Below are 144,179 nucleotides of genomic sequence, written 5' to 3' on the forward strand. Positions count from 1 at the left end.
TATTTGTATTTCAAATATCCCATAATAGACTCCTTCAGGTAATTTTTTGGTGATTAATTAATTCCAGTCCCTTGCTTATTTACTTTACTAGCTGTGTGTTATCTGCAAATCTCTTAACCTTCCTACATTTATTTCCTTGGTTATATAACAGAGATACTAATATATGACCTGATTACCTTAGAGGGCTTAGAGGATCACAATTGAGAAACTGAGCCCAGAGTACTTAAGCAATTTGCCCATAGCTGCAAACAAATTATTTGAAGAATTAGAATTCAGATCAGAATTCAGTGCTCTGTCTAGAGAAAGAGAAAATGGGGTGACTAAATGGAAAAATCAGGTAATGTCATTGTTATTTTTTCCTCTCTATGCTATACTCTCTATACTATACTATACATTTAGCAATACATTCACCTATGAGTTCAGGAGTCAAACTCCAATGTCCGCTGCTAAATTGTCCTATTGGAATTCTCAATTTTTTTAAACTGAGTTTTACCTTCAGTAAATTACTCTGCATAGCATCCTCACTGGGCCCTAGGCTCTCCCTTCTCAAGAAGCTGCTTGAAATTCAACTGTATTAAAAGGGGAACTTTTTTTCTCCCTACTTACCTGAGACAGCTGGTTTTGGGTAGTCCTGTTGCTTTTTTTGTTATGGGAAAGGGAATTCCTTTTGCTGAGAGGTGCTGCTCTCATTGACCTCTGTTTATTAGATAACTTTGGTATTCATCTCTGGATTTATTTGTTGTTCTTTGTGCTTTTGAAAAATAAAACTTTAATAGGTCTGGCAAGATGAGTTTCTGCTTCATCTTTCCTTACTCTCCACATTGGTATTGCTTTGAAATGAAAAGCTGAACACTTGTCTAATTTTATTATGCTTTTGAGAAAGCCAGAATTGTGATAAATTAGGAGAGTGACAATTTGTTCATGGAATCACTGTTGGCTATGGATAGGAAGTAAATCTTCTAGTCTCATAGATGAGGAAAAGAGAGAGTGTTCCCCATGTGAAGCAATTATTTCTTGGGTATCTTTTATTCCCTACATAGTCAATGGAAGGCTCATAAATTCACTTGGACAATCCCAATTTTGTAATCTCAAAAACACTTGCTATTGGTGATTTTAAAGACAGAGGGACTCTTCCAAGTGCTTCAAGGAAGATAAAGTTATCCAGACTGTCAGTTTTTTCCAATAGAAATGCTTCTGTTTATTTAAATGACTTCAAAGACTGGAAAGATGAGAGATTAAAACTTTTAAAGATTTGAATTGTAAACTTTATTAATAGAGAGGGCTAGCTCCCTGTGAGGGATGGAGAGGATATGGGTGGGTTTGAATCAAGGTCTCTCTGAGGTGGCCATCTTTCTATGTATAATGGCACATTGACTTTCAGAGACCTTCATGTGCAACAAATGTATTCATGATTTAGATATATGCAATAATAATAATAAGTACAAATCTCAAAAATCATATAACATTTTATATTTTTCTGAGGTATTTTAAGAAAATTTGATTTCATTGTGATTTCATTGGTATTCTCTTTATCAATGTAGATCAGTTGTCTAGGAGACTGAAAAAGTAAATGATGTACTCATTATGGGTCCAAGAGGTAGAATGTGAACCCTAGTCTTTCTGAATCTATGATCTACCTTCCATTCACTCTGCAGGGATCTTCAAACTTTTAAAATAGGGGGCCAGTTCACTGTCCCTCAGACTGTTGGAGGGCCGGACTATAGTAAAAACAAAACCTTTGTTTTGTGAGCCTTTAAATAAAGAAACTTCATAGCCCTGGGTGAGGGGGATAAACATCTTCAGCTGCCTCATCTGGCCCATGGGCCGCAGTTTGAGGACCCCTGCTATGGCTCAAATAAGTACTAAGAACAGAGAATGTTGAGATTTCTTTTAGAGCTAAATCTTTGATGCTGAGATTATCACTGTTGATTCATAGGGAACTTAACAGTCACTAAAACTCTCAATCTTTCTTCCCTTCCTATCCAATAAACTACTCTCTCACCAGACCAAACCTGCCTAATACTTGTGAAAATAATTTTTTGGTACCCAAATGTAAGACTTAATTTCTCTGTAGTGCATCTTGTTGAAGCTGACTCTACAATTTAGTCTGTCCAAGAGCATTTTTGGATCCTGGCTCCATCTTCCACTAAAAGTTACCTAGCTCTTCCTACTTAGCTATCTGATAATTAGATAAGTATGCTATCTATGTTAAATAGAATGGGCTCAGGTAAAGATCTTTGGTCCATTTCAGTGGACATCTTCTAAACTGACATAAAACTATCAAAGACTAACTCTTGGTATTCATTCAACCAGTTCTGAAGCCATCTAAGTGGAATAAAGGTGGTACAGTGGGCACAATGACAGGTATTGAGGCAGGAAGACCCAAGTTCAAATCTTACCTCACATACTTATTAGCAGTATAATGCTGATTAAGTAATTTAGTCTTTATTTGTCTCAGTTTTCTCCTGGGTAAAATGGGAAGAATAAGAGCTCCTGCCTCTCATAGTTGTTGTGATAATCAATTGAGATAATAATTGTAGAGCATTTATCACAGTGCCTGACACACAATTTACTGTTGTCTGTCCTTCCTTCTCCAAGAGGATTACGGCTTCAGGAAGGTGATGTCATGATATGCAAGTGAATTAGATTTAAGGAAGAGAGGGCTGTGCAAAGTCATCAGCCCTTACTCTTTCCTCCTGAACTACTTTTTCCTTCTGGCGGCAAAGAATTGAAAACTGAATGAATGCCCATCAGTTGGGGTATGACTGAACAAGTTGTGGTATATAAATGTAATGGAATACTATTATTCCATAAAAAAAATTATGAGCAGGCTGATTTCAGGAGGAGGAGGGGAGAGAAGGAAGAGGAGGAGAAAAGAGGAGTGGTAGGAAAAGGAGGAAGAGGGAAGGAGAAGGGGAGGAGAGGGAGGAGGATGAAGGAGAAAGAGGAGGATGGGGAGGGGAGAAGGAAAAGGAGAAGGAGAAGGGAAGAAGGAAGAGAAAAGAAGGAGAAGGAGAAGGAGATGATAATGATGTTGATTATTATCATCATCTTATTATTACGTTCTAAGTGTGCATTTTGAGAGGATCAAATGAGAAAATGATTATAAAGCACTTAGCACAATGCCCGATACATTATAAGCATTATATAAATGTTAGCTGTTATTATTATTATTATCATTAGCTCACATCTCTTTTCTTAATGAAAAGAATGAGAAACATTTTTCAATGCTTTGATCAAATCTGGGTAGGCTATTTATAGTGCATCTCCCCAATCTAACACTCTGTGTAACCTTGCCTAAAAAGGAGATGAGATTCTTCTTGATTAAGAAATTTTGGCTCTTTCTGATGATCACTTCTTCCTTTTCTATGTGTTTACTAATCATCCTTTTGATAATTCAGCAAGTATTTATGGACAAAGCATTTTGCTAGGCTCCTGGACTATCAAGAAATAAATTAAGCATTTTACTCGGGTAAGTGAAGTTTAGTTTACCCAAATCTTTTGTCCTGTGGTCCAGTGATAAATTACCACAGAATAAAATGCAATGTATATGTGTAAGGAAAAAGGCAATGTGATGTTAAGACCTGGAATAAGTCAGATGAACAGTGGTCACAACCTTAGTGTTTCAGACAATTGTCCATTGCCAGTTGCAAAACAATTGGAGATATGCTTTAGTAGAGGGAATTTTTTCATTTGGAGTTCCTTATACTAGGAATTTCATTTGACTGTGAACTCCTCCAAAAACAGGGACTGTTTTTTGTCTTTCTTTGTATCCTCAGTGCTGAGCCCAATGTTTAGCCTATTGTTGTTGTTCAGTCACTTCAGTCATGTTCGACTCTTTGTCATCCCATTTGGGATTTTTCTTAACAAAAATACTGGCGTGGTTTGTCATTTCCTTCTCCAGCTCACTTTACAGAAGAGGAAACTAGAGCAAATAGGTTTAGATGACATACCCAAGATCACACAGCTAGTATCTAAAATTGGACATGAACTCATGAAGATGAGTTTTCCTGATTTTAAGTTCAGTGCTCTAACTACTGTACTATTTAGCTGTCTAATTAGCAAATAATAGGTACTTTAAAATGTTTGATAAAAAAAAATCATAAAAAAGGGGAAAGGACCCACATGTGCAAAAATGTTTGTGGCAGTCCTTTTTGCAGTGGCAAGGAACTGGAAACTGAGTGGATGCCCATTAGTTGGAGAATGGCCGAATAAGTTACAATATATGAATATTATGGAATATTATTGTTCTATAACAAATAAGCTGCAGGATTTTTTTCAGAAAGGCCTGGAGAGAATTACATGAAATGATGCTAAGTAAGGTAAGTAGAACCAGGAGATCACTGTACATGGCAACAAGATTATACAATGATCAACTGTGATGGATGAGGCTCTTTTCAGCTGTGAAGTGATTCAGGCCAGTTTCAATAGTCTTGTGATGAAGAAAACCAGAGGAAGGACCATGGGGACTGAATATGGATGACAACATAGCATTTTCATGATTTTTGTTGTTTGCTTGCTTTTTTTTCTTTGTCTTTTTTTTTGGGGGGGGAGTGATCTGATTTTTCTTGTGCAGCTTGATGAATATAGAAATATATATATATAGAAGAATCACACATGTTTAATATATATTGGATTACTTGCTGTCTAGGGAAGGGAATGTGAAGAAGAGAAGGATAAAAATTTGGAACACAAGGTTTTACAAGGGTGAATATTGAAAACTATCTTTGCCTATATTTTGAAAATAAAAAAGCTCTTTTTCTAAATGAAAAAAAGTAATTTATCCAGCTAAAAAATATCAAATTAAAAAATTTGATGATTTGATATGACTATACTAGTGGAATCACAGTCTAGATTCACCCTCCCCAAAATCACCTACATTAAAAATAAAGCAAAAAACAAAAACAACCCTCCTCCAATTCCTTTCCTTAATGATTACATTCTCAGTGTTAAATGAATTGAAGAGCTTTAGATAAGAGAAAGCACAATACCTATTTTTAAGTATTTGAAATACTGTCCTGAGGAAGGATGGGCTGTATTATTCTTGGGCTTAGAGGGAAGAAGCAGAAGTAACAGGTAAAAGATTCAGAGAAGTAGATTTTGGTTTGGATGAATTTCCAAACGCCTATAGTTGTCCCAAAGTAAAATGGATGATCTTTGTAAGTAAGAGCTTAATGAACATTTGTTGAGACTGTTGTTGAAGGAATTTCTGTTTGGATATCAGCTGGATTGAGGTTCCTTTCAATTCTGAAATACAGCTATCCCTTCCACATTTCAGGGCTTAGAAATCAGTGCTTCCAAGATTTGGAAAATCTGATTAAAATATTTTGGCTTTCCCTTACTACTAAAAAAGTCCATTTCTTCAAAATCTGGGTTAAGTATTTGGTCATAGGTTCTGTGTAATCTGTTGGCCTTCACCTGTCATCTGTAGCTTCCATAAAACTTCCCCTCAAATTCCCATTTAATTTCTTATGCTAACCCATGATATATTGAAGCCTTTGGTGGGAAAAGTTGCAGTGTGGAAAGGGTAATTGCATTACAATAATTCCATTTTGAGAGTTGTAGTTATCAGAAATGACTTATCTTCCTAGAAAGTCACTTGAGTAGAACTATCAGAGGGTACCCTTAAGTGATCAGTTGCTAGAAGTCTCTTCTTCAAATGGGATGGCATGGGAGTAGACATCTTCCAAGTAGAGAAATCCATCCATTCCTTAATTTGCTCCTTCTGTTATAAAATCCCTGCAAAACAAACTGTAAAAATCTATTGTCAATTTCTCAATCCTAAAGCCTGACATTTCTCACATGCATGTCCTTTAAAAACATGAGAAGAAGTGGCACTGGATCATAGATCCTTGATCAGAGCTGGAAGGCACCTAAGAATTCATCTAGTCTTAAAACCTCTCATTTTAAAAATAAAGAAATGGGCCCAGGGAAATTAAGGCACCAATTCCTAATAATATGGCTTGATTAGAACTTCTCATTCTAATGCTACAAATTCAGGTCTCTTCCCACTGCACCATATTGTATGAAATGTGGTGTTTTAAAACAGTTTAATTAAGAGTCACAATGCAGTTGCATTTATTATTCCTAGGCTTACTAATTAACAAAGAAAAGGGTGGACAACAGGTCCTGTTATTCAGCAACAAAGGAGGTGATAAAGATAATTCTCCCTCTCCCTTGGAATAGAAATTCAACCTAGTGAAGAAAATGAAGAACTACGGAGAAAAACAAAAACCAGCTATTGAATTTCTCATTCATTTCTTTTCAGATTAACCCTTTTAAGACCATAGAAATCCCAAGAAGGCTCTTCAGAATCAGAGCCACATAGACATAGATTTGAAAAAAAAATGTAATAATAGAATTGCAGATAAGGGTTTTTTTGCCAGCTGGCAGTGGCTGGTGTTTCCATGGTGACAGCAAACCCAACTCAGATTCCCCTGCACACCAGCCCTCTGCTCTCCTTTTGTTCTGAAGAACAACCATTAAGTAGCAATATTAATAAGGCAGAGACATTATCATGAGCTCAAGCATGATGTAGAGGACCCTGAAATGATTAATGGGGACTCACCCCTGCTATACAGTCTTAACTTTGGTCCATAATCAGAGAGTAGCTCAGGGAGGTCAAGAAGTGTTTGTGCTTTTGGCCAAGAAGAGTGAGAGTGTTTTGTCCTCTACATTTGAATTCCTTTCCTTGATCCCACTTAACCCTTCAGAAGAAAGACAAATTTTAAAGAGGACAAGTAGAGGTCATGGGATTTCTCACCAGGCTATTTCCAGTGACCTTGGGCACGCTTAAATTGTCTCCAGGACAAGCCTGGGCTTTAGCTAATTTGCTCTAATTGAGAATACTGTATGTGTTAATTTTGCAAGACCTCCACCAAAGAACTCTGCTCATTAGTTCTCATTTTCCTCTTCCCTCCAGACTCAGACCCCCTTCTGAGAACAAAGGGATCAAGAAACCTACCTCTAAGAAACCATTAGGAATTTATACAGGACAATGAAATGGAGTGCTAATGAGACACTGGGACACTGCAAAGCCTGCAATTACTGTGCTTTGGGAAGGCTGGAGCTTCAAAGCTTAGGGGAGCTTCAGAAGCATTTGGGGTGGTACCCCCCTTGGCTGGCATTAAAACAAAGATCCCCTGAGGCCGAGATGTAGGAACTGGCTGTTGGAATTATCTGGTAATAGTGATATATACAAAATTTCCTCCAGTCCCATTCTGGGACATCTGCCCTGCTCCTTCTCTCCACCTTTCTTTCTAGGAGTGCCCATTATGGTCATTTTCAATAGACTTGCCTGTGGAAAGACAAAGACCAGTAGAAACAGAAGAGTTCATGACCCACATAATTATTTGCTTTAGTTGTCCCCCATTCTCATCACCACTAGACTCTCAAGGGATAGTTAATCCAAGAGAGCATTATAGTCTAATAAACATAAAAGTCACTGGAAGCCTTAGCAAACCGTAGAGAATCAAACCATCTGGTATGGGGGCTTAAATTTTAAACCTTTTTCCTCTTCCCTCCTTTCTCTGTATAACATCTCCTCAAAAGATATGTCCCAAAGAAGATAGCAGGTTTTAGCTATGCCTATGCCTATGACCAAATGTAGTTTTCTTTCTTCCAAAAATAAAGCAGATTTAAATTAGAGCATCATTTTCAGAAAATAGGATCAGTGATATTTAGGTAGATCTTAAAGTACATCAGAAGTCTTACTAAGGTACCATGTTTGATCATGTGACTTTCAGAAGTCTGGAAAAATTCATACAAGGAAAAATGCCTGATGACTTCTGTTACAGTTTCATGTATTCTGATGAACCAGGGAACTGTCTGGTGGAATGAGTGGTGGAAACAAATCTTTCACTTCATAATAAAAAGGATAGTAAAAATTGCTTACCAAATAACATAAAGCATAAACATTAAAAACATGGTGACAGTATCTCTTTATCTACCCCAAATGATCTGAACTAGAATTTCCCTTCTACCTAAAAATGGAACATAGTATGCAAATGACATTCTATGTTCTCAAGGCAGAGTTATGTTTCTAGGATGAATTATGGATGAGGGAACAAAGGAAAAAAATGCTTAAATCCCAAATTACTCCTCTGCTCCCCTTCCCTTCTTTCTCCCACAACTGAATAGGACAAAGGACAAAAAGAACTTCTAGATTGAAATTGTCATTTCCCAGGATACCATCTTGATCCTCACAGTAGGGATGCTCAGGGATTGGAAATCAGTGTAAGCTTCTAAACCAAATATTTGTAGAACTTCTATTTCCAGATACATTTCACATCATCTCCCTTCATGTACTCTGCTTTCCAAACAATTTGAGCTACTGGCTGTTCTCTGAACTCAATGTTCCATTTCACCTTTGTACTTTTGCAGTAATCATTTCCCATACATGAAACATACTCTCTCCTTATCTTTATATTTAAGACTTTTTACTTTTTCCAGGGCAACTAGATGGCTCAGTGGATTAACTGCTAAGCCTGGTATCAGGAAGACCTGAATTCAAATATGGATTCAATAGTTGTGTGACTCTGGGCAAATCACTTAATCCTGCTTGCCTCAGTTTCTTTACCTGTAAAATAATATGGAAAAGGAAATGGCAAACTACGACAGTATCTTTGCCAAGAAAACCAATGGATAGCCGTGGTATGCAATGGTCCATGGAATCATGAAAAGTTGGACACAACTATACAACTGAACAACAACAACAATCTTTCTCCAGAACTCAGTTCTGTTCCCAATATCTCCTCAAAGAAATCTTTCTTGATGTCTCCATTTGCAAGTATTCTTCTTTTCCTGAAATTTTTCCAAACCCCTTTTGTTTGAATTCTCCCTTGTCCTCCTTTATGCTCATCTTTGCATTTATTTACACATGCTATATCTCGATAGAATGTAAGTTCCTTGTGATCAAATTCTGTTTCATTTTTTCTTTGTATTTGTAGCATCTACTAGGGTGCATTACATGCAGAAAAATAATAATACAAATAAAAGTAATAAAGTAAAGCTCAATGTTTGTTGAATTAAACTGAATGTGGAAGCCTTGTGCTAAATTGTATAGGTTATATAAAATAGAAATAATAGTTCATCTGCCCTCAAGGAGGTTGTAATCTACCAGTGAAGAGAAACATAAAAATAATTATAATAGCTAGTAGGATATGGTAAATGACCTAAGTCAAGAACAGACAACATCTAGTAGAGCTTAAAAAATGGAAGAATATGTGACCATATGATTTGAAACTTATCAATACCAACATAGCTGTCAAAGGCTAGACCTTCTCTATACATGAATTGTATTATTTTTCAGCCACACTAAAATGCATTTCTTTCATATTTTTGACTTTCATAAGAGCTAAATTTACGGCTACTTAAATATTTGGTTTCCAATCTTAACCCTGGCTAGGGATTTCTGCAAAGCATTTAAGTTCCGTAAATCATACTTATCTTGCCAATATTGATTGAGGGGAAGGTCCTGAGGATATAAAACCACAATATTTTAATGATGTTATTTTTTGTGTATTTGTTTCATTACCCATTAATTTATTGTTTCCTGCTCAACTGGAAACACTTTTTTTGAATTACGTTAGAGTGATCAAGGAAAAAAGAAGCCAATGTATTGGTCATATTTAAAAGTAAATTTCTCATTTGACTCTCCTACCAGTTACTTCATTTCTGCCAAGAAGTTGTCATCAGTTCTTTGAGATCATGAATGATAACTGCATTGATCAGAGTTTTGTTACCTTTCAAAATTATTTTCCTTTAAATTATTATGGTCATTGTTTATTCTGGTTCCATTCATTTCACATTGCATCAAATCATTCAAATCTCTCCAGAAACTTGGAAATCATTCCTTTCATCATTTCTTAGGATGAACTGTATTGCACTATATTAACAAGCATACTTTATTCAGATATTCCCACATGATAAGCACCCATTTTGTTTCTCATTTTTGCTACCAAGAAAGTGTGGCTATTTATATTATGTATATGTGGGTCCTTTCCCTCTGAATTCGACTTTTGGTGGGGTATATACCTGGTATTGCTATTTCTGGGTCAAAGGATAAGCAAAGTTTATTTCTTTTTGGAGACAATGATTTGGCCAATTTTGGAGCAATTTTTTTATTCTTACATATTTATGTTACACATCTTGAATCTTAGACCTTTATCAGATCCATTGATTACAAAAACTTTCTCAGTTTACTGTTTCCACCAACTTCTTCCTTAGAGGAACTCTTAATATTCTTTTGTGAAACCACTATAGACCAACATACTTGGGTGCTAATCAACACATTAATAGCATTTTCATCAGGGCTATACCAGTTGGCTAATTTTCAGGCAGCTGTCGAGCTGACTTAACTCAGAAATTTCCCTAGCCTTCATTATCGGTTGGATTAATGGAAAGAAAGGTCTTTTGACATTTGTTTTGGCATTTGTCAGCTTGTAATTAATTATCTTTAAGGTTGCAGTTGGCAGTGCTGAAAAAGGGAGAGGCAGAGGTGGCAAGCTTTATTCTGTATTCCTGGTATAGTGGCAAAGATTTTCTGTTTTCCTCGAATTGTTTTAGAATATACCTCCAATTACCCATAATTATCCTTTGTTATTGTAGAAGGTTGTTTCTTACTTATCCTATTTTTTTCAGTATATTGTATTTCCTTCTTTGAGGTTTGATTTTACCATTACTGAGTACTTTTCTAGTGTTGGTCTAGAACACATCATTCCAAATAGTTATATTTACTTCTAAGGTAAGCAATTTGTTTCATTCAGTGCCTTTCCAAATAAAGACATATTTTGGCTGCTATGCCTACTCCAACTCCTGTTTTTGCTCATGTTTGAATGACTTCGTTGAATTTGTTGAAGATTTAACTGCAATTTCCCCTTCCTCTCCTTGTCTCTTTCATTTGTTTTGGCACCTTTACCCCAAAATATTTTTCTTCCCAATAAAAAGTGTATTCCTCTCATCCCAAAGACAGAAAACTTTAATTAAATTATTGTTGGCTTTTGATGAACTATTACTTCTTTCCTTAAAAGGGGCATTTGTTCCTGCAGATTACCTAAGAGTGTGCTGGGTTATTGATGGTGTAGACTTAAAAAGTGATAGAGAAAATATTAATAGTCCATGTTAAACTTAAAAGTATGTCATGCCTACATTTTTTTTCTCCTTGAAAAGCTGATTGTTAAACATTTACTAGCACATTACTAATACCATTATAAATTGCTAGAACTGAAAAAGACTCTGGAGATTATCCAGTACATTCCCCTTGTCTTATAAATAAGGAAATAAAAATGTATAAAGGCAAAATAACTTAAAGTCAAGTGAGTAACCTAACATTAAATCAGTATTTAGTAAAAGAATTAGCAGGAGTTTGAAGTCTTCCTGGATTAATTTATTCTCCTTAATTGTGGAATTGGTACGGCTGTCTTTGTATGTACTTGGTAGTTAGCTATCTTGCTAAGTCTACAATATCTTAGTGTGTTCATTATCCTTGCATGGAAGTCCTAATAGTATTACAATGTATGAACTAGGATTATAGTGACATCTCAGAGTTTATAAATTTAAAGCTCTTATCTCTTAATTTTGTGATGATAGGCTGAATCAAGCTAACCATTCATCTCAGTTAAATTCAGCAAGTATTTATTGAGGAATTTTTGTGCCTAGTACTGTGCTAGGGTCTCTCAGGAAGTTAAAAAATTATAAGCCAACAGGATATTAATAGCTTTTTTAAGTCAGTAAAAACTTATAGACAAGTAGAAGTCAAAATGTCTGAGTTCAAGACTACTAACAGTGTTTGGGAGGTTTACTTTCTTTATATAATTCTTTTTAAAAAATAATTTTAAAATGTTATATAGACTATATTCTCTTCTTTCCCAAATTTTATACGTGGTACAAATACTTGGGAGTCTTTCAAGACTCTAAGAGAAATGAGGGTTAAAAATAAGAAAGAATCTATTGACATCCTGTTAATAGTAATTGAATAATATAATGTGGGGTTTAGACTGGATGATGATTTAACTCTGATTCTATTTAACTCTGAAATCGATGATCTTATATGATGTTGACTGAGAGCTCCGCATTACTCAAATGATTTGATTCAATAAACAGTCATGATGTATTTTCTAGGTTCAAAAACTCATGAGAAGGTCCCACCAAAAAAAGTCTATTTTGGTGTCTCATAATAATAGGGAGCTGGTCCTGGTTTCTCAAAGGCCCCAGAATACAACTCTCATATATCTTACTATGCTCAAATATAAGCTTGGTGACACTGAGTGTCCAGTCTTGGTGACATTATATCCTTGGTTGCTGAGGATGTATGAAGAGACTCATTACCAGTAAGTGACTTCCTTTTCCCTTCTTTGTGGCAAAAGTCAGGAGAGAAAAGAGAGAATGTTGAAAAAATGGAGAGATGGAGGGATAGGGAACAAGATAGGGAAAAGGAGGAGAATAAAAAGGAAAGAGAGGAAAAGAAATGAGAATTAGGGACTGGGAAAAGAAACAGGAGGAAAAGGTAAGGTAAGGAAGAAGGAAGGAAGGAAGGAAGAGAGGGAAGGAAGAAGGGAGGCAGGGAGGGAGAAAGGAAGGGAGGCAGGGAAGGAGGGAGGAAAGGAGGAAGGAAAAGAGGAGAAAGGGAGTTATGGCTGAGAGGTATGCAGAGAAAAGTTCAGAAAGTAATTTTCCACTCTAGTCTTAAACAAACATCCCTGTACTCAGTAGGAATCTACATCAACTGTTGATTTAGGGTATTTATATTTAAATACAATAACAAGTTCTGTACATTAATCATCAATCTGCCTGTGCCCTTAGCATAGCTATAATAGGATCAACTACAAATCTGTTTCCTATACAACTACATTTTGAAAGAGTATTTCTATTATATAAAATATTTATTAACTTTTAAACAGAAAATATAAAGTTTCTAAACATTTTAATGTTGTTTTATCATATATGAATGCCTGGGTGGTTTCTTTCATATAAACCTGGGGAAAGAATAATTTATTTGTTTATAAGTGGGGAGGCAAATGGCAAGTGAACTATAAACAGCATGGTTCCTGTTTGCTACTAGCATTAGAGAAACCTTCCCAAATCATGAAGTCAGCAAAAATTTAATGCAATAATTACTGCAGAACTTTCATCTGTCTCAGGAACACTTTTAGTAATAACTAATATGCTTATTATGTGCCAGGCACTGTGCTAAACACTTCCATTCTTATCTTATTTGATCCTAACAACAACCCTTGAAAGTAAGTGCTATTATCCCCCCCCCCCTTTTACAGATGAAGAAACTGAGACATGACATTTCCTGACTCCAGAATCAGCTCTCTATGCACTATGGCACCATCTAGCTGTTCTATATATAATAGGATATATCATGTATATATTATATATGCATGTATAATGTAATAATAACTATGTATATAATATACAGGCATGTTATAATATAGTGATAACTATGTATAATAGCTCGTGTTCATAATATGGTTCACAATGCTAAGCATGCATCTCATTTAAGCATCATATTTTTGAGGCAGCTTCTCAAGTATTATGGGAAACCAAGAGAAGTTGAATGACTTACTTATCACAAAACCAATTAAGCATCAGAGGCAAGATTCAAACCTAATCCTATCCTCCTGAAGTTTATCAGATACACATTCTGCTATTCCACATAGCTTCATTTGCTTCTGGTCATTCCTATTTCCTTCTATTCTCAATTGCCCCATCAGCTCCAAGGAACAGAAGGATCCAATTATTTTTTTTTAATTTTATTTTATTTAATAATAACTTTGTATTGACAGAATCCATGCCAGGGTAATTTTTTACAACATTATCCCTTGCACTCGCTTATGTTTCGTTTTTTCCCCTCCCTCCCTTCACTCCCCCCCCCAAGATGGCAAGCAGTCCTATATATGTTAAATATGTTGCAGTATATCCTAGATATAATACATATTTGCAGAACCAAACAGTTCTCCTGTTGCACAGGGAGAATTGGATTCAGAAGGTAAAAATAACTCGGGAAGAAAATCAAAAATGCAAATAGTTCACATTCGTTTCCCAGTGTTCCTTCTTTGGGTGCAGCTGTTTCTGTCCATCATTTATCCATTGAAACTCAGTTCTCTTTGTCATAGAAATCCAAGAAGGATCCAATTATTAAAAAAAAAAGTATTCATCTTTCCCATAAGAGTCCCACAAAACCAGAGTTCTCTGATAACCTGGCAAAATGAGACTAGACTGGAGAAACAGAGAATATTCCATTTCTTTACCTTATTAAGTGTTCATCAGGTTTCTTTCTTATCAAACCTTGATTTCTTAAGCTCTGGCTATACAAGCTCCTATTTCTTTAAAGGAACCCAACTCCTTGGATAGCTATTTCTTTTGTATTACATGTGCATTTCAAATTAAATGAATCTATTCTGAAAGTAAAGTTTTCTTTTTCTCTTCTTTGCCCCATTTTCTTGTTCATTTGGGGATAATACTGTTCCAGTTCACCTCATTACCATATAAACTATGCATCTGCAGCTTATAGGCCAGGATACCTAGGCTCAAATTACTCTGTCAGAAAAGAAGCTCACCCAGCTCCTTATAGCTACTGATAATTTAATGCCTTCACCATTTCTGTCTTATTAGCCTTGCTCCTTAACTTTCTGCAGTTTCATCTGCCATGATTTATTCAATATCAGAGTATTGTGGTGCATAAGAAAAAAGGCTTCTTTTTTGTTAGTGCTGATTTTATAAAACAAACTTCAAAGGAATAGAAGCAAAAGATGACAATTCAAAGAAACAAACCTTAAGAGAATAGTTCTTAAAGTGTTTATTACTAAAGTAGAGAACAATGAAACAAAGTACATCTGCATAAAACCTGAAAGGTGTGGTACTTATAGTTGTATGTAGAAATATGGTATTGAACAATTTGTAATGCTGTGAAATTATATATACATATATAGACTGTTTCTTTGGAAAATTAATTCTTCTGGTTATATATGTACACACTGAGAACATGTAGTACAAATACAATCTATGTTTCTTTGGAAAATTTGGTTTTCTGTATAAATACATGTATATACATATAACACATATATAACATGTACACACATATCAGGGTGTGACCAACCCCTAGTGCAGTTTTAAGATTTAATGATTTTAGAAGTATAAATGTTCTAAACTTTAAAAAATTGAATGTTTGTTTAAAAATATTGTTGTTCCTTATTAAAAAGTCAACTAATTGATAAAGGACCCCATTGCAAAATAGGTCAAGAAAGACCAAAGTATGTATGGGAAAAGTGGAGATAAAGTCAAAATATTCAAAATCTTCACAGAGACACACAAAAAGTGGGAGTCCAATAAAGTAGTCTAATAATAAGTCTCATACATATTAAATTGTCAAGAAATACACAAATACTAAAATAAATAGTGGCAGAGTCCATATCCTTGAGTGGCTACTGCTTAATCTGTGCCCCAGGCTTTGGGGAGCTAGTGACTCAGACAGAACTTCAGGGGTCTTTAGGCCACAGACCATGGAAAAAGGGAATAGAGGTGGAGAGAAAAGTTGGGGAAAGGTGAGATGATGTAGTCCAAAAATCCTTTGCCTACAGTTATTATTCCCTCAGAAGATAATAATGTGGCACTTCACCTTCACAAAGACCTGGATTTTGCTGGTAGAAGTAGGTATCCCAAAAGTTGAAGTGTCTGAGTTGTAAAATGAAACTATTTTCTATGTTATCTCACTGGTTTTCTCTGAAGAAATCTTATAGAAACAAACTTAAAATTCTAGTTATTCTTAAAATTTTCCCTTAATGAATCAATTGAGTGGGAACAAATTTACATTTTGGAAATTCATGTTATAGCAGAATTATCTATCTGTGTATCTATCTCTCTATGTACATGTATGAACATATGTATGTATATGTATATATGTATACATTGTATAAGAGTGCATATGTGAGGCAGTTAGTAGTGTAGTAGATGTGGGGTCAGGAAAACAGTAGTTCAAATTTGGCCTCAAACACTTAACTAAAAGTATGACCCTGGTTGAATTATTTAACCTTTGTTTACCTATTTTCCTCACCTGTAAAGTGGGGATAATAATACTTTCCAGGATTGTTGTGTGGCCTGAATGAAATAATACAGAATTATTATTTCTGTATTATATTTCTATACAGAGTATAGAATATAAAGAGACAATGTGGAATAGTAGATGAACAGCTGGCAGTATTGTAAGGATGCCAGGGACTCAAATACTTCTGCCACATACATTGGCAACATAACCAGAGGCAAGCCCCACAATCTTCCCATGCTTTCTTTAAGGCTTCTCTTTAAGACTACAAACTGCAATTCAAGTGCTATTCTATATGGGTAGAGGGAGTTTCCTCATTGGGAGTTTCCTAAACTTTTGAAATCATGAGTCTGATCCCTTTCCCATTCATATATATGTATGTGTGTAGGTATATATATATGTTGTATGCATGCATGTATGTATATAGATGTTTAGATATACATTATGTGTTTAAAATAAAACATAAATAAAACACAATAAATAAAGTGTAATAATAAATAAATAAATATAAGTATAAACAATACATTCCATAGTAGAGAAGAAAGACTTGGAGTTAGGAGATGAGTGTTCAAAAATTGATTTTACCATTTCTTAGCCATGTAAATTTGAGCAAGCAACTTTCCCTGGATACTGTACTCAACAGTTCCTCCTTGGTGGATATGTCTCTTATTGCTACTAACTTCCAAACTGTCATACAAAGTATCTCTTCAAGGAAGTTATGTTTCTTTATATATGATGGAATTAGTCCTGTTGATCTCCTATCTTCACCTTTCTTAGCATCCATCTGTCTCATTTGCACTTCCCATGGAGTCTTGCTTTCCAGGGGATTGTCCTGCCTTTTCTTTGTTTACCTTTCTAGCACCCCAATCCCTGGGCTGACTTACAACTAAGGCTTCTTAAACGTTGTCCTCTTGTGATCCTTTTTTGCTCTAGACATTTTTACAAGAGTCTAGGGATACAGGTACAGAAAATAGGTATGCGAATCAAACATTTTCTGATAACAAATCATCATTTCACGACCCTCACATTGAGTTACAAGAGCCCATAGGGATTCATGAACCACCGTTTAAGAAGTTGGGAGTTATACTTATTTCTTCAGGTTGCTGCTTCTCAAAAGATTTCCAAAAAAGGAGGGATAGAAGTTATGATTCCAAGTAGCTTTTCCCAACCTATGACTCAAAAGGAGAGGGGCAGCCCTGCCCCATCAGCTAAGATTTATGCTCTTACTATAGCCATCAAGAGAAGAATGGGAAATATTGGTCTGGTTTAACATTAGGAAAAATTCAGGTTTTAGAAAAGGGTGACAGGAGATACATGCAAGGTTCACTGAAAATAGATGGAATTCATATCCTGAGATTTAAAAGCAGCCTTATATTCACTTTTGAAAGGAAAAATCTTTTTTGTAACTCTGCCAGAAAGAAAATTCATTGTTTTGACTTAACAGAACACTCCATTAATTCTGTAGCGAAGAAAGGGAGTTGGAATTTTGCATTTATCTGTGGATGTCTCAACTATTTATGCATAACAATGACATTTTTTCAGTGTTAGCAATATATTGTGTTTTTGTGATAGCTTTGTGAAGGAAAAGCCAATACTTTTGAAGGAGTCCAAAAACACCTGGCTATTAAGATTTAATTAATGGTATTCATAAAGAGAAAGAAAAAGCTTAAAACTGTTTTTCTCTTTCTTCTGCTTTTGATTGTTCCAGGATTTTCTTTTAGAGTATTCAAAGCATTGAACAGTGAAATCAGTTTCCATGTTAAGGTATTTGGTTTCGGTGATGCTGTTTTATCAAAAAGGTAACAGATGGTAAATTCATGAGACAACTATTGGATAATTTTGTGTCTGTAATTCTTAAAGATTCACACTTTAAATCCAAATTCCTAGAAATGATTGTAAATTAAATACATTACGAGATATGTGCAAATTTATTCAATAAAACACAAATGTAGGTTGACAAGAACCAATCCCCAAACCTTAATTTTACTTGAGAAAAACACTGCTTTCTTAGTGAAAGCAAGGCAGTTATAGAATGGGAATACAAGTAAAAAGCTCCTTTAATTAAATATGCCAGCATCTCAAGAGAGATAATACCTTTGTCTAGAGAGCTCACTTAGTTTAAATAAGAAATAATTTATCTATTTATCTGTTATTAAATCTTTTGAAATACTATCCTTTAAAGCAGGCCTTCTTAAACTTTTTCTATCTAGGATTCTTTTTTTATCAGAGAAATTTTTATACAACCCCAAATAAATAGGTGTATAAAATAGGTATAACCAATCAAACCTTTACTGATAATAAACTATAAAGAAATTTATTTTAAAATAATTCTTTAATATAGAATTTTGCTATTTATTAAAGATGAAAGCAAATTTGCATGCTAATGAGATGGAGGTGGTTATTTATTTTTACATAAAGAATTAAATCCTGGTGGAATAGTTGATACCTTTTACTGTTGCTGAATGTTTTGCTATCCCCACGTTCACTTATATGACTCCATGTGGAGCTGCAACCCACAGTTTGCTGGTAGTAACTAACTATGTGACCCTGGGCAAGTTACTGAACCCTGTTTGCCTCAGTTTCCTTATCTATAAAATCAGCTTTAGAAGGAAATGACAAACAACTCTAGTATCTTTGGCAAGAAAACCTCAAATGCGATCATGAAGAGTTGGACATGACTAAAGTGATTGAACAATAATGAGATAGATATTAAAGAATAGCTTTTAAGATAAATTAGGAAATAAATTTGGGAGTTTGAAATCATAATGCAAGGAAAATTTTTGATAATAACTACAATTTTGCAGTACTGAAATGTTTAAAAAATTCTTTTCCCTGTCACCATGAGCTAGGTAGGTATAAATATAATTATGCCCATTTTATACTTGAAGAAAAGAGGTTCACAGAGGGAATATAATAGGTCTAATATCTAATGTCAAAGTCAGTATTTCAGCCTAGGTTTCTAGACAAGGTTTCACATTGTCTTTGTTGAGACTAATTGATGGAGGAGCTAAAACTAGGGAGGAATGACTGGGCTTTTCTCTAAGGTATAAAATTTTGGTGTGGGAAATTTAAAAGAACTGATAGCATCTATACTTTCTTAAGGAAGAAGTTTTTGTGTATTTGAATGGGTAAAGAGCTATTATACTGAGGATGGTGGGGATTCTACTAGATGGTCAGAATTTCAAATGGAAACTTGGCTATCTTTCCCAGAGAGAAAGGAGAGGGAGAGAGCAGAGGGAGAAGTTGGTGGGATTCAGTTCAGGCTGTAGGTAGAAAGAGAAACCCATATTTGTTCTGGCAGGTGGTCCCTCTCAATGACCAAAGTGTTGACCTTTCAGGGCTGTATTTTGAAAGTACATACTGTTCTAGGGATAAGGGCCAACTAGGGATTAATAGACTGTGATGTGGCCAAATGGCCTCTCCCCCATGACCAGAGAGGAGTTGCCTTTGATTACCATTTCACTGGGAATGAGGTGCACCTCCAGCAGGATAAGACTCAAGGACTGAGATATACCCTCAGCCTCTGGTTAGCACATAATTTTTTTATTGAACTTTTTTATTTTTAAAACATATGCATGGATAATTTTTCAACGTTGACCCTTGCAAAACCTTGTATTCCAAATTTTCCCCTCCTTCCCATCCTATCCCCTAGATGGCAAGTATATGTTAAATATGTTAAAATATGTGCATACATATTTATATAATTAAATTCCCTGAAGAAGAATCAGATCAAAAAGGAAAAAATGAGAAAGAAAACAAAATGCAAGCCAACAATAACAAAAAGGATGAAAATGCTAATGGGAAACTTAATCAGTTCCCAAAGTCCTCTATCTGAATGTAGATGGCTCTCTTCATCCTAAGATCATTGGAACTGGCCTCAATTATCTCATTGTTGGAAACAGTCACGTCCATCAGAATTGATGTATAATCCTGTTGTTGCCATATATAATGATCTCCTGGTTCTGCTCATTTCATTTAATATCAGTTCATGTAAGTCTCTTCAGGCCTCTCTAAAATCATCCTGCTGATTGTTTCTTATAGAACAATAATATTCCATGACATTCATATACCATAAATTATTCAGTCATTCTCCAACTTATGGGTAGCCAGTTTCCAGATTCTTGTCACTACAAAAAGGAGTGCCCCAAATATTTTTGCACAGGTAGATCCCTTTCCCTAGCACATAATTATTAAGAATAATTAGTTAAAATCAAATGTCCTGCTTCTTTGAGCAGACTAAGGAGTACAATAGGAGCATCTGAGAAGCAGCCATGGAATGACCAAAGATCTATGTCTCTCTCTTCCCCCATGGAGTACTGTGTTCTCCCTAACAACTTAGAGTACCTTTTGTGTTGCTTACAGTGAACAGTTTTAAGTATTTTTCTTGAGTTCAAAAAATCTCAATCATTGCTCTAGTTAATGTGGAATAGTTATTCTGGGCCATGGAAGAGATAAGATAAGTTAGGAACAAGAAATAAACCTGTGATTTAATTGTTATAGGGATTTTCAGGTAAGGGAATTCTCTATCTACAGAGATCCACATCAACATCCACACAACCAGGGTTGTGTGATGAAGAATTGCTAGAGGGATTGAGAGATTGCTCAGGATCAAACAGATAGTGTCTATAAGAGGTAAGATTTGAATGAAGGACTTTTGAGCTTCAAGACCAGTTTTGTATCTACTTTACCAAGGGTGTCAAATATCTGGCCTGCAATGTATCCAGAACTGGATTAAAATATAATTGGGAAGTATTTAACAAAACGAACAAAAATGCAATTGAACATAAATAATATTAATATGTGGTTTTCTAAGTCAGTATTCCAGGAGCAGGGATCCTTCAATGATGTCACTGCACCACACCATTTTGACTTGTGATGAAGAAACAGACTAGAAATACTGAATGAATGTTGAGTGTTTATATTATACATTATAATTATCACATAGTGTTATCTCATGTATAATTATATTGCATATCATATATATAACATTTTATATGTGTGTATATATGCATATGTACATATATACATACACACACACACACACATATATATATACACATACATTTTAAATTATCCTTTCTGGACTTTATTATTCCCTGCCTCCATCTAAAGTGGCTCTCACCATTCCTTTTTCCTTATTTTCCCAGAAAAGGTATCATAGCTTTAAAACAATGTGAGAGAGCCCTTCTATTCTAAGATGAAATAATTAGTAAATAAGAAGACAGAATGTCTTCTAGCCATAATGTAGTTAGAGAGTCTGAGACAGGGAAGTCTGAATTCAAGTTCTACCTTTGACACACATGTAGATGTATAGCCAAGGGCAGATCACAATTTTCAATAAATCAGGCAGCTCTTGAAGATTATAAACTGCAGAAAATAATTTATGTGATTTACTGGGGGGAGTTCTCATATCAACTAAGCCTAGGTCTAGAAATGGAAAGACATTCTCCAAGATTTCAAGTAATCAATAAGTCAACAATTTTAATAGTATCTGTGGGGAAAAAAAGACAATTGCTTAAGTAGTTGGAACATTCTAAACTAGAAATCAATATTACAAGGGGTTATCATCCAATTTTCTTTAGCAACTACTAATCATGAATGTGCTAGAACTAGTTCAAACTAGCTCTCAAGACCTGAATGTTAAATTTTCAGTATGGACATTTACATCCCCCAAATCAGAAAACTAGAGCTTATTTGTTATTTTGTTTATTGTTTAGGCTTAGAAAGTGATGGAGAAAATGCAGATTAAATTTAAAAGTGCATCATTTGGTTGTTAAACATTTACCAAGATATATTTAGAAGAATTGCACATGTTTAACTTATATTGGATTGCTTGCTATCTGGGGGGGGGGCAGCAAAAGAACAAATTGGAATACAAGATTTTGCAAAGGTGAATGTTGAAAATTATCTTTGCATTTATTTGGAAAAATCAAAAGCTATTAAAAAACGTTTAGTAGTAGTCCCTGTACTGCTAACTTACAATGAGATTGCCTATTGTTTTTCCAATATTTCTCCCCTATGAGTTCTCTTACTTGTCATCACAATATCTAAAAATCACAATTGATAAGAGTAGATGATATCCTAGTTTTAGAAATTTTTTTTTTTAAGCAAGGCAGAATTTAAGTGATTTGACTAGTGCAACATAGTTGTTTTAGGTTATAATCCTGCCATAGTTTTCTGCTTCTAGTTCTTAGATTGTGAGAGATTTAAGACTGAGAAGAAAGAAACAGAGGTAGTTTAGCATCTGAATCTCAAATGTCATTCTCTTCATAATTGTACATGGATTTATTAGCATTTTCAGCAAAATAGTTAATACATTTTTATTAAATTTTTTCTTGATATTTTTTGTTTTCTTATCTCCTTCAATTTCTAATATGCACTTCCTCTTTCCTCACCCAGAGGGCCATCTCTTATCACAAAAAAAATTTAAAAAGACAAAACAAAAAAATGCAATTTAGCAAAACTATCCAATATATAAATCAAATCCCAATGATATATTAATTTTCCAATCCCATGGCCCCAATTTTATGAAAGAATGGAGGAAGATAAATGCATTCTTATATTTTCAAGAAAAGTTTGGTATTTTAACAAACATTTAAAAATTGAAATAAGTTTTTATTTATATATTTTGTTTTTAAAATCGCTTGTATTTATCAAAGTGTGCCTTTCTTCCCTCCAAGATACACATTCCTTATGATAAAGAATAAAAAAAGAAAAAATGTAAACAAAACTAATTGACATTAACAAATACATTAACAAGATTATTCTAGAGTTGATATGAGGGATAGATTGGAAGAAGGAAAACTAGCCAAGACAATTATCAAGAAAAAACTGAATCAGAACATGCTCTGAACCACCTGAGCAAGATGGTTATATTTGCCTCACCTCAGGTGCGTTCATTCAAATTTTATTAAAAAATCAATTGCCTCTGAGGTATTGATTTAAATTTCTTCCAAAGATGAATTCAGAAACTGAAAGGGAGTGCCAGGCAGGAATGTGGGTAAAGAAACAAAGGAACTGATACATTTTTCAACACATTCTTTTTTTACTAAAGGTAGTGGATGGACTGAAACTCCACCATGAAGAAATCATGTTGGCTATTTGGACATTTGATCTGCACCCACATCATATTCCCTTATCTTCTAAGTTGTTCTTTTCTTCTGCATCCAGGATAGTAATACTGTGGGAAGAAAAAGACTGGGCAAAGTGGTGATCTTGGCACACCAGGATTAGTTGACTGCCTGTTGCATATCTCTGAACCTGCTGTGAGGGGGAGAATTTTCTTATGACAGGTAGGACATCTCCCTCCCTTAAACATCCCATCTAACTTTTTTGCTCAGTAAGAGAGAATGAAACGAAATCTTGCAAGATTAACCTCTTCCACTGCCCTCAAGATCCAGACTTCCTTATTGTCACGAAGACAATTGGGATGATCAGAGTTTACAGGTGGAACTGGACTTGATGATCACAATATGGACACTGGCAAGAACCGATGTCATTGAAATTGGACTGTCAGGCTTCCAAGAGGGTGACTAGAATGGCTGTGGTTGTGATTATTATGGCAGCTGCTAGTAGCGCTCTGGTTTGATAGTCCATGGTGAACCAAAATGTCAATACAGCTAGGGAGGTAAGCCAGATCCTGATGACTGCAGCATGAGGAGAGAAGACCATAACTTCTAGATAGGAAGCAATTGAAAATTCCCTCATTGATCAAAGAAAGGAAGACTGTCTTCTCCTTTCACTGTATGCCTGTTTTCCCTTGATCTAAAGCTAGAATCATGAACCTATACTTTTTCCTGTCATTCATTTTCCATATAGTTTTAGGAATTCTTCTGATCTCCTCTAAAGTCTGAGGAGTAAGAGTGGAACAGGCAGAAGGGATGTTATTTAAAGAGAGGAGGATTGGGAGATGATTAGAGTTAGATGCTCCATATAGGAATATTTGATCTTTCATTTTCATTGTGTTCAATGTGGTTGAAAGATGGAATGGTATAGTGGATAGTGAGCTAGGTTCAAGATCAGAAGCACTCGGATTTGGGGACTTAAATCCCCAAATCTTTTTTTGGCTAGGCAATTGGGTTAAATGACTTGTCCAGGTCACAAAACCAGTAAATGTTAAATGTCTGAGACTGAATTTGAACTCAGATGCACTCCAGGCTGGTGCTCTATTCATTGCACCATTTAGCTGCTCCTTCAAGTCCCCTTTTTTGACATATTTTGGATATATGGCTTGTTTATCCTCTAAAACTATAAATTGTAGAGAAAGTATTTTATTGTTTTAGAAGAGAAAATCAGAGAATATCTTCACTTGGGGAATCTCCTTTGCTAGCAAAATCACATATATAGGTCTTCTATCAGTTTGATTAGAGTATTGTCATACATTATGGTGTGATAGAAAAAGTATTAGCTCTGTGTCCAAAAGACTTGAGTTCAAATTCTACTTTTGACATTAGTTAGGTGACCATGAGTTAGCTATATAAACCCTCTAGGTCTGAATTTCATCACTTGTACAATGAACAAATTGAATTTATTAACCTCTGAGGTCCCTTTCAGTTCTCAATCCAGGATTCTATATTGAATAACAAAGCTTTATGGATATGGGGGAGGAGAGAACATTGGAATTATGATATGGAAAAGGAAGGCTACAGGATAGGATCTTTAGAGTTGCTTAAGATCATAGTTTTTAGTTTTCAATAGTTTCATTAATATTTCATTTTATCATAAAGATAACATTCAGGATTTCAGAAAGTGCTAAGTGAAGTGAGTGGAACCAAGACAACATTGTAAACAGCAACTGCAAGATTATGTGATGATTAGCTCTGATGGACATGGTTTTATTCAATAGTGAGGTGATTCAGGCCTTTTCCAATATATTTGTGATGGAGAGAGCCATCTGCATCCAGAAAAAGGACTATGGGGACTGAATGTGGATCGCAACATAGTATTTTCACCTTTTTTGTTGTCATTTGCTTGCTTTTTTTTCCCATTTTTTCCTTTTTGTTCTTATTTTTCTTGTGCAGCATGATAAATGTAGAGATATGCATAGAAGAATAGCACATGTTTAACTTATAGTGGATCACTTGCTTTCCGGGGATGAAGTAATGGGAAAGGAGGGAGAAAAATTTGGAATGTAAAGTTTTGCAAGGGTGAATGTTGAAAACTATCTTTGCATGTATTTTGAAAATAAAAAGCTATCATTAAAATATTTTTATTTTTCAAATATATTTTATCTTTTAAAAATATTTTTAAAATGTCTTTTAAAAAGATAACATTCAGTCACTAAAGTGATTTTCCTAAAGAAATCTTTAGGTCTGATCATGTCACCTTCCATACTCAGTAATCTCCAGTGACTACCTATTGCCTCTAGGGTCAACTACAAAATGCTCTCTTGACTATTTAAAATCCTTTATGATGCAGCTCCTTCCTACCTTCCTAGTCTTTTTACACCTGGCATGAATTCTTTGATATGATGACACTGGCCTCCTGGTTGTTCCATGAACAAGATAATCCATCTCTCAGCTCAGAGCATTTTCTCTGGCTGACCTCTATGCCAGGAACACTCTCCTGCCTCTTCTCCTCTACTGACCTCCCTTGCTTTTTTTTTTTCAGCTCTAATTAAAATCTCTCATTCTACAAGAATCCGTCCCTAACTCTTCTTAATTCTAGTTCTTTCCTTCTGTTAATTATTTCCTCCTATTCTGCATATGGCTTGTGTATATATATATATATATATATATATATATATATATATATATATATATATATATATATATATATATGTTTGCATGTAATCTTTTCCCCATGGAGCAGCTAGGTGGCACAGTGGATAGAGGGCCAGGTCTAGAGTCAGGAAGGCTTATTTTCCTGAGTTCACATCTGGCTTCAGATACTTATTAGCTGTGTGACTCTAGGCAAGTCACTTACCTCTTTCTGCCTCAGTTCCTCATATATAAAATGATTTGGAGAAGGAAGTGGCAAACCACTCCAATTAAATTTGCTCAAAAAAAAAAAACCCTCTAATGAGCTCACAAAGTGTCAAACATAACTAAAATGAGAGAAAAACAAGTTTCCCTCATTAGATCATAAGCTCCTTGAGGGCAAGGTCTGCCTTTAACTCCTTTTTATTTCAGTGCCTGGTGCATAATAGGTGCTTAAAATGTTTATTGATTATTTATTGATCAATAATTGTGGACCTAGTGAATTTCTTGAGTTAATTCATTGGTTGGTTGAAGTAGTCTAGTAGCTTGTAGGCAGATCACCCTCTGGTGGTCTGAAAGGACATTGCAACCTTTTGAAAGGCAATTTCATTGAAGTGCCAGAGGTGATCTGAGGTGACTCCTGGTTTGGTGGCTCAAGGAGAAGGGCACCGGTTGTCAACTCATATTGAACTCCCTGTGTTGATAATACAATGACAAGAACTGTCGTCCTGTAGGTTTAAGGAAAATAGCACATGAGCCCATTTCAACTGCTTACACGGACGGATGTCAACTGCAGTAAAACAAGCCTCAAAGAATTCACTAACAGTGGAATTTAATAAACATAGGGATAGTCTATGGAGAATCATGGAATCTCCTTTTCTTCTAGATGGGGATTGATCTATGATTTCATGAGTATAGGAAATCCTTAATGAGGAAATCTCCCCTCTTAATAAAGTTTGATGCCTTTTCTGCAATTTATGGATGACCGTGGCAGTATGTATCTAAGACAGGATTCTAAGTCTTCCTAGTTTTGAGGCAAGCTCTGTATTCACCATGCTACTGTACTACTCTTTGCTTTGAGATCCTTAAAAATGAAGCATTTTCATCAGGGATGGTACAGTTTGTGGTTCCACGTTAGAGCAGGATGAATGGAGAAAATGATCTCTTAAGATTTTATGATCAGAACATTGCCAAATATATCCCTGGCTTGCCTTGACCTAAGTCTTCCTGTGGCAAAGAACTCCAGCACAAGATGGGCACCAGCTATCTCCACAAGCAAATATAAAAGAGGCGACTTCTGGCTCAGACTGCATGTTAGTATCCCCAGCCTTTCTGGCCTGAAGTCTCTCAGTCCTGAGTTAGGTACTGCTCATATTGACTATCATGTTTGCTAAGCTTCATGAACTCCCCTTGTTCATTGAGTACAAAATCCACAATTTGAATATTAGATTAAAATAAACAAAAAAGGTGACCAGTTGTTTCTGGGTTCAGCCCTTCTCTCCTTTGGAAAAGAAATGCCCCTGAGCCAAGACAACTGTTGATTTCTTTGACCAACTCCCAGTTTCTGATCTGAATTCTGATCTTTTCTCAGACACACATTAGCTGTATTCAGGTCCATCCTCAGACACACTTAAAAAAGTACCCAATCTCTCAGCCTTAGTTTTCTTATCTGTAAAATGAAATGATTGGCCTTCAATATATCTCTATCTCTATGGTCTTACTATCTATAGCCATATCTCTATATTTATGATCCTACCAATCAATTAATAACTATTTATTACTGATAGCATCACAGTGCTAGGTGTTGAGGAAAAAACCCATTATTATATATTTATAAATATATTATATAAAATGTATTATAAAAATAACTATATAGTATATATTTGTAATTATTAATTTCATATTTATGCTATAGATTTTTATGTGTATTTATCTCTTCCATTAGAATAGAGATTCTTGTTTCTTGGCAGGGTTTTTCAGGGAGCGTCATTTGGAGATTGAGAAGCCACGAGTTGGAGTTGAGCTAGAGGCAGAAGCTGGAAGAGCTAAAAGACAAGCTGCAAGAGCTCTTGGAACCAAGGAGGGAGAGAGGCCTCTAAGAAAGCTAACTGGGCCCAAGGAAAGAGACAAGACTTGGAAGGAGAAAATAAATGTTTGGATTTTAACAGCTGGCTGCATTTGAAGTGATTATTACTCTGAACTGGAAACTAAGGCTGCCTCCAGAAAAACCTCCCCAAGAAATCTGCTCCCACAGAGAACCATCATATATTTTAGAAAAGAAGAAGACCACCACATTTTGGTGCCCAAACAGGAACTGACAGGACCCTGATCTCAGATCCTGATTTCAGTGGAAAAGCCTCTGATCCTGTTCCACTGGAAAAGTCTTCTCAACCTTCAGAAATTAGGGTGAGTACAAAAAAAAATTTGTTAAAAGAGTTAAGGTAGAATTTAGCTTATTATATATTTATTACAAGTTAATAATTACAAATATGTTTAAATTAGTTAGATATAAGGTAATTTGGGAAGAAAGGTACTAACAGTGGATGGAAGGGAATCAGGACTTTATAGATGGTGCTTGAGCTACATATTAAAGGAAGGGACTCTGTGGCATGGAAATTAGGAAGGAGTAAGTGTATTTCAGGCATGAGAATTAGCCAATGCAAGGCATGCAAACTAGAGATGGAAAGTCATATATGAAGAATAGAGAGAAGACCAGTTTGGCTGGGTAACAGTGTCGAGGAGAAGAAATAATGTGCAATGATGCTCAAAAGCTATGTTGGAGTTGAGTTGGGTATGGATTTAAAAGTTAAACAGTGGGAATCAGTCTTCATGTAAATCATGAAATTTTGAACTTTGAATTAGTTCTGTTATCTTGTGACTGATGAGTGAGTTCATTTTAAATGTCCATTTAGCTTTTTCTCTTGCTCAAAAGGAAATAAGACTTCCCAGAAGGCAACATATTTTCTTTGCAGGGTCTGGACTCATTTCCAGGATTAGTTTGTAAACTTGCAAGTGGCTCACCTTTTCAAATACTTGCTATGGATGACTAGCCATCAATATGATATTTTTGTGTTTTTTGCACACCAAAATTTCTTAATAGAATTCTGTATCTCTTAAAAAATATTTTTATTCTGAACTTAAGGAATAAAACAAACACTTGCAAACCATAGTAGAATAGAAAAAAAGATGATCATACATGAAACTATAATCTATTTTGTACAACTTGCTTTTGAAGATATATCTGTACAATGAACTCAAGGATCATCCTGTCACTAATTTCTAACAGAACTATTCTGATAGGAGTAAAATGGGAACTTCCAGCATTATCTATTCTTCATTATCTTTTTTGGGAACATCAATCATGAAAATAGATTTTTAAATTGTTAAAATGATAGCTGAGGTCAGCGTTTTTGTTTTGGTAAAGAGATGCATTGATTGTGTGTCTATAGTCATTCTAACTACATCAGGCTTATAAAACAGTACCTTGAAGCCTAAACATATATTTCACTTTGAAGTGGGAATTATAATGAATTATCTCTTAAGACTTGATGGCTACCACATTATTTAGAATCCATACCAAAGGAATTTTGAAGGCTTAATCCTACCAAATAAATACATGGTATATTTTCTATTACTGGGGAATGTTTTTAGTATTTGTATATGTAGTTTAAATTTAGGATCCATACAAGAGTCGATATGTGGTTTCCAAGAGTCAATATGTGGTTTCCAATTATAATTTCAAATATAACATGTATAATCCATATACATGTGTCCAGAGAAATGTGAATTTTCTTTCAGCTGGATCTAAGAAATATAAATGTATTTTCATATAGCACATATATTTTTGTTGTTGAAATTATTTTTTACATATTTTTATCACTGACACTTGTAGAGGGCTGAAACTCCAAAATGGTATGCTTGAATCAGACAATCAGCACTGAAGGCTAATTACCTATTCAATGTGACACAATGACTCTATTGGCAATTATTTGGATAAATGGTTCTTCTCACTGTTGATGCTTGCTGAATGTTTGGTGTTAAGATAATCAGAGGCAAGGATTGGAGGATGGAGGGAGAGAGGCCAGAGTGACTTGGCAGGAGGATGAGGAGGATAGAGGCTGAAGATTCTGGACTCTAGAATCCAGGAGAGATCTTCAGCTTGCCTTGTGGCAGCTTGCCCACCTCCTTCACTTCTCCTCCTAAAGACCAAGGACTTTAATTCATCCTGAAGCCCTCCAGGGAGCTAGCCCATCTTTACAGAAACTGATCAAGTTATCTTGGAGTTTACTAGCTAGATTTATTTCTTAAAGACTATACCTTAAACCTAAATCATTCTTACACTCATTGAATGTCCCAGGCCAAGTCAAGTCCCTGATTGAGAGTGAATGTAAATACAAATTGTTTCTGTTTTGGCAAGAAACCCAAAGTCTTCCCTTCCTAGATTGATTTTTCTGACTAGAGAAAAGGGGCCATTCTCTGCCTCAATTCTTACCTAGGCTTAATTACTGAATAACACACACACACACACACACACACACACACACACACACACACACATATATATATATATATATATATATATATGTGTGTGTGTGTGTATATATATATATATATATATATATACATTTTGTATGTGAATATAGGCACATTCCTCATATATATAGTACTTTGAGATTTGCAAAATGCTTTACAAATATCTCATTTGATCATCACAAAACCCCTGAAGGGTAGGGTGCTATTATTATTCCCATTTTACAGCTGAAGAAATTGAGAAAGTTAGTCTAACTGACTTGTCTAGGATCATTCAGCTAGTAAGTGCCTCCTCACTACAGGTCCAATAATCTATTTGCTATACTATCTAGCTGCCTAAAACAGGTAGATACTTGAGTTATCAAAGTTTATATCTACATACCATATGAAACATCATAGTTTTCTAGTATTGATTGGGAAGATTTAGAAGCAAACCTTTTGTGTACTCAGACATTTGTGTCTAAAAAATTTCACACCCTTCAATTATTTAATTATCTGGTTCAATTGATTAAAATCCTGATTCTTTAGTTTTCCTTTTCCTGCAGCTTCCCCAACTCATTCTGTATATCTGCAAAATGTTAGCAAGTCAACCAACATATTTGACCATTCTTGGAACTCAAAACATGCTTAATACATTTCACTAATTAATATTAAATCTTAGGATTGCTCAGATGTATTAGAAGTATGATTTTAAGTAACAGAGATTTTTACCAATTCATCCAATTTCAGGGCTCATTGAATAATATGCAAATAATAAGGATATTAACTTATACAAAGAATACAAATTTATTCCAAAAACCCCCACCATGTGTATATATGCTTCAGTACCCATTGGGTTCCTGTCTTGATCTATACCAGGGAAATGAAAGCTGCACTCCTATAAAGGCAGTTTTATCCAATGAGATCCTAGATCCAAGTTGGTTTGAAGATCTTAGTGGTGGTGCTATTTTATATTAAGAGGAGCTAGATGATCATTCTAGGAAAGCAACCCAATTCACCATTGAATAAACCAGTCATGTGTAGGTAAGATGAGGCTACTCATAAGATTTATAGAATTTATTGAATTCCTTGGAAGTTAAGGATTACACTCACGAATCAATAACTCTAACTGTCTCTATTTACATGTGACCTCCTCTGAATGGAGAGGTCTTGATCTGACCAGGATGTATCATTAAGTAATTTGAGGAAAAGCATATGTACTTTTCATTTGTGAACTACATAAACTGTAGATTGAGTTCAAAATCTGGTGTAATAATAAAGTCATATGTATTTTTCAGAACTTTTTACTTGTGTTGAGACCTTAAAAGATATAGATATGTGATATCCACATTATCTCAAGTAGTCTCAACAAGTCTCACTCCACTTAACACAACTGATATTTTCTGATTAATTCTTTGTCCAGATTCAAAGGCGATCTACTGGTAGGTTCTGGAATTAACTCAAAATTTACTTAAAGTACAAAATCTCTTTCTTATGAATTAACTCAAGTCCTCATCTCAGTATATCTAAAACTGTAGAAATCTCTTCTTTCATAAGTCATATTTCTTATCTTTGTCTCAAACTACAAATTTATATGTCAAACAAAAATCATGGTTATTGACTATGAAATTAATTAACTGGGCCATTTAAAAAACATGTAGACATTTAAAATTTCAGTCAGCTAACTGCGAAAAGAGAAAGAAGTCTCTGATTAGAATTCCTCTTATGGCTAATTACCAACCATACAGTTCTTTTCTGGTTACCTTGTCTTTCCTCAGAATGACAGTTACAGTTTTTCTTTCTCTAAATGACTAATCTTCCTCAAAATGTCAGTAAACTGCTCATTTCTCCTGAAGATTTTTTCTCCTCTTTAGAAAAGTCTTCCAAGTTCTCTGTGATCCTTTAAAAAGAGTTCCTAACTTGTGGTCTCCAGAACCCCACTCAACAGACCTATGAATAGTCAAGGGGTCTATGGATTTACAGGAAAGTTCCTTTTAGTAGATTATAACTGAAATTTATTATTTCTTTCAGCGACCTAAAACATTGTTCTGAGGAAGGATCCATAGACTTCCAACTGCCAAACAAGAACTGCCAAAGAGGTCTATGCTGCAAAAAAGAACCACAACTTTAAAAGATATAATATCAGTATCAAAGCTCTGTGATCCTCCTTCCTCTTCCTCCTTTTCCCCCTCTCCTTCCAATTTCAAACAATTTGTTACTAAATAGTCTAAGGCTAAATAAACACAGTTATTGCTTAAGGAATCTGTTGTTCTGGACTATGCCACTAGTTCTTTTTCACAGATTCTTTCAAATAGAGGCAGACAGATAGAGATAAAGACAGACAGGGATAGTTAGGTAGCAAGATAGACAGAGACAGACAGACAGACAGATAGATAGATAGATGACTTGAGGGACTATAGACAGATAGATGGATAGATAGACAGATATACAGACAAGTGGATAGATACTTGGGTGGGTTTTTGAACAGGTAGTTGGATAAATAGACAGATGGATAGATAGATGGATAAATAGCCAGGTAGATTGATAGATCGGTGAATAGAAAGAAATAAAGAGGTGGATAGATAGATTCATTGACAGACAGGTGGGTAGATAGACAGAGAGACAGCTGGAAATATAGTTGGGGGATAGAAAGCTGAATAAACAGGTGAATAGACAGAGAGATAGACAGAGATAGCTAGATGGGTAGATAGATGGATGAACTGAAAGACAGGTGGCTATACAGACAGACACAGATAGATAGATGGTTATATAGATGAATAAATGGATGGATGGATGGACAGGTGGATAGATAGATTGATGGACAGGTGGATAGACAGATAGATGGATAGACAGATGCATAGATAGATAGCTAGGTAACTAGGTAGCTAATGGATAGATGAATAAATAAACAGGTGAATATGTAAACAGATAGATAAATGAATTGATAGGTGGCTAGACAGACAGACTCAGGTAGATGATTAGGTAGGTGAATAAGTGTATAGATGGATGGATAGAAGAACATGTGGATAGATAGATAAATAGATCAATGGATTGATACACTGTTGGATAGATAGATAGACAGACAAACAACTACATAAATAGAGACAGGTGGATAGATAAGTAGATGGACAGCTAAGTAGATAAATAGATGGATAGATGGAGAAGCAGGTGGATAGATAGGTAGATGTATAGAAAGATAGATAAGACAACATTTTTAAACACTTGCTTTGTGCCAAGCACTGTGCCAATCCCTGAGGAAACAACTGCAAATAATGAAGCCAGCCTCTGCCCCAATGAACTTATATCCCTATTAGAAAAGATCACACGTAAAGCGGGCAATGAGAAAGGAGAATCCTGATTCTAGACCATGGAGAGGAGTTTGAAAGAAGTTACAGGGTCTGCAAGATGAGGTGAAAAGTTCAGCCAGCAGAGCTGGCAGAGTCAGGGAAGGAGTCCAAATTTCAGGGCAAATCTTTGTCCTGAGGGCCTGCTCTTGGTAATGTGGAGTATGTAGGGGCTTTTGAAAATGTTTCCAAGGAAACCAATACTTGAAATATTCTTTTATTCAAATATATTAAGTACCCAATGCTAATGATTGCCCAGGGCTCTTATTTGAAGTCAGGAGCTGTTGGAGGAAAGTAGTTGTCTAAAATACCCCCTCAAAGCCAGAGAGATTTTTTCATGCTTCCCCTTGCTAAGAGCTAGCAGTTCAGGCAGCCAAGAGAACCTGGGGTTGTTTGTTTGTGTGTGTGGGAAGGTGAAGGATAGAAAGGAATAACTGTTATATAGGATTTCACTAATTGCATTTTCTATCTGACTTTTGATGTCTTATTAAATAAATTGCATCTCCTGTTTCTTGTTTCTTGTTTGGATTTGTACTTTCATTAGTTGAGGGAGAACACATTTTCCACTGATGCAATAGCTTGATACTTTAGAGTATTAGAGTATGTTCTTTGGTACGGAGAGTTCAAATTACATGCTTATGGTCATTCACTTAGTGTGTAACTGAGGGAGGATTTGAATCTGTCTTCCTGCTATCAAGACCAGCCCTCTATTTATGAAACTATCCAGCTTCCCAACATTCTGAAGAGAGTCATTCTGAGAAGAAAATGTTACTAATAATAATGTCATTATTATCATAAAATAATACTGTTTAGTATTTATTAGGGATCTCCAAAGAGGTAGGCATGGGCTTAAAAATGGCCAAGGCCTATCAAGACTCAGATCAAACCCCACCTTCTCTCTCTCTCTCTTCTCTCTCTCTCTCTCTCTCTCTCTCTCTCTCTCTCTCTCTCTCTCTTTCAAACCCCACCATCTGCAGAAGGCTTTTCCTGAGTGCCCAGTAATTAGTGCTTATCCCTTTCAGATTTATTTCCATCTATTCTGGGCAATTTAGAAAATAAATGTAAATCTAAATGTAGTGAGAAAAAACAATGAAAACTGAAAAAAGTCATATGGTATTTCCGGTTCTGATCTATGTCTCATACATTCCTATGTAGCCTTTCAGAAATGAACTGGCTCTACTCTATTTTTTTATGTAATTGAACTCCTAGAAGATCTTTACCACAATACCTAAATGATCCTCCTTTAGGAATTTATTACATCTCAGTCAAAACTGGCCATTCTTGACCTTCACCAGTAATGCAGATGTTCCTACTTAATGTGAACTTGGGTCCTGGCCCCTTGCCATTTAAGCCTTGTCTCACTTCCTTCTCCTCCAAGTGTAGTGGGTCCATACGTGATCACATGCCTATAGTTATGATCTAGTCAGATTTTTTTTTGTCTGGTTGTCCCATATGGAATACTGGGCTCCATCTCCTGTTAAAGGCACATTGCCATCCCAGTCACGGGGCAGGTTCCCGCAGGCAAGTCAAAATGTCTGTTCTATTTATAGAACACAAACCAACCACAGCTGGCCAACTGGGAAAGCAGATGTGAAGCTGGAAGGGTTTCCCAAGAAGACTTCCAGGATGGTTTTTGGAGCAGGACTTACAGAATAGAACGTGTGCCTTGATATCTTGCTCTCCCAAAGCAGGTTTGACAAACACAATAAAACACTCCCATACACAGTACTTAAGGTGGTTATATTTTATTGGTGGTTATATTTAGGAGGCTTTGGTTGTAGATGAGGAAATGAGCATTTTTTAAAAAAAGGAAATTTGAAGAAAAATGACTCAGTGGCATGCTACCCTAAAAAAAAAAAAAAAAAAAAACACTGAATGGATAACTTTAGAACACAGTAGAACAGCATGTAAGCAATTTGTCTAACTTTTAACCTAAATCACCCTGGCCTGGACAGATTAGGCAAGTACTTTTGTCTTCTGAGATCAAGTGAACTGTGCAAATTGGAATCAAGGTCAACCTAATTTAGCCAATTCAATAAATCTAAAATGAATAAAACTGGACCCAAGTGTTGGTGTTGCACCAAATCCCTTACTCAATCAAATTTGGTATGTACTTGTGTTTTAATCTTACAGGAGAAAATTCCTTAAAATGTATGGTGCTCTTATAATTCAATTACCTTGTTTTATAAGTAATATAGACTACAATCCTCATCTTTGTTAGGCATTTACACTGGGTTATCACTTCCCAGTTAACATCTAGAGGCTTTGTTCAGTTTCAGTTCAGTTTCAGAGTTTGTATTTTATTCTAGAGAAAAGTAGGAATCCACTTTAGTTTCTGAGCTGTGTAGGTTCCATGGCCATATCTGTGCTTTCAGAATATCCATTTAGCACATGGGTGGAGGGTATGTTGGAGGGAAGAAAAAGAGAAGAGATCTAGAGGCAAAGGAACCAATTAAATGAATTACAATAGTCTCAGGAGAGAAGGGGTAAGCATCAGAATTTGGGTGGAGGTTGCATGAAAGAATAAAGATGATATAATCACCAAGAGAAAGAGCATAAAAAGAAAAGAGAAGAAAGATGAGGGAGACCTTTAGTATACACATACACACACACACACACAGAGACACACACACACACACACACACAGAGGCTGGGAAGGAGGGCAGGAGATAGAGAAGATGAGTAGATGATGAAAGGCCCCATACATACCAAAATTAGCTATTGATATAGCAAAGAACCAGCGAGAAAACTGTTGCCTAATGATTGGGGCATGACTGAACAAATTGTGGTGAATTAACGAAATATTATTGTGTCATAGGAAATGATATGTATAAAGAATTTGGAAAAACATTTGTATGAAATGGTGCAGATCAAAGAAAACAGAACCAAAAGAAAAAGATACACAATGACTTCAATAAAATAAATGAAAACAACGTAAAACAGCAGCTATATCTGGATTAATTGCTATTAATTAGACATTGTATATAGTACAAATCTTTCCTCTCTGCAGAAAAGTACTTTTGGTACAGAATGTTACTTGATGTGTCAAATGTGGTTGTGGTTTTGCTTGGTTGTTTTTGTTTCAGGAAGGTTAAATGGGGAGAGGTGGGAGGTATTTCAGGAAATAACTGTAATGTAAAAAAATCTACTAAAAAACCCAAAGAAGATATTGATAAAAAAAAAAAAACAAACAAACAACCCTGCTTCTTTTCAAACCCACACTAACGACCTAGTTTATTTTATGAACTTCCATTGATGTTATGTTCTTTGATAACTAGTAACAAAACGCCAAGTAGGCCAACTTTATAGAAGCTCATGCAACTAAGAAATCATTACTAAAAAAGTATGTAGATTTGGGGGAGGGGGAAGAAAGATGGCGAATGAACAAGTAAAAGCCATCTTTGTGTCAGGCTAATAGGGCAAATCAAATGTCTAAACAGACAAGCTTCTTTGGTCTAATTCCTGGAAACCTGGTTCCTTTTAGAAGGAAGTTGTAATTGATCACCATACCCTATTATCTGTCTGGACAATGGGTTCTATGTTTAGTTTGTCAAATACAAATAAAAACAATAGACCAAAAATTCCATTTACTAAATTCTTACTGTGGGCAAAGCACTATGTTAAATGTTTCAAGAGAGATTTGAAGATTAGATAAAACAAGATCCCTTTCCTCAAGAAGCTTACAATCTTGTAGGGAAATAAGACACAAACAACAGATAGTTATACTTAGGATAATATGACATGATAAAGGGAATGAATGTTACAAAAAATCTGATATAAGGTCTTAGAGAGAAGTCTAATTAATAATGTGGGATTGGGTTGATTAAGGAAGCCTTCAAAGAGGAGGTGACATTGATTTGAGCTTCTCTGATGTCTCATCCTTACAGGAATTTTGGATATTTAGTCTTACCTAGTCTTTTAGATATAAAGGCTCTCTTAGAGCCTTGTTGCCATTGTTAGCATCTTTGTCCATTTGCCATATCTTTGGTAGAATGGCTTTCGATTATTCTCATTTCTTCTAAGTAGTCATCTACTCATAGGATGGCAGCTCAGGAAGCAAGGAAGAAGACAATTAAGCATGGGGAAAAAACAAAGCCCAGGGAAGAATGGAATGGAACATTTGAGTTGGCAGAATAAATGACATGGTTGCAAAAAAATTCCATAGCAGATAGGAGAATTCACTAATCCAAATGATAGGAGGTATGGGAGTAGAAGTAAAGTCCTACTTAGTTTTCATTGATTGGTCAATTAAAGGTGTGAGGGGAAACAGAGAAGGAGAATTAATGAGTGAACTCAGAATTAGATGTAAATTGGTGGCACTAATCCAACATGGAGTGTAATGGGACACTATATAGATGAAAATCTTAACTGAGGAATAAATGTATATAGTGTGAGGCACAGAACTGTTATAAGGAATGAAGTAAGGAATCTTTGTAGGAATGTTCTACCATGAAGATGGGGCAATGGCAGCTTTTTCATAAAATCCATAGTCAACTGTTAACCATGGTCAATGATGTGTTGATAAAAGTTGGAAAAGCCTGGGGGTTTATCCCATGAGGTGTGTTTCTACGATCCAGAACTCTCAGGGACAAATATAATGGTATACTGGTGATGGGATCACTGGAATGATGTGTGGAATAACTTGAAAATCCTTGAGTTTAAATATCCCTACTCTGACACCCATTGTGACAAAGCTTCAGCTCTGCTCCAGTAGGTATCTCTGAGGAGAGACTACTGTATATCATGCATAGGAGATAAAACAGCCTATTGGAAACCATTCCCTATTCATTTAGATTGGGGAAATAGAATTCCTTCTGCTTGCATAGTAGATACATGAGACTGGAACTAATAAATTAGAGGCAATATGAACTCATAAAGAGTTAATTGAACCAAGACTCAGGAGACACCTGGGTTCAGTCCTAACTTTGACATCAATTATGATCATAGGCAAGTTAACTTTAATTTTCTGAGTCCAAGTTTTCTTATCTACAAAATAGAAATAATATTATTTGCAATAGTTGCTGAGGATCAAATGAGATAAACTATATTTAGTACTCAACAAACTAAAAGTACTATATAAATACCGTTATTATTTTGTGGCTCCATGTGTATTTTACCCCCTGGTAATCTGTTAAAAATCACTAGGAAGTTCAGTTTCCCCTTCTTAGACTGGCATTTCTTTTTAGCTATGCCAACAGATGGCTTCAGCACTGGAAAACAATCTCAAGGGGATATGCTAGTTAAGGTCTTCAAATGGCATTGAGATACACCACTAACTCTCAATCTGGAAGATCAGAAAAAATGGGTTCATTAGCTACTACAAAATAGTGTGGGCATTATATCACCTGATATATCAAATAGAGTTGGTATTTGGTATTCAATTTGTTCCTGAAATGCCATTTTCCATGTGTCCTCTATCAGAGACCCAAATATGTAGGTTCAGAATGGGGGCACTTTGAAGGACCTGCATTCAAAGGAAGGGATTGTACCCCATGATCTCTGAAATGATTTCCAGCTGTCCGTCTCTAATCTTATAGTGGATATGAACAATCCAGACATGGGGTACAAAATGCGGCTGAGAAAGGAGCATTAATTTTAAAGTTAGAGAACCTGGAGTCGTGTTCCATATTAGAAACTGAATCCTTGGATGTTATTGGGCAATCTCTTTAATATCCCATGAACCTCTGTTTCCTTATTTCTAAGATGGAGTTGGACAAGATGTTTTCTAAATTTACTTCCAGCTCAAGATCCATGATCACCTCCCCATGATGATTTTGAGAATCAATAATCATAAGAGAATCTTCATTTCTTGATTGTTTTCTTCGTAAATAAAACAAGTTTAAAAAGTAGAAAGATAGATAAATCCTTTATCGACAGATTTTTCCAGAATGAGTCCTTCCCAAGTCCAGTTTATGAGAATGGAGGTAATCAAACTAATTTATGCAATTACACAATCTGTTTAGAAGTAAGATTTCTTACTACAGGATACTGAATAAGGTTCAGAATTGATAATGCTGAAATAAAAGTGTGATGTCTGGCTTTGGAGAGGATGTCTGGCTTTGGAGAGGATCCTTTATGACAGAGCAGGATATGGTCATAATTCCCCAACCTTACTTCTGCATCCAAGTGCCTGGGATTTTGATGGTAATATTCAGAGCAGAATAGGATTGTTATTCTTCTTGATTTTTACTTCTAATTGATTCTTTGTGACCCTATTTGGAGTTTTCTTGGCAAAGATACTGGAATGATTTCCCATTTTCTTGTTCAGCTCATTTTACAAATGAGGAAACTGAGGCAAATATAATTAAGTGACTGGTTCAGGATCACACAGATGGTAAGTTTCTGAAACAAGATTTAAATTCAGTAAGATGAGTTTTTTAATTCCAGGACCAGCATTTGTTCTACTACACCATTTAGCTGCTCTTGGCTCCCAAAAAACATTCAGGCAATACCATGACAATATGAAAGATCAGGTTATTTTCAGGATGAGATATGTGCCATATTCCCATTATGATTATGTTTACTGGGCCACTGAACTCAACCATGTTTCTGCTATCCTTAAACTCACCTGCTTGACAGAAAAGCACCTTCTCTCACTGGTCAGCTTCAAACCCCCCAAATTTGACAACACTTTCCAAGGCTTAGACTCACAGCACTAAGTCTCTTGGAAGTATCCCCTTAGAGACAATGAATGAATAAATTTAAAAGCATGCTAAGCCATAGGGATAAAAAACAAGCAAATAAGTCAATATTGGAGTTTATAATATATATTGGAGAACTAGAGATGAAAATCTGGTGGGAAGATAGATGAATATGAGCATTGTGGCATGTTTTGGGGATGGCTGCCCTTCGTGGGGAAGGACCAAACAGGGCTCAGAACCACAAAAGTGGAGCCTGAGTTTGTAGCTAAAATAACAGTCTACATGGATCTCTAGATTAGTGGAAGGGGATGATTCTAACAAGGCATTTTCATCATGGAAATCTTAGATTTTTTTGGTTATTAAATTCTCAAGCTCTTAGTGAGACTCTGGGATGAGTGTAATCCTTATAGTTCACAGTGTAAACATGTACATTTGGCAGTTCACTAGATCTGTCTGAGATATTCCTCTGTTCTGGATGCCTGAGCTCTTCTGCATCAAGTGTTGAATCAGGGATCAGATAATAATGAAACTGGAGTTTATTCAGTCATAATTTCAAACAACCAAGTAGCAAATATTTAAAATGCTTACAATGTGCCAGATATCATTTGAGTTCAGTGTATTATTTAATCTTGTACTATATAAATACTTTAGCTATATAATAAGAAAAAGGCTCACTGGAAAAGATGCAGGTGCTGGGAAATATTCAAGGCAAAAGGAGAAGGATACAGCAGAGGATGAGCTGGATGGAAGTGTCATGGAAGCAAATAACATGAGCTTGAAAAGACTTTGGGAAGTTATGGAGGATAGAAGACTTGATATATTATGGTCTATGGGATCTTAAAGAGTCAGACATGACTAACAATAACAATATAAAGTAGTCCAGCAGCATCAGCTTGATCTTGGATTAGAAGGTGGCAAGCAATGGTAATGTTTATCATCCTATTTTCTCCACTACAAAATACAGAATGGGAGTCTGAGCCTGGAGAGTGAGGGAAAAACCCAACTCATGTTTTCCCCATTCACAGAAAGAACTGGAGCTTCAGATTTATTTGAGCAACTTTTCTAAAGGTCAGAGGCTTTAATCACGACATCTTAAGACATCAACAGCAATAGAGTCTTATTATATCATAGAATTAGAAACAGAATCACAGAATTTGAGTTGAAAGAGAATCCAGCAGCTAATTCAAATTGTACATGGAAGCAATCTCAACCATATGTCAGACAAATCATGAAACTTTTACTTGAAAATGGGTAAGGAGGGGATACTCATCAGTTCTTGAGGCGGCACATTGCACTCTGAGATACCTCTAGTAGTTGGAATATTTTTCCCAACAAATTTACTTCTTCACAATATTCATTCATTATTCTTGGATATGCTCTCTTGATCCAAACAGAGCAAACATAACTCCCTATGACAATTCTACAAATACCTGAAGAAAGTTATCATAAACCACTGGGTCTTGTCTTCTCCAGCTTAAATAATTCCAATTCTTTTAACCAATTTTCATGACATAGATTAAAAGACATTTCACCATTCTCTTTGTTCTCCTCTGTACACTCTCTGTAGATGACAAATGTCTTTAACGTATGACACTCAATGAACAAAATACATTTAGTTTCTTTCCCTTCCCTTTGTCCCACTGAACAAAACAAAGAAATAAATCAAAGTTCTCATAATAAATGTGCATAGTAAGACATAAGAAACTGCCACACTGCCCTTCTCCAAAAATGTATGTTGCATTTTGCATTTTGATTCCCTAAGCTTCCTGCATGGAGGTGGGTAATATGTTTTTGTCATCATTTCCTACAATTATGATTTGTCATTGTGAGAGAGTATAAGTATTCCAAAGTTGTTTATCTTTACAATGTCATTATCATGTAAACTAATTGTTCTTCTGATTCTTCTCATTTCACTTGTGTGTATATCTTCCCAGTTTTCTCTAACACTATTCATTTAGACATTTCTAATAGTGTTATAATATTCTGTTACATTTATAAATCATAATTTGTTCAGCCAATTCTCAATAGATGGGGATCTTAATTTCCATTTTTTCTATTATAAAATGGACTAATTTAAATTTTTTTACAAATGGAACTTATTGTCTTTCTTTGATTTCTTTGTGGGTTTAGGTCTAGTACTAATATTATTGAGTCAATAACAAAGTTTGATTCAAAAAGTCTTAATAGCTTCACTATGATAATGCATGGCAACATCAACTAATCAATCAACAATTAAGCACATGCTATGTTGGAGATACTGCCTAGGCTCTGGGGATACAACTATAAAGAATGAAATAATTTCTATTCACAAGAAGCTTGGCATAGGCAACAAATACAAAGACACACATGGAATAAGTATAAAAGCAATAAATACAAATAGATATAAAGTAGTTAAATACAAGGTAATTTGGGAGAGAGGGCTTCTGCTAACAGATCATCTGGGCTTGCTTTTGAAGACTTCCAGTGATAAGGAAATTATCTGTTTTATGAAGTAGACAGTATATGAACAGAAAAAGAGACAAGTTGCTTATGGAGTAAGTATGTGATAACAAGTGGTGAGCCTTGAAGTTGCTACTAAGATAAAAAGAGGGAGCCCACTCTAGCATGTTGAAAGAGTTGTCTTTCGACAGGTCCAAGAACTGTGCAAGATGAGATGCATACTAAGGTCCTCACATCAATGAAACATAGATCTATTTGTCCATATTTATTATTAAAACTGGTTATTGTTGTTTAAATTTTAACTTTTCCATACTTTTAGTAAACTTTATAATATTACTGTAATGATGGTTCCGGTGCTGGTAATACATGCAAAACACCTTATAGATCTTAAAACTCCCCCCAAATTTGTGATCTCATTGTGTGTGTTCCCTGTAATAATGTAAATTGCAACCTATTCATGACCATCCATCCTACAAGACCCTTATCTATATTCTTCTATCCTACATCTACAGATATATATGGGGTTAACCCATTTGCTAGAGATCTTTGCTTTTTTGTGTCTGGTTTTCCATGGATCAATGATGATAGATTGTTAGCATTAAAAGAGAGCTACTGGCAATTTCCTGAAAATGATCCAACCTACCTTCTCCTTTTCTTCATCTTTGGGCTCAACTCATTGTTTATTTGGCCCATATGCCCCAAAGTCAAATGGATGGACAAGCTCTATAAATTGTCTCTCCAAATCCTTGTTATAATCTGGGCAACTGACATTCTTTTCCACTTGCCATCCTGAAAGCATATTATAATTGTCAGTTTATTATTGTTATTCAACCCTTTCTCATCTTTATTGATGGAGTTTAGATAAATCATCCATGCATAAGGCACTATTCTAATATTATTTTTTTATGTATAATGTTCTGTAGGAGTCATCTTTAGTTGTTTTGATGGATGTCTTGCCACTGGACTCAGATGACCCTGGAGGAGAGAGTGAGGGTAAGGATTTTGCACAGCTCCACCTCATTTAAATCAATGTTCTTCTAAGTCGAGACACTGATGACATTGGTCCCCTTTGAAAATAAAGGACAAACAACAACAATGTTCTGTAGGCAATTACACAGATGAAATAACTGCTTTTTTGTATTTGAATAAAAGCATCCTTTTGTATTCTTTAAAGTGAGATCTTCTTTTCTAGGCTCAGTGAAAAGCATATTCCACACAACTCAAGCAGCAGATAGGACAACAGAGATAATAAGTATGTTATCCCATTTATTATTTATTATTACATCCTTAGTTAATACTATTTCTACTACCAAGATAGTTAATGACACAGCTGAAAGAGCACTGAACCTGAAGTCAGGAAGACTTGAATTCAAATCCTTACTATCTTGTGATCTTGGGCAAGTCACATAAACTCCATCTGCCTCAGTTTTCTTTATCTATAAAATGGGAATTGGTTGGTTGTCCTTTGTTCTTGAAGAGGACTAAAATGACACTATTTTGGGGTCAAATGGCGGTAATAATAACATGTATTTCCATGGATTTTCATGAGGATGAAATGAGATCACACTTGTAATGTATTTTTTATAAAATTAAAAGCATATAAATACTAACTCTATTATGTTATTACTATTACTCCTCTAAGATTCTGGGTCAGCTAGGTGGTGCAGTGAAGAGAATGCCAAGTCTGAAGTCAGGAAAATTCATTTTCCTGAGTTCAAATCTGACCTCTGACATTCATTACTTGTGTGACTTTGGCCAAGTCACTTAACCCTATTTACCTCAATTTTTAATACTATAGCTACTTATTTGGAAAGCAACTCTTTCATTTAAAAAAAAAGGAAATTTCTAAGAAAAAAATTCCAAAAAATATGTGTTTTGTCTAAGTTAAGGCAAATCCTCCAATGACTTAAAAGAGCCAGATCTAATGAAGCTAAATAGCATTGGTTTGAAACATTGGATCCATTTCATACTCTTGGGGCTATTCTAATAGTGCACAAGCAATGTGACCAGTATTTTCTGGTGTTTTTATATAACCATATGGATAAAGGATAGTAAACAGAGCAGAAAAAATGTTTTGTTCTTATTCCTTTCTGCTATATTCATGTAAAAATAAACTACATGTATTAAACAGTGGTTGAAGTAATTTTTAAACCAATCAACAAGCATTTATTAAATCCCTAATCTATGCCAGACTGTTAGGCATTGGGGATATAAAAATAACTATAAGGTAAGTTACATTTTACTGTGGGTGTATGTATGTATATATGTATATATTAATAATAATTAAGATAAATTTATTTATAGAAAGAAATATTAAGATATGTATTAAATATATTAAAATATATATTATATATTAAAAAAGAAATCTGTTTAATCTGAATGCCCTTCTTTGTATTAACATGACCCTAATGGGCTACACCCAAATCTCAGAGCTGTAAGAAAACTTAAAGATTATTTAACCTAATACCTCTCAGTTTTTAGATAAGGATATATATGCTTAGAAATGTTCAGTGACTTCCAAAGAACAGTAGATAACAAGAAATCTTGGTCCAGAATTCAGAAATTCCAACTCTAGCTCTTTTCATGCCACGATGCTATTCTGGAGTCTCCAGACCTCTTCTATAATTCAGAGAACTTGGTTCTCCTACAATTTCAGGAATAAAAAAGACCAATTTTATAGGTTTCAATGGGGGCAGAAGGATCAAATTGGAACCCAGTAGATGATTTGCTCGTACTTATGAACATAACCCCAGAGTTGAAATTTTACTTTGCCCTCAGAATAGGGGACAATTAAGTCCTTCAGAAGATTAATTCCACATCATGAAACAGGAATGAAAAAATTAACTGAACTATCTTATCTACTATAAATTCTGAAAAAGAAAAGCAATTACTTAGGTAGTAAGCTACAAAACATTTTCTTTCTTTTGTTATCTTTAATCATCAAGGTAAGAAGACTATCAATAACTCCATTAGAAGGAAAAGTAATTATACAATGCCTGATCTGGTTATTTTTTCATTTGAAAGTAATTATTTCTTACAAGAATAATGAAAACATACTTGTCTAAAGCCAGGATCTTTTCTTTCTAAAAGGACTAGTGGCAAACAAATTATCTTGAGAATCTCCACAGCCTCTGAGTTACCTTTCTAAGGAGAGAGAATTTGTTTTCTCCTCACATAACTTAGGGCCTTCAGCAGAGTGAAATCTTTCCATTTCCCAAGGATTGTGAAGTTGCTTTAGTATAGCAATTTCCCCTTCCTTTGTAAATTAGTTCAATGTGCAATTCTACGTATAGATTGTTTCTAAGAGCGCACAAATAAATGTCTAATGATTCCATTTGAGAGAACTTTTTATTTCACAAGAACCTCATAAATAGCAAAATATATGCTATATCAAATAGTCTAATATATTTCCATCATTTATTATAGGCTACCTAGAAAATGTCTAACAGTTTTAAAGTTTATGAGCTTTAAAATAATTGGAGAAACTGGCATTCTTCTCAAAAATTTTCTTAGGGGAACACTTATCTCCCCCCTTCTTGCCCCCAGGCAATTGGGGACTTGTCCAGGGTCACACAGATATGAAGTATTAAATATCTTTTGATCTGACTTCAGGGCCAGTGCCCTATCTACTGTGCCATCTAGCTGCCCCAGAACAATTATCTTCCTTAAAAAATTCCTTTTAGGCTAAATTGAACAGAAATCACTTGTTTACTAATTTGTATCTTCTGAATTATTCTTCAAAATACATTTCAAAAATATGAAATTTGTTTTGTATAAAGATTAAAAATGTTAGTAGTTCTAAAGGAGACTTTCTTTCCAAGTAATTTTTCTCAATTGTGGGACAAAAGTGCCCTTGAAGATTTCACAATCCTGTGTGGGCATGTGTTTGTGTTTGTAAATGGTAGGGAGAATGGAAAGCAAGAAAGGAGGCAGAGAGGGAGGAAAAACTTTAGATGAGATGAGTGCCTGTAACAATGATTTCCTGTTTCCATGCTCCAGAAAGAACCTTTAATTACACTGAATTACTTTTTCTTACATGGAGAGCACTAACAGATGCAATCATTTGTATTACGCACATTCAAAGTCTTGGAACCAGACCAGCAGAAAAGAATAAGGGCAAAAAGGTGTAGATTTTCCATTTTAAGTTCTCCATGTGCCTTTTTATTCTCATTTGTTCACTTTAAAATACATAATTGCAAATAGCATTGTGAAAAAACTAACCTCCTTCTTTGCTTTTGGCATATCATTGGTATCTAAAGATATGAGAGGATGTTTTGAAAGGACCTTTTAAGAAATGAGGTTAAAGTGACTACATTTTTTTCCCCTGCATTTTCTGTGTTTGTGTGGGTGGGTGGGGGGTTATCAGAGGCAATCTTTGATACACAGATGAAAATAGATGTTATAATTTCTTTCTAGAAGTATTTCCAGAAATATCTAATAACTCAATCATACCTTTTAACATAACAATGATGGTATTAATCTGCTTAAATTTACAATTCTCTTCCCAAGCACTGCTGGGAAGACCTAGAAATCTGCTCAGTATTATACAATAGCTATTCAAATAATCTGCAGTGATAACAGTTTTTCTATTTTAAAAAAAAATCAGCAAAAACAATTGTATTTCTGAAGAGCCCACTGTCAGAATGTCCAATTCCATTTTGAGTTCAAGTTCAATAACTGACATTTTATTTCAAACTCTTCTAATGGTTTTTTTGCCTTCAAATCTTGTTCTAAACACTAGGCAGAGTGTTTTTCTCCTTGTTTGATACCAAGAACAAGATGTAAGAACCAGTTGAACTGCACAGTCCACCCTTTGTCTCTACAAACTTCTATCTGATCAAGGAAATACTTTTTGGCCTCTTCTTCATTTTTCCCCACTGTCAAGGCATCCCGGATATACTCAATATCTTCCTTGCTAGTTAACTGTGGCATTCCAGTCATCAACATCATGGAAAACAGGATGATCAACAGGTTAGTGTGTTGTCGAAGAGCTAGGTAAGCCTTGACACAAATGTCCTGGAAAAAGAGAAGGAGAATCATTGTTATTGTTAAAATGAGATACTCAAAGAACAAGTTTCAAGAACTTAATTTGACTTGCATAAAATATGCAATAGAAATTATGATTCCTAAAGGGCTTATATTCATAGATTCTAAACATGTAAAAGACAAACTTTTTTTGTAAATTGTAAAATGTCTTGTTTGCATAAACACCAGGGAAGCATAGTAACTATTAATACCTCATTAACTATCTTTCATCTTATGTTATTGCCCTATAGATTATGTTTCTCCCATATAGATACTGATAATGAAAATTTATATAAGCCCAAGAAGAGACATGAAACAATAGACATAGTTTTCTACTGAGGAAAATCCAATATATCTCCAAGAAGGTAAACTTTTCCCTTACTAAATCTACATTTGCCTTTTTGTAATTTCTACCCATTGTACTCTAGGATCAAAGAGAACAAATCTAATCTCTCTTCTATGTGACAACTTTTCATATACTAGAAATCAACAATCATACCCTTTCCTTGATTCTGCTCTTCTTTGAAGTTAACATTCTAATTCCTTTACCCAAGCCTTTCATATGCCACGAACTCAAAGTTCTGCTTACTTCCCTTGGACATTCTAGCTTCTTAACATCCTTTTTAACTGTTGTGTCAAAACTAAACTCAATAATCCAGAAATAGTCTCAGAAGATAGAGCAGTGGGCACTATTGCCTTCTTTCTCATGTTAGATATTATGCTCTTAATGTACCCAAGAATACATTTGTCTTTTTTTCTCCCTTGTGACTTATTGACTCATATTGAGATCACTAAAACTTCATTTTAAGATTTTTTAAAGGCAAACTGCTGTCTAGACACATTCATTATATATTTGGGATTGTGGACTATAGCTGAAAGGTACCTTATAGGTAATCCAGTTCAATCTCCTAATTTTGCAGATGAAGAAACAAAGACAGGAAATGACTTACTCAATATCATAAAAGTGATGTGAAGCAATGGAAGGATTCAAATCCAGAACCTCTGACTCCAAATTTCTTATGAAACTGATTTACTGAACCAAATAGAAGAAATGTTTGTCCCCATTAAATCCTTTCACCTTTTATTTGGCTCAGCATCCTAAGTCATCAAGATCTTTTTAGATTCTGACTCTGTCATTCAGGTATTAGCTATCCTTCTTAGTTTTTATCATCATCAGGCCTTTATCCAAGTTGCTCAAATGTTAAATAGTACAAGGCCAAGTGTAGATTTCTGGAGTGTCCCATTATGGTTGACTTTTAACCATCCATAATACTCTTGAATTCATTAAATTATACAATTGTCTATCACACATACTTTTATGAGAGACATTTTTGCTTGCTTACCTACATTTGTTAAAATCTACAACATAACCTTGTAAAAAGGAAAATAAGCTTATCTTGGCATGGTTTCTATTAATGGAACCATGATGGCTCTTTGGGAGGCACTTTTTTATTTTATTTTTTTAAATGTTTATGGTCATCTTTTTTGGAAGAAAGTAAAGTCAAGCATATTTGCCTATGGTTTCCAGATTATATTCTTTTTCCTTTTTATGGAGAAACTGACTTGTTTTTTTTTAAATAGTATTGTATTTTTCCAAATAAATGAAAAGATAGTTTTCAACATTCACCTTTGCAAAACCTTGTGTTCCAATTTTTTCTCCCTCTTTTCCTCCCTTCCTCCTCCCCAAAACAGCAAGCAATCTAACATAGGTTAAACATGTGCAATTCTTCTAAACATATTTCCATATTCATCATGCTGCACAAGACAAATGCTGACAAGACAAGAAAGAAAAAAAAACAAGTAAATTAACAACAAAACAGTGAAAACACTATGCTTTGATCCAAAGTCTTCATAGTTCTCTCTCTGGATGTGAATGACACTTTCCATCACAAGTCTATTGGAATTGCTTTGGATCACCTCATCACTGAAAAGAGCCAAATCCATAACAGTTATTCATCACATAATCTTCTTGTTACTGTGTATAATGATTTATTATATACAATGATCTCTTGGTTCTGCTCACATTCATTTAGCATCAGTTCATATAAGTCTTTCCAAGGTTTTCTGAAATCAGCCTATATATAGGGCCACAGATAGTGGGGGAACTCTGGGTAAGGTATAAGACCCTTCAGCCCAGAGGGAACCTGCTGACAATGTCTGGTTTGGCTCCCCATCTTCCCTAAGGGCTCTCAGCCTTCCTGAGAAGTCAGAGAGGGCAAGAGCCGCTGTGTCCTACTTGAAGTAAGAGATACTTACAGTAAGAGGAATTTACATATCAATAGCAGGGTGCTTATAGTTAGCGTCTCCTGCCTTCTTCACTCCTCCACTAAGACCAAGGATTCAGACTGGTCCCAAGATCCTCCAAAGAGCTAATCTGCATGGTATATTTTGACACATCAGTGAGGGGACTCTAGAAAGCATAATATTTTTGGCACCCCAATTTGGGGGCTCTAGAAAGCACACTACAAGCCTGCTCATCATTTCTTATAGAACAATAGTATTCCATTACATTCATATACCATAATTTATTCAGCTATTCCCCAACTGATGGACATCTACTCAATTTCAACTGACTTGTTTTAAAAAAAAAAGTTAAAATGTATTACTGATTTTATTTAATCATTGGTACTTCTCCAATACTGTCTCTCAGTCCCCAACAAAACTCTGCTTGGAAAAAGAAGTAAAATTAGACAAACCAAAGTAATACTTTGGCCTAGTCTGAAAAGATATACCTCATACCTTTTTCTTTCCAACCGTGGAGTATATCCTTCTTTCTTCCTCAATATAGCTTTAACTATAGCCCACTCCCCAAAAGTTTTTGGTTTTTAACCATTAATTTAGGGTCCTCATCTTCTTCCTTCCAGACTTTCCCCCAATGACTGATAAGTTAGAGTCAAAATCCAATACCACATTTGTCCCTGCATCTTTTCAAAAGAGTAGAAATATTAGTTCAATTCCTTAGTTCCAGTTCTTCCATTTTTCATTTGCTGATGGATCTAAAATTCTCAAAGTACCTTGGAGTTTTTCTGTTCATGACTATGCAGAATCCTTTGCCTCCTGGAAGACTGCCTCAGTGCATTAGGGCTCTTGCATTCTTAATGACTCCATTTATATTAAGAAATCATTTTCTTTTGTCCATGCATATACCCCATTGAACTACCTTTCATTTTTCCTTAGTAATTGCATTGGCTAAGTACAGATCTTACCAAAGGCAATATTCACATTAATTTGGCAACTTGTATAATTTTTCACAAGAGGATGGATATGACTTTCTCTTGATTCAGAATTACTGTACATTTTGTGGCTTTGGAGAAAAGGCATATGCCAAGTAAACATCCTGAAAGTGAGGCTAACTATTGAGTTTAAGTTCCTAGTGTTAGTAGAAAATTTCTATCTACAAATTAATGTATTATTATGATACCACTCAGTGAATGCTCCCTAATGAGTTGACTGGCATTTTCTATAGTGCTTAAATTTTGCAAAGTAGTTCACATACATTATTTCATTTGATCCTCAGGAAAAAAAAAACCCTCTGAGATAGATAATACAAGTATTATTATCCCTATTTTAGAGATAAGGCTGAGGGAGGTTAAGGCTGAGTTTTGACCATGATTATGAGATGTAAGATCTGAATCCACATTTTATTTTTAAAAAATATTTATGCCATTAAATATTTTACTATTACATGTAAAAAAATTGACTTCGCATTTTAAAATTTCCAAATTCTCTCCCTCCTGCTTTGGCTCCCTTTTTGAGAAGGTAAGCAATCTGATATCAATTTTACATGTAAAGTCACATAAAATATATTATCATATTAGCCATAGATATAGCCATATCTATGAATAACATAGATTATCCATATTTTCTTGACTCCAAGTTTAGCCTTGTAACTACTAAACTACACTACCCTTGCCATAGCATCTGATGTGATCACATCATTATCACCAAATGAAGACAGAACAAGAATGTGTAAAGAAAAGACTATGTAGAGTAATAGGTGATACACTGGGTTCAGACACAGAATGTCTGAATCCAAACTTCACTTCTGTTACCACTTCCCCTAATCATAAAATCATGGCAGCTAGGTGTTTCAGTGGATAGAGAGCTAAATCTGGAGTCAGGAAGACTCATCTCCCTGAGTTCAAATCTGATCTCAGACACTAGCTGTGTGATCCTGAGCAAGTCATTTAACCTTATTTCCTTAGTTTCCATATCTGCAAAATAAGCTGAAGAGAGAAATGGCAAACTACTTCATTGTCTTTGCCAAGAAAACCCCAACTGAGGTTATGAAAAGTCAGAAATGACTAAAACAACTGAACAACCAAAACCCTATGTATATGCATACATACATATGGAGAAACATATGGATATATATTTATGTAGACATATATGCTAAGCACTGTGTTAAGTATTGAGCAACCCATTTAATTTTTCTGGGCTTTAGTTTATCTACAAAATGAGGAGATTAGACTACAATATTTCTAAAATCCTTTTCTACTATAAATCTTATAATGTGCTCTACTAAATGAATATATAACCTTCTCATAGGCAAATGTCTTAGAGGCCACTAAATCCAATTTATAACCTAACAAGTATCTCATCTCTCACATCTCTGATGAATAGAGTCAGTCCTATCTATTCAGGGGATCACCTATTAAAAAAATCTACCTTGGAGAAATAATCCAATAGTCATTCTCTAGTTCTGAATTGTTCCACTGGCCCTGAAATTCTTCTCTGGGAGAAAAATCTTTTTTCAGAGTGTTATAATTTGCCATAAGCTCATTAGATTGACATAAAAGGCTGGCCAGATCTAATGACTAGAATCCTCATCTGGAAATTTCAAGGGTTCAAAGCCCTCATACTCTGACAAGCCCAGATTCTGTGTTTGATTACTAGAGTAGGTTGTTGCTGTTGGCTCATATGCGTTAAAGAGAATCTCTATTATACTAACATAAAGGAATTTTAATCAATGCTGATAACCTGCCCAAAAAGAAGGTCCTTCTATCAATAATAGGAGATGATTTCTCATCACTGGAGAATTCCAATCTCAGGACTGGATGATCACTAGGGGATATTTTAGAGAGGATTCTTGCTCAGGTATGGAATGGAATCCATAACCTCGATGGTACCTTCTAGTCCCAACCTTTCTTGATTTTAAAAAGAAGAACGACAATAATTATATGTAAAGCTGTCTGTATTTCCAAGGGAAAACAGGACAGTAGCTGCTTTGTCCTTTGTTCTTCTCACACCTCTTTACACTGATGTGGTCAGGTAATATTTCATTCTTTGCACTCTGATCAATGGTGGATCATGGTGAATGTGGAAATCTTTACATTTCACTCTTTTGCTCCTTTAGTTCAACTCTAGAAGCCAGGTGGCTTGAGGAAATGTGGGGCTCTGTTTCCAAGAGTGTAACACAAGAACCAAGAAGTACTTTACATACATTTATCAACTCCCAGGGACCACTGTGTTAGACTCAAACTTGTGTTTGAAAATTATGTTTTAAAATAAAAAAAATCTTTCTTTTTCCTTAATTCCTTCTTGAAGTTTTTTTTTTCCATTTTTCAAGTGGAGAAGACAAGACATGCCTTAGAAGCAGAATCTAATTTCTAGAATGTGGTTAAATCAATTTGCTACTGAGTGCATCCAAAATTATTATATAGTGAGGTTGATGTTGATCAGCTGTGAGTTCTCTTTCCTCAATTTTTTTCCTGGAGCATTTTTCTGGACATTTCTTTTTGACTTATAAAATTGTATCATATTTATTTGAATACATACTATATCCTTTCCCCTGTATGTCCCCCAATGACAGAAACATATAATTTTAAATGTTTGTATTCCCAGTGTCTCATCCAGAGTAAGAGCTTGAATAAATGTTCGTTGATCTAAAATGGAAGTTCATCAATAATTATCAAATTAAGAGATAATTCTCTTATTGACATTTATGTCCTCAAGCTTTTATCTTATTTAACTGCCTTTATTAGGATCTCATGACATATTGAAAAAGCATTTTAAAAAGTTAACCACAAACCTTGGAAATATGAATAAATGTGAGCATAAATCATCACTTCTCTGGCCCCTAAGTTATCAATAAAATAAAGAGACCAGTACATTGAAAACAATAAAGATTTTAGACACAATGTACTAAATTGCTAATAGTTGATGAATAGCAGATTGCTCTGGGTCATAATGACTAGGTCTATTTTTCATCCAAAAGAGAACTTTCTACTTCCCCTGCTGGTGCTTACACAGGAGTTAAGAGGAAGTGAAATACTGTTGCCCCTGTCCTCAAAAAAGCGAAGTAACCTTCTCAGTATAGTAAGAGACAGAGGCATATGAGTGTGCCCGTGCATGTGCACACACACACACACACACACACACACACACACACACAGATGGAAAAAGAGACAAAGAGATACAGAAAGAGGGACATAGAGAGAGTCAAGGAACAGGATGAAAAATTATACAAGTGTGGCTAAGGGTAGAATGAGAGAGAAAAAAATCCAAAGATTATTGAAAAATGAAAAGGAACTAGAAAATGAAAAGCAAACCCATAAATCTAACATAATAATAATTATTATTATCATTATTATTTTTATTTGTAGTAGTACCAATAGTACTACAACTACTACTACTACTTTTGAAGCACTTTAGGGTTTGCAAAGTGCTTTACAAATATAACTTCCGAGTAAGTCTGGAGGTAGAAGGTGTAAAATAACACCTTATTTTAAAGATGAGAAATATGAAACTCACGAAAGTTAAATGACTTGCATTGTCACACAGCCAATTATTGTCTGATGCCAGAGTTGAACTCAGATCTGTCTTTTTCTTGTACTTTTCAGAAAAATGGAAAAAAAGCTAGAAGAGGGAAGTAGGACTTTATGTCTCAATAAGAAATTGGTAATGTTTAATTTATTGGTCAGAGTTTTTAAATATTCCTCTGACAAGACAATGGAGGTTTTAAATTATGTTTTTGGTGGAAAAGAAAGTATGGCTAATCAGAAAGAATATTAAGCATCTCAAGTTAAAACCTTTTATTTACAACCTTTGAATTATAACTTGGACCTTCATAGTTTTTTTTTAAATGATTTTCCAACTGGTTCTATCTGTTAGAAAACCTACACTTACTTTCTTTGCAAATATTTAACTAGGAACTCATTAGAAGCTGAAAGGCTACAATTATGCTAGATATATTCAGCTTGGATTTTCTAATAGTAAGCAAGTGAGAAAATTTTTGGAGAAAAGTTATCTTGGCTTAGCAGATGGGAGTAATAGTAAACCAAACTCCCAAACATTGGGGAAACTCTTCCTCTTCATTGATAAGCTAAAAAAAGGAATCTAATTTCATCTTTGCAGAGGTAGGTTCACATCTCTCCCTAGTAATAACCGAATAATAAGCTTAGTAATCTATCCTGAGTCCTTCTAAAATGGAGGTTTTATCTAGGGATGGGCATGCAGAAAGGGAGGAGAAATTGGAACACAAGGTTTTGCAAGGGCTAATGTTAAAGAATTGTCCATGAATATGTTCTGAAAAATAAAAAGCTTTAATATAAAATAATAAAATGGAGATTTTGTGTGACAGACTCTTTAAAAGCCTGGGGAAGTTTTTTCTCAGGACATTGTTTTTTAAACACATAAAATAAAGTATATAGGATTACAAAGGAAATCAGTTATATTGAAATATAATTATCAAGATATTTTATTTTAAAGTCATGATCCTTAAGTTAATAAGTCAGTCTTTAAAAGTTCCTTTAAAATACCCTGAACCAAAATCAATTCAATTATTGAAGAGTAAAGAATTTTAAAATTAATGATGAATTTTGACTTACATCTAGGAAAAATAGGAGGCTACTCATTTGCTTTGCTTTCTGAGACTTTGGATGTGTTCTTTGTTTACAGTATACTCCCTCTTCTACCCTGCATATGTACACTCTCATAGGATCATAGAATTTGGAACTGGAAGAAAATTTAGAGATTAGCTAATCCACTCTTTCATTTTACAAATGGGAAAACTGAGACCCAAAGAGGTCTACCCAATATCACAGAAGAAGAAAATGGCAGAGTTTGGATTTGTAGTTGGGATCAGATTTAAACTCTGGGACCAGCTGCCTAAATCCTTAGAGAGGTCTGAAATACCTTTAACAAAAACCTTTTTCTTCTAAAATTAGAAAGGGGGTGACATTCATGCTAAGTATAAATGGCATTCCAGAAAATTTTTGAGTTAGGGAGTGATCAGAGAAGCACAGTGTCTTGAGTAAACAAAACCTAAATTTAAATTTGACCTCTGACATTTACTAGTTGTGTGACCCTGGATAAGTAGCTTAATTCTATTTGCCTCAGTTTCCTCATTTGTAAAAAGAGCTCAAGAATTTAATGGCAAACCATTCCATTATCTTTGGCAAGAAAACCCCATCTAGGAAAAATAGGAGGCTACTCATTTGCTTTGCTTTCTGAGACTTTGGATGTGTTCTTTGTTTACAGTATACTCCCTCTTCTACCCTGCATATGTACACTCTCATAGGATCATAGAATTTGGAACTGGAAGAAAATTTAGAGATTAGCTAATCCACTCTTTCATTTTACAAATGGGAAAACTGAGACCCAAAGAGGTCTACCCAATATCACAGAAGAAGAAAATGGCAGAGTTTGGATTTGTACTTGGGATCAGATTTAAACTCTGGGACCAGCTGCCTGAATCCTTAGAGAGGTCTGAAATACCTTTAACAAAAACCTTTTTCTTCTAAAATTAGAAAGGGGGTGACATTCATGCTAAGTATAAATGGCATTCCAGAAAATTTTTGAGTTAGGGAGTGATCAGAGAAGCACAGTGTCTTGAGTAAACAAAACCTAAATTTAAATTTGACCTCTGACATTTACTAGTTGTGTGACCCTGGATAAGTAGCTTAATTCTATTTGCCTCAGTTTCCTCATTTGTAAAAAGAGCTCAAAAATTTAATGGCAAACCATTCCATTATCTTTGGCAAGAAAACCCCAAATGGAACCATGAAGAATCAGATATAACTGATGATGATTGAACAAGAGAGAGGCAACATGGACTTAGGCTCAGACCCTACTTCAGACTCTTTACTAACCAGTTGACCCTAATCTTTCTCAGCTTTAGTTTCTTCCTCTGTAAAATGGGGATAACAATGTCAAGTGCATTAGTAGGAAGTTGTGAGGTCAAAGGAGATAAGATATGTTGAGGCTGTTCTGCTTTGTTTAAAACAGACTTGTGATTTCATTTTTGTGGGGAGCTCCTACTGAAGAAAATCCCTCTGCCAGTGCAGATCAGTGTCATTTATAGTCTTAGAGAATTGTCTGGGGGACTAAAAATTAAGAGAACACAGTCACACATTTCATTTTTGAAGCAAGGACTTGCACCCAAGTCTCTTTGGCTCCAAGAATCATTGATGTTGAAATAAGGTTTAGAGACCTGTGATTTTATTTGTACAGGAAACGCCCAAATGTGAAAATGTTTACCAATGCAGGCTGGTACTTTCTCTGCAACATATAGTCTTAGGAAGCTGAGTAGAGCAGTGTCACACTCAAATAAAAAATGGGATCACTGATCCATTCACAAGAATCCCTTTGGCCAAATATTAACTAAGAAAACCACACACTAACATTATATATGCTCTATTGTAATTTAATTCATTTTGATAACTATTTCCTAACTGTTTTTTGACTTCTCTGGCCTAGAAAACTGCAAAATGAAAGGACTTGCACAGGGTTACATCTATAGGATGTGACAGAGATGGCACACACCCAGCTGACTTTGAAGATAGATCTTTATCCACTATGAAAATATTTTCTCATATGCAATGAGTTATGGAATAGATGTAGGTTATTATCTGGAGAGCTGTAAGAGCTAGAGGGAACAGGGTTAAGGAAATTTAAAGTGGGATTGGGAAAAGCCAGATAGCAAACAATCAAATCCTATAATTTTGCCTGGGTTTAAAATAAATACACATCTACTCCTGAAAGGTGACTCCCCTCTTAGTTCTCTTCAATATAGATAAAAGAATTTGTGCTTTAAATTCAAATGAAGCAGGATTGTCTCCCCCCCACCCATCCTCACCCTCACCCCCCTTTATTTGGTTGTGTGTGTGTGGAAGTGGCAGCTAATATGTGAGAAATTACTCTCCCAGCCAACAAAGGTCTTGGGAAAAGAAAGTCTCCAGAAACACTGATTATAAATTCATGTAACCTGTAGCTGACTTGTGCAAAACTGCTTCTTAAGAGTGACATCTAGGGGTGACTGCCTTTTAAGTCTACTCTTTAACTGAAAGCAAAGTTCATATATTCGTAAAAGCTTAAATTTACTTGGAAATATTCACCTATATTTCTAAATTTCATTATTCAGGTAATTATTGAGTACCTGCAATGTTCAGAGCTGGTCTTACAATATTTGTTTGCACCAGGCAAGGTTGTCAGCTTTATATACAGCGTATCCTGAAGTTGGTTGGCATAGTTTTAAGTTAATATATTTGGGACACCTAGTATTTTTCTTCCTTGATAACTGTCCCATATTAACATTGTTAATTACAAGCATTAGTGTACATCTCATTATTCAGTCAGTAATACTCTTTTTCTAATTGGAAGAATTATATCTAATGCTCATGAGCAAAAAAAACCCAAACAAACACAAAAGCTGTATATATTAATTACAATGCTTGAAAATGTCATTTAGTAGCATGTTATATTTAGTAAAGTATTTATGTACCATGTTATATTAGATGACCTAGAAGGTTTGTTCCAACCCAAAAAAAATTTTTTTTATTTCATGTCTAAGGTTTGTTAATTTTCAAAGGTAACAAGATTGAATCTATAAATGGAATAATTCATAAATTATTTCATTTTATCATCAGATGGCAGTATTTACTATTATTTTACAGACTCATAAAATCTTGGATTTGGAAAGAACTATAAGGAGCATCTTGTCTAACCAGAATTTCACTCAAAACAGGAATCTTTTCTGTAATATTGATTTCTTTTAATCTTTTAGCCAAAGACTCGTTTACTCATTTACTTTTTTAAACTCCTTAATAGGATACTCAAATGAATAAAAACATAAGACAGAGGCACCCACAAATCCTTCTATCAGGGATAATATGTTTTTCCCTCCACACCTGGAGATTTTCTTGAATGTTGATAACGCGTTTCAAAAGAAAGAAAATTTCAACTGCTAAAGATCTTGAAATTTTGAACACGGCAGGCTAAATGTTTGGAGTAATTTTTTACATTTAAATTATGGTCTTAAATTAATTATCAGTAAGTAAAAGAACAATTCCTTTAATATTTTAGGAACATATTTCATGAAGGAGAATTAATTCATTATGATCATCACCGTCAAAAATATTTATTGAGCGCCCATTGTGTACATGCTACTATACCATAGGGTGGCCAGATGTCCTTGGTTTCAGAAGTTTTTTTTTTCTTCCTCCCTGACTGAAGCTGACCTCCTAAGTATCTATTTTTAGGTAATAGTTCAAAGAAAGTAGCTCCATATTAAACCAGTCACCTATAGAAGGAGTGAGGGGAAAGGTAGAGTAGTTCCTTTGCTCTGTTCAGGTCAATTTACTTTAGATTGAGGCTAATATTAATAGTAATAGATGACATTTCTAAAATTCTTTAACATTTGCAAATTGTTTTGCAAGTACTATATCATTTGATTTTCACAACAATTGTGTGTTAGGTATTATTATGATTCCTATTTTACAGATGAGAAAACTGAGGCTGAGAGAAATTATTTGTCCAAGGTCATATAGCTCAAAAGTTACTGAGATAGAATAAACTCATGTTTTCCTGACTCCAATTCTTAGACTTTAAACATTGTATCACCTAGCTGCCACTAAGTTGGTATATTAATTCTATGAAGAGGCTCATTATTTATTATTGTATTCTTTTTCTTTTCCTGCAAAACCTTAACAATCATCCACAAATGCAGCCATGTGTTAGTAGGCAGTGAAAGCCCAACCTTCTCACTCTTTCTATATAAGTTCCCTTTGTTTGTTTACTCAATACATTAATCAAGTTTATTAGAGGAATTATTTTTTCCAGATCTATATAAAATTAGAGCCTCTTAAACATATAGTATCAAATGTATGTTCATATATACAGTGCATATGTATACAGTATCAGATTGTTACCAGATCAACTCAAATATTGATAACTTTTGCTACAAAGTACTGAAGAATCTTGACAGTGTTTTGAAAGGTCATGATTCCTGGCTCAAAGGAATTTAATGACTAAAGGGAAGCCAAGATAAATAAATAAATAAATAAATATATATATATTTGACTAACAAAAGAAAGAAGTAGATAACTGCATATACTGGCGCAATACTAAAATTTTTCCTGAGAGAGTTAATACTGTTCATGTGAGCTACAAGTCATTACTTTCTGAGTCTCCTTCTAACTCATCAAACCTGACAAAGTACTAACTAGATGTTGGAAGAATGAGAAGTCAATATTGTAAGCAAAATTTTAGCTAATCTCTAGGACAATTATTCACAATGATTGGTCCATAGAGTCACAGTCTGATTCTGTTCCACAATACTGTCAATAAATCTCAAAGTCCACTCATCATTAACCAGTGAGCTACTAATTCTATTCTTTTGCCTTCCTATTTATTCTATATGTGTGAACAATGAATTTTGAAGAAGGAAATGGCAAATCACTGCAGTATCTTTTCCAAGAAAATCCCATAGACAGTAAACTTGGGGACAGAAGGAGGACAGAATGCTGTGGTTCTTGGGGGAATGAAGAGTTTGACATGACAATTGCTTACAATGCTTACAATTTATGCATATAGACACATATATAATAGTAGTATGCTGGATTTGATATCAGGATGCCAGTTCTATGGCCAGTTATGCTGCTAACTAAGCAGCAGAAGATTAGACCTAGTAGAAAGACGGCCAGATGTTGAGAAATGAGTAGGAATCGTGACTTTAAGGATATAGGATGGACCCTTAAGGAAATGGTGCACTCTGAAAGTTGATTATATTTGAATGTGAAAGATCGAGAACAAAAGATGGTATCAAAATGGTGGGTGGGATACCTAGAAAGATGTTACTGGTTATGATGGATGAAGGTAATGTTGATTATTATCCTAAGTGAAGTTCATAATACTAATGAGAGAAAAAGGAAATAAATTAAGTATATGATTCATTTTTTCAAAAGCATCATCGAAACATAATAACAGTAGCAACAATAAGGCATATTTATATAGCAATCTATAATTTTTACCAAATGCTTTCCTCCCAACAATTTTATGAGTATTAATGAAGAGAAATGAGCACAGAGCCAGATTCTCTGCATTTATCTACTTCTTTAAATGTCAGTATTTTTGCTATGTTTGGACAAATCCAGTGAGATAAATCCCATATATGTAGTAGAAAAGAACTGATGGAGTGGTTTTTGTTTCCTTAAAAGATGAATTTCTGCCAATTTTTTTTCTACTTTTTTCCCCTCCAGGAAATTGTCAAAATGTGTGATTTTAACTTGGAAGAAAAACAGGGCTAAAACATGTCAAACCCCTTAAAAAGCAACAACAAAAAAATCCCACACCTTTGAAAAAGTCACCAAGAAAAGGTCTGGATCCCAACTGAGACAATACAGAGAAGTACAAATGGAAAAACAAAACAACCATCCTGAGACCATCTGGTCACAGGAAAGTCTTGGTCACACTGACCATGGCACTGAGTTCTGAGAGAAGCATACCACTTAAGTGAACATCAGGCACACCAAAGACAAGCAGGAATAAACAAGAATTTCAAAATGAGGTGGTCAGGTTCGATGACTGAGTAAGGAATTTGGATTGAATGACCTCTGAGCTCCTTTTTAAGAAACATAGCAATGAAGAGCTTTGGCGGGCTAAAGACCTCTCGGTGTTACTATTTGTATGACTTTGGGTAAGTCAATGAAGCTCTTTGAAATCAGTTTCCTCATCTGTAAAATGAGGGAATTGAACTAGATAGCTTGCAGGGTTCTAGCTCTAAATATTGTGATTTTTATGTCCTGCAAGGCCTGCATTACCTTCCTAGAGGCTTAGAGTAGAAGTTCTCCATTTTTTTTGGGTTCTAGGGTCCCTTGGCACTCTTAAAAACAATTGATGATCCTCCAAAGAATTTTTGTTTATATGGATTATAGTTATATTTATATAGTTAATGTAGTTATAGAAATGAAAATATCTTGAATATTAAATTAATCAATTACTATTAAATTAATTTTGACCATATAAACCCCCTGAAAAAGTCTGGAAGATTCCTTTGGTCCTTGGATCATAGTGATGCTGCTCTAGACCACAGCTTCTTAACCTTTTTCCACTCACAGTCCCTTTTTCCCTGAGAAATTTTTATATTATCCTTGGTATATAGGCATACAAATCAAACATTTACTGATGATAAATCATAATTTTGTGACATCTACTTATGGGGTCATGAACTAGGTTCTAGACCACAAAGAGAGTAACATACAAAAATTATGGTTCTTGAAACCATATGCATAAACCAATGCATAAATCATTTAAAAAATAAATAAAATCAAAGATGCATCAAAGGAGATAGGTGCGTAAGTGAAATCTTTGGTGAATATTAAGGTAAACAATAAGGCCTTAATTCACATGATCTTACATTACGTGGGGTCTTTAAGCCTCAGTTTCCTCATCTGCAAATGAGATAACTACTCATTCTATCTTCTTCATAGGTTTGTAGTGAGGAAGCTGCTCAATAAATCTTAGAGAATGCAAGATTAAAATTAAGTGTTTTATATATACATTTTGAGGGGGGAAGCCAGTTATTAACATTTATTAGGTAATCTATGAACCCCCTTATTTGAAATTCAATCTATGAACCCTCTCATTTTACAGATACTCAATTTAATTAGCTTGCCTAAGACCATAAAGGCAAGTTTAGATTAGGATTTGAATGCAGGATTTGAAACCAGGTCCTTTGACTCATGATCTAGCATGCTATTCTTTGAGTGTCTTTCCACTTAGATTGGCCAAAAGGTGATATATTATGGTTGGACTCACACTGAAGCCTTTCTAGGTTGGCCCAACCAAACTTGAAATTTACTTTCATAGCTTGTGATGAGACACCACAGTAGGACTTTTGTGGTTGTTTATAGCTCTCTATTGTCATTTAGGAATAAGACATTACCTGAAATTTCTGGAAGTGAAGGCTTGTTTTCTTTCCAGAAGTTCCCATCACGAAGAGGAAGTCTGGGGTTAGCACAAATGGAACTCTCTCTTTGTTAATACCCAGGAAACTTTTGTAATTCCCAAGAATGTGACCAAAGTCAATATGAAATAGATTTCCTTAAGGGAAAGAAATATCAGAAATCATTATGGTGAATAACTTGCCTGATGAGTTAATGTTGACTTCTTAGAAGGTTTCTTAAGCTGCCCTAAAGCCAACTACCTGGAGAAGGGCAATTTTTAAACAATTTCCATCATCCTTAATTCAATTAACTTCAATAGTTATTTATTAAGCACTTGGTATATGCCAGGCACCAGGGACAAAAAGACAAAAACCAAACAATCCCTCAAAGACCTTAATGCACTTTTTTGGGGGGAAAGAAACATGAATACATAAAGTAAATATAAAATCAAAATATTTATTACACATTTACTTTCATACTATAGTACCTGAACTTTGACTATTATCTTCATTTTTTTCCCCTTAAAGCCTTGGGCTCTACTCCAGAAAATACTGGCTTTCCACTTCCCTCCTTTCTATCTGTCTACTTTCTTTTATTTATAGTCATCTTCCATTTAAATATAGGCTCCTTGAAAGGAGGAATGGTCTTTCTTGGATGTATTTATATCCCAATGTTTATAGTTTAATAAAGTTTTAATTATTTAGCTATCTATATGTGCCGGTTCTATCCTTGTTACTTGGGGTTAAATAGGGTTGCTTACAGTCTATATAAAATAGCATTAGAGATCAGGAGATGGTACTTTTAAAGGAAGTTATAGATGCTATGATTTTTTGTAAGATGTGAAAAAATAAGAGTAAAATATAAATCAAATGTACATCTGACTTTATTTAATATTCTTTAAGTCACAACCAAATGTTATTACTGAATTCTAGTTAATCATAGAATTATCATTAGCAATTTATATCAGAACGCATTGGTAACTACAGCCAACTTTACATAAGGCCACAGGCTAATTTAAGTTCTATATATTACAGAAAGGGTTTTGAGTTTATCAGTTAGCAGTTGGCTATTCCCCCAGAACCCAACTCTTAAAGGTATTTTTTTTCAATTTCATAAAAACTTTCAAAGAAAATTTATTGTCAGTGCTAATCCGAAGAATAATAGTGGTGAGAGCCTTGAGGAGGACATGAGAAATACTGATTTTGCCTATGAAAATTTGTGGTGGTAAACTATATAATCTCTCTAAAGATTTAAAAAGTATCTATACAGAATTATATACATGATAGGATAATTCTTTTGGGAAGTATCACGTTTACAAGTGCTTTACCTCTTAAACCAGTGCTCTAAGTTCATAAAAAATTTCCATATTAAAAAACACAAAACCAACATTAGGCAGTTTTACTAATCAAACTTTTCCTGAAGAAGAGATGAGAAAATTCATCTCTCTTCTTTCACTTGGAAAGGGCATGAAACTGTATTCTAAATATGCTAACAAATATACTGACAAACACAATGTGTGGTTAGTTTTGTTAGGCTTCTCTTTCTTCCCCCTTCTCCTTCTTTCTCTTCTTCCTCCTCATTCTTCTCCTTTTTTTCTTTCTTTTCTATCCTCCTGCCATTTTTAGGGTAGATTTTTAATGATTAGTTATAAGACAACTTTATTACAATAATATTTTTAAATGCCCAGGCAGAAATGAACTTTCCATCTGAAATGTCATCAGGAAAACATGCATTTTATATTCATTATAAGTGCAGCAGTATGAAATGTTCACTTTAAAAAATTGCCATTTTGGTGAAAATTATGTAAGTGCCTCAGGCCAAAGTACTGTAGTCATTACTTTCAAATGGCATTATATTTTTCTGAAAAAATAGAGATGATGGGTAACTGAGGATGAGCCACTCTGTTCTATGTAAAGAAGCATGGGTACAGTTAAAAAGAAAGACAAATATGGAGCTAATAGTTTTATGAAAATAAAAGATGTTGACTTGTAGTGGTAATATTTTCACCAGTTTGACAGCACATAAAAATTGCTGTTGCATTTAAAACTCATTAAAATGAAAGCCTATTACTACAGCATACAGAAGCACACACGGTTTTGTTGATTGGTTTTATTGTTTTACATAAAGCAAATGTTTGGCTTGCACTACATTTGCAATCAATAACAAATGTGTGTGTTGTACAAATCAGGTTCCTGGTTCCAAAGCAGCCGGTAAATACTGCTTTGTATGCAGTTATCCCTTCTGCTGGAATTTTATTTGAATACAAACATTCTTAATATCATTTGACATAGTTTGCTAAATGTATTTGTGTTTGGGAGTGTATAGTAAGGTTATAATTTTGAAGGGGGCATGTAAAGAGTAATCAGTACTTTCTGATTTTTCTAAATTTCAGATTCTAGAGGGATTTCTTCATTTTATGGTTCTGTTGATCTGTGGATGCTACATACATTGTGAAAAACTATGGCTTGATCTGTGATTTGACAGATCTAAACTAAGCTAGGAGTATGGTAGTTCAAAAATTCATTCAAATTGCCTCAAAGTGCTTATAATTTAAAGTCTGGAATCTTACTCTTGTAGCATAGAATGAACTGAGAAAAATGTACCTTCCATTTAATTCCTTAAAAATATATTTATTGTAGTAGCCAGCTTAGTTTGAATACTTCCATTTTGAAAACTCTTTTTCATGAGGCTTAAAGTAAGGAAGCACATATTCCAATCACCACTCAACCCATATTTCTGTAACCTCAAGCTCTACCCTCCTGTGTCCCAGAAGATGAGATTCATCTATTGAGATCTACCTCATAAAAATGACTCCTAGAAAACACCTAAGTTCATTCTTTTGTCTCAGTAATTTCTTGCATTTTTTTTCATTTGTAGTGTGCTTCAATTTAAACATCCTGAAAAAGTCTGAACTGAACAAGTACTCTTTCCTCTTTGCAGGTAATTTTCATCTCACTGCTCAGTGATATAAGTAGGACATGTTGGGCCTTAAAGGAACTACTCCTTAAAAAGTGATTTCCATCCTGCTCTCCCATCTTTTAAATAAAATCTTTGAGCAATATTGCCTCCTAAACAAAGAGTGTGGATTTTATTTCATGAAACACTATGTGTAAGGTTCCATTCTAGGGACTAATGATCCACATATAGGTGTGATAAATTCCAATATGTCTGACACACATAGAAAAATTAGCTAGCAATCATTTAAATTCCAGGCAATGTCCTGGGTGCTGAGAGTACTGCAAAAATGAATTTAGTCTCTGTCCTCAAGGTACTTATACAAATAGCTTCAATACAATGGAAAATGTGACAAATACAAGAGAATCTAGGCAAAATGCCAGAGATGACATTCAGCTCAAAATAAACAAGAAAAATGAACTCATTAGAATGCCTTTGTGAGATCATCAGGCTTTGAGAACTTCACTTTACAAAGAAAAGCAATTACATAATTTTGTCAATTCTGCTTAGCTTAAGATAAAGCAAAATGATGAAAATCGAAAGTTTCTAAAAAGTTCTTTGATTTTAAGTTTGGATCATTTAGTCTTTTGCTTTTTGCATTTCTAACTGTGGCTGGTCAGCTTGCTATATATGTGTATATAAGCACTTGGACACACATGAATACACATGTATGTGTGCAGATTTTTGAGGTATGAAAAATTGTGTATAATTGGGGAGGGAATATTTTTATATTTCACATAGCATGATTTTTGGACATTAGATGCAAGTTTGGGTTGAGGATCAGAAAAGATAGAATGCTCATTCCCATAAACTTTAATATATCTTAATTTCATTTAAAGATTAATGAAGCAAGAATAAACTCACCTGTCTCTGTGATCATAATGTTGTCATTGTGTCTGTCTCCTATACCAAGAACAAAAGTTGCCACACAATAGCCGGCACATGAATACACAAATTTCTCCACTGCTGCCTGGAACTATTAATGCAAAAATTCCCAAAAGTTATTTGATATTGCTCCTCTACTTCCTGCCAAGTAACACATTCTACCTAATAAAGATTACTTCCTAAAACTCCTTTCTGGAAACTGCATTCAAAGAGCAAATTATAAAGGTTTTCATTTGAGCTATAGATATTAATTATAACTCATTTTCACTCTGGGATAGTAAGTGGGCTAAAGTGGTTAAAGTGCTGGATCTGAAATCAGAAACACATCTTCTTGATGTCAAATCTGGCTTAGACACTCTTTAACTGTATAATCATGGGCAAATTATTTAACCTTCTTTGCCTCAATTTCCTCAACAGTAAAATGAGTTAGAAAAGGAAATCACAAACCACTCCAGTATCTATGTCTTACCTCCAAAAAACCCAAATGGGGTCACAAAGAGTTGGACATGAGTAAAATGATTGAACAACAACAAATGTGTAATAAATTGAGAAAGGTAGGTTGGAGATTGGTAGGTTTTTAGCTACCACACAAAGAATCTTTATGACTTGATTGAGGAACAAATGTCAAAGGCAATTGTAATTAAATCAAAAGGGTTCACTACATAGTCATGCATCAGTGCCTAACCCTTAACAGGAACTCAAAGTAATTTTCTCCTACACTGTATAACCCTTGCTTTGCTTTTGATCACTAATGGGATGTGAGCCTTCACAAAGCCATCATGTATAATAGGACTATTAAATGTCACTAATTACATTTCCCCCAACAAAGGACTAGTAACCATGCAAATGAGGCTCACTAATCCCAAGGAGCAGAACTTTAAATGACAGCCAAACAACCTTACTACACAGCTTGCAAAGGACCCAGCATATGCACTTCAAAATCATGCTGGAACTGACATTTTCGGTATCCATAATTTATTGTTTAGATTAGAGCAGAGTTGTAAATTATAAATCACTTTATAAAATATTTGGTTCTTTGTCAGATAGAACATAATTTACATATATGAATGAACATTTCTAGTGGACAGCAAAAGTTACACACACACACACACACACACGCACACACACACACACACACACAATGGCTAACCAAGTGCTTTGCATGGTCTAATTTTATACAAAACATGGCCTGCTAGTCAAAAGAGAGGCAAATGCTTAAAAAAGAAAAGAAAAACACCTTGAAATCCTGAGCTCATTATCTTTTATTCAGAACTACTGAGAGCCAATGTACACAGATCTGCATATATCCCACCTTATTTGTAACTTTTCTCAGAGATATTGGTACCATGATATTTATAGATCACTATGAAAGAATGAAATTGCTACATTAAAAAGTAAGTATCTGTATAAGGAATCCTTAGAGTGAGGAAAGAGAAATTAGCTCACCTTTTCTTCAATTGGGCATTTTTCTTTGAGCCAATGATTTAGCACCTCATCCTTGAATGCTCCAGTATTACCCACTGTGCTCTGCTGAATTTTGGCAATTGTTATAGCATCCTTCACAATTTCAATCATTCCTATGTCACAGGAACATAGTTTAAGAATAATAATCATGACTTAGATTTTAAGGTAAGAAACAAATTCCACATTTGTTATCTCTTTTAGAAGCAGCTGGGTGACACAATGGATAGAAGACCAGACCAGGAAGCAGGAACAATTGAGTTCCTTAATAACATAATTGGTATATGATTCTGGGTTTACCTCAGTTTCCTCCTTAGTAAAATGAAAATAATGATTGTACCTACATTCCAGGGCTGTTTTGAAGATCAAAGGAGACATTTGTAAAGGGTTTAACACAATATCTCACACATAGTAAATGTTCAATAAATGCTTATTTCCTTCCTCTTGATTCTTAGAACAACCCAAAGAGGAAAGTTACACAAATATTATCCTCATTTTACAAAGTTGGGAACTGAGGACCATAAAAGTTAAGTGATTTGCCAACTCACATAACTGCTAAATGACAGAACCAAGACTCAAAGTCAGCCGTCCAATGTCAAGTCCAGTATACTATCTCAATGATGCTTGCCACAGGGTTGTTTGCCAAGTCATTAGGTTTTGTGGTTTTCTTTTCTTTCATTTTTTTAATAGGGGTATAAGAAGGAAGTTATGAAGAACTTTGTTGCAAGATCTCTGAATGAAAAATATACATTGAGCATAATGTTTTATTTGTGAATGGTAAGAAGTAGAATTTGTCTATCCTACCATGGTGAGAACATCCTTCCTCTTTTAGCCAATGGACATTTTCTTTGTCTTTTATTTAAAATCACACAAAGAGAAGACCACTTTGTACCATTTTCAAATCAGAAACCTAAGATTTTTTTACTCCATACTTGTCCCTCAGTCATTTCCTTTAAATCCTATGGCTTCAAATATTATTTCATCTCTTTTAAGATGACTTTTCAACCTCTTTCAAAATGGAATTCTATTTAGAATGGAATTTTCCAGATTTTTATAGAAAAGCTTTATCTTGAGAGCTAAGATTCATACTTAGGTTGAAAGACAGTATCATGTTTCCTGATAAAACTGCTCTTCTTCTGGTTTTACTATTTCAGTCAGAGACATCATCATTTATCTTCTATGTCATGTCCAAAACCTTGGTAGTGCCTTTGACTATTCATTCTTCCTCATCTCTCATGCCCAGTCTCTTAGAAAATTTATTTTCTGTTTATTCAGCCTTTTTCAATTCTATAATTGAAGAATAGACAATGGATAGGGTATTTCTAGACATGAAACTGAGAAGAGTTGTTTCAAATCCCTTTCTGATGTTTCCTATCTGTGTCACTTCATCTCCTGGGTTTCTCATGTTTCCACATGTATAAGTTTCCTCATGTATAAAACAGATATAATACTTTGCAGGATTATTATTAGGGTCAAATGAAATTATGAATATATTTTGTGAAAATTAAAACCTCATAAAAAGTGTTAATTCATCTTATAATCATTATCCATCCCTTCATCTATGTTTCCATTGTTACAGCTCTTCAAGAAAATGTTGATACCTCCTATTTGAACTTTTACAATAGCATCCAAACAACCATGCTGAATTCCTAGCTTTAAAGCTTTAAAGCTTGATTCAAACATTACCATCTTCTCCAGGAAGCCTTTCTGTTTTTTTCTTACTCAGTATTAATTTCCTCCCTCCTCAAGCTCTTAGATTTCATAATTTTTTAAATTATGTATTGCATTTAAATGTGTGTCATGCTCTCCAGTAAAATATAAGCTACATGAGGGTAAGGTTCACTTCTCAATGGATTTTGTACCATTTCCCCTACCCCACTGAATGCTCTAAGCACAGTTGATCTGAACTTTCTCATGTTCCAGTTTAGAATTTACTCATACCTCCCCAGAGCTCTCAGAAGTGGTGTAAACTACTTCTGCAGTGAGAAGACAATGTGTCATAGCATATAGCATGCTGGACTTGAGGTCAGGAAGCCCCAGTGTTCAAACTCTCCAATAGATAATTACTAGTTGGTGACATTGGGCAAGTTACTTAAATTCTTTGAAGCTCAGTTTCTTATTTGTAAGCCAAAAAGGATGGATTGGGCTCATTGGCTTTTAAGATCCCTTCTGGCTTGAAATTTATGATCCTGTAAGCAATCAGATTTCACCTGATTTGTCAGGGTTTTGTCATCATGGTCTCCTGCTGGGCTTCCATGCTGGGAACTGTTCCTGGGTTTCATATTTCAGGGCTTATAACACCAGATTAGTCTCAACTTTGTCACAAATCTCTTCCCATATTTCCAAACTCCTCAGGGATCCATATTCCAAATTTCCAGATGCAATCTCTGGCTTCTCAGTGATCTGGGATCTAACTTATGTCCCATGGACAACATCCTGACTGCCTCACTTGCATTAACTGCAGTATTGTGCATTGCAAATACCAAAATTCAGGTTTCCAATGCTGCTTTTCTACTGATCACTAGCAGTATTAGAGGCAGGGGGCTATTTATTACTGAGTAATAGTGAACATTCTTCACACAGCTGACTCTTTTGAAACTCTATCAACAGCAGGTTTGTAATAAAGGTTGGTTAAAAAGTGACATCCCTGTATGGACTAAATAGAAATATTATGAAGCTAGAATAAAAATAAATTTTATCGGACCTGAAAAAGTTTTTAAAAGGATCTCCAAAAGCACATAAAAGTAGAGAGAGTAATAAATGGCTCTCTGATAATCTGAACTTGAGATAACTGTAATAAATAGCAAATATTTTCTGTTCTTTTTAAATGTTAAGGGAAAGAGAGAATTTTAATTTACAGTAGAATCTGAGTAAAAATTTAGGAGAGGTAAGGTTAAAAAAAAGACGGAGTAAATTTTACTAACATCTTCATGTAGGGTCACAAAGTTTTGGATCATTTCAATTTTTTTCTTTAAGCATATTTGATATATCCATATCCATATCATGAAGTTATGTCAATTAACCATGTTATATTTTCTTTGTGGTCTTATGAATAGATATTATCTCACCCCACTTCCCCACCTCCATTATTAAGTTTCTATGTCATAATTTGGAAAATGCCATAACTTGTTCCCCACAGGCTGCATGATGGGTTTAGTTCCCAAAGGCTCTGCATACCTATTTTGTCTCCAGTTGAAATGCAACCATATGGCTTCAGGCACAAGTCCAAAGATTCTGCTTCCCAAATAGATCCCATAATTCGAAGAATCTAGGCATGAAAACACAAGTGTTATACAATGCATATTTATTTGTGTTGTTTGCCTTTCCTTTTTTAAAAAAAATCACATTGTCAAACCTGGTATATGGCAGAAAAAATGACAAAGGTAAACTGTTGCATTGTACTTAAGGTCAAATCTTTCTAAACTATTCATCAAATATAAATTTTGAAATAGTCTTGCAGAATAGGCTGCCTGAACTCCTGTTATGTTATTTTTGAAAATCCTAGAAATTATTCATTTTTTAATCTATGTAAAATATTCTCTCTTAGTTCTATTTAATTCTTACCAAGTGTAACAACAACATCAAAAAACAATGATTGCTTCAGTTTTTAAAGTTCAGACACTCATACTCTGGATGACCAAAGAAACCAATAGTCTTTTATTATTATTGGGATTCATGATTTCATTGGTCTAGTGTAGTGGTGCTCAGACCTTTTGGTCTTAGGACTCCTTTACATGCTTTAAAAAATTATTGAGGTTTCTCCCAGAGAAATTTTATTTATATGGATTATATCTATCAATATTTATAGTAGAAAAATATTAAAGCATCTTAGATATGAAAATAGTTTTAACCTCTTGAGCTCCCTGAATAGGTCTTGGGGTCCCCCAGAATTCTAGGATCACATTTGGAGAACTTTTAGTCTATATAACTATTCAATTAGGAAACCTTCTCTACCACTGTAGATTGGCAACTTATAATTTTAACAGGTTCTCTAAGCACTGAAAGGGTCACATAGCTACTATGGGTTGTTGTAGGAGTTACATAGCTACTATAAATCAGAGGTAGAATTTGAACCCAGGTCTTGTTTTTGAGGCTCTCACCCTCTCCAATTTACTAAGTTGCATCAGTATATGTTGGATAAATGTATGTACTTCATTCATTTTCAATCTCAATTAATTAATTTTTGGTGAAGCAACTGAGGTTAAGTGATTTGTCTAGGGTCACACAGCCAGTAACTTTTAGATATCTGAGGGTTGGATTTGAACTCAGGTCCTCCTCACTATCTACTGTGCCATCTAGCTGCTCCCTTTAATTTTAATTTTAAAAAGTAATTGGAATAATAAAAACAATCACGTTTTTGTCATTTTTCAAAGATTCAAAAGATTGTTTTTTTAGATTTAATAACTTTTAAAAGCTTGAAGGGGTATTCATTTAAACAGAAATATTTAGGACAATTCTCATATCCTTCAAAAATATTTGTGACTATCTCACCGACTAATAATCATCTTCCTTCTGATCTTCCATTTCCTCTTTTATCTGCCTACTTAATCATCTCCAATCCATGTCCCTATTCACCCTTTTTCTCTCTTTCATTTATCAACCCACTTTTTTTTTCATTTATATGTCTTTTTTTTATTTTTTTATTTTTTTAAATTTTTATTTAATAATTACTTTATATTGACACTCGTTTCTGTTCCAATTTTTTTTCCCTCCCTCCCTCCACCCCCTCCCCTAGATGGCAAGCAGTCCTTTATATGTTGGATATGTTGCAGTATATCCTAGATACAATATATGTTTGCAGAACCGAACAGTTCTCTTGTTGCATAGGGAGAATTGGATTCAGAAGGTATAAATAACCCGAGAAGAAAAACAAAAATGCAGATAGTTCACATTCGTTTCCCAGTGTTCTTTCTTTGGGTGTAGCTGCTTTTGTCCGTCATTTATCAATTGAAACTCAGGTCTCTTTGTCAAAGAAATCCCCTTCCATCAAAATATGTCCTCATACAATATCGTTGTCGAAGTGTATAATGATCTCCTGGTTCTGCTCATTTCACTTAGCATCAGTTCATGTAAGTCTCGCCAGTCCTCTCTGTATTCATCCTGCTGGTCATTTCTTTCTTTTTTTTTTTTTTTTTTTTGAGAAGGCAAAGAACATTTTATTTTTTTTTCTTTTTTTTTTAATTTTTATTTAATAATTACTTTATATTGACACTCGTTTCTGTTCCAATTTTTTTTCCCTCCCTCCCTCCACCCCCTCCCCTAGATGGCAAGCAGTCCTTTATATGTTGGATATGTTGCAGTATATCCTAGATATAATATATGTTTGCAGAACCGAACAGTTCTCTTGTTGCATAGGGAGAATTGGATTCAGAAGGTATAAATAACCCGGGAAGAAAAACAAAAATGCAGATAGTTCACATTCGTTTCCCAGTGTTCTTTCTTTGGGTGTAGCTGCTTTTGTCCGTCATTTATCAATTGAAACTCAGGTCTCTTTGTCAAAGAAATCCCCTTCCATCAAAATATGTCCTCATACAATATCGTTGTCGAAGTGTATAATGATCTCCTGGTTCTGCTCATTTCACTTAGCATCAGTTCATGTAAGTCTCGCCAGTCCTCTCTGTATTCATCCTGCTGGTCATTTCTTACAGAACAATAATATTCCATAACATTCATATACCATAATTTACCCAGCCATTCTCCAATTGATGGGCATCCATTCATTTTCCAGTTTCTAGCCACTACAAACAGGGCTGCTACAAACATTTTGGCACATACAGGTCCCTTTCCCTTCTTTAGTATTTCTTTGGGATATAAGCCCAATAGAAACACTGCTGGATCAAAGGGTATGCACAATTTGATAATTTTTGGGCATAATTCCAGATTGCTCTCCAGAATGGTTGGATTCGTTCACAACTCCACCAACAATGCAATAGTGTCCCAGTTTTCCCGCATCCCCTCCAACATTCATCATTATTTTTTCCTGTCATCTTAGCCAATCTGACAGGTGTGTAGTGGTATCTCAGAGTTGTCTTAATTTGCATTTCTCTGATCAATAATGATTTGGAACACTCTTTCATATGAGTGGTAATAGTTTCAATTTCATCCTCTGAAAATTGTCTGTTCATATCCTTTGACCATTTATCAATTGGAGAATGGCTTGATTTCTTATAAATTTGAGTCAGTTCTCTATATATTTTGGAAATGAGGCCTTTATCAGAACCTTTAACTGTGAAAATGTTTTCCCAGTTTGTTGCTTCCCTTCTAATCTTGTTTGCATTAGTTTTATTTGTACAAAGGCTTTTTAATTTGATGTAATCGAAATTTTCTATTTTATGATCAGTAATGGTCTCTAGTTCATCTTTGGTCACAAATTTCTTTCTCCTCCACAAGTCTGAGAGATAATCTATTCTATGTTCCTCTAATTTATTTATAATCTCGTTCTTTATGCCTAGGTCATAGACCCATTTTGATCTTATCTTGGTATATGGTGTTAAGTGTGGGTCCATGCCTAATTTCTGCCATATTAATTTCCAATTATCCCAGCAGTTTTTATCAAATAATGAATTCTTTTCCCAGAAGTTAGGGGCTTTGGGTTTGTCAAACACTAGATTGCTATAATTGACTATTCTGTCTTGTGAACCTAGCCTTTTCCACTGATCCACTAATCTATTTCTTAGCCAATACCAAATGGTTTTGGTGACTGCTGCTTTATAATATAATTTTAGATCAGGTACAGCTAGGCCACCTTCATTTGATTTTTTTTTCATTAATTCCCTTGAGATTCTCGACTTTTTATTGTTCCATATGAATTTTGTTGTTATTTTTTCTAGATCAATAAAATATTTTCTTGGAAGTCTGATTGGTATAGCACTAAATAAATAGATTAGTTTAGGGAGTATTGTCATCTTTATTATGTTCGCTCGGCTGATCCAAGAGCACTTAATATTTTTCCAATTATTTAAGTCTGACTTTATTTGTGTGGAGACTTTTTTATAATTTTGCTCATATAATTCCTGACTTTCCTTTGGTAGATAGATTCCCAAATATTTTATGGTATCAACAGTTATTCTGAATGGAATTTCTCTTTGTATCTCTTGCTGTTGGGTTTTGTTGGTGATGTATAAAAATGCTGAGGATTTATGGGGATTTATTTTGTAGCCAGCTACTTTGCTAAAATTATGAATTATTTCCAATAGCTTTTTAGTAGAATCTCTGGGGTTCTCTAGGTATACCATCATATCATCTGCAAAGAGTGATAGTTTGGTTTCCTCATTGCCTACTCTAATTCCTTTAATTTCTTTCTCGACTCTTATTGCCGAGGCTAGTGTTTCTAATACGATATTAAATAATAATGGTGATAGTGGGCAACCTTGCTTCACTCCAGATCTTACTGGGAAAGGTTCCAGTTTTTCCCCATTGCATATGATGCTTACTGATGGTTTTAAATATATACTCCTGACTATTTTAAGGAAAAGTCCATTTATTCCTATGCTCTCAAGTGTTTTTATTAGGAATGGATGTTGGATTTTATCAAATGCTTTTTCTGCATCTATTGAGATGATCATATGGTTTTTGTTTGTTTGGTTATTGATATAGTCAATTATGCTAATAGTTTTCCTAATATTGAACCAGCCCTGCATTCCTGGTATAAATCCTACTTGGTCATAGTGTATTATCCTGGGGATGATTTTCTGTAATCTTTTTGCTAATATTTTATTTAAGATTTTAGCATCAATATTCATTAGGGAGATTGGTCTATAATTTTCTTTCTCTGTTTTCAGCCTACCTGGTTTAGGTATCAGTACCATGTCTGTGTCATAAAAGGAGTTTGGTAGGACTCCTTCAATCCCTATTTTTTCAAATAGTTTATATAACATTGGAATTAATTGTTCTTTAAATGTTTGGTAGAATTCACATGTAAATCCATCTGGTCCTGGGGATTTTTTCTTAGGGAGTTGATTGATAGTTTGTTCTATTTCTTTTTCTGAGATGGGACTGTTTAGGATATTTACTTCTTCCTCTGTTAGTTTGGGCAAGCTATATTTTTGGAGGTATTTTTCTATTTCATTTAAGTTGTCGAATTTATTGGCATAAAGTTGGGCAAAGTAACTCCTAATTATTGCTCTAATTTCCTCTTCATTAGTGGCGAGTTCTCCCTTTTCATTGTTAAGACTAACAATTTGATTTTCCTCTTTCCTTTTTTTAATCAGATTTACTAAGGATTTGTCTATTTTGTTGGTTTTTTCATAGAACCAACTCTTAGTTTTATTAATCAATTCAATAGTTTTTTTACTTTCAATTTTATTGATCTCACCTTTTATTTTTAGAATTTCAAGTTTAGTGTTTGACTGGGGGTTTTTAATTTGTTCCTTTTCTAGCATTTTTAATTGCAAACCCAATTCATTGATCTTCTCTTTCTCTATTTTATACAAATAGCCCTCTAGAGATATGAAATTTCCCCTTATTACCGCTTTGGCTGCATCCCATACATTTTGGTATGATGTCTCATTATTATCGTTTTCTTGGGTGAAGTTATTAATTATGTCTATGATTTGCTGTTTCACCCAATCATTCTTTAGTATGAGATTATTTAGTTTCCAATTATTTTTTGGTCTACTTCCCCCTGGTTTTTTGTTGAATGTAATTTTCATTGCATCATGGTCTGAAAAGGATGCATTTACTATTTCTGCCTTACTGCATTTGAGTTTGAGGTTTTTATGTCCTAATATATGGTCAATTTTTGTATAGATTCCATGAACTGCTGAAAAGAAAGTGTATTCCTTTCTGTCTCCATTACATTTTCTCCAGAGATCTATCATATCTAACTTTTCTAGTATTCTATTTACCTCTTTGACTTCTTTCTTATTTATTTTGTGGTTTGATTTATCTAATTCTGAGAGTGCAAGGTTGAGATCTCCCACTATTATAGTTTTACTGTCTATTTCTTCTTGCAGCTCTCTTAGTTTCTCTTTTAAGAATTTAGATGCTACCCCACTTGGTGCATATATGTTTAATATAGATAGTGCTTCATTATCCATGCTACCCTTTAGCAAGATATAGTGTCCTTCCTTAACTCTTTTAATTAGGTCAATTTTTGCTTTAGCTTGATCTGAGATCAGGATGGCTACCCCTGCTTTTTTGACTTCACCTGAAGCATAGTAGATTTTGCTCCAACCTTTTACCTTTAACCTGCATGTATCTCCCTGCTTCAGGTGTGTTTCCTGTAAACAACATATTGTAGGATTCTGGCTTTTAATCCATTCTGCTAACCGCTTCCTCTTTATGGGGGAGTTTACCCCATTCACATTTATGGTTAGAATGACCAATTCTGTATTACTTGCCATCTTGTTAACCCCAGTTTATGCTTTTCTCCCTTCTTTCCCCTTTCCCCCCCTTCCAGTATTAAGCTTGTGAGCACCACTTGCTTCTCACAGCCCTCCCTTTTTAGTATCCCTCCCCCCGCCTTAGAGTTCCTCCCCCTATCTTACCCCTTTCCCTCCCAGTTCCTGTATTCCCTTCCGCTTAGCTTATTCCTTCCCTTTTCACTTTTCCCTTCTCACTTTTCAATGAGGTGGGAGAAGTTTTACCATAGATTGAATATGTCTTAAGATTTTTCACTTAAAGACAATTCTGAAGGCAGTAAGATACCCACTATATTCATCCCCCTCCATTCTTTCTCTCAGATATAATAGGTTTCCTATGCCTCTTCATGAGATGTACTACCCCCACTTTACCCTTTTTCTGATACAATGTCCTTTCCACATCAATTTCTAGAACAAGGTATACATGTATTCTTTATACATCAATATAGTCAAAATATAGTTCCCAAGATTAATCTTTACCTTTTTAGATTTCTCTTGAGTTCTATATTTGTAGATCAAACTTTTTGTTAAGTTCTGGTTTTTTCATCAGAAATAGATGAAATTCGCTTACTTCGTTGAATGTCCATCTTCTTCCCTGGAAAAAGATGCTCATTCTCGCTGGGTAAGTTATTTTTGGTTGCATACCAAGTTCCTTAGTCTTTCGGAATATCATATTCCAGGCCCTTCGATCTTTTAATGTGGATGCTGCCAGATCCTGGGTGATCCTTATTGTGGCTCCTTGATACTTGAATTGGGTTTTTCTAGCCGCTTGCAATATTTTTTCCTTCATCTGAGGGTTCTGGCATTTGGCCACTATATTCCTTGGTGTTTTGATTTTAGGATCCCTTTCAGTGGGTGATCGATGAATCCTTTCAATGTTTATTTTTTCCTCTGTTCCTATGACTTCTGGGCAGTTCTCTTTGATAATTTCCTGGAAAATAGTGTCCAGGCTCTTTTTTTCATCATGTTTTTCTGGGAGTCCAATGATTCTCAGATTGTCTCTCCTGGATCTGTTTTCCAGGTCTGTTGTCTTCCCCAGAAGGTATTTCACATTTTTCTCCATTGTTTGATTTTTTTGGATTTGCTTGACTGATTCTTCTTGTCTCCTCGAGTCATTCAATTCCACTTGTTCAAGTCTGATTTTCAGTGAAGTGTTCTCTTCACTCACTTTTTAAAAATCTTTTTCTAATTGTCCAATTGAGTTCTTTTGTTCTGTGGAATTTTTTTCCATTTCGCCAATTTTGTTTTCCAGTTCACCAATCCTATTTTTCAAGGATTTTACTTCTTTATCCACTCTCTCTTTAACTTTCTCCAGGCTCTTTTGCCAAGCCTCCCTCTCCTTTTCCCAAGCTTCCCTCTCCTTTTGCCAAGCCTCACTCTGCTTTCCCCATTTTTCTTCTAGCTCCCTTGTGAGAGCCTTTTTAATCACTTCTATGAGGTTCATCTGTGCTGAGGAATAGATAATCTCCTCCTTTGGGGATTCACCTGGGGACTGTCTGTTTTTAGTCTCCTCAGGATTTAGAGTCTGCTCTCTATCTGTGTAGAAGCTGTCAAGGGTTAAAGTCCTCTTCAGCTTCTTGCTCATTCTGTCTATTAATCAGAGACAAACTACCAAAGAAAAACAGAAAAAATTGGAGTCTTTCTTTGGGGGAGGGGTTGGGTATGTTATCGAGCTTCCTCTACAGACTGCAGGGGGCAGCAGTGAGGCACTAGCAGGACTGTGCTGCGCCTGCGCTCTGAGATCCCAAAGCGTGCTGAGTCACTGTGGGGGGGAAAGGGGGGGACGGCCAGGTCCCGAGAGACTCCAGCTGTTTGGGGTTGTATTCTTCAGCCCCGGTGTTTTTAGCTTCTCTGCTGGGCTGCTGACTTGCTGCTGGAGCAAAGTATCCAAACCTGTAGCGAAGCTCTCCCCGCAGAGACGGCTGCGATCACTCCCCACCCCCTCTCCAGTCTGCTCCCGTGCTCTCACTGCCGCTGCCCTCAGCCTGCGCCCGATCTAAAACTGCCCCAGCCCTCCAGTAAAGACAGACCTTTCTTGGCGGATCTCAAGGATGGCTTCTCTTGATAACTATATGTGGGTTTTTTTCAATCAAGCATTGATTCAGAGGCTTGTAATGAAGTGGATAGTGAGAGAAAGCGTGGAGCTTATGCAGCTGTGAGCCTCCTCTCCGCCATCTTAACCGGAAGTCCAACCCACTTATTTTTAAAAAGCTTTAACTTACACACCTACTCACGTATGAGTGTGAGTGTATATATGTGTATCAGTCATGGGGGAGAAGATGTAGGTGTACATGTACATGAACACAGATGAATGTGGAATAGCTATACAGTTGAGATACTGTTGAGGGTAGGTGTTAGGAGTGATATATGTGTGTTTAAACTATATGTGCTTTGTGAACTAGGTGTTTAAAAAATCAGCACAGGGGTGTGGAAAGGATGGTATGATTTGTTATTTGGGAATCACAGTTGAGAAACGAATCTCAAATATGAATAAAAATAAGTCCTTTACCAAATTATACCCTGAGAAGGTCAAGGGCCTCGTTGTATAGTTTACAAAGTCAATATCAAAAAAAAAAAAAAACACCAATACTTAATTACTTGAACTGTGCTAGTCTTAGAGGCCTTTGACCTTCCCCAATAACAAATATAAAATAACTTACTTGTAAAATAAGCATGTCTTGACGCAAATCATCTCCATGTTTAAAAATAATTCCTATTGTTTCATTGGACTGGGCTGTGGGATCAGCACATTTAAATTCAAGCCATAAAGGCTTCTTCTTGGACGCCATTACTTTGCACTTTTCAATCTGTAACAAGAGTTCACATGTTTTCCATACACAAAATGGAATCTTGGAATATAAACACAATGTGTGTTTTCTCTCTATATATCTTCAAATCCTTTTTTTCCTACTAAAGAGAGCCCCTATAAACATCCATGCTACATTAGTAGACTTTGGTCATTTTCAAATAGAATTCTTAAAGAAAAGATTGCATTTGAGAAGGAATAACCAATGAAAATTGATGTCTAAATAGTATGTTTAAATTTTACAGAAGTAAGGAAGAAGGAAAGAAACATTTAGTAAGAACCAGTTATGTACCAGATGAGCTAACCATTATCTCATTTCATGCTCACAACAACCTCTGGGAGGTAGGGCTATTATGACACTCATTTTATGAAACTGAGACAAAAAGATTTTACTTGCCTAAAATCACATGACTAATAAGTGTCTGAAACTGGATTTGAACTTGGGTTTTTCTCCTACCTCATCACTAGATTCTCACAATGATCTGTGATATAAATACTACAGATATTTTTTCTCATTTTTCACATGAAGAAGCTGAAACTTATAGCTTGAAATACTCAGTTCCAACATCAGGCCTAGTGCCCCAAATTAATATTACCCTTCTAGTTAAGGTCATCTTCCATGTGTTTTGTATAAATCGTATAAGCTATTTTTGTATGTTCTTGGTGTTTCCCATACTAGAATATAAGTTCCTTGAGGGCAGGGACTTATTTTGTACTTTTTTTGTATCTTCAGTGCTTAGCTCCATCTCTGGCACATAGAAGGTGTTTAATAAATATTTGTTACGTGCTTGATTGCTTGTTTGAGTATTTGCCCTTGCTTTAGTAGGATTCAAATATAGGTCTCTCTAGACTCCACTGGATTCTTTCTATTACACTACATTATCTTTATAACAGATTAACAAGAACAGCAAACAGGTAAGTCAAGAGAAAGTTTTACAGTTAACTTTTATTAATTTGGACCCTAATCCTTTAGAATTTGTAGTAATTACTCAGGATACAGACCTAAGATTTTCTTTTACATTAGCAATTAAAATGAAGGGGCACTTACCTTGAATAATGAATAACTACATCTACTTCAACAATCAAATTGTTTTCAAGCATTAAATAAAACCACTTTGGTAGTCTTTTAATTTCATATTTCTTGCATAAGAGAAAAAAGAATTCACTCATTTAATTTCCATTCTCACCTTATCTTCTTCAAATTATTTATCTATGATGATAATTCATCATGTACTAGATCTGACTATGATTTTATTGTGCCCAAATTACCTTGTATATTAGTAAAGAGTGGGAAAAATTGAATGTTTGTGAAATAATATGATGAAATTTTAAAATGGGATGTTTACTTTCAACCTCTCTAAAGATTCCTCCACCTTTTTTTTTTTCCTAAAGTATTTTTCACTTCTTGTCTCTGATGGGTTAAGGACATTCTTTAGGGCTTTGGACTAGGCTAATTTCTTTTGTTCTTCATTCATACACTTTTCCTAAAGGATCTCACATGCTGCTATTGCATTCTTTATCTGCTGCCTTTACACTGATTCCTAGCATTGAACACTTTGCTTTTCCAATGATATTTTGTCTCAATATTTGGCTGTGAGTTTCCAAAGTGCCCTAATGCCGATAAGAAGGTCCAGCTAGAGTCCAATGGGGAATTCTTATAGATTCAATGGAAAGTCTCAAAGAGTCTCTTTTGTTTCCCACTTCTATGAATATAAAACAGGAGTTTTTCACTTTGCAAGCCTATGGCTTAGAAAAGAAAAAGACAAAACTCTCATGGATAGTCTATTTTAGCATGAAAACCACCCCCTTAGAAGATACATTTTTTTTCATTAAAAAGCAGCTCCTTATTCTTGATAGATTCTTGTTTGTCTATTATTGTTAGAAGAACTCCACATAGTCCCTGTTTCTCATGAAAAGAATTTCTCATAATCAGGAAAGTGATATCATAAGGGACCTAAAAAGGTTTACCTGTTTACATTCCTATTTGGGAGGATGATACTTGTAACTCATTAGAATGTTCTCATTATTATGGCAGTTAGAAGGCATATATATATATATATAGACAGAGAATATGGGTGTGAATTGAATATGAAGAAATAATATATTCTTTTAATGATAAAATTAAGGGATGGAGAAGAATACATTGGGAGAAGGGAAAAAGAAAAATGGAATGGAACAAATTATCTGCCATTAAAAAAAAGAGGCAAAATGGAGGGGAAGACAAGGAAGAGAAGAGAGGGAAGAGAGGCGAAGTGAGTGAAACTTAACACAATCTTTGATGGAATATTATTGTTCTCTGGAAATGGATGAGCAGAATGCTTTCAGGAAAAAAAAAACTCCTTTTAATTTTCATTAAAAAAAAGAATTATTCAGTTAGTTATGACTTCCCATGTCCTTTTGACATTCAAAGTACTACTTAATGTTGTGAATGAGATTGTCTGATTTTTAATAAAGGCTAAATTATTAGTTAGTATTCCTGCACAATCTCAACTGGGCCTTTATTGTAACCAGACAATATTTTTATATCTCCCTAATCAATTCATAATCAAATTGACCCAGCAGCTTTTCCAAATCTTTTTATCTCTCCTCAAACTTCCCATCACTCCCCATGACCAACCACATTCTCTCAGCTGAGAATCATGGTGAATATTGAAAAAAATTGAAGCTGTTATCCAAGAGCTCTTTCCTCTTCCCCCCTTAATCTCATATTACTCAGATGTCTCCCCCCCACCTATCTTCTTTTCTACCTCTGTCTTACATGAGGAGGTGATTAATTCTTGCCAAGATAAACACCTCTACCTGAATTACTTATCTCATTTGATCTTAAATTCTTTAGCAAAGTGTCCCTTCTATCTCTGATTCTCCATGGCATTACCTCCCTGATGTCATGGTCCTCTGTGAATGAAGGACAAACAACAACTCTTTTCAAGGCTAATGTCCTTGAGTAGGTAATCTACAATCAGTGTCTTGGGTTACTTTTCATACTCTCTAATTAAACTTTTGTACTTTGGTTTCAATTAATGCAAATGTAAAACCTTGTGGTGTTCAAAAATCAACTTCATAAATATAAAATGGGAGAGAGATGATTAGGAATATTTTGCCTGAAAAAAAAAAGATCTTGAAGCTTTAGTGGTCCCAAAGTTCAATTATATGCATATTGAAAAGGCAATGCAAGCTTGGGTTGTTAAGAGAGGCAGAACAGTGACATAGATATTACTATCTTCAAGACTATTGGCAAGCAACTTCACTTTGCTGAGTTTCAAAATTCTATCTATAAAAGAAGGCATAGGCCTAAATAATTTGTACTTGTAATACTCAAACTCTATGTTCTTGTAATTCATAAGAATTATTATTCCCATTTTACAAAAGAGATGGACTCAAAGGAATTAAGTGAGTTATTACGTAAAGGATTTGAAACTTAAATCCAGATCTTTTGAAAGAGAACCCAGTTATTTTCATAATATCCATGTTTCCTGAGGAACAGAAGACATGTTATTATCCTTTCAAACTGAAAAACTTGAGAGTGCAGTTTTTGTAGCCACAGTTATGCCATAGTACTGTATTCCTAAGGATTTGTGAATTCATCAGTGTAGGTACTTCTCCTTTCAATGTCTAGGTCTATGTTTCTGCCCTCTCAGAAGGTCTTTATGAGGTCTGTGACTGAAATAACTTATTCCCCAGTGTCCCTCTTTCTGAGAATATGCCTCTGCATCTTTAACCAGGCTGGTCCTCAGGTGACAGACCCAGTCTGTTTTTTCCATGCCTCCCAGATTGGTTGGAGTTCCTTGCATGTTGGGGTTAGACTCTAGAGTAAGCCTTCACTGAAATTGTATTATGTAAAAAAACTATTATATGATACCACATCTATAGTATGCATGGAGACTAATGCTTCTCATTGACCAGTGATTAAAGTAGATTAAAGTCAACACTCTTCCTGCTTTCAGATATGTATTAGTCATGTGAACTGATGGACCAAAACAGGACATAACACAGACAACTTCAAAGTGATAGACTCCAATGGGACACTTACCATGAGTGTTCCAGCTCTCAGGCCAGGATCATAGGGAACTCTAAAACTTTTTGGAAGATTAGAATTCTGAAGGTTTTCAAGCTTTTGTTTAAGTTGCGAAATAACTGCAGTTGACACATGAGAAATAAAAAAGAATTCATCAAGATTACCAGCATTCAATAAAATGAAAAATTTTTACTAAGCTTACTTTGTGAACTTTTATCAATGACTCAGGAAAAAACAGAGAATACAGATTATCAGATTTTTAGATGACTCAAAAATGGGAAAGAGAGGATCCAAAAAGATATCAAAAGGTAGAGCATTGAGGTTAATCTATTAAGATGAAGTTCAATAGCAATAAATGTAAAGTAACAAAAATACAAGGTGATGGGGAGAAAAAGATCTGTTTTGATCTTGAAAAGGACAAAGGAGAAGAGAAAGTAAAAGGACTGTAAGAATTTGCTTTTTAGGTGAGAATGGGGAAAAACACAAAATATTTTTACAGTCAGAGTACAAATTCAGGTAAGTACATATATAGGTCTATAAGGATAAAGGATGGAATCTGCAATTTCAACAATTCAAGTCAACAAGTATTTATTAAGGACTTGTCTGTGTCAAGCACCATATTAAGTATTGTGAATGCAAAGAAAGACAAAAACATGGTCTCTCTCCCCTGAAGGAATACATACATATTTTAATGAGTATACCCCGTTTCATTGGAAAGTCTCTCCCAAATGAAAAGGAAGTTCTATCTACAGATAGATTTTGTTGACACCTTCTCTGCTAGGTATAGTTTTGAAGAATTATTTTCTAAGACATTTAGAGGTTAGTTGCTGCATTAAGAGTAGCCTGGGGTTGCACAGTGAGTCCCCTTTGAATCCAGGTCTCCCTGGGTCCCAAGATAGCTCTTTACTAAACCCTCTTGCTTCTCCTCACATAGGTCTATAAACAGTTAAATCACAGTGAAGGAAGGGGGCTAAAAGGTGATCTATAGCAGATTTTTTTTCCATTTTGTGATTGAGAGGTGGGAGTAGGCCAAAAGTAAGAGTTAAGGTAGTTGGAGGCTTAATAACTGATAGGAAAACTGATAGGATTTTATCAAATGCAAACTTGTATGACTGATGTAAACACTTTAAAAAAGAGGAAATTGTGGTGAGTGGGGGGTGGGAGTTAGAGGATAACTTAACATTACTAAGAAGTTGTTTTTGTTTGCTTTTAGCACTTAGAGAAATCAATCCAAAGTCAAAGTCTCAATATCAAATAGATGAGAAGTCATGATAAATTGGATTGATGCTCCTCAGTCATAAATAATTTGGAGGAGGAGAGAATATCAGAAATGGGTTCACCAGGAATCACAGCATGAATCTGAAAGTTCTGAATACATAGATCTAAAATATGAAACTAAAGACTAAGAAAAATTCTCAAGTTTTTATTTTTAAAAAAAGGCCAGAAAATTGGGATGTGGAGGAGGTAAAATAAATACCTATTTAAATATAGGAAAGAAAATGTGAAAAAGTAAGTAATAATGTCTGTTCCTTTTGTATGCAGTTGTTCTTTTAAGGATTATGTTTTGAGTATTATATTAGTAGAACATTTTTGAAAGCCATTTCATAGATATTAACTTTACTCAAAAATCTGAAATATTTTTTCCTTTTTCTCTCTCCCTCCCCACCATGTAGACAGAATTTAGAAAAAACTTTTTTTCTCTCTTTTGTATTAAGAAGAGCTATACTTTTAGTAATAAGGAAGGTGACAGAGGATCCATCTTGGAATATTTGAAAAGAGAAACAAAAGCATGCAAATTGTACCTTGGGAAGTGACATCGTACTTTTCAGCAGACAGTGACTTAATCTCAATAGTGACTTTTTGTAGCAACCTGATTACTTGAACTTGTTTTGTGAAATCCTCTAGCATGGCCATGCCGCAGCCCCTCAGATAAGCTTCGAGGATCACTGCAAATCGTTGCTGGTAATGTCTGGACTGAGCAATCTCACTTCTCAGAAACCAAAACAAGAAATGACCAATTCTCTTGTTCTGAGAGTGGGAAAAAAATTGTTGAAGATGATTAATATGAATGACATTTGGGGTCTGTCAGTAAATGAAAGAGATAAGGGTTAGGCAGAGGATCTCATTGGTGTAGGGAACTCCCAGGTGAGGAAATTCCCTTTACCAACATAGGTCATCATATTCTCTGCATTTTATAGATTGAGAGTCCTGAGGGGATATGACTTGCTCATAATCTATGTGACCTAAACTCAGTTATCTCTGGCTTCAAGGAAGGCTTTAATAGATATTTCTAAGATAGTAGAATACTATTTCAACTTCTCAAACTATAGTTTACCTCATATTGGGTCTTGTGACTGAATGTGGAGGTCATGAAATTATGATTTATTATCAGGAAATGTTTGGCATTTATACCTATTTCATATATCATATACCAGGAGTCACATAAAAAATTTCTTATGCAAAAAAATCAAGAAACTCTGTAGTAGATCATGCTATCTCAGTTAAAGGAAAACTGGTTTTAAACTGTAAAGTGATAGCATACTATCCTGTGTTACTGTCTTGGTTAAAAGAAAACCAATTTTTTAAAAAAGTCTCTACTGTTAGCAAAATAAGAATACTTACTCTCAAACCACGTTTCAGCAGAAATCTGGCAAGAGCACTGTCATGGTATGGTTCAAATTTCACAGCCTAAAGATAAAACACATTTATGCATTTATTCATGATATATAAAGGCATATGTCAATGCATCCAACTATACAGATTCTTTTACCTCTTGTTAAGAAATAACTAAAAACCAAAAGGAGATCTAGGCTTCTAAAAGCCAGGACAAATGGTAAAGGCTTCATCCTGCATCTCTAACAAATGCTAGTTTTCCCAGAAAGACAGAAAAGGGTCATTTCCTTTTTGTTCTGGGGTCACTTCAATTTGTTCAAGTTGGGACTGTAGGATTCTAGGTGACCAAATGAGAGAGGCAGAATTTGACTCATTAAGGCTTTGATTTGGCTTCTGTTTTGCAAGAGGAACAAAAAAGTGAGGTGGGGGTGAGAACTGAGAAAATACTGTTTATTATAAATTCTCAGAGTGACCTTCTTCCTGGGCCTAGTGCCTGATTGTCCCACAAGTATAAGAATTACATACTTTTGTCTTTCAGGTCTTTTTACCCTCTGAAATCTATTGTTCCTGTCTCCACACCAGGAGGACATGGAATCAAGAGCTACCAATCAGTTGTCTCTAAAGACTCACTAAAAAGTTAAGTTCATAGATTTCATCTTCAGGCAAGAGAAAAGCTGAACTGTCTGCTCCTGCTTTGTTTTCAGCTTATTTCAAGACATTTTTCATCTACTCTCAGTTCACTTCTTCCTTGGAGATGTGGGGTGTGCATGTGAACACTGTGCAACCACAGGCAGGTCCAGGGAGGATGGGCAAGGAGCTAAAAAGTTTTGATTATTTTCATGCCCCAACAGTCCAAGAATGGATTTACTGAGGGCAGTAACTTCCTCATTTTTATACTTTCATCATTAGTGCCTTGCAAACTACCAGACACAAAGAAAATGCTCAATAACTGTGTTGATAAATTAATAAAAATATGGGAAGAGATCAAAGTTCAATGCTTTTTTTTTGTCTGTCTTTGCTCCTTCTGATGCAAATACCTGGAATCCTGTGTATCCTTTAAAGGTCAAGACAAATTCTACTTCCCCCAAAATGCCTTCTCAGATCCTCAAAGTGGGTAATGATCTTCTGTTCCTCAGAACTCATGAGAAACTTTGTTAAACTATATCATAGTTATTTCTGTATATACTGCATAATTTTACAAACCTAGAAGCTCCATGGATACAGGAATCTTAGAAAGTTGCCTTTATGTAATTTTTCATGTAATGGAAAGGACACTGGAATCAGCAAGATTTAGATTGGATAAGAGGGGAACATGTGTGAGAGAAAGAAGCTGAGGATGTCTCCCTTTCCAGGGAAAGTCCACATCCCAGACACTGATATTTTGATTCCAGGAAGGAGAAATTATTTATTGATTATTTATAAATATATTATTTATGTTTAAGGAGAAATTATTATTTATGTGCTATTGTGAGTTCTCTGTGTTTTGTTCATTTTTTTGGTCTTTTTTCAATAATCACAGTTATTTTGTGAAAGATTATGACACAAAGAAGGAGAGAAGGAGCAGTGGAAGATGGGACAGGACTTTGAGTCTTGGCTCATATACATACTTTTTATATTCTTTCTACTCTGAAGTTTCAGGCATCTCAGTACAAGTACTTTACCCTGGTTTACAGAGTTGTTATAAGAAAGAAATTTTGTAACTCTTAAATGTAAACTATGTAATATTCCAAAGAAGGAGACAATGAAAAGTAGAGAAATTATATTTTGTTCTATAGAGAATAAAATCAAAGAATTTTAAAGCTAAAGGATACCTGATAGCATCCAATCTGTCCCATCTCATTTTTAAAATGAGAGAAATAAGACCCTAAGAGATGATGTAAATTGGTTGTGGTCAAGCAGTTTGCTTATTACCAGAAGAGCTGGTAATAGCACCTGCATCTGCCAACTTCAAGTAAGTGTCACACCATGCCAAAAAAGAAAGTTTCTCCTCTAACAGTAAAGAGCTAGTTTGACTAAGAGGATTATTGACTCTTATGATTGAAAGGCTGTATGAAACACTAAAGTATTAGACATGAAATCAGGAGAATTGACTTCAAATCTATCCTCACAAACAAGCTGTATGATCATGAGATTCACATCTCAAAATCTTGGTTTTACCATTTGTAAAATGGATATAACAACTTTTACTACCTACCTCGAATCCTGCAGTATAATGATACTTCTTCACAATGATTCTCTTGAGGAAGAGATTTTCTAAAACTCAAAAACACTATATAAATGTTATCATTGATTTAAAGAACAAAAGAGAGAGTAGAGGGAAGAGAAAAGATAAATGTGGCTAAAAGATCAAAGAAAAAAAAAGATAAGTGCTATCTGGGTATGGTTGTAAACACATACATATCTATCTCTACCAGATGTAGAGATCCAAGGAAATTTAGTCATAATCATAAAATAATAAAAATAATATAATTTTTAGAGTGCTTTAAGGTTTGCAAATTTACTTATGTTATCTTATTTGATCCTTGCAGAGACTTTATGTTATAACTGATATTATTATTCCTATTTTACAACTGGAGAAGTTGCAATTGAGAGAGATTAAGTGATTTGTCTAATGTTACACATTTAGTGTCTGAGGTTCCACATCCAGTGCCACCTTGTTGCATGAATATATTATTAATTTTTAATCTCTTGAAGAGTTTCTCTATCAATATTCTTTGATTATTCAATTTTTCTATTCAAAAAGAAAGAGAATAGAAAGCACCTATATCACACCAATTCACCATCCCCTTTTTTTCACAGGTATGGAGGGTCCATAAGAAGGCACCAAAATTTTGGTTGGGGTTTCTGGTACAATTCTTTCCTCCCACATTGTAAATTATTAAAAGTGGTTTATTAAACATGTTTCTGTTGTGCCAAAATTTCTTTAACACAAAACAACAAACCCCAAGCTTTTCATGGGTGTGGTCAAATACATGCAAATTTAACTGCAATGAAGTTGCCGGCTCTAAGAATGTAATAAGTCATTCTTTCCAATAGTAAGTATGTACATTCATTCTGGTACTTAAAAAAAACTTTCTTGGTTGAATGTGACAGTTGATACTACATTTTTATGAAATTAATATGTAAACCTCAACTTGGAGAGGATTTTATTCAAGTAACAGGGATTTAAACACACTTGAAAATATAGTGCAGCACTTTTTTTTTTTTAATGGTCAAAGTCACATTTAAATTGTGCCTACTAATTTGAATTTTTCACATCATTATTTCTTAATTTCTTTAATTTCCAAGCAGGCAAAATTGAAAAAAAAAACATAAAATTCCCAGTTCTGCAAGGTTTATTCACAAAACAGCTAACGAGAGAAAATTGGGCCCTTAACATGGAACAGAATTGAAAAAAATTCAGAGTTTAGATAATTCTGTATAGCACAGAAAAATGAGAAGATATTTTTTGTTGTGCTATTAATATTCTGCAATTAAATGAATGTTGGATGGAGGGAAGTAAAAAAACAACACCGGATGCTCTTAGATGATATGTAAAGACGTTTTACTGAAATTGTTTTTAAGAGTAATGCAAAGATAGAAATATAATAGCTAAGAATGAGAACCCTTTGATTACTGGCAAGGTGATGTGACAGAAATAAAAAACTCGACCTGGAGTTAAAAGTCTTGCCTCTGGACACTAGCTTAGGTGTATGAGCCCAGGCAAGTCACTCAACCTCTTACCTGTTAAATGGGAATAACAATACTTATAATACTGACTTCAAAGGAGTATGTTGCAAATCCTAAAGTACAACATAAATGTGACTGTTATTACTATGCTTGGCTGGAAACTTTAGCAACAACTTGCAAAAATGGATGATTTGGCAACTCACTGCCTAACATATAGATTAACTAATTTCTGCATTAATCCTTCCATCTCCTCCCTAATAAGTACTTGGCCAAGAAGTATAGCATAGTGGAAAAGATAAATGCATCATCAAAGGAGAAGAACTGAGTTCAAATTCCACCTGTATCACTGACCAAGTTATGTTAACTAGGGCAGGTTACTTAAACTCCCTGGGCCCAGTGCTTATTATATCTTTGCAATGGGGATGATAATAGCATACTTGCCTGTAAATAGGTGATTAACTCAAATGAACTCTTGAAGCCTGACTTTACACAAATCACTCTTCCACCTAATTTTGCCTTCTTTTCTCATCTCTAAAATAAGGGATAGGGACTAGATGGCCTCTAAAGATTTTTCTGATCGAAAAATTTTTATGCTGATGAATCTTCTGGCTATAAGATATGATATTTTTAATAAAATAATTTATTAATAAATGTAATTTATTATTTGGTATAGACAATTTGCATTTGGGATGAATGCCATCAAATGGCAATTTTTTAAATCTCTTGTTCTCACTTACAAACAATATCCCTTCCCCTATCCCCACACTTCTCCATCCCTGAAAACTTATTAACACTGACCTGAGTACAGCATTTATTTAGAATCATAGCTATAGAATATCAGAGTTGAAAGAGACATTAGAAATCAACTCTACATTTTATATATAAGGAAACAACTGAGACACCAAGAGATTATGGGACTTTCCTATAGCTACACAGCTGGTAAATATTAGAACTAGGGTCTGAATGCAAGACTTCTGGTTTTCAGTCTAGTGATCTTTTCTGCTGCCCTATAATATTCCCTAGATCTTTGTTGTTATTGTTGTTGAAGCAATAAAGACTCACCTAGAGTCATACAGGTGGTGTCTCAGATTAGATTTGAACTCCAGGTCCTTTTGACTCCAGGGCTAGTGCTCTATCCACTGTCCATCCTAGCTGCACCTCTCCTAAATCTTAAATATTTTATACATCTCTGGAAGAACTCATTGCCAAATAAAGTCTAAGATACTACTGATATTGGGTTATAGACAAGTATTTTAATGTAGATTTTACAGATAAGAAAACTGAGCTAAAATGAAATAGTTAGGTAGAAAAACCAGGAGAGCTGCTCTTGCAATCTATTTCTATCATACACTGATATTCTGGATGAATCAAAGCGAAGAATTACTATCAATCTAATTCCTCTAGAAGGTGATGGCCCCATTTACTCTATAATAATAATAACTCATGTTTATGTAGCAATTTACAGTTTAGAAAGGCATCATCTTTTAATCCTCACCTAAACTCACCCTATCTTATCTTGAGCAGTAACAAACAAACAGAATAATTTATTATTTGGTCAGTTGATTTCACTATAGTTACAGGGTATACAGTAGACATACTAATGGATTTAGAGCCAGAACCTTGGATTTGAATCTGCTGGTGACCTTACACAAATCAACCTCTCTGGGATTCAGTTGTTCATTTATAGAATAGAGTGGACTAGATAGCATGTCTCTCTGAACTCTAAATCTGTGATCCAATGATAATAGAACTACTCTGAAACTAATGTTTCCTTTTTAATGACACTGATTTTACATATTTAAAAACATTATTCTGAGAGGCTTCCCCAGATTGTCAAAGGGTTCCAGGGCATTAAAAAAAGGTTAAGAATTCCTGAGCTGGTTCAACCTCCTCATTTTGCACAAGAATAAATTAAAGGATAGAAATGTCAAGGGTCTGGTTCTAGATGACAGAATAAGTTCTTTCAAGAATCAAAACTTGTACCTTCCCATTCCATAACACCATGCTGCTTCCCTCCCAGTCCTACAACAGGCATTTTCATAACTGGTGAATGACGTGCCTGTGTACATGCAAATAAAGTTCTTGAGACTGTTTCCTTTAATAATTCAAACATATTTTTACCTGAACTAGTTGCAGCAGGTAATGCAAGACATCATCATCCTCCAAGCTTTCTAGCTTTTGAACTGCAATGGCTCTTACATTTTCATCTGAAAAGTTGCAGTCCAGGAGTTGCATTGTTAACCCAACATCCAAATCACTTTGATCCCAAGCTTCTCTTCTGGCTAACAACTGGTATGTTTTGGCCACAATTTCTTGTTGCCCCCATTTCACTGAGCTAAATAGCTTAGGATACGCTTTGGGATGCTTAAGGCTTTCATATCTAAAATGCCATAGTAATTCTTTGTCCTTTGCAGTCAGTGGGTTAAGTGGGTCAGTGGCTATGATCTCTTCCAGCTGTTTTCGAAGCTGATTGGGCATTTCTCCCCGTACCCTGTCCCCTTCAGGGTCAGGTGTGGGCCTGTGCTTAGGCAAGGCTATGGGATGGCAATAATCGTCCAGCAGAATGGAGATTGACATAGAATTCTCCTTATCAGGGTTGGTTGCTGATGTAAGCTTATCAGCATTCATGCTTCCTTGGTTCTCTCCCTTCCCTGATATCTTCCACATGTGAAGGACATATTCTCCATGCCTCAAGAGAAATCGGTAGTCTATTAACAGTAGATTCACATAATAGAGTAATTGAGTTTTGCCTTTGGTTTCAAAGCTAGAAATCTCATGAGATCCAGCAGCCTTGGAAGACTGGGCTGGTGCTTTCCCACAGTAAATCTGAAGGTTCAGTAAAGCCCCTTTGGGCAGGTCCTTGATTTTGATATCAAATTCAAGCCACACATTCCAGAGTACCTCCTCTGTGAAAGGTTTAGAGGTGGTTCGCCTTTGGCAAAGGACCTGCTGTCCATGTTGGATGTTTGCTTCCACAAAGACCGTTAGCTCTGTGTTCCGTGGAAGCACAGGGATGTCAATGCCCCTGATCTTGACCCTAAACCTTCGGTCACAATCCCATAGGGAAACAGTAAACACTGTCTCATGATTCTTGCCATTTATTGTGAGCTGCTCATGGTAGCCTGTGACTCCTGTACAGTCATCTACAAGTGGCCAATCCTCCTTCCTCACTTCATCCTGCCCTGGGTCAGGAGGAGTATCCAGCAAAAGGTGAATATCTTCCCCATTCTTGAGGCAATGCCTAATCCACTGGAAATTCTTGATTGGTGTTTCACCCACAATGTACTCATCCCGGCCACAGACCCGAAGCACAAAATCCAGCTCATTTTGACTTTCAGGGATGTCCATTAATGACTTCTTCTTAGCCATCTTGGTGAAGAAGCTCTGCAAGATTGTACCTGGGGTGTCATCTGCAGAGACTTTGATTGTCTGACTGGTGGTACTTCGGTGGATGACAATCAAAATGCAATTATTGACAATCTTTTTCAACAAGTATGTGGGGAGTGGCTTGGAAGTGACCCAGGGATGCATGGCATAGAGTTTGGGGTCTCGGCTGGCCACCTCCATGATCCGTGGAGTGACAAGCCGGCGCCGAGTGAATTCCAATTCATCATCGTGCACGTTGCTCATATCAGTGACATCATAGTCAATCAGATCATTTAGCTGCTTCTGGAATGCCCAAGTTTCCTCTGTGGGTGGCTGCTTCTGGACCACATGAATCTGACCCGTGTTCTTATGGAATGCTTTCCAGTACTTCACACAGTCCAATGTCTGTATCAATTGGTACTTGTCATAGATCTCATACCACTGTTCCTTTTTCTGGTACAGCAGGAGAAATTGTTCTGGGGATGACTGGTGATAGAATTCCACGGTCATGCTAGTCTCCATGGCCTGCATCCAGACCTGTGCCTTTACCTGCTCCACATTGCAATTTCCAGCTGCTTCCAGGATCACTGTTTCAGCCACTTTGGTGAGCGGGTGGGTGGTGGGCAGGACAAATTCTATAGGAATGAATTCCATTGATGATAGGTTCATACCAGCACTTTGTGGCTTCATTTTCCGCCTCCTCCCCCTGTTATCTTCTCTCAGAATCACGGGATCATGGTCCTCCAGATCCATACCCTAGGTAAACAGTAAGTAAAGGAAGTCAGAGATTTTAATCACAAAATGACATTTTTTTCCTATGAAATGTAGCAACCAAAGCCTAGGAAATCTTGTGCTTAGAAGACAAAACTGGTCCATTAAAGGGCAAGAAACACTTCTCAAAATCAGCAAAATGTTCAGTTTAGAGACTATGTCCAATAATCCTCCAAAATGGAGTAGAAATTAAAATATTTTACTTTGAAGGCTGGCCATCAATTTATTTCCCCTTTCTCCATGCCATACTTCTCCTTGGGATTTAGACATGCTATCTGAACTTGTCAGTATGTTCTCTGTTTCCAAATTGTCTATACCTCAACTTAATTATGCAACCTAACTCACTCTTGGCTGAAATTACTTTTGTGATTTGGTCATAATCTTTCTGCCTCTCTTTTCTGGTTAACAATACCAATAAAGAGGGCAAAATGACTATAAATCCAAGCTGTAAAAGAACTGGTAAAAAAAAAAACTACATCTAGCAGATAAATAAAACACATATGTTGTAGTGAAAAGGGCATTGGCATTGGAGTTGGAAGACCTGGATACAAATTCCAGATGTGACACTTAGTACGCATTATTTTAGGCAAATTATTTAATCTCTTATATCCTCAATTTCCTTTTTTTAGTGATAGTTTAGATGTTTTCTGATCTCTTCCAGCTCCGCGTCTTGCTGTTTCTATATATCCCAGTTATATCCAACTTAAGTATTTGTCATTCAAATTAATATATGAACAATCATCTAGGAAATATTTCACTTTCTTTAAAATCTATCAATATTTGCTATTTAACATTGCTTTGCACAATATAAAAATTAAACAATGACAAACCAGTGCAAAGTAACTTTGTGAGTAATTCATCTAATTAATCTCTGCCACATTAAAGACAGATGTTGGTATTTTCTTTGTTAAGTCTTTCCTGTTCCCTCCAGCTGAAAGAAATAACTCCATAAGTGTCTTACTTTCCTCTGATTTATCCTTTGTACTTATATTCTAATTGGTATCAGACTTATTGAGTATGTATCTCTTATCTCCTCCACTTCACCAAAAAGGAAAGTGTTTTGGGGGCAGAAACTCTTATTTTTTTTCATCTTTGTATCTCTAGTAACCAAGCCCTTTGAACATAGAAGGTGCTTAATAAATGTTGGTGAATTCAGTTATTAGAGATTATAAAATAGTTTGTATTAACAATGTAATATGACTAAAACTGCCATTGACTATTAATATCAATATTGCTGAGCAATTACAAACATTAATTATTGAAATAAAAATTGAAGCATGACTTATTATTCTTAAGTGATTAATATTGTCAATTCTACCAAAAGAAATAACCATAACTTATTCTTCCTTGCATATATAATAAAGGATTCCATCATTACAAGAAAATTAATTTTGAATATCATGATACCATGCTCCATTGTATTTTAAATAATTTTCAAATATTTGACTTATAGTTTCTATTTACATTCCCTTAAAACATAAGTAAGGATTACTGCATTGGAATAAATCTAAACTATTCTTTTTCACAGCTCTGTTTTCAATAAACAGATCCCTAGAAATGCATGCATCTTAAATCATTCTCTATTTAGCTCTTTGGCGTACACTGAGCAAACAAAACAGCACAAAATTGAAAGCTATATCAATACTTACACTAATATAGAATTTTAAAAAATCTTCCTAACATTGAACAAGGAAAAAAAGAACACCAAATTCTCTCTGATTTCTATGCAATAATCAAATAAGAAATTAATTTCCAAAGAAAGCAGGCTAATCTAAATACTCACACGTTTTCCTTTAGTGAAATCTTCAAAAATTATTTGACGTGTTGCTCTCAACTTTGAGGGGAAGAAATGATGAACGCTTTGTGAATGAAAGGCTATGCTCTCTCTCACCTCCTCTGCTCCCATTGAAACATTTCTCTTGACTCCTTCCTCCCCCTCACTCTGCCTGCCCCAACAATGACCTTCCTAATGCACCTGCTGAACTATTGTCAGAACTTGCAGATGTTAAAAAAAAAAAAAAAAAAAAGAGGACAAAACATGTAATGAAACTCAAAGGAAACATTATCTCACGAGCTGGCAATGGTTCTTCCTAAAAATACTCTAGGTGAGAAATATAAACATTAAATTAGACATACAAAAGACAAAAAAAAAAATGAAGGAAATGTTACCTGTCTATAAAAAAGGCTGCAGCTATGATACTGAAGAATCACTTATTTGGTTTTTAAAACCAGGGCATTTTTTCCCCTTCTTCTTCAACAATTTCAGTGTCTCTCTTCTGTTTTTCTAGGTCTCTTTTCAAATCCAGATGCAGAGGAAGTGCTGCAGTTACCAGGAAGGAAGTTTTGACCAAGTTGATTATACATATGATTGCTCATTTTAAAAGTGTCAGAAAATGCATTTCCTGTCATAGCAAATAGAGAGGTAGAAAAAGAGAGTGGAGGAAAAGAGGGAGAAAGAGGGAAAAAAGAGAAAGAAAGAGAGATGAAAGGAGAGCAGAGAGAGATAAGGAAGGAAAAAAGGAGAAAGAAAGTGAAATAGAGAGAGAAAGAAATCCAAGAGGGAAAAGGAGGGAGAAAGAAAAAGGGAGGGGAGGAGAGAGAAAGAGAGAGAGAGAGAGAGAGAGAGAGAGAGAGAGAGAGAGAGAGAGAGAGAGAGAGAGAGAGAGAAAGGAGGGAGGGAGGGAGGGAGAAGAGAGAGAGACAGAGACAGAGAGAAGGGGGTGCTTGAAATTGTCCTATTTATTTTTTAACTGTGAAAGATGAATTGAAATATTGATACCCAAAATAGAACTGCAGATATACAAATATGAAAACATGCAAATATGCAAACATACAAATATATATGTAAATTTTTCAAGCTGGTTAAATTATAAAAATCTAATAGTCACCTTTGTAAGTGTGATAGCTTAATATCATTAAAAGTTTTAAAGAGATGAAGTTCAACATTATGTAGTAAGATCTGTGAATTCATAGTTCCTTATTCATAGCTGCATGTAAACATTCAAACACTTGAGGCAAAAATTCACTAGGAATGGTGTGGTCATAGGGGGTGAATCTCACTGTACATAATTAAAGTGAACTGGAGAAAGAGAACGTGGAAGTTTAGGTTAAGATTTTAGGAGGCACAGGTTGGAGCAGAGAAAACTGTAGGAAGTACCCTCAACTTATTAGGTAAATTACTATCATCTACGACCTAGACACTCACAGATGACAATAAGGATATGGATGAGATGAAGTGAACTTTAAAGAGGGAGAGCTGGTTGCTGAGTGACAGATGGATTCTGAAAATAACAATGAAGAGCAAGGGATATGCTAAATTCTCTTTCTGGCTAATTATCAGGGCATGTGAGAAGAGTGCCAGCTTTGGAAAAGGTTTCAAAAGATAGCACATCTTAAGGATCATAGACTCAGTTTCCGAGGATATATAGCTCAACCTCTTCATTTGACAGATAAAGAAACTGACATCCTGGGAAGTTGTGACTTACCTAAGCTCAGTCAGGTAGTTTGGTGGCAGAGATGAAATGAAAAGCTGGGTCCTCTGAAAACAAATCTGATACTTTTTGCAAAATTATGCTTGGAAAGAGGGCTTTTAGCAAGCAATATATGATGAAAGAAATATGAGAAGAAATACCAAAGTTCCTAGGATCGCAAATTAAGAAGTGGAAAAAGGCTTAGAAGTCATTTACTCAAACAGCATATGTGGAAGCTGTGGCCCAAATAGGTGAGGAGTTTTGCCAAGGTTTAACAGGTAGTAAGTGGTACCATAGGAATTTGAACTCAAGGCCTCTAACTCCAAATCCAGTGATCTTTCAAATATACTAAACACAAAAAGGTTCTCAAAGGATACTGTGGAAAGAGAAAGAAAAGGAAAAAAATTACTTGGAGAGAGCTAGAGTGAGTATGGGGGAGAATGGGACAGGGTATGGTAGCAGCTGCTTGTGTGGAGAGCAGTGAACTGTCTTTCTGGCTGATTTCTGGAGTTGTCCTGTGATCTCACAGTGATTCTGGGGGCCTTCAAGATGAAGTTCTGGGAACATTGAGCCAATATGGGCTGGGTTGAGCAGAGGAACCTGCCTCTGCTCTGGTTAGAAAGTTCTTCTGGGAAGAGATATGATCCCATAAGACACTGGGAGGGGAGTGGTGGTAAGTTGGAAGAAAAAAAAAAAACAAGAAACAAGAAACAAGAAACAAAATTCTCCATACAGTAGAACATAATAGATGCTTGAAAAAACAACTCTAAAAGAGGAATCAAACTGAATTCTGGAGTCATCTGAGTATGAAGTATTTGATCCGCCATTTTTTGCACAGTTTTCAACTTGTAGCTCTCTGTGTAAATCATTGTTTGGGGTGCATCTTTTTCATTTCTTTTCTACCTCTCAGGCCATGAACTTTCTCAGTGGCACCAGTACGCAGTATGATAAAATACTGGGACAATCTTTGTCCATCAGTACAGAAATCATATGACATTGTGCCTATCAGTCATTCACAGACAGTTTATCAACATCCAGTATCATATGTCTTTGAAGGGTGTGGCCCTCCAGCCCACTCAAAGGCTAGTGTTTGAATTTATGTGCATGTTTGTAAGTTCATAGGCTGGCAAAGAAGGGCAAAAGAGATACAAGAGGAAGAAAACTACTTGAGCTAAAATGAGTGTGGGGAAAGAAACATGGGAAAATGAGGGAGCTGTGAGCTTTGACTTCCTGAGATGAATCAATAAACATTTATTAAGTGCCTATTTTGTGCTATCAGTTAGCTTGTTTGAAAGAACCCTTATCTTCCCTAGAGTGTTGATTTTAAATGGTAATAGTGAAAAGAAACACTCTTATGTCTTCCAAGAGACACATTTAAAACCTGGCTATTCAAGGTATATTGAGAAAGGAGGCAGGTAACACATCTCTCTGAGAGGCAATACAGTATAATGGAAATTGTTAATAATTAAATGCCTACTATGTGCTAGGCACTATGCTAATTGTTAAGGATACAAAAAGAGGCAAAAGATAATTCCTGCCCTCAACAAGCTTATAATCTAATGGGAGGAAGAGAGGGAGAAAAAAATATGCAAATTTTAAAAAAGTATAGATATATGTGTATGTATATTCATATATATTTATTTGTATGTATGTATATATGTGTGTGTATGTATGTATATGCACACACATTTATATAACCAAGCCAAAAAAAAAAAGAGAACCAACTTTGTCATTAGCAGACCACTACTCAAATTCTTCCTGTCCTTTATTATGTGTGTCTTCTTAGAAAAATCACTTCTCCCTGTGCCTTGGTATTCTCATCTGTAAAATGAATGTGCATAACTAAATGGTTTCTGAGTTCCTTCAGGCTCCAAGAACTGCCCATTTTAATGCTTGATGGTACAGTGATGCAAACAAAATTAACCACAATTGTAGATCTGATAATTCAGTAACCCAGTTTGAAACTATCTGTTATTTGGGATTAAAAATGCTGCTCTTTTTTCTAAATCCTAAAAGTGGACTCTTATACAATAAGGGTTCCTCTAAGGAAAATATATATGTATTTCTACCTTAGATTGAAGAAATATCCCCTTTGCTAGGTGCTTTTCCTCCTGGAATCAACAGAGTACAGAGAGATAAACACTGGATTTAGAGACAAAAATCTGCCTTAGAGCTCTGATATTATAAACTATGTGAACATCAACAAGTGAATGCATGCGCTTTGAAGGTAAGGACTATTCGTATCCTTATTTGTACTGTCAAAGCTGAACAAAATGCTTAGCATAGACTAAATGGTTAATAAATATTTTCAGATTGACTGACCTTGCACTTGATTTATAAGACATAATCCAAGCATCAAAATTGAAATTAGAGAGTCCAATATCAGCTTCATTACTTATTTTTTTTTGTCTGACCTTGGGCTGATGTCACAGGTTTCTAGATGTCTAAAGTTCTTTTTTGGATTTTTTTTTTGTGTGAAGCAATTGGGGTTAAGTGGCTTGCCCAAGGTCAAACAGCTAGAAAATGTGAAATGGTCTAATTTGAACTCAAGACTTCCAGATTCCAGAGCCAGTGCTTTATCCACTAAGGCATCTAGCTGCTCCCTAAAGTTCTTTATTGATCTAAATCCATGACTGTATTACCAGACTATTTTAAAAGATCCCTTCCAGATTTCAATCTTATGATTCTATGTTCCCCATGAGTCTATCCTGCCAATTTTACCAGATAATAGTCAGTCAATAAATATTTATTAAGTGCTTACTCTGTGCCAAGCACTCTGCCAATTGCTGGGGATCCAAAGAAAGGCAAACGACTATCCTGACTTGAGGAATTCATAATCATGTGGAGGAAATCACAAGCAAATAAATATATACCACAGAGTGTTTACAGGACAAATGGGAAGTAATTAACAGAGGAAGATAACTAGAATAAGAGGAATAGGGAAAGGCTTCTTATAGAAAGTGGGATTTTAGGAAACCTGAGAAGCTAGGAGTCAGGAATGAGAAGGGAGAGTATTTCCAGGAATGGGGAATAGCTAGAGAACATGCCTGGATCCAAGAGATGGAACATCTTTTTTTATAGAACAGAAAGAATAGTGATGCAAGATTTAAAAGAATATGGAGGTGGAGAGTTATTTAAGGTATTTCAGGGGTCCTCAAACTTTCTAACTAGGGGACCAGTTCACTGTCCCTCAGACTGTTGGAGGGCCGGACTATAGTAAAAACAAAAACTTTGTTTTGGGGGCCTTTAAATAAAGAAACTTCATAGCCCTTGGTGAGTAGAATAAATGTCCTCAGCTGTAGTTTGAGGACCCCTGGGATGACTGAAAAGTCATGAGGAGGTCCTAGATCATGAAGAGAATCTTGTTTTTCAGATCTAGAAAGGGGAAACAACTTCAAGATTAGCCTGGCTCACTAGCCTGGAGAGACAGCTGAACTGGAAATCAGGAAGACCTATGTTCAAGTGTGCCTCTTTCACACACTGTGTGATCTTGGGCAAGCTATTTAACTCCAGTAGCTGGGGCAATTATCTAAGTCTAACTAGGTTTCAGTGCAGGCTGACTATCTGCAGTCATAGGAAAAAATTCCCCAATTGGAAATTCCATCATAGGCAAAGTCAACACAGATCCAGTCAAAATCCAAACCAAAACAAAACTCTAAAACCATGGAACCTACACTGCCATTCAATTCACAGCAAATTGTTCCATGGAGTGAATAATTTAGGTTAGCAACTAGACACAAAAGAAAGCTATTATACAGACCAATACCTTCAAAACATCCATGATCATCACTATCATTTATTATTAGTTAGTGGTTTTGATGAAGGGGGTATATTTTCCGATTCTGGTTTGGCTGAATCAATCTGACAACAGATTCTGACCTGTACGGTATTCTTAAGTCCATGCAAACTGCAGATTTCATAACCAGAAATAACTGAAGAGTGATATGAGAGGGCACTACAACTAAAACTATATGTAATATAGTAAAATATGTATATGTCAACATATGTGTATAGCTACATATCCACTCTATTTGATTTCATTCAAGAATTAAAATTTTCTCCTGATCCACCTAAAGGATACAGGACAAAGTGGAAAGGAAAAATGGCCTAATATGATATTGTGTCCAGAGCCAACTGTGTTAGAATGAGGAAAAGAAAAGGGGCAGGTGGAATTATAACAAAAACTTTTCCCTAATCTTTTCCATGGGACATTGTTCCTAACCCCCCTGACTTTCCGCCATAGGGAACAAAGGACACAATATCCTGCAAGTCAGGAAACCCAAAGAACAGGTCTTAAAAAAAAATAAAGCTCCCATTTGTGACACTCCAAATCTCAGCTGGGGGCACATTTCTATGTTCAGTATCTTCTCTGTATTCAGAAAAAGAAACATTGTGTCCCAAACTTTTGGTTCAGCTCCTTCTTTTTCTTAAATTATCTTCAAATCTTCAAACATCAGGTCAAGAGCTCTTCTCTTGCACCTTTTTCCAAAGCAGCAACTATTTTCAGCCTAGTCCTTAGGTTTGCCTAGAATGCAGCAAAAATGGATGCCAGTTTGTTCAGTCCCACCTTTGGAGCTCTGCCGGGAAGGGACCCCTATGGCAGCATGCCAGTCCCTTGCCCCAGCTCCATTCCAACTTTTCTCGATGCTTGGAACTCTCCTCCTCCTCCTCTTCTTCCTCTTCTTCCTCTTCTTCCTCCTCCTCCTTCTCTTTCTCCTTGACTTCCTCCAGAAGGTGTCAGGAGAGCACAATGAATGCAGCAAGGTGGGCAATGAAGACATTCTTTGGGAACATTCCTAATCAAAAGACTATTTCCAGAGGGTTGAAAAATCTCTCCAGGATATCAATGCCAGGTGCTACTACTTAGATCCATCCCAGTCTTTAGTCACATTATAAGTTGATCTGTCTCATCTCTGGAAACCCACCAGGTAGGGAAATCTGCATCAGCATCCCAGTCCCTTGCTCGAGGTCCGTCACAACTCTGCCCTGTACTTCCTAGGCACCCCTTCCACAGGAGTCTCCTCAAGGAGCTCCTTCATCCTCTGCCACCAACCAGCTTGAGTCCCTTGGGAGCAAATGATTTCTAGATGAAAACCATAGGCTTTTTATCTTTTTTGCCCTATTACTGCAATAATAGCTTGTAGTACAAGTCTTGAAGGAATCATCTTCCCTAATAAAACCTCATGTTTTATGGAGTCCATAGCTTTGGCCAATGCACAGCACTCCAGTCAGGAAGATCTGGCCTCAGACTCAGTTTCAGTTACTGGGTGTATGTTGGACCATTCCTAGTGGGACATAACTACTACTCTGGGGAACAGTTTCTTCACCTTTCTGAGGAAGACTGGAAAGCATAATCTCTCAGATTTCTTCCTGCTCTGAATCTATGATTCTATGATCCCATGACTTGGCCACATGAGAGATGGTTGTAGATTGGGAAATAGTCTCTTCTGTCACACTGAAGCAAATATCTCTCATCCTGGTCTACACAAGAATGACTGGTATTTTCTTTTGAAATACAAAACAAAACAAAACAAACCAACCCTGTGTGAGACTTTTAAAAGAAAATCTCTCCTTTAGAATTGTGTTTGTTTAGAATTCTTCACTTTAAGCAGTTTAATTATATTAGAATGGATTGAATTTATTCAATCCTATTGATGAAATACCTAAAATTCAAGTAACTTCTAATTTAAAAAAAATTATAATAACCCTACCCCCTTTATTATCCTTTGTTTGTTGCTACTCATTTTGTAAACCTTGGTGACACAGATGGCTCATCAACATGGTAGTCTCTTGCAGAATCTCTAGACTTTGTTCCTTATAGTATTTTAATTCTCACTGGAGAAACTATCAACTTAGAATGCAAGATCAATAAATACCATTTATTATCTACTTTTTAATTAGAGAAAGAAGGAATTAAAGAGATCATCTTTTTCAACCCTATCATTTTAAAGATAAGGGACTCAAAGAGTTAAAGAGGCCTGATAGTAAGCATCAAATATGGGATTTGAATCCATTTTTTTGTGACTCCAAAAGTAGTGTTCTTTCCAATGTGGGCAACTGTGCTGTTATGTATACTACTGTGGGCAACATGGCATAAGGGAAAGACTATCATAATAGCCTCCTCAAGTCATTGGGAAGTGGTCACTTCCTGCTTCCTACCCCCATGCCAAGGAATGTTACACAATTCAATTCTTTCACATTTATATTTAGTTTCTATTATGTGTAAGATACTGTATTTGGTTGTATAAGCAATGCAAAGATGAATTAGAAACAGTTCCTGTTTCCAAGGAATTTGTAATCTGCTATGACAATCTGGTATTCTACTTTAAGAGTGCAACTAAAGAAAAAAGAAAACTAGAGAATTTATAAAATTGCACTACATATGATATCACATATTTGTCCATGTAAAGTTTGTCTTCATGGAGTGCCTAAATTTATAGATATTCAGCACAGGAGTGGTGTCAATCAGTGTCTCTGGAATGTGGTCAATCTTCTCCAAGAGAGACTGCAGTTTCCATCTCGAAGGAATCTAGAGAAACTCATTGGATAAGTATTTGCTTTTTTGTTGTTGTTGCCTGTCTCCAAATAGGATTGGGGTACTGTGAATGGAGGGCTGGGCTTGGAATCATTAAGACTCATCTTCATTAGTTCAAATCTGGCCTTAGACACTTACTAGACATGTGACCATGAGCGAATCACTTAACTCTGCCTCAGTTTCCTCATCTATAAAATAAACTGGAGAAGGATATGACAAACTATTCCAGTTTCTTTGACAAGAAAATACCAAAGGATGTTGGGGTTTCTCTTCATCATAAGATCATTGGAATTGTCCTGAATCATCTCATTATTGAAAAGACCCATGTCTATCAGAATTGATCATGGTAAATTTTTTTTGTGTGTGGCTATGTACCATGATCTCCTGGTTCTACTTACTTCATTTAGCATCAGTTCATATAAGTCTCTGCAGGCCTCTCCAAAATCATCCTGATAGATTATAGATCCTTATAGAACAATAATATTCCATAATACTCTTATACTATAACTTATTTAGCCATTCTCCACCTGATGAGCATCCACTCCTCTTCCAGTTTCTTGCCACTACAAAGAGGGCTGCCACAAACATTTTTGCACATGTGGGACCTTTCTCTCCTTTATGATCTCTTTGGGATACAGATCTAGTAGAGATATTGCTGAATCAAAGGATATGCCCGGCTTGATAGCTCTTTGGGCATAATTCCAAATTGCTCTTTAGAATGGCTCAATCAGTTCATAATTCCAACAATGTATTAATGCCTCAGTTTCTTTTCCTATCATCTTAGCAAATCGACAGGCATGTGTACTACCTCAAAGTTGTCTTAATTTGCATTTTTCTGATCAATAGTGATTTAGAGCACCTTTTCATATGACTAGAAATGGTTTCAATTTTCTTCATCTGAAAATTATTTATATCCTTTGACAATATATCAATTGAACAATGGCTTGAATTCTTATAAATTTGGATCAGTTCTCTATATATTTTAGAAATGAGGCCTTTATCAGAACTCTTGAATGTAAAAAAAAAAATTCCCAGTTTATTGCTTCCCTTCTAATCTTGTCTGCATTGGTTTTATTTGTAGGAAACCTTTTAAACTTAATATAATCAAAATTATCCATTTTGCATTATATAATGTACTCCAAATTCCATCCTTATCCACAGATCTGATAGGTAATTTGCTTATAATATCACTCTTTATGTCTAAATCATGAACCTAATTCAACCTTAGGTATTAGGTGTGGGTCAATGCCTAATTTCTGCCATATTAATTTCCAGTTTTTCTAGCAATTTTTGTCAAATAGTAAGTTCTTATCCCAGAAGCTGGAGTCTTTGGGTTTATCAAACACTAGATTATTATAGTCATTGACTATTGTGTCTTGTGAACCTAACCAATTTCACTGATCAAATACTCTATTTCTTAGCCAGTTTCAAATGGTTTTGATGACTGCTGCTTTATAATTTAGTTTTAGGTTTGGCACAGCCAGGCCATCTTTATTTGCATTTTTCCATTAATTCCCTTGAAATTCTTGGCCTTTTGGTCTTTCAAATGAACTTTGTTATTATTTTTTCTAGCTGTGTAAAATAATTTCTTGGGAATTTGATTGGTATGGCACTGAACAATTAGATTAATTTAGGTAGTATTATTTTTATTATATTAGCTCAGCCTACTCATGAACACTTGCTATTTTTCCAATTGATTAGATCTGACTTTATTTGTATGGAAAGTGTTTTGTAATTGTGTTCAAATAGTTCCTGACTTTGCCTTGGCATATGGACTCTCAAATATTTTATGTTATCTACAGTTATTTTAAATGGAATTTCTCTTTGTACTAACAAGAATCTTTTCTTAAAACAACTTTAACCTAGCCACAGGACTTGGCTGACATAGCTCTTAGTTCAATTAGTCTTTATTCCTCTTGTTCTTCACCTTCATCTTGTCTAAAGAGCTCTGACTGAGGAAGGCATTTTCCTATATAGCATTTTGTCTCCCGATATCTTTATGCTTTAAGAAAGGGTATGGACATCATTTCTCATTTCTTCTTCAAAAGAATACCCCCATAAATGCCTTTGGCTCTATCTGACATGAAATCCTTTTCTAAGATTCTGAACTCCTGATGGTTCCTGATTTCAGGATGATTAGCTTCAAATCTGGTTCTTCTATTTTGTCCTTTTCCCATGTTAGTTGAGTCATTTGTCTAACTTAGACCTAGCTAGATTTTGCTGTCTGCTTGTGATTAGTATTTTGACTATGACATCTCTCTTTCCACCTCGATCTCCCTTCCTTTGATTTCTTGTCTTTACATTAGTGATCTGGGCTCAAAAGACTGTCCTTAAATCACTTATTTGCTTTCTTTTTCCAGCTAGAAGAATGCTATCTGAATCAAAAGATAATGAAGCAGAGAATATTGCTTTCATTTTGCTATCACCCTTATTTATTCTTCTTGGTAATATTTATGGCCCAGGAACCTTGAAAATACTACCTTCATCATTAACCAGTTTCCCTCTGTCTAGGTCAATTTTCCTTCAATATAATTATAGCTAGTTATTAAATCTAGACCTTCTTAGGTTAGTAATAATATGATGGATATTTGAGGACACTGACTCTCTTTGACTTAACTGGGAGTTGAGCCCTCCCATCCCCTTCTTTGAGTTACTTCTATTTTTATGTGCCTATAACTATTTCTGGCCTTTGGCTTAGTTTATGAACTCTATCTCTTACTTTAGGTGAAAGTTAGCTAAATCTATTATTTTATGATAGCCTTCTGACCACTATTATTTTCTACCCACAGCAGTCGTGGCTTTCAGGACCAGATCCATTGTACTTGCCTTTTGTCATCTCTCTCCAAGGTTTAGGAACCAAGTTCTTTCTCAACCTGTTTCAAAATGCATAGTCCCTATTATAATCTCCACTAAGTTCCTCTTTCTGAAGAATGCCTCCAAGTTTTAGCTCAGTAGCACATCTCAGATGATTAAGAATTCTTACCTCAATTGTTAATCATAAATCTTTCCTGATTTGAGTTACCAGCTTAATTGGCTTCCTAAACTTCTGTTTGATGCTTCACCACTGAGTTGTCTTTTCCAAAGAAATCTCCAACATGAATTACCTAAGTCAAGGAGGCAAATTTGACTTCATGGGTATCACTGAGACCTGGAGGGATAAGTATTATGACTTCAGTATAGCTCCAGAAAGTCACACCTTAATAAAAATGAGTCTTGATAAGTAAAAAAAGAGAGTGTCTAGCAGAATTCAGTGAATTCAGTTCAGCAGATGAATATATTCTTGGATGCTAAAAATACCAGTGGATATGATTCTTAACCCTTCAATAATTTTTGAAAGTAAAAGTACTGGAGGACTGGCAAAGGCACTGATTTTTTAAAAAGAGAAGAAAATGTAGTTTTTATGCCATGGATTGGTGAGCTTGACTTAGACTGTATTATCCGAAGGCTGGTTGACAAACATCTAGAAAAGAAGGTATTGATTATAAAGTGTCAGAGTAGCTTCATCAAAAAGAAGTCATTCCAATCTTAACATTATTTACTTCTTTAAAATAGACACTTATTAAGTTGGTAGATGCCTTAGATATAGTTTACACATTTTAGCAAAACATTTGATAAGGTCTTCATGCTATTCTTAAGTAAAAGATGGAAAGATATAAGCTAGACAATACTTCAATAAATTTGGAACTTGTTGAATGGTCAGGAACAAAACAGTCATAAATGGTTTGATTTCAACTTGGAAAGCTGTTTCCAATGACGTGCCCTAGAAATCTGTACTTGGTCTTTGTGCTATTTAACTTTTTTAAAACTCAATGACTTGGATGAAAGGACAAAGGATACTATGTTTATCCACTTTGTAGATGATATAAAGTTGGGAGAGTTGAATAATACATTGGATAAAAGTGTCAGTATTCAAGAAAATCTGGTAGTATAATGGTAACCAAAATAAGGGCTGTAGAGTTGGAATGGGGAGGTACTGTGGACTGGTCTCCAAAGGAGCTATGGCATCATCATAAGGAGTGAATGATCAGTCAGAAAGTATAAAAATGTGTATGTTGTAAGTGGAATTTTTTTCAGGTATAGATTGGACCAAATAGCCACTCACCTTTTCAATTCTGAAATTCTATGACTGAGTGATTTTTTCATGTCAAACTAGCATTTTACAATAACATAGAATTACAATATCTCAGAGTTAGAAGAAATCACCTAAGCCAGGTAGTTGAACTCATTAATGAATAATAATGATAATGGTGATGATGATGATAATGATGACTATGTGTGCTATCAATGAATCAACTAACATCTATTAAGAACTGAAAGATGATGTGCTAAATGTTGGAGACACAAAGAAAGGCAAAAATATTGTCTCTGCTGTCAAGGAGCTCATATTTTAAAAGGGGAACAACATGCAAAAAATTGTAGTATAAATGGAAGGTAATCTTAGAGGGAAGGTGCATGCACTGTGTGTGTGTGTGTGTGTGTGTGTGTGTGTGTGTGTGTATGTGTGTGTGTGTGTTAGTGGGGATAGTGAGAAAAGTCTCTTGCCAAAGATGAGATTTAAGCTGAGTCATGAAAAAAGCTAGTGAAACCTAAAACTGGAAGAGACTGAAAGCAGGGAAGTTAGTTATGTGACTTAAATAACTAAGGAATGAAATGTGTAAGTTTCAAAATATAGGTGTGACAATGAAATGAAAGAGTTAATATAATTTAATAACTGATTAAATATGATGAGCAAATGAATGTGAGGAAGGAAGATATTTTATAGAGCTAGACAAAATAATAAAATTTAGAGGAACAAATGGTACAGAATCTCAAAGAAATGATGATAAAAGTAAGAAGCTGAGAACATAAATTTATTTGAGGATTTCCATATTTGATAAGATTTGGGGGGAAATATGGAAAAGAATTGGATTGAAATTAGGTTTAGATCAACATCTTACACCATATATCACCACAAGCTTGAAATTGAATATAAAAACCAAGAGCAATTCCATAAAAATACAAGAAAAATTACATCAAGGACTTTTTACATTATGGTTAAGATTTGTTCAACAAACAAAAGATGCAGGTGATCATAAGAAATATACACATAATTTTGAGTAACAATCTAAGAAGCATTTGTACAAACAAAACCAATACAATTAAGATAAGAAGGGAAATCATTGACTGGGGGAAAATCTATATATCAGATATCTCTAAGGACATTATGTACAAAATAGGGAACACAGAACATATAAGATCAAGAATCATTTTCCAGCAGATAAGTTGTCAAAGAATATAAACAAAGATATTTATGTAAAATAATTGAAAACTATAATGATATTAAAGATTTTTAAAATTTACATGAACCAATGCTGAGTAAAACAAGTAGAACCAGGAATATATTGTACATGATAACAGCAACATTGTGTGATGATCAGCTATGAAAGACTTCTTGTCAGTGATTCAGTGATCAAAGGCAATCCCAATAAATTTTGGCTAGAAAACACCATCTGCTTCCAGAGATACGAGTATGGAAAATGAATATAAATCAACACATGTCATGTTCACTTTTTTCTTTTACTTTTTTCCTTTTTTTATCTCATGGTTTTTCCCTTTTGTTCTGATTTTTCTCTTCCAACATGATTCATAAAGAAATGTATATTTTAAAAAATTAATGTATATGTATAACCAGAAAAAAAGAAAACAATGAAAAAGAAATTGTTCAGTTGGTGAGTAGATAGTTGGAGAATGAATTAAATGCCTATAAAAATAAATTTAAAAGATTTCTTTAAATCACTAACAATAAGAGAAATGCTAATAAAATAACTGAGTTTTATGTTACATATACAGTGAGGGGCAAAAATGACAGGTGATGAGATTGTCAATACATTGTTGGTAGAGCTATGAGTTGATCCAACCAATCTGGGAAAAAAATTGGAATTATGCTAAGAATTTGACTCAAAAGTTCATACTCTTTGGCTCAGAGATGCCATTGCTAGGCATCCTATCCTAGTGGATAGGTGTAATAAAATATTACTTCACTGTAAGAAATTTTTAAAAAAATAAAGAATTCAGAGAAGCAAGAATAGTTTTATATTAACTAATATAGTGAAGTAAGCAAAGCTTGTAAGATAATATTGATTTCAAAATAACTACAATGTAAATGGAAAGAATAAAAACAAATCAAAATAAATAAAACCCCTGAATGCTATGTAATTAAAATAACTTTATCTCTAAAGGAGAAATGAGAAAATGTGCCCCTATGGTCACTTTTCAGAGAGATAGGGGACAACAGGTATGTACTATTGCATATACTACCAGGTTTCATAATTATGTTAGTTTTGTTGAATTATCCTCCTTTTATTTTCTTATTTATTCTTTGATAAAAATGACTGCTTCTGTAGGAAAGGAAATTCATAAATTCAGAAATGAGAATGTAGTAAAAATAAAAGAGAGCAACAGTATTTTTTTAAGAAGTTTTTTTTTAAGGGAGGAGGAAACAATAAAAGTAACTCCAAAATTTCTAGCTCAGGAGACTGGGAAAATATAGGTACCATTGACAGAAACCTTGAAGTTAAAGGGAAGTTAGACACAACAGCATAGGTTTAGAGCTAGAAGGCCCTTTTGAAGCCTCTGACTCTGGTCCCCTTATTTTTCAGATGAGAAAACGGAGGGGTAAAGGTTAAGTGAGTGTCTGAGTGTCTGAAGCAGAATTTGAACTCAATTCCTCCTGACTTCAAGTTTATCCTTCCATAAATTACTTAATGCTGCTTGAAGATCTGAGGATATGATATACTCAGCATCATCTGTTATTGTTTAAAAGCTTGAGATACTTCTTAAAACAAGCCTGGCAGATCACTTCTAAATACTTTGCCTTCAAATTTTGCTGCCCCCAGATGACAGGATATGACATACATTTAGTAGTAATGGCTACTAGTTTAGCAATTTGAGAAATGGTTAACAGAATTAGAGAGAAAGAAAATATGTATGCTGGATAGTTAAGATTTATCAACAAAAGATAAGCAGTTTATTTATAAGCACACGATAACATAAAATAGATATGTTAAGAATAATGTCATAATAGGGGATTTCAACAACATAACATATCCTGAGAGTTTTATGAAAAGCAGAACATGCAATAAATCTTTGTTTTGTCTTGCCTTGCTGACAATTTTATCTTATAAGGATAGAGGAAATAAGAAGAGGAACTACTATTCTGGTCCTAATTCCTACTAGCAAGGAGGAACTGGTTTGTGACGTTGAAGTGACAGGAACCTGGGAAAAAGTAACCACGTTATCTTTGAGTTGGTTTTAACTTTGGAAGGGAAGTTGAGGCATACTCGTAAGTACAGTTGACTTTAAAAAGGAAGGCATTTCCCAAAAAGTTTAGAGAATAGACACAATCCCTTGGCAAGAGACAATAAAAAGGAAGCTGATTCAAGAGGAAGAGGATAATAAAAAGGACACATACAAAAGAAGAAAAGAAGGGCACACAGCCAAGAAAAAATGGAAAGGTATGGGACGAACCAACAAAAATAATGGGATAAAATTGAAAGTGTACAATGTGTTGTGGATTGAGAAAAGCAGTAAGAAGAACAAAGATAGATTTTTTTTAAAAATAAGGAATTAAACCTAATACTTGGAATGATGGCATGTTAACTGCTTTACAGAGAAGATACAAAAGTATCCACTTTTTGGTTCCCATTCTTTCTATCAAATAGAATGATCTTTACACTAGAAAGAATAAAATAAATTGATTTTACATGATATGAAGTCCAAGACAAATGAGAACGTAGCAAGAAACCACATACCCTCAGACCCGGATGAATTATATCACAATACATTGAAAAACAAAAGATGCATGTGTAATCAATGAGCTTCAACCAGCCATCTTTGAGAAAATATAGAAAAATGAAGAAGTGTTGAAAGAATTGAGATGATCAAACATTGATCAAAAATGTTCTCAAAAGACTGAAAAAAGTGAATTCTAAAAGTTATGAGCTAGTAATCTTGCTGTTGATGATGCAGCAAAATTTATTATTAAATAGACAGGCAAAGATTATTAGGAGCCAGCATGGGTTCACTAAACACATTAATCATAATAAATGAAATTCATTTCTTTTTAACCAGTTTCCAGGTTAATGTATCAAGGAAATTCTGCATTATGCATATGATTTTCAGAAGACATTTGACAAGGTCTACTATGACACCCTGTGGACAAGATGGAGAAATATGGGCTAGATGATAATACAGTTAGGTGGATTTATAGTTGCTTGTTAACACTGTTAACAATGGGTGGGTCAATGTTAATATTGTAGTGATTCTTAATCTTATGTGTCTTAATTCTTAACCTTTAGTACTCAGAGGCCCTTTTGGAAGTATAGTAAAATCTCCAGATCCCTTTTCAGAAGAATGTTTTTTAAATGAATAACATAAATGCCTAAGATTACAAAAGAAAACAGTTTTATTGAAATATAATTTATAAAAGGAAGACTGTAACTTAACAGTATGCCTAATAACCATCATATTTTCTTTTTTTTTTCTTTTTTCTGAGGCAATTGGGGTTAAGTGACTTGCCCGGGGTTCACGCAGCTAGGAATTATTAAGTGTCTGAGACTAGATTTGAACTCGGGTCCTCCTGACGTCAGTGCTGGTGCTCTATCCACTGTGCCACCTGGCTGCCTATAACCATCATATTTTCAAAGAAGCAATAAGAATAAAAATATCTGTGATTTCAATTGATTACAAAATCATTCATAATGCTAATAACAGTTTTTACTTGTCCTTTGTTTCGAAGAAAACCACTGACATCACAAGGTGATGTCTTAATTCTCGTGTGACTTGGATTTAAATGAGACAGATTTATAAAAAATTGACAGCTTCACTCTTTCTTCCAGAGTCATTAAAATGCAGAGGCAAAAAAATGATGAGGATGAGTTATGAGAACTCAGGATGTAGATGTGTAAGACACATCTTGGTGTCTTAGATGTTTGAATAGGCTCTAAGTGCTCCATAAATACTACTTTTGTAGCCTTCATAGCCATTGGAACAAATGTTCTCATCTACTCATTTCACTGGAGGAAATCTTCATGTGCTTGGAGTGGACATCCCTCTAACTCACTGGCAGGTTTGAAATTTGTCAGTTACTCTCAGTCTGGTTTAGCCCATCTGCTAGAATTATTTTATCAAGGTGTGGTCACTGGGCATGCTTCTTGAAATTTTTTGGAATCAAAGTGAGAGTTGGATGAAGGGGAACATAAAAAGTAGATGATCAGCTCAGAGAAAAGCTCCCCATAAAAGATGCTAGTCCTCTTTTCTTGTTGCTCATATTTGGATTCAAAAGAAATGTTAGATTTCTTTTAGGATTTAATGAAAATAAAGATACACTTTTTTAAGTGTCCTAGTTCCCAGATATCTTGAAACCTAGCCTTGGATGCTGTGAAATCTATTCTAAATTGAGAAGTCCATACTTAGAATTGAAGGGACATTAAAGATCATCTAATCCTACAATCCTTTTAAAGATAAGGAAACTGAGGTAATAAAAGATTAAGTGATTTTTCCAGTGTCATACTTTGTCTTTGGTTTTGCCCTATTTAATAGCTATCAATGACTTAAATGAAGTCAGAGAAATATTGCTTTTCAAATTTGTGAAAACATAGAAGGCCAGAGTGCACTGCCAGTTAAAGACAGACATTTCCTCAGAGAAACTGTCAATATTTGCCACCTTCACAATCAATTTAGAAGGGGCTGGAAGATTTAGCTTTTGAATATAAGTTGAATCATGAAAACAATTATAAAAAAAATACATGTGCTCATCAGAGATTGGAGTATAGCAAAGAATTTGTGGAACTTCAATCTTTGTTGATAGCCTAACCTTCAAACCATGTTTCTTTTCTCCTTTCTGTGACTCTATCGATTATGGTAAAAGTTCCTACTTTTAATCTAGTGGCTGCTATCTACTTCTGTCTCTCATCTTAGCATCTCATGTCCTTGACTGTATCTTGCTTTTTGCATAACAATTATAATGCTTTTGGCTCATCTGTCCCTGAATGGGAAAATTACAACCATACTCTTTCCTTGATCCCTAACCTTGCAGGCTTTGTGTGCTGTATAAGGTTCAAATTCAGATCATTACAAGTTACTTTTTTCTTCAGCCTTACTTTGGATAAAATACAGGAGGGGGAGCGTTATTGCTGGGAAAAGCATAATGGATAGGTAATGTATTTTATGGAAGAATCAGAATCAGTATCCAAAAAAGATTTTATTGGGCTATAATGTTGGACTGACTTGTAAGACTAGGTACAATAAAAACTAGTATTATGTTCAGAACTTAATTTCAAAAATTTAACTGTAATACTGTCAGAATGAAAAGAATGAAGAGAGCAATTTAAAGAACAAAAACAGATGCAAAACTACACAAAAAATAAAACCAACCAATATATTTTCAAATTAATAAAGCATATAGTGATAATATAATTTAAAAGTATGATAGAGTAACTCAACTATCAGACATAGCAGCTCAAGTGCCAGTAGTAATAGAGATAAAAATCACTTAAGATAACTGATGAGTCATCCTCAAGTGAATACAAACTACAATGAAAGAAATGAGGTAAGAATTGTCAATGCTGCAAAAAAGAATAAATAAAATAAAATCTTGAAGAAAAAAAATCATAATGATATTAAACAATATTAAAGAATAAGAAGAAATGATGAAGAAAGTGACCAATATAGAGAATACAAAAGAAAAATTTTTTTTTAAATCTTAGAGTTACTCAATAAGTGAACTTGCTACAGTGGAAAATGGAATTGCAGATAATATATAGCAACTGGAAATACAGTTACAAAAACCACTCAGACTGAAACCCTATTAGATCATGTCTGATGGAGGGATAAAAGGAGACACTTGGAAGTTACTGAACAGTTAACAAAGATATACTTAGGGAAGCTAGGTGGTACCACAGTACATAGAGTGCTGGACCTGGAGTCAGGAAGACTCATCTTCCTGAATTCAAATCTGACCTCAAACACTTATTAGCTATGTTATCCAGGAAAATTCACTTAACACTATTTGCTTCTATTCCTTACCTGTAAAATGAGTTGGGGAAAGACATTGCAAACCATTCTAGTATCTCTGCCAAGAACACCCAAAATGAGGTCATGAAGAGTTGGAAATGACTGAAAAATGACTGAATTACAATAATGTAGACCTAATCCAGAAAGGATATCTAACATGGTAACATTAGTGTACTAATTAGTTCATAGTTCAAGATATACTCCACTACCTCTGTTCTTCATCCTCATGGAAACATGTATGGGAACCAAGGCAGGGTATAGAGACTTAAAGAATCTTGGATTATTTATCAAATCTACATGGATATGACTTGATGTAAAAGGGGTTTTTATGGACTTACATGACCAGGAAATTACATTAAAGGCCATCAGGAAGCTTCATTCAGTAAGTTATTGTTTAAACTTCCTACTTTACTACAATCTCATCCTCTGGGCTGATTAGATCCCAACTTTATTTTCTTTTAGGGAAAAAATGTTGTCCTAATCCATTTTGGTATGAATTCTGGTATATACTATTTCTATTACAACTGTCATCCTAGAGAACTGAAATAAACAAAAGAATATAGATATATTTCAAGATATATTTAAATATTTAAAATAATACTAGAACTAGTGAAAACAAATAGGTGATATCCCCAGGAATATGACAAGAACTTATTAAAGATTTACATGTCTAGACACATTATAGTTAAATTCTAGCATGACAATAATGAGGGGGGAAAATGTTACAAACCACCAGAAAAACTGTGATACTCACTGAGGAACAATATTTAGAATTACAATGTTTTTAAGGAGGATAAAGAAGGATTTTAGAAATCATATCACAACATTTATGACATTAAAAAGGATGAGTAATGAATCAGAATTATCAGCCCAACCATACCCTGTAACTGTGAAACAAAAAATCGATCAGCAACCACTTATTAAATTCTTACTTTATTCTAGACACTGTGCTAGGTGCTGGGGATAAAAATACAATGAATGAAATAATACTTATCTCTAAGGAGCTTACCCTCTAATGGAGAAGACAACAAATACCTTTGTAATGTATATAGACTATAAACATAGAAGAAAAAAACAGACTGAAAAAATTACAAAAAGTCATAAGCACTTTAAGGGAGTTATTAAACATCATAAAAGACTATTATCTCAAAGATACTTAAAACAATTACAAGTTACTAGCAAAATATGAGACCTATTCAGAAGATTATATTAGCTAAATGTTGAGTACAGGCTAGCTCCCTGGAGGGCTTCAGGCTGAGCCAGAGTCAGGATAAATCAAAGTCTTTGGCCTTTAGGGAGAGAAGTGAAGGAGGCAGACAAACTACCACAAGACTTGCCAAAGTTATCTCCTGGATGCTGGAGTCCAAAGTCATCAGTCTCTCTCCTCCTTGTTCTGCTGTCAAGTAACTCTGGCCTCTGTCCCTCTACCCTCCAATCCTTGCCTATGATTATCTTAACACCAAACATTCAGTAAGCACCAACAGTGAGAAGAGCCATTTATTCAAACATATGCTAATAGAGTCATTGTCTCATATCAAATAGATAATTAGCCTTAAGTGCTCTGTTGTCTGATTCAAGCATACCTTTTTGGAGTTTCAGCCCTCTACCGCTAAATCACTATTAAGTTTCAGATAGGTATTTAATAGGGAAAAAAAAGGAAACAGAAACCTCCTCTCTTCCAAACTTCCATCTTTCTATTTTGGGTATGACCATCTTTCAAGTTACTAAAATTCAGATCCATAACATAATCTTCATTTTTTTATACTTTCTCTAAGCTCTCTCCTATCAAGGTCTGTCAAGCTTAGTTGATTATTTCAAATTCTCTCACTTATTTTGCTTTTAATACAAGTACAATACCCTTATTCAAGTTTTTATTACCTCTCACCTGAACTATAACAATAACTTCTTTTAAAGAGAAAATTATTTTATATTGTTAGAAAAAAATTTTGTTGAGGAATGGAACCAAGATGGAGGAGTGATGCTAGAAAGCTGCTTGAGCTTTCTCGGTTTCCCTCAAAAACCACATGAAACCAAGGCTCTGAACAGAGTCTGATGCAATTAAGCCACTCTCCAATTCAAGATAGACTGGAAAAACTTCAATAAAAGTCAGTCTTACAGAGGTGAAAAAACTGTTTAGTTCAGCTAAGAAAGATTTTGGGAAAGCCAGTGAAAGGGTCTTAATCACAGCAAATCAGCAAGTAAGACCCTCAATTCTGGCTCAATATAGGAACAAATCAGAAGTGCAACTTCCAGTCTCACCTTATAAGGCAAACTCTGGGAAACTAAGGGGTTTCTTGAAAAGTGCAAGCAAAGCTACTTCCTGCAAATACAAGGGGCCTCTGTGCTCAAAGGCATGTTTCAGAGCTGCATAAGAAGCTTGTGACAGTGCTACCTTTACCTCAGGGGCAGAACTCAATCATAAAAGTAAAAAAAAAAAAAAAAAAAAGAGGAAATACCAAAAGAAAATGAAAAATAATGAGCAAGAAACAGAAAAGAACATGGACCATAGAAAGCTACTATGGTGACAGAGAAGACCAAAAGACCAACTCAGACAAGAACAAAATGTCCATAGGAACAATCTCAAAGTATGCTATGGAAAAGGAAGGGGAAAAAGTGTCTGAAGAAAACAACTCCTTAAAAGTAGAATTAACCAAATGGAAAAAGAGATACAAAAGCTAACTGGAGAAGATCACATTAAAAACTAGACCAGGGAAAATAGAAGCTAATGACTTTCTGAGACAGGAAGAATCAGTCAAACAACTTAAAAAGAATGAAAAAAAATAGAAGAAAATGTGAAAAACCTCATTGGAAAAACAGTCAACCTAGAAAATAGATCTAGAAGAGACAATTTAAAAATTATTGGCCTACCTGAAGGTCATGACCAAAATAAAAACAGAACCTGTATAGCATTCTTAAAGAAATCATTAAGGAAAATTCCCCCAATATTCTAGAAACAAAGGAAGAAATATTCATTGAAAAAATCCATCTATCTCCTTCAGAAAGAGATCCCAGAAGGAAAACCCCAAGGAACATCGTTGTGAAACTACAAAATTACTATCTCAAGGCAAAAATAATGCAAGCTGCCAGACAAAGCAATTAAAATATCAGGGAGCAACAGTCAGGATTACCCAGAATCTGACAGCTTCTACAATAAAGGATCAGAGGGCCTGGAATACCAAATTTTGGGAGGCAAAGAATTTAGGATTTCAACCAAGAATTAACTATCCAGTGAGACTGAGGGGAGGAGATGGAGTTTTAATGAAGTAAGAGACTTTCAATCATTTCTATTGAAAAAACCAAAACTAAACAGAAAATTTAATCTCCAAATAGAACTCAAGAGAAGCATAAAAAGGTAAACATGGGAAAAATATATATCATTTAAAAGTTAAACTGTTTACTTCCTTAGATGGAAAAATAATATCTTTAACTCTTGTATATGTCACTGTGGCAGACAAAGGGGGCATCAATATACTGAAGATGTAGTTGTGAATGAACTCTGGTGTGATGTTCACAAAGAAACAGACATTAAGGGGTAGAAAAAGGTCTGTATTGGAAAAAGAGGTTTTTTGTCCCATTTATAATGGGACAACTAATTCATATGAAGATGTGTAAAAGACCTATTACAATGGAGGGAAAGAAAGAAGGGGGATGAGCATTGATACTTGATCTCATCGATTTTGGCTCTAGAAGGTAATAATTTAGTAATTTAGTTGAGTATAGAAATTTATCTAATCCTATAAAGAATTAGGAGGAGAAAAAGGAAAGAAAACAGAGGGGTAGGATAGAAAGGAAGGCAGAAACACTAGGGAAAAAGGTAAGAGAAGGGGAAAAGGAGTGATAGAAGATAAGGTAGTGGATGGAGTAGGTTAAAAAATACTACTGAGAGATAGGAGGAGGAATGATAGGAGATAAGGTAGAGGGTGGGGTGGCTAAAACACACTTCTAAGAGAAGGGGGAGGGCTGATCGATAAAACAGTTGTGAGGTGGGTTAAAAAAAATCACAACTTAGAACAGGGTAGAAAGAGAGAACAAAAGTATATACAAGGGAGAAAATAGAATAGAGAAATACAGAGCTGATAATCATAAATGTTAATGTGAATGGGGTGAACTTTTCCATAAAACAGAAGCAAATAGCAAAGTGGATTAAAAAACAGCATCCTACAATATGTTGTATACAATAAACACATTTGACACAGAGAGCCACACATAGAGTAAAAGATGAAAGGCAGGAACAGAATTTGTTTTACTTCAGCTGAAGTAAAAAAAAAAAAAAAAAAAAAGCAGGGATAGTAATTCTGATCTCAGATAAAGGAAAAGTAAAAGTAGATCTTATTAACAGAGACAAGGAAGGAAAGTACATCTTGCAATAGGATACCATAAATAATGAAGTAGTAAGAATACTAAATGTGTTTGAACTAAGTGGTAGAGCAGCCAAATTCCTATAGAAGACTTTAAGCCAATTATAGGAAGAAACAGACAGTAAAACTATATTAGTCGGTGACTGCAACCTTCCCATCTCAGAATCAGACAAATCTAACTAGAAAAAATAAACAAGAAAGAAACTAGGAAGATTAATAGAATCCTAGAAAATCTAGATATAATAGACCTTTGCAGAAAATTTTCTCTGCAGCAGTACATGGCACCTACACAAGAATTGACCATATATTAGGGCATAAAAACCTCACAAAGAAATGCAGAAAGGCAGAAATGGTAACACACAGAGATCACCATGAAATAAAAATTATATTCAATAATGGGGCAGAGAATGATAGACTAAAAACAAATTGGAAATTAAATAATCTCATTTTAAAAAATGAGTGGGTTAGGAGCAGCTACTTGGTATAGGGAATAGAGTACCAGCCCTGAAGTCAGAAGGACCCAAATTCAAATATGCCTCAGACACTTAATGCTTCCTAGATCTGTGACCTTGAGCAAGTCACTTAATCCCAATTGCCTCAAAAAAAAAAAAAAAAAGAATGGATCAAACAAATACAATTCATAATTTCTCCAAGAGAATGACAATAATGAGACAACATATCAAAACCTATGTGACGCAGCCAAAGTAGTTCTCAGGGGAAATTTTATATCTCTAAATAGCTATATGAATAAAATAGAGAAAGAGGTGCTCAATGAATTGGGCATGCAACTAAAAAGCTAGAAAAAGAACAAATTAAAATCCCCAATTAAATACAAAATTAGATACTCTGAAACTCAAAGGAGAGATTAATAATAAAATTGAAACCAAGAAAACTATTTAACTAATGAATAAAACTAAGAGTTAGTTTTAGGAAACTAACAAAATAGATAAACCTTTGGTTATTTTGGTTGGAAAAAGGAAGGAAAAAACCAAATAACTAGCATCAAAAATGAATAGGGCTAACTTAATGACCAAAGGACAAAGAAATCAAAGCTATAATTAGGAGCTATTTTGCTCAATTGTATGGCAGCAAGTCTGACAATATAACTGGAATGGATGAATATTTACAAAAATATAATTGCCAGATTAACAAAAGATGAAATAAATTACTTGAATAGTCCCATTTTAGAAAAAGAAACTGAATAAATCATTAATGAACTCCATAAGAAAAAATCCCCAAGGCTACATGGATTCATAAATGAATTCTACCAAACATTTAAAGAACAATTAATTCCAATACTATGTAAACTATTTGGAAAAATAGGTAAAGAAGGAGTACTGCCAAATTCCTTCTATGACACAAAACATGGTACTTATACCTAAACTAGAAAGAATCAAAACAAAAAAAGAAAATTACAAACCAATCTTCCTAATGAATATTGACGCAAAATTTTTTTAATTATAACTTTTTATTGACAGTACATATGGTCTGCATGGGTAATTTTTTTTTTACAACATTATCCCTTGCACTCATTTCTCTTCTGATTTTTCCCTTCCCTCCCTCCACCCACTCCTCTAGATGGCAGGCAGTCTTATACATGTTAAAAATGTTATAGTATATCCTAGATACAATATATGTGTGCAGAACTGAACAGTTCTCTTGTTGCACAGGAAGAATTAGATTGAAAAGGTAAAAATAACATGGGTAGAAATATAAAAATGCTAACAGTTTACACTCATTTCCCAGTGTTCTTTCTCTGGGTATAACTGATTCTGTCCATCATTGATCAATTGGAACTGAATTAGATCTTCTCTTTGTCGAAGATACCTCTTCCATCAGAATACATCCTCATACAGTATTGTTGAAGTATATAAAGATCTCCTGGTTCTGTTCATTTCACTCAGCATCGGTTCATGTAAATCTCTCCAAGCCTCTCTCTATTCATCCTGCTGGTCATTTCTTACAGAATAATATTCTATAACATTCATATACCACAATTTATCTAATCATTCTCCAATTGATGGACATCCATTCATTTTCCAGTTTGTAGCCACTACAAAAAGGTCTGGCACAAACATTTTGGCACATGATGCAAAAAATTAAATAATATATTAACAAATAGATTACAGCAATTTGTCATCAGGAAAATACACTATGACCAAGTGGATTTATACCAGCAATTCAGGACTGGTTCAATATCAGGAAAACTATGATTATATCAAGAACAAAACCTACAGAAATCATATGAGAATCTTAATAGATGGAGAAAAAACTTTTGACAAAATAGAGCACCATTCCTATCAAAAATATTAGTGAGCATAGTGATAAAGGGAGTTTTCCTTAAAATAATAAGCAGTATCTATCTTAAACTAATAGCAAGCAGGATTTGTAATGAAGAGAAGCTGGATGCATTCCCAATAGATTAAGGGAAAAACAAGGATGCCCATTATTACCAGTATTATTCAATATTGTACTAGGAATATTGGCTTTAGCAAAGAAAAAAAGAAAAAAAAAATTAAAGAATTGGAATAGGCAATGAGGAGACAAAACTATTACTCTTTGCAGATGATATGATGATACATTTAGAGACTCATAGAAAATCATCCAAAAACCTAATGGAAACAATTCACAGCTTTAGTAAAGTTGCAGCATATTAAAAAAAAAAACAACCCACACAAGCCTTCAGCATTTCTATATATTATTGACAAAGCCCATCAGCAAGAAATAGAAAGAGAAATTCCATTTAAAATTACTGTAGGCAAAACAAAATACTTGGGAACCTACCTGCCAAGACAAACCCAAGAACTATATGAACACTTACAAGACACTTCTCACACAAAGTCACGTGGAAACAATTGGAAAAATGTTAATTGCTCATGGGTTGGCTGAGATTTTATATAGAGTAAATTATTCCTTATTTTCCTAATTTTCTTATGGTAGAATCCTTTATGCCCAAATCATGTATCCATCTTGACTTTATTTGGGGTGTGAGATGTAGATCTGAGAAGAACCTAGTCTTTCATAGTTGATCACACAATTTTGCTGTTACTGTGTGCACTGTATTCCTGGTTTTACTTATTTCGCACAGCATCAGTTCATGTAAATCTTTCCAAGCCTTTCTAAAACCAGCTTGCTCATCATTTTTTTATAGAATAACAATATCCCATTTATTTCATATACTTTCAGCATACCCCAATTGATGGGCATCTACTCATTTTCCAATTCTTTGCCACCACAAAAAAATTTGCTACAAACATTTTCTCTCTTTTATGATTTCCTTGGGATAAAGATGCAGTCCTAGTACTGCTGGATCAAAGGGTGTGTACACTTTTATAGCTCTTTGGGCATAGTTCCAAGTTGCTCTCAGAATGGTTGGATCATTTCACAACTTTATTAACAATGCATTAGTGTTCCAATTTTTCACATCCCCTCCAAGATTTGTCATAACCTTTTCCTGTCATCTTAGACAATCTGAGAGGTGTGAGATGGTATCTCAGAGTTGTTTTAATTTTCATTTCTCTAGTCAATAATAATTTAGAGGATTTTTCATATGACTATAGATGGCTTTCATTTCATAATCTGAAAATTGTTCATATTCCTTGACCATTTATCACTTGGTGAATGACTTGTATTCATATAAATTTGATTCAAGTGTTTTATATATTTTAGAAATTAGGCCTTTATCAGAAACTTTGGCTATAATTTTCAACTGGCTTTGTACTTCTTTTTAATCTTGTTTGGTTTCGTTTCGCTTGTACAAAACCTTATTAATTTAATGTAATCAAAGTTGTCCACTTTGCATTTCATAAGGTTTGCTTCATCATGTTTCAAAATGTTCTTCTTGGGTCATAAATTCTCTCTTCTTCAACGATCTGATAGGTAAATTATCTCTTTCTCTTCTAATTTGCTTATGGTTTCACCCTTTGTGCCCAAATCATTTACCCATTTTGACCTTATTTTGATATGGTGTATGAGATGTACATCTATGTTGAATTTCTGACATATTATTTTCCAGTTTTCTAAGCATTTTTTTAAAAATAGTGAATTTATATCCCTTAAGTGTTTAATTGCTGAATTAAGTCTTATAATCACATCATTTAGCAGATGTACAAATGATACACCTTTACAGCTGAATACTCCAATAAATCAAGACTACTATTCACATACTATAGAACATCTGCACACTTTAAGTTCAACAGATCTTAAAAAGTGAATCCTAAGGGACAAGTGAGCTTACAAGAAGGTTTGATTGCTAGCTGAACGCATCTGTACTTCCTCAGTCCCAGTTCAAAAATGTTTCACTCTGAGATGTTCTTTTCTCTGGTAAAAACAAACAAAGAAACAACAACAACAAAAAATCCCACCAAAATGCCTGTCAACAATTTAAAGGCAGTACTTAATTAAATTATTGTAACTAGACTGTGGATGGAAAATAAAGCAATTTAAGTTGGAAATGCCTTTGGACGGGTTGGGGAGCACTTTTTCCAAAAGATAAAGCCCCCCCACCAAGTATACTACAAGTCAAAGTCATATGAAACCATTAAATAGCTTTCCCCATTATTTAAAAGACAGATTTGGTCAAAATTTTCAAAGACAGAAGTGAAGCATATTGTCCTGGATAAAGTTGCTCAAAAGTGTGATGGGTTGGTTGTGGTTGTAATTATGATCATTCCTTTATTAGGACTGAACAAAATTTCAAAACAGCCCTTCATGATCAAAATTCTCCAGCATAAAACCAGTTTAAATTGGGTCTTATGGTACATGTAAAAAAAGAAAAGAAATATCAGGGCAACATCTCCTTCTGATAATTAATAAGGCAGCAGACAACTGTTACTCATTGGTGGCCTTCTTGAGATAGGCTATCAAGTCTGCCTTTTTTCCCTTCTTCTTAATGCCCGCAAAGATCATCCTTGTACCCTGGATGTACTTCTTGGAGTTTTCCAGGTATTCCATCAAGGTATCCTCTCCCCAGGTGATACCTTTGTTCTTGTTGGTGTCTGTGTAGAAGAAGCCCAGAGACTGACCAGTCTTGTGGCTGAAGAGCCTGGGCAGGTTGTGGCCGGTCCTGTGCTTGCCCCTCTTCTCCACCATGTGGCATTGGGCACACTTTTGCATGAAGATCTTCTTGCCCTTCTCCATGTCCCCCATGCCAAAATCGGTTGGATCTGCAACACTGAGCACTAGCTCCTTTACTCTCTACTGCCCCCCTTTTGTTCTTTTAGATGAATTTTGTTAATTTTTTTTTAGCTCTATAATTTTTGGTAGTTTCATTGATATGGCACTGAACAAGTAGACTATGTAGGATTGTCATTTTTATTATATTAGCTCAGCCTACTCATGAGCAATTGGTATTTTTTCAATTGTGTAGATCTGACTTATTTGTGAGAAGTTTTTTGTGATTGTGTTCATATAGCAAGTAGACACCCACGTATTTGTTTTGTTTACAGTTACTTTAAATGGAATTTCTTTTTTCTATCTCTTATTGCTGGGCTTTCTCAGTAATATGTAGAAATGATGATGATTTGTGTGGGTTTATTTTGAGTTCTGCAACTTTGCTAAAGCTGTTAATTATTTCAAGCAGGTGATTTTCTAGAATTGTCCAAGTATACCATCATATCATCTACAAAGAGTGATATTTTTATCTCCTCATTGCCTATTCTAATTCCATTAATTTCTTTTTTTCTTATTGCTAAAGCCAATATATCTTGTACAATACTGAAGAATAATGGCGTTAATGGAAATCTTTGTTTCACCTTGTTCTTCCTGGGAATATGTCCAGCTTCTTTCCATTACAAATAATGCTCGCTAATAAACTGGGAAAACATTTTTACAATCAAAGGTTCTGATAAAGGCCTCATTTCCAAAATATATAGAGAATTGACTCTAATTTATAAGAAATCAAGCCATTCTCCAATTGATAAATGGCCAAAAGATATTCACAGACAATTCTCAGATGAAGAAATCAAAACTATTTCTAGTCATATGAAAAGATGCTCCAAGTCATTATTAATCAGAGAAATGCAAATTAAGACAACTCCAAGATACCACTACATACCTGTTAGATTGGCTAGAATGACAGTGGAAGATAATGCAGAATGTTGGAGAGGATGTGAGAAAACTGGGATACTGATACATTGTTGGTAGAATTGTGAATACAACCAGCCATTCTGGAGAGCAATTTGGAACTATGCTCAAAAAGTTATCAAGCTGTACATACTCTTTGATTCAGCAGTATTACTACTGGTTTTATATCCCAAAGAGATCTTAAAGAAGGGAAAGGGACCCATATATGCAAAAATGTTTGTGGCAGCCCTTTTATAGTGGACAGAAACTGGAAACTGAGTGGATGCCCATCAACTGGAGAATGGCTGAATAAATTGTGGTATATGAATGTTATGGAATATTATTGTTCTGTAAGAAATGAACAGCAGGATGATTTCAGAAAGGCCTGGAGAGACTTACACGAACTGATGCTGAGTGAAATGAGCAGGATCAGGAGATCATTATATATGGCAACAACAATACTATATGATAATCAATTCTGATGGATGTGGCCCTCTTCAACAATGAGATGAACCAAATCAGTTCCAATAGAACAGTAATGAATTAAACCAGCTACACCCAGAAAAGAACTCTGGGAAATGAGTATGAACCACTACATAAAATTCCCAATCCCTCTATTTTTGTCCACCTGTATTTTTGATTTCCTTCACAGGCTAATTGCACGCTATTTCAAAGTTTGATTCTTTTTGTACCGCAAAATAACTGTATGGATATGTATACATATGTTGTACTTAACATATTCTTTAACATATTTAACATGTATTGGTCAACCTTGCATCTGGGAGAGGGGGTAGGAGAAAGGAGGGGAAAAATTGGAATAAAAGGTTTTGCAATTGTCAATGCTGAAAAATTACCCATGCACATATCTTGTAAATAAAAAGCTATAATAAAAAAACCAAAAAACAAATAATGCTTGCTCATGGTTTTAGATAGATACTACTTGTATTATTTTAAGGAAAACTTTTATTCTTATGCTCTCCAGTGTTTTTGACAGAAATTTGAGGTTTAAATTAATCATGTTTGTTAGGAGAATATAGCAATGAATCAATAAATTGAATTAAACATGAATAAGCTAGATTGTAGATGAAATAAACAAAAAATGTTGAATATCTCTATTCCAAACAAGATCAGATTTACCATGGATATATATTTTTTTCAAAAACGGTAAGATCAGGCTTTTACCTTTAAGCAGGTATCTCTGATCCTCACATAATCTTACATTTTAGGGAAAGTGAGCAAAAGATGGGAACTATGTAAATGTATTTGAAGGAAGAAGATGAAGAGGAAGAAGGATATTGAATTATTGGTATCTCTGTTCTGTAAATTTCTTAGTTTTCTTTTTCCATCTTTTTTTTTCCCTCTGCACTAATAGTATAGAATTGAAAGAAGAGATTCTTCCTATTAGGGAAGTTTATTGCATCAAGCTGATGTGATGCTGTAATGAAAGGACACAATAGCCATTGAGCAGTTAATTAATCAGCTTTGAGATAAAATGTTTCCAAGATGTCCCAGTGATGTGATGCATGAACCAAATCTGATAGTAGCTTTGAAATTATGGATTTATTGAGGCAGGATAGTTAATGTACATTTACAATGAGACACCTTGTCAGATTCATGAATAACAAAATAAATTCATGATGTCTGGAATCATTAAACATGAATAATCATTGCATGAGATTATGCATCTTTGAGTACCATTTAGCTTCTCTCTAAATGCTATAAAAAGACAAATATTGATTTACAGAATATAATACATGCAGGATTGGCAGTTAATTTTTTACATATTCTACCCTGATGGTAGAAAAATGTAAGTAAAGATGGCAAACTATATTTGTGGGCCATAAATCTCACAAAGAAGACACATCATAGCTTCAATCTATGGAGTATCCATATCATCAAAATATCACAGACCTGTCCTTGTAGCACATTCAGGAATCACAAAATACTTTGAGACATTTGGCACAGAAAATCAATTCCTCTTAATATTTAAAATTCATTTTCTGTTTTTCAATCAGCCCCAGATGAGATTGTGAAGTCAGTGATGGTGGATTTGGGACCTCTGATCTTCCTTTTTAATACTCTATCCTAAGAACTCTATTGTTCTCTCTTCCCCCTTTCCCCCATCTTAGAGTTCTTTGATTTCAAGCAGTTTGTTCCTTCCTTCCTACAAATATGATTTTTTACCCTTAATTTTAAAAATTAAAGCCTTTCAGTTGATTTTAATGCCAGAGTAATCCCATTGTACTTTACCCTTTGCCTATAATTAAATCCTCCCTTATAATAGTCAGTCCACTTCACAAAGCAACCATATCTGAAAACATATGTAACATTCCGCACCCTTAGTTCCATACCTTTCTCTCCTGAGAACAGAAGTATATATTTCTTCTTCTTTTCTCTACTATCAAAATTATTCATTGCAATTAATTTACATTCAGTTGCTTTTAGTGTCAAAATGTATTCTAAAGATTAATTTATTCATATCAAAACTAAGATATAAACAAAAGAGAAGGCTTAATATTTATTTTACTTTAATTAGGAGCCAAGGAATGGATGTCTAATTGTAAACTTTGTACGATTGGGGAGGTATTTGGGGCATAAGGATAAAGATGAGTGACAAATTTGGGAGATTGTAACTTTACATTATACAGCAATGTTCAGGGAATTTGATTGATTTAAAATGAAGACCTTTTAAGAAGCATTGTTGTTGTTTTGTCCTTTGTTCTTGACGATGGTCTTGACACCAGGGAGGAGATGCTATGACATGCAAATAAATGAGATTTAAGTGAGGGAAGACTGTTTAAAGTCACCAGCCTCACTTTCTCCTCCAGAGCCATCTGGGTCCAATGGCCAGATAGAGATCAAGACAATTGGAAATGGCCCCCTAATATAGTGAGACACCTTATTCTTTTTAAGCTAAAGTCTTTAACAGGTCTCAGTTTGACTGAGGCAATGGCCAATCAAGTGATTAAGGATAGGTAAGAAATGAGACAGAGAATGGCATCTATTACCTAATTAGAGAAATATAAATCTGGGAGGGAAGGATCTCAAGGTTTCTGGCCAAAACAGAAATAGTTGCTCTTTACATCCATTCTGAGTCAATCAGGGTCCAAACAACGATTAAGTGAGGGTTAATCTGGGACCTATTGTCAGCCAATCAATGAGAGCCAGAGTGATTTGGGTTTAAGTCATGGTCCTTAAGAAAGAAATCTAGTCAGTAATCCCCAAGGTACCTTGTGAGGTTTCAGTGATCAAAATTTACATTCCTTTGGGCAGACCACCCACAGGTAAGGGTGTGCTATCCTATGTGAACAGAGGGAAAGGAAGGAAAAGAAGAAAGAAAGTAAAATAAAAAGAAAGAAGAAAATAAGAGAGCTATGTTGCTCAATAGACCACTGCTAGTTGGGTCTCTGGTAGGACAGTTCCTATAGTAGTGGGAACACATACAGAGGTTGTGGTTTGTTGTTCATTCTCAAAGAGAACCGTGGCAGCAGGGAGATGATGCCATAACATATAAGTGAATTTGGATTTAAAGGAGGAAAGGCTGTGCAAAGTCATCAGTCTCCATTTCTTCTCCAGAGCCATCTGGATCCAATTGCAAGATATAGATCAGAATGAATGAAGATAGCCCTAGATGCAGGGAGAGATCTTGGGAAGCATTAGCTAGATCATGAAAGAGGTTAATTTTTTATTTTAAAAAAAATTAAAAATTTTTGATACTTTTTCTCAGAGTCATTTTGTAATTTGGATCCTTAGGGGCCAATTTCCTGACCCCCTCTGGTACATTAAACCTGGGCATCTGTTGATACACTTAACCAAGTTTTGAAATACTCAAGGCAAATTTGAGAGGTAAGATTGCCTACAGGTGCAGAATAATGAATTCCAGCTTGATTCCCTATTTATCAAATTAACAATCAGTCTCTTTCTAGATATGCCTAACACATGCATTAATGAGATAATTAAATATGTATACAGCATTTCACACATTATCTCCTTAAAAACCTCTTTCTTTGTGTTGCTTAGCTGGAAATAGCAGAAACTTCTAACTTTTCTCAAATGAATAATGATTTTATCAAGTTCCTATTCAGAGGTTGAGAGGCCTTAGGCTTCAAATACAATTATCCTGGTTAGAAAAGGAAGAAAGACATGACATTGCTATAGGGTATAATTTGAAATAAAATTCCACAGCATTGGACTGACAAGGGACAGTTCAATCTAATTCTCATAAAGAGGGAGAAAACGGCTACTAGTGCCTATATGATAGGTACAGTGGAGAGAAAGTGACCATTTTCTCCTGGAGTCAAAGAAAAGAGAAAAATCCAAGCATAATCTGACATGCAATCTAGAGTTTAGAGTTTAGGCAAATTTCAAAGGTTCAGAGAAAAGATAAGTAGGATACCATAGACTGAAACAATATAGGGAAAGGGAGCTCAACAGGGCTAGATTATGGTTAAGAAATTCTGAAGTCTCAATGGGAAACCTTCAATGAAGAGGAAAAATGGGATTTATTTTAGGATACAAGTATGGATGAACAGAGTTTAGATTTAAAAAAAAAATTGTAAAGATGATCAAAGTGCAACCTAGATTCCCAACAATACCTAGGGCAGAAGAAGATATGCTTCTTAATTGGTGCAGACAATGCTGAGACCATGCTGTGGACCTGCACTAGAGGCAGAGATTGATCTGGTTTCTTGGGGGAAGATAGGTATGAGAAATACTTGGGAAGTAACAGACATGTAAGAGAAGTTGGCTACTCTATCAGTACTCGATTTCTATCAAACCTTACTAGAATCTTCAGAAACTTTTTCTTGGGTGAGATCATGATCTTCCTCTTTTTTTTTTTTTATTAAATCTTTTTATTTACAAAGCATATGCATGGGTAATTTTTCCAACATTGACAATTACAAAACCTTTTGTTACAATTTTCCCCTCCTTCCTCTCAACCCCTCCCCTAGCTGGCAGGTAGTCCAATACATGTTTAATATGTTGAAATACATGTTACATCCAATATATGTATATATATATTTATACAGTTGTCTTGTTGCACAAGAAAAATCAGATCAACAAGGAAGAAAAAGAAAAAAAAAACCCGGGAAAGAAAACACAATGCAAGCAAATAACAACAGAGTAGAATGCTATGTTGTATTCCACCCTCTATTCCCATGATTCTCTCTCTGGGTGTAGATGGCTCTCTTCATCACTGAGCAAGTGGAACTGGTTTGAATCATCTCAATGTTGATGAGAACCACGTCCATCAGAATTGATCCTCATATAATCTTCTTGCTGCTATGTACAATGATCTCCTAGTTCTGCTCATTTCATTCAGCATCAGTTCATGTAAGTCTCTCCAGACCTCTCTGAAATCATCCTGTTTGTCATTTCTTACAGTATTCCATAACATTCACATACCATAACTTATTCAGCCATTCTCTAATTGATGGGCAACCACTCAATTTCCAGTTTCTTGCCACTACAAAAAGGGCTGCCACAAACATTTTTGCCCATGTGAGTCCCTTTCCCTCATTTAAAATCTCTGAGGGATAGTAACACTGCTGGATCAAAGGGTATACACAGTTTGATAACTTTTTGAGCATAGTTCCAAACTGCTCTCCCAAATAGTTGGGTCCATTCACAGGTCCACCAACAATGTATCAGTGTCCCAGTTTTCCCGCATCCCCTCCAACATTTGTCATCATCTTTTCCTGTCACCTTAGCCAATCTGACAAGTATGTAGTGGTATCTCAGAGTTGCATGACCTCCCTCTTGGTCTGAGCTGAAATCATGTCTTAACTCCCAGCTAAGAATTTATTCTGTTTGGTATATTTTCTGGCACTGCCAATTCACTTTTCAATTCAATTCAATTCAACATTTCCATTTCACTTTGGTGTTTGCTTGGATAAATGGGTTTGAGAAAAAAACAATATTTACAATATTTCTCTCAATAAGGGGTAGGCCCAGGACCCTCCTCCTTTATTCTCTTAGGGATTCATTTTTTTCCTAAAAGGAGACAAACTTTCCCTCTGGATGTGATTGTCTCCAGTTTCCCTGATACAACTTCCTAGTCTCTTAGAGACATAAAAAGTCCCAGTTACTAGAGGAATCTAGGCTTCTTAGGTTAGATAGATACTCAAGATCATTTGATTGTCATAACTACTAAGCAGATGTGTTTTCATGAGGAGTCAAGGCACAATGTAACTACCAAAGCTGATAAGAAAACTAGGTGGTGCATTAGATAGAGTGCTGAATTTGATATTAGAAAGACTTTAGTTCAGTTCCATCTCAGACACTTAATTAGCTGTGTGACCCTAGGCAAGTCACATTAAACTTTTTTCTTTGATCTCTTTGGAATACAGATCTAGTAACCATGTGGCTGGATCAAAGGATATCCACAGTTTTTATAGACTTTGGGAATAGTTCCAAATTATTTTCCAGAATAGTTGGATCAATTCACTTGTCCACCAATTTATTAATATACCTATTTTCTCTTATCCTCTCCAGTTCTTGTCATTTCTAATAATGTGAGGTAGTACTTTAAAATTTTTCAATTTGCAGTTTTCTAATAAATAGTGATTTAGTGTATTTTATATGACTATAGATAGCTTTGATTTCCTCTACTGAAAACTATTTGTATCCTTTGATTTCATCATTTGGAATAGCTCTTATATTTATAAATTTGACTCAATTATTTATTATTTGAGAAATGAGGCTTTGCTGTACAAAAATTTGCTGTACTTTAAAAATATTATTTTATTATCTATTGTATTTTAATATAATATAGTTTACCTGATTATCTGTTTCAATTAGATCTAGTTTTGCTTTTACTTTGTCTGAAGATCATGATTGCCATTTAGGGATTTTTTCAGGAGGTGATTGGTGGATTCTTTCAATCTCTATTTTATTCTCTGAATCTAAGATATTGAACCAGCTTTCTTTTATAATTTCTTGAAATATCATGTCTAGGATTTTTTAAAGCAAGACTTTCAGGTAGACCATTATTTCTTTTCTTTTCTTTTCTTTTTTTTAATAATAACTTTTTATTGACAGAACCCATGCCAGGCTAATTTTTTACAGCATTATCCCTTGATCTCACTTCTGTTCCGATTTTTTCTCTCCCTCCCTCCACCCCCTCCCCAGATGACAAGCAGTCCTATATATGTTAAATATATTGCAGTATATCCTAAATACAATAGTATGCAGAACCGAACAGTTCTCTTGTTGCACAGGGAGAATTGGATTCAGAAGGTTAAAAATAACCCCGGGAAGAAAGACAAAAATGCAAATAGTTTACATTCATTTCCAAGTGTTCTTTCGTTGGGTGTAGCTGCTTCTGTCCATCATTGATCAATTGAAACTGAGTTAGATCTCTTTGTCAAAGAAATCCACTTCCATCAGAATACATCTTCATACAGTATAGACCATTATTTCTTAACTTATCTCTCCTTGCTCTATTTTTCAGGTCATATTCTTTGATGAGATATTTCACAATTCTATTTTTTCATTCTTTTGACATTGTTTGATTGTTTCTTGATGTATCATGGAATGATTATCTTTCCCTTGTCTAATTCTAATTTCTAAGGAATTATTTTCTTCAGTGAGATTTTTTTTTTTATCTCCTTCCATTTGGCTAATTCTTCTTTTTATGGAATTCATTTCTTCAGGTGATTTTTGTATTACCTTTTTCACTTGGCTTATTCTGCTTTTAAAAGAGTTCTTTTGTTCAATGGATTTTTGGGCCTCTTTTACCATTAGGCCAATTCTGGGTTTTAAGATGGCATTTTCTCCAGGAATTTTTATCTCTTTTACCAAGTTATTAATTCTTTCTTCATAATTTTTCTTGTAAAACTATCATTTCTTTTCAGAATTTTTCCTCTACTCAATAAATTTTTCTGGCCTTGGCTCAATTAGCATTTTTCTTTGATGCTCTTTTCACATTATTGTCTTCTTTTGAGTTAGCATCTTTGTCTTCCCTGCCACCATAAGAGCTTTTATAGTTGTTAGTTGATTTTTCTAGACTATTTCTTGATTTTGAATTCTATTTTTTTCCTGTATTATTGTACCAATGTTCAGTTTTTGGTCATAGCCTTCAGGTAGTACAGATTTTTTGTTTTTCTTATGAAATGTATATTTTGTTTTATTATTTCTTGATCTCTTATAACTTCACTAGCTTCTTGCTCAATTCTAATTTTCAAGGAATGATTGTCTTCCTTAAGACTCTGGATCTCCTTTTCTAGTTGGTTGACTTTCTTTACATAATATTCTTGGGTTTGGGGGATTGCTCTTTTTTCTGTCTTTTTTATTTTTCCCTCAATCTTTCACATTTAAATTTTAAAGTCTTTTTTGAGTTCTGTAAATTCTTTTTGGCAGGTAACAATTTAATATAACTCCTTGGGAGTAGGAGAGGTTTTATTTTTCTGTCAGTATCCTCCTCTGAAGTTGAATCCTGGTCTTCCCTATTCTCATAGTACCTTTCTATATTTGGATTCTTTCTCCCTTGCCTGTTCATTTTTTTTTTTTTTTAATAAGAGTTTGTCAGGGCAATCACCTCTAGTCATGGGATGGGCTTTTGGTAGTGCACAACTCTAGCTTCAATTCTTCTTTCAATTTTCCTCTTTGGCCTAGAACTCCAAACCAAAAGCTCCATCTTCATGGGAATGTCCTCCAGAAGTTTCCTTGCCCCAGTGCTTCTGCATTCACCCAGATATGATGGTTTCTTTTCATCCATATCTGATTCTCAGCAGCACAACTGTACCTGGCTTTTCTTATCAGAAGAGGTCCCCTCAGTCTTCCCATACTCAAACACTTCACTTCCCACATCATCAAGGAGATGGATGTTCCTCTGTTTGGGATTGAGGTTGCCCTCCAACCCAGGTAGTCCTAAGGCTCTCTGCTTGCCAGGCAAACTTCTATCATAGGGTTTTTCTTTGGATCGTCTCCAATTGTATTAAGTAGAACAGTGTTCTATCCCAATTCTTATTTGTTCCCCCCCCCCCCCCCACTGGTCTACATTTACACAGAAGTGCAGTTTTGTTTTGGTTGTGGGTGAAATCTGGAAAGCTTGAAATTTTCTGACCTAATATGAATGTCACAGAATATTATTGCTCTATAAGAAATGATCAGTGGGATGATTTCAGAGAAGCCTGGAGAAACTTACATGAACTGATACTAAGTGAAGTGAGTAGAACCAGGAAAATATTGTACACAGCAACAAGAAGATTGTAATGATCAACTATGATGGACGTGGCTCTTTTCAATAATGAGATAATTCAGATTAGTTCCAATGATCTTGTGATGAAGAGAGCCATCTACACTCTGAGAGAGAACTAGTAGAAACTGAGGGTGTAGCACAACAACATTTTTACTCTGTTTGCTGTTGTTTGTTTACATTTTGGTTTCTTTCTCATTTTTTTTTCTTTTTGATTTGATTTTTTGTGTGCAGCACATTAATTGTATAAATATACATATATTGGATTTAATTTTTAACCTATTTAACATATATTAGCTTACTTGTCATTTAGGGGAGAGAATGGGATTAAGAAGAGAAAAATTTGGATCATTATTGAAAAATTATCCAGATATATGTTTTGAAAATATAAAGTTTTTAATTAAAAAAAATGAAAAAAGAAAATTTCTGTCTTTCCAGAATCCTCTGCCTTTGGTCTTTTTTTTTCCCCAGTAATTTTTGGAGCTAGTTTTTGGGCTCTGCAAGTTTTTGGTGCTTCCAAGGGGGTATTATCCTAGAAGAGGTATGGTCACTGCCTCCCTAATCTGCACTGTGTACAAGTACTAGTGCTCCTCTCTGCCCTAAAACTGTGACCAAGGTCCTGCTTCCTTATTACTGATCACAAGCGCTTCTCTAAATCCTTGTTCTGTGAGCCAGAACTGCTTATGGGCAGTAGGATTGCCTAGTAATGCCAGCAAGCGCTCTCCATAATCTCTGACCAGTTGTATGGCCCTGACCCACCCAGCTTCCTGTTTCTGGGCTGAAAGCTCCTAAAGCTGCTACTATTGCTATTCTGACTTTCTCCAGGGCAGACATTCCTTCAGGCCTGTGTCCATGCCTGTGTTACAGAACTCCCCTGAAAATCTCCTAAGGTGTCTTAGCATGGAAAAGAGTTTACCGCTGACTTTTTGTTGTTTCTGTCACTACAAAATTTGATTTGAAGTATTATTTTAAAGTTGTTTCCAGAAGAATTGTAAGGAAGTTGATCTGGCTCCTGGCCTGTATTTTGCAGACTTGACTCCATTTTTTCTCCCTTTAATAACTTCAATCTGTTTATTTGTACAATTAGTTCAACTAGGCCCCATATGATGTATAGTACATTAGTTTCTACCTTTTTGTCTCCACAAAATGTGTTATTAAGAATTTTTTGTATGCAATGCAATTTTTCACTCTGATCTCTTTGGGGTATATGCTAAAAGTGATATTATTGAGTCAAAGAACAAACATAGTTTAGTAACTTTTTGAGCATAATTTGTTTTACAGATTGGTTGGATCAATTCATAGTGCATAAGCTTGCCTGTCTTCCCACAGCTGCTGTAAATATTCTTATTTTCCTTTTTTGTCATCTTTGCCAATCTTGTGAGTGTGAGGTAGGACCTCAGAGGTTTTTTTTTTTAATTTACATTTTCTTTCTTATTGCTTTAGAGAATTTTTATATGATTGTTAATGGTTAACTCTTCTTTTGAGAAATCTCAAATATGTCTATTCATATACTATGACTATTTGTCTATTTGTGAATGTTTCTTGTTCCCTTATGTTTGTATCAGTTCCTTAAAAATATTGGATATCAGAACTTCATTAAAGAAAATAGCTGCTAGGATGTTTCTCAAGTTAACTATTTCCTCTCCAATGATAACTATTTAATTTTTATGCAAACTTTTTTCTATTTTATCTTTTGTAATCTTCTCTATCCTTTGATTATTCAAATATTCTTTGTCTATCTATGCAAGTGAACAATCTCTCTGACTTTAATTTGTTTACAATGTGATTTTAAAAAAAAACCTAGATTGTGAATTAATTTGGAACTTATTGTAGTATATAATGTAAAATATTGATCTAAACCTAATTTTTCTCAGCTTGTTTTCTAATTTTCCCTGTAGTCATTGTCTAATAATAAATATTTACTCCACTAACTAGTCTTTGGGTTTATCAAACATTATGCTATTATGTTTAATTTTTTAAAATTCTTATATACCACATTTGTTCTGCTGATCAACTTCTCTAGCATTTAACTAATACTAAATAATTGAGAATTATTGCTGTGCAGTACAGTTGGAGATCTAGTACTTTTTTCCTGTTTTTTTTTTTTTTTCATCATTTCAAATGACATTCTTAATCTTTTGTTAATATAGAATTTTGGTAGTTTGACACTAATTCAGCAAATTAATTTACATAGTATTGCTATTTTATAATACTGACATTACCCAATCATAGACAACAAATATCTCTGCAATTGCTAAGGTTTATCTATATTTGGTTTAAAAAAATGGTAGCTGAATTCATCTTGTGCTTATGTCTATAGATGGAATAAAGACTTTATATTTTCTATAATTATTTTGAATGGAATTTCTTTTTCTACGTTCTTCTGATGGATTTAATGGTAATATTCAGAAAGGCTAATGATTTTGATGTGATTATTCTATAGTCTACAACTTTACTTTAGTTACTAATTGTTTTAATTTTTATCTTACTCTCTAGGGTTCTCTATGTGGGATGAGTGACAGTGGGAAGTAAAGGCTAATACCAAAGTTGTGAGCCTGGGTGACTGGAAGGATTATGGTGACCTCAAAAATAATAGGAAGTTCAACTGAAGGGAAAGTTTGGGAGAAAAGATGAGTTTTGCTGTTGATATGCAGAGATGTGTCATCCAGTTTGAGATGTCCAAAAGGCAACTGATGATTTATAGCTCATAGTTCACAGCAGAAGCCAGGGCTGGATACATATGTTAAATCAACAATCATGATTGTTAACTCTATAGATCTGGGAATAATCCTATGACAGTGATAAGACAATCTGCCAAGGATCTATGATTTCATTGTTGTGAGAATTTACTATACCAATAAAGATCACAATCCCATTTGTAACTTATACAATTAAAAAATATATTAGGAAATATATTAATCACCTACTATGTGCCATGTACTAGGTGAGCAGAATATAAAGCTGAGGCAGGATACAGACTTTGCCCCGAAGAGGTTCAAAATCTAATAGAAGGAGTAAGTAAAGCAACAAATAGCTATAATATAAGTACATAGGAGAAATTTAAACAAAAGAACATGAGAGATTTAAGTATTGAGTGATCCCTTCTAACTGGAAGGTAATTAAGAAAGGTGGAGATGTTAGAGAGGCCATTTTAAGAATGAGAATGGATTTGCATAAACTCATTGAAGTGGGAAAAGGAAGAACAATCTAGTGTGGCAATAATGTTAAAGGCAGCAGGAAACAGATTATTGGGGACTTTAAATGCAAAGCTAAGGAGTTTCTATTTTGCTCAGTAAGCAGGGAAAAGCCATTGGATGGTCAGATCTATGCATTAATAAAATATTCTGGCAGTCAGATGAAGAATACATTGAAGAAGAGAAAGACTAAATGTATAGAAACTAGTTAGAGGTAGAGTATGTGTGTTTTTGTGTGAATAGAATACAAGACTTTTTTTTCAGAGAATTAACAGGATTTGGCACCTGATTAAGAGTGAAGAGACAAAAGAGTTAAAGATGATTTTAAACCGATACTATATATGTTTATGAAAACAGATGGAATAGCCATCTAATTTGCAGGTGACAAGAAACTGGGAGGGATAGTTAATGTATTAGATGACAGAATTGAACTCCAAAAAGATTTTGACAGGCTGAAAGAATATGAGGATTTTAATAAAATAAAATAGTGATGAGATTTCTTCCATCTCTAAATATGTGATGCTAGAAAAGGGTAAATCAACCTCTATGGGATGTAGGAAGCTTGACTAAAAAGTAATGAAAGAACATTTGGGATTTGTAGTAGACTGCAAACTCAAGTCAAAAAACATATTTGATATTTTTTAGAGACTTATGATTTTATTTGTATAGAGTTCTCAATGAGAAGCTTCTTCTAACAATTCCTATTGGCACTTGCTCTGACTATATATAATCATAGAGAGTTGTTTGAAAGTACTGAGAGGTTAAGTGATTTGCCCAATATTGCACAACCAATATGTGCTATTCTACCCTTCAATGTAAACTTATGCTACATTAATAGAAGATCCTTTACCTTCCTAAACCCTGGTTCCCTCATCCAGTAGAATTAAACTTCCTACAGCCCAGTTCAGTTTTATTTATATCTTTGTAATATCAACACATGGTAAACACTTAATAGTAGGCTCAGTGAATTGAACTGAATTTAATCTTCAAAATGGGGATGATAATATTTATGTTATCTCTCTATTTCCACCCCACCTAAATCTTGATCTTCATACCAAGAAGTCATCCTCATTTCTAGTAGATTAATTTTTGCCTTTGTTTCTGGAACCAAGTATTTATCTCAATTCCCAGCCATCCGTTCTAAATCTTGCTGTAATTTCCCATACTCCTTTATGTGTTTTCTTCCCTCAATTAGAATGTAAGCTCCCTGAGGACAGGGACCTGTGTGTTAGCTTATATTTGTATCCCTTGAATTTATGGTGGTGCTTCACACATATTTAGTGCTTAATAAATGCTTGCTCTATCTACATACTTTACAAGTGTATCGTAAGGAAATAATTTTGTTAACTATGAAGTGTTATAAAAAAAAGTATGGGTTATTGTAAGAGTTTAGTCTGTTCTTTCCCTAAGAAAGAAGTATTGCTCTCTTTAGCTAGAAATGATGGAAACTCCATTTTCCTAAATACTTGCCTCCGTCAAAGCCTGGCGTTGGTTGTAGCTCCTTAGTATTCTAAGTAAAAAGATGTACAGCGCTTATACAGAGCACAGACAGAAATGAGACAAAACTTTTGAGAAGTGATTTACATTGCTTTCATGTGAAGTTGCATTTAAGCTCCACGAGGGTAAACACAGTTTCATCTATGCCTTTGTGTTTAGCATAGAAACTGGCAAAAAAATAGACTCTAGATGTTGATTGATTTGTGGGCTAAATTCATTAAAGTCATGCTGATATTTTCATGGACTCTTTTGTTTTTGACACTACATTTCAGGAGCTTCTACTATTCTATAGTCTGTGGAGATGCACTGTGAATATGTGTTTTTGGTCAGTCAGTAGGGCCATAACTAGGAATTTTTACAAATCAAGTCAGCAAATATTTATTAAGTACCTACAAAGTCAAAACAAATGCAGACAAGATTAGAAGGGAAACAATAAACTGGGAAAACATTTTTACAATCAAAGGTTCTGATAAAGGCCTCATTTCCAAAATATATAGAGAACTGACTCTAATTTATAAGAAATCAAGCCATTCTCCAATTGATAAATGGTAGGATATGAACAGACAATTCTCAGATGAAGAAATTAAAACTATTTATAGCCATATGAAAATATGCTCCAAATCATTACTAATCAGAGAAATGCAAATTAAGACAACTCTGAGATACCGCTACACATCTGTCAGATTGGCTAGAATGACAGGGAAAGACAATGCGGAATGTTGGAGGGGATGTGGGAAAACAGGGACACTGATACATTGTTGGTTGAATTGTGAACACATCCAGCCATTCTGGAGAGCAATTTGGAACTATGCTCAAAAAGTTATCAAACTGTGCATACCCTTTGATCCAGCAGTGTTTCTACTAGGCTTATACCCCAAAGAGATAGTAAAGAAGGAAAAGGGACCTGTATGTGCCAAAATGTTTGTGGCAGCCCTGTTTGTAGTGGCTAGAAGCTGGAAAATGAATGGATGCCCATCAATTGGAGAACGGCTGAGTAAATTGTGGTATATGAATGTTATGGAATATTATTGTTCTGTAAGGAATGACCAGCAAGATGAATACAGAGAGGCTTGGAGAGACTTACACGAACTGATGCTAAGTGAAATGAGCAGAACCAGGAGATCATTATATACCTCAACAACGATACTGTTTGAGGATATACTCTGATGGAAGTGGATCTCTTTGATAAAGAAAGCTAATTCAGTTTCAATTGATCAAGAATGGACAGAAGCAGCTACACCCAAAGAAAGAACACTGGGAAATGAATATAAACTGCTTGCATTTTTGTTTTTCTTCCCAGGTTATTTATACCTTCTGAATCCAATTCTCCCTGTGCAACAAGAGAACTGTTCGGTTCTGCACACATATATTGTATCTAGGATATACTGTAATCTATTTAACATGTAAAGGACTGCTTGCCATCTGGGGGAGGGAGTGGAGGGGGGAAGGGAGAAATCGGAACAGAAGTGAGTGCAAGGGATAATGCTGTAAAAAATTACCCTGGCATGGGTTCTGTCAATAAAAAGTTAAAAAAAAAAAAAGGAAGCACTATATTAAAGGAAAAATTGTTGAAAGAAAGAAAAAAAAGCACCTACAAAGTGCTGAGAACTATGCTAATATTTTTAAAAAGTAACAAAGTAATATATATATATATGTGTGTGTGTGTGTATATATATATATGTGTATGCTTATTAATGCATCAAAAGATAATCATTTAAATATAAACAAGTTAAAGTTAAATTTTATATTAAAAACATCATTGCAAAGGCTATTATTGAATACATTCATAATGAAAGGAAATGCTTAATTTCTATTTGAGGTTAGTGAAAAAGATATACATATATGTGTATGTATGTGTCTCTGTGTATGTCTGTGTATGTATGTGAGAGAGAAAAAGAGACAGAGAGATGTATGTATATACATCTATATCTATAAATATAAAACACATTTTTCCTAATCAAATTCATACATTCCCTGAAATCTATTCACCAGTTCCTTGGCAGTTTAGGGACCCTAGGCCAGAGTATGTGTTCTAGGATATCTCACACTACAATAGATTGTACTTAAAATGGATCCTGGGCTAATGATGTAATTGATTATACCAGAGATGGGTTTGGAAGAGGGAAGTTTTTATAGCTTTAGTTAGAATTTTGTAAATTGTATATTTTGTGGATTTATTAAGCAAAAGGTAATGTGCTAAACTTTGAGGATAAAAAGAAAGGCAAAAATCAGTCTTTGCTCTCAAGGAGCTCACAGTCTAATGGGAGACTTATAAACAAACAGCTATGGAAAAAGAGTATGGAATCAAGATAATTTGGAAGTAATCCCAGAGGTATAACACTAGCATTAAAAAAGATCAGGAAAGACTTCTAGTAAAAGATGGAATTTTAGCTGGGACTGTGTTGAAAGAGAGAATTTCAGATATGTTAAATAAGCAATGAAAATGCTTGAATTCAATAGATGGAATGTTGTGGCAAAGAGCCTAGTGTCACTGTATCACAGTTTGTGGAAGACGGTTAATTATAAAATGCCTGAAAAGGTAAAAAGGAGTCATGTTACAAAATACTTTAAAAGTCATAGAGGATTTTATCTTTGCTCTTGGAAGAAGTGGGGAGCCATTGAATTTTATGGAATGGGAGAGTTAGATTTTTACTTCAGAAAGATCAGTTTGACAGCTGAGTGAAGGATGAAGTAAAATGGAAAGAGAATTGAGGAAGACTAATAAGAAGGCTATTACAGTAGTCTAGGATTTGAGGTGATGAGGGCAGAAGCAGAGTGGCTACAGTATTAGAGAAGAGAAAGGGACATAGATGAAAAATATTTATTAAGAAAGAAATGCTTAAATTGAATGAGTAATGATGATCTTTATGGAAGATAGCTCTCAATTAATCAGATAACTTTGGCAATGGATGAAGTAGAGAAATATTTTCCAAAGCAAATAAAGAGATGATTGAAGTTGTACAGACTATACACATGGGACTGGAGAATGTAAAAATCAAAGTATTCATATTTTCTTACTACAGTTGATTTCAGTTCCTATCCTTAAAAAACTGTCCTCTTTTATTTCTTTAAATGTCAGTGCTGATCTTAAAGACATTACTGAAAAAACACCTGCTGTCTATATAGCTGCAGGGTCCATATGGCTTGGAAAGTGCAAAAATAAGTGTTCATCTATTTTGCTCCAGTTGATTTTGGAAAAATTATTTTAATCCATGTTCAAAAATACTGCCATCCTTGAGTTCTTCATCTGCCACAGGAACTTAGAATTGGATTTTTGAGTTAAAACATAGTTTTTCATACCACTTGAGTAAAAAAAAAATTGCTGCTTATGACAGTTCAGGATTAATGAGGAAAAGATGAAGAATGAAATTGGATACTTAGATGTAGCAAAGTTTAATCAAAATTAGTTATGCGAATAAGCAAATATTTCCGCTAATGTAATTCTGAAGATTAATAGTTAGTGCACACCAATTTTACCATGAAATGGCAATCTCATCAGTGAAAGTGAGGCAAATAATTTCTGTTTCTCTTTATTATAATTGTCATTTAAAAAAAATTGTTTTTAGATAGGAGATCACATTTTTGTATTATCATCTCCCCTTTTAAAATATAAGCTGTTTGAGGGAGTAGATTATTTTTGCTCTTATATTTGTATCCTTCATTCTTTGCAATAGCAGTGGTAATTAATGCTTAACAAAATGATAGTAAGATAAAACCATTTTTATTCATTCATTCAATTCTAGATAGCCAAATTAGATCTGTTAAATTATTAATACTTTTCTAGTTGAAAATTATTAGTAGTATTCAAGGGATGGCTTTTTAAAAAAAAAAATTTCTTTTGAAACTTTCACCAAGATATTTGTGACAATTTATTAATCTTGTGCTTTTTTTTTCAAATGGCAAATATCACTCCATTCCTCATTTCTAATAAAACAGAATAATTAGCACATTTTTAAAAATTCCAAGCAATTGCTTTGGAGTAAATCAAATCTACAAAACAAATACAGAGATATTTATTGATTGCCTAATGTGTTCGAAGCTCC

General features: G+C 34.8%; 2 protein-coding genes and 1 long non-coding RNA gene across 4 annotated transcripts; 1 reads left to right on the forward strand and 2 right to left on the reverse strand.

The window, feature by feature from the left end:
- Positions 1 to 232: 232 nt before the first annotated feature.
- On the forward strand, positions 233 to 34,106 carry LOC127538856 (uncharacterized). The gene is made up of 3 exons (XR_007947768.1): positions 233 to 337; positions 27,714 to 28,149; positions 32,284 to 34,106. It is a non-coding gene; the product is annotated as an uncharacterized LOC127538856 (long non-coding RNA).
- A 7,189-nt stretch (positions 34,107 to 41,295) lies between these two features.
- On the reverse strand, positions 41,296 to 97,338 carry PIK3CG (phosphatidylinositol-4,5-bisphosphate 3-kinase catalytic subunit gamma). 2 transcript variants are annotated; one of them, XM_051962638.1, is made up of 11 exons: positions 96,938 to 97,338; positions 92,753 to 94,753; positions 86,972 to 87,037; positions 86,152 to 86,377; positions 84,365 to 84,468; positions 80,189 to 80,335; positions 71,344 to 71,434; positions 68,152 to 68,282; positions 66,685 to 66,796; positions 62,865 to 63,022; positions 41,296 to 47,692 (listed from the first exon to the last, which is right to left on the reverse strand). In XM_051962638.1, exons 2-11 carry the CDS (start codon positions 94,748 to 94,750, stop codon positions 47,414 to 47,416), a joined length of 3,312 nt encoding a protein of 1,103 aa, XP_051818598.1. In that variant the 5' UTR covers positions 94,751 to 94,753; positions 96,938 to 97,338; the 3' UTR covers positions 41,296 to 47,413. The 2 variants fall into 2 exon arrangements, with proteins under 2 accessions (XP_051818598.1, XP_051818597.1); XM_051962637.1 differs by lacking the exon at positions 96,938 to 97,338 and adding an exon at positions 96,552 to 96,916.
- A 27,675-nt stretch (positions 97,339 to 125,013) lies between these two features.
- LOC127538855 (cytochrome c-like) lies at positions 125,014 to 125,331 on the reverse strand. The gene has a single exon (XM_051962646.1). It carries the CDS (start codon positions 125,329 to 125,331, stop codon positions 125,014 to 125,016), a length of 318 nt encoding a protein of 105 aa, XP_051818606.1.
- Between the last annotated feature and the right edge of the window lie 18,848 nt (positions 125,332 to 144,179).

This window comes from Antechinus flavipes, chromosome 5 (genome assembly GCF_016432865.1).
Source record: "Antechinus flavipes isolate AdamAnt ecotype Samford, QLD, Australia chromosome 5, AdamAnt_v2, whole genome shotgun sequence".
Taxonomy (NCBI): Eukaryota; Metazoa; Chordata; class Mammalia; order Dasyuromorphia; family Dasyuridae; genus Antechinus; species Antechinus flavipes.

Coding starts and splice junctions, on each gene's coding strand:
- LOC127538855 (XM_051962646.1), bottom strand. CDS start 125,331: ATGGGGGACATGGAGAAGGGCAAGAAGATCTTCATGCAAAAGTGTGCC.
- PIK3CG (XM_051962637.1), bottom strand. CDS start 96,674: ATGGGAGCAGAGGAGGTGAGAGAGAGCATAGCCTTTCATTCACAAAGC. Junction 84,469..86,151: donor GTACGATGTCACTTCCCAAG/GTACAATTTGCA, acceptor TGTCAACTGCAG/TTATTTCGCAACTTAAACAA. Junction 63,023..66,684: donor CATTATGATCACAGAGACAG/GTGAGTTTATTC, acceptor CTTTCCCTTAAG/GAAATCTATTTCATATTGAC.